At 45.9% G+C, this 144,179-nt stretch overlaps 1 protein-coding gene across 2 annotated transcripts; it reads right to left on the bottom strand.

Annotated features, from left to right (window-relative positions):
• Positions 1 to 31,953: 31,953 nt before the first annotated feature.
• Positions 31,954 to 69,359, bottom strand: AZIN1 (antizyme inhibitor 1). 2 transcript variants are annotated; one of them, XM_044293218.1, is made up of 12 exons: positions 69,085 to 69,359; positions 57,940 to 58,076; positions 54,412 to 54,607; positions 47,582 to 47,755; positions 45,650 to 45,822; positions 38,354 to 38,488; positions 36,115 to 36,196; positions 35,484 to 35,558; positions 35,228 to 35,390; positions 34,628 to 34,740; positions 34,332 to 34,546; positions 31,954 to 32,525 (listed from the first exon to the last, which is right to left on the bottom strand). In XM_044293218.1, the coding sequence occupies exons 3-12, from the start codon at positions 54,511 to 54,513 to the stop codon at positions 32,456 to 32,458; spliced, it is 1,302 nt and encodes a 433-aa protein (XP_044149153.1). In that variant the 5' UTR covers positions 54,514 to 54,607; positions 57,940 to 58,076; positions 69,085 to 69,359; the 3' UTR covers positions 31,954 to 32,455. The 2 variants fall into 2 exon arrangements, with proteins under 2 accessions (XP_044149153.1, XP_044149154.1); XM_044293219.1 differs by lacking the exon at positions 69,085 to 69,359 and adding an exon at positions 62,442 to 62,533.
• Positions 69,360 to 144,179: the final 74,820 nt, after the last annotated feature.

Genomic DNA, 144,179 nt, shown 5'->3' with positions numbered 1-144,179 from the left:
AAACGTCTACGCCAGCTACAGGCTGGCGCAGACTTCCGCTACAACTTCTGTCACATTCTGGCAAAAGTTATAGTAAATGTGGTGGGCGGTGTAAAGCCCCAACCCCCTTTTCTTACCACTTTGAAAACGTGGCGAGAAACCTAAAAAGTTTAAAACTATGGCGCACACACGGAGTGTGTCATAATGTGCAACTTTATTAGCTTAATAAATGTCCCTCAGTCCGGCTCAGACTGGCCCACAGGGGAATCCCCCGGTGGGCCCCTGAGAAAGGTGGGCCCTCAGTCCACCAGCACAGCATCTCAAATAACCTACATCCATATAAAAAGCTGGGTAGACTATCCAGTTTATTATTAGAGACGAATTGGAAGGTTAAGATGGCCTCTAGGAATCGTGGGAGGCCAGCCAGTATCCTTTCTTCCCTGGGACACACTTTTTGAAGTTGTTTCAGAGACCCCCATAATCAATCATCTTGTAGCTCCTTGCTGCGGTCTGCCTTCATCTAAGCAGGTAATATTTGCATGTCACTGTACAGTGGGCCCCCAGAATGAATTTTACTGGTGGGCCCTAGGCATCCCAGTCCGACACTGCCCTCAGTGTATACACAGCTGACAGCAGTTAATAAGTAGTACCTGTCAGTAGCGGTGCAGCCTGATCTTTGCTGCATTCTGTAACAATATTGACTTCTGCCATTTACTTTTTACATTTCAAATTTACACGGTTCAATTTGCAGCATAAGTCATTCATTCTCAACATTCACGGTATGTTCATATTGGTTACTGCTATATTTGGGACACTGTCATAGCATAAGTCTCTGCTATAGTACGTACTTACACTACATTGTTCACTATTACAGTCTGTCCATAGCGCTACTCTTCTACTTCTGGCGCTATATTCATAGCACTCTGCAGATCTGTTTACTATATATCTGTAAATTTGTATATATGTAGCACATCTGTATAACTGTTCATAGTACATCTGTGTATTCGCCGTCTGTATAGCTATATAGAACAATTCCTCCGTATATCTGTATACATCAGCACATCTGTATATTTGTCCATAGTACATCTGTATATTTGCTCTCTATATAGCAATATAAACACCTGTATACTTAACTTATTTGTACTTAATCTGTACATAACTATTCCTACTTTCTGCACTATCCTATCTGTACAGACGTGGACAAAATTGTTGGTACCCTTTGGTCAATGAAAGAAAAAGTCACAATGGTCACAGAAATAACTTTAATCTGACAAAAGTAATAATAAATTAAAATTCTATAAATGTTAACCAATGAAAGTCAGACATTGTTTTTCAACCATGCTTCAACAGAATTATGTAAAAAAATAAACTCATGAAACAGGCATGGACAAAAATGATGGTACCCCTAACTTAATATTTTGTTGCGCAACCTTTTGAGGCAATCACTGCAATCAAACGCTTCCTGTAACTGTCAATGAGACATCTGCACCTCTCAGCAGGTATTTTGGCCCACTCCTCATGAGCAAACTGCTCCAGTTGTGTCCGGTTTGAAGGGTGCCTTTTCCAGACTGCATGTTTCAGCTCCTTCCAAAGATGCTCAATAGGATTGAGGTCAGGGCTCATAGAAGGCCACTTTAGAATAGTCCAATTTTTTCCTCTTAGCCATTCTTGGGTGTTTTTAGCGGTGTGTTTTGGGTCATTGTCCTGTTGCAAGACCCATGACCTGCGACTGAGACCAAGCTTTCTGACACTGGCTAGTACATTTCTCTCTAGAATTCCTTGATAGTCTTGAGATTTCATTGTACCCTGCACAGATTCAAGACACCCTGTGCCAGACGCAGCAAAGCAGCCCCAGAACATAACAGAGCCTCCTCCATGTTTCACAGTAGGGACAGTGTTCTTTTCTTGATATGCTTCATTTTTTCGTCTGTGAACATACAGCTGATGTGCCTTGGCAAAAACTTCGATTTTTGTCTCATCTGTCCACAGGACATTCTCCCAGAAGCTTTGTGGCTTGTCAACATGTAGTTTGGCATATTCCAGTCTTGCTTTTTTATGATTCGTTTTCAACAATGGTGTCCTCCTTGGTCGTCTCCCATGTAGTCCACTTTGGCTCAAACAACGACGGATGGTGCGATCTGACACTGATGTTCCTTGAGCATGAAGTTCACCTTGAATCTCTTTAGAAGTCTTTCTAGGCTCTTTTGTTACCATTCGGATTATCCGTCTCTTAGATTTGTCATCAATTTTCCTCCTGCGGCCACGTCCAGGGAGGTTGGCTACAGTCCCATGGATCTTAAACTTATGAATAATATGTGCAACTGTACTCACAGGAACATCTAGTTGCTTGGAGATGGTCTTATAGCCTTTACCTTTAACATGCTTGTCTATAATTTTCTTTCTGATCTCTTGAGACAGCTCTTTCCTTTGCTTCCTCTGGTCCATGTCGAGTGTGGTACACACCATATCACCAAACAACACAGTGATTACCTGGAGCCATATATATAGGCCCAATGGCTGATTACAAGGTTGTAGACACCTGTGATGCTAATTAGTGGACACACCTTGAATTAACATGTCCCTTTGGTCACATTATGTTCTGTGTTTTCTAGGGGTACCATCATTTTTGTCCATGCCTGTTTCATGAGTTTATTTTTTTACATAATTCTGTTGAAGCATGGTTGAAAAACAATGTCTGACTTTCATTGGTTAACATTTATAGAATTTTAATTTATTATTACTTTTGTCAGATTAAAGTTATTTCTGTGACCATTGTGACTTTTTCTTTCATTGACCAAAGGGTACCAACAATTTTGTCCACGTCTGTATATAACGTGTTTTTTATTGCACTTGCTGCTCTTTCCACTTCTGATGAGATGCAAACTGTATTTTGTTACCCTGTACTTTACATGTGTAATGACAATAAAGTTGAATCAAATAAAAATCACAAATTAAAATCAACAATTAATACGATACCAATTATATAGTTTATTTTATGTTTTATTACTTTTTGCACAATAAAAACTGCAAAGAAAGGATCTTTTTGTGCTGCTGTATCCAAAGACCCATAACTTTTTTTTTTTTTTTTTTTTAAAGGGAACCTGTCACCCAAAAATCGCCTATTAAGCTGTTTACAGTACCTTATAGTGCTGTATAGTCGTTTCCTGATGCACTTTTTGTTAGTTTTGCAGCATGTATGCTCAGTCAGAAATCGATGTTATATTCAGCTGCTGCCCCGTGCTTCAAGTCAGGCTTGAAGTCACGGGGGCAGCGGCCTCGGCGTCTTACATGGCCCTCTCCCCGCCCCCTGCCTCTGTGACTGACAGCCGAAATCCGATTCCGGGACCGCGCTCAACGGCCGCATGCGCAGTAAAGGGCGGCAGGAGCGCGGTCCCGGCTGCCGCGCGTACTACGCGCCGTCTTACTTTCGCCGCACTGCGCATGCGCCCGACATCCTGTATCAAACGCGCCCGCGCCCAGATGCCGGGCGCGGGCGCGTTTGATACAGGATGTCGGGCGCATGCGCAGTGCGGCGAAAGTAAGACGGCGCGTAGTACGCGCGGCAGCCGGGACCGCGCTCCTGCCGCCCTTTACTGCGCATGCGGCCGTTGAGCGCGGTCCCGGAATCGGATTTCGGCTGTCAGTCACAGAGGCAGGGGGCGGGGAGAGGGCCATGTAAGACGCCGAGGCCGCTGCCCCCGTGACTTCAAGCCTGACTTGAAGCACGGGGCAGCAGCTGAATATAACATCGATTTCTGACTGAGCATACATGCTGCAAAACTAACAAAAAGTGCATCAGGAAACGACTATACAGCACTATAAGGTACTGTAAACAGCTTAATAGGCGATTTTTGGGTGACAGGTTCCCTTTAACAGAGCTGTGTAAGAACTTAATATTTGCAGGATGGCTTGTAGTTTACATTGGTACAGTTTCTGGGTACTTAAAGGGGTTGTCCCACGAAAAATATTCTACAGCTTTAAAACTGGATCTGAATACTGTTGTAATTGCATGTAATTTAAAATTTTGCATAGCCATTGAGTTATTCAATAAAATGTATCTGTACAGCTCCACCTGCTGTTTTTTTCTCTTTTCTTTGTCCTGCTCACTGAGATGGCGGCACATGCTCGGTTTCATCCTTCAACTGCCTCCTGATCAGTGATAGGGAAAGAATGGACACGCCCCCTGAGAAAGGACACTCCCCTTGAGCTGTCAGCCTGATATAAATCTAGCAGAGCAGTGAATGGGGAGATCTCTGGACCCATGTGAGGTACAGGGCTGGTTCTAGCCTTGATAGAAAGAGGTTGTCGTGTACTATATGATGTCTCATTTTCATTTTTTACATTAGTCATGGGATAATCCCTTTAAGACATTTTCATCGCTTGGATGGGGGATAAAATACCACTAAGAAAAAAACGAATTTCTTCATACGCTGTGTTATCAGCTGCAGTTGTCTGTGAAGGTGGCAACAGTGGTTTCATCTGTTAAAAACTAGTCACAGCATTTTTCCAGTGGTTTTTGCTTGCTCAAAACTGCCCTGTGTGTATATGTGTGTATATATATATATATATATATATATATATTTAAAAAAAAGCCTTGATGACCAGGCCCGTTTTGGCTTTAAAGGGTAATTACTATCTCGCTAATGCTGTCCCTTCATGCACCCAAAGAAGGCAATTGCCGATCACATTGCTTTATCGGAAGTGCCTCCTTCCATAATCGTTGTTAGGGGACTTGATGCGATCTAGCAGCAGTGGCCGCACTTGCGCAGTGGATTTAACTCCTTTCCTTACTTTTGTCTGTGTGGATACACTGCAGAGTGGTGGACAGGAGCTTCCGCGCATATGTGAATATGTACGCTGTAGTGAAATGAGTTACATCCACTGCGCAAGTGCGGCCACTGCTGCTAGCTAGCATGTCCCCCAACAACGATTATAGAAGGAGGCGTATCCGATAAAGCAATGTGATTTCAATAGGACAGCATGTGTAGTAACCCTGGGACTGTTCTATGGAGCTACACACAGCAAGAGCACAGATGCCACTAAGAAAAAAGTATATTAAAAGCATAAGGCTCCATTCACACGTCCGCAACCTGTTTTGCGGATACACAGAGCCACGGATCCGCAAAACACGGAAAGCGGCAATGTGCAATTGCGGACAAGAATAGGACATGTTCTATTTTTTTGCGGAAACGGAAACACTGATGCGGAAGTGCGGATCCGCAAATGTGGATGCGGACAGCACATTCCGGCCCCATTGAAAATGAATGGGTCTGCACCCGTTCCGCAAAATTGCGGAACGGATGCGGATCCATTTTGCGGACGTGTGAATGGAGCCTTAGGAACATGCATGCACAGGTAAGTGGTGTGATGATGACATCATAGGGTTGCTGGCCTTTGCTGTCAGACAGTCCCGCCCACAAAAGTGGCAGGGAGGTGGGAGCTTCAGAACAGGTGAACCAGGGTGCAGGAACAACCCCTTTAATGACTGAGCAATTATTTATTTTACCCTTGCATTCCAAGTGCATAGCTTGGGAGGGTGGCCTGTGATGGTTTAAAAAAAAAAAAACAGGCGCTGTTTTTATTCAACAGGATCCACTAATGGGGTAGTGTAATATGCGTCTTCTAAGCCATCCGGCTCCATCTACACTACTGCCAGGTATGTGATGTATTTGTCAGTTAGGTCTCATATGGTTGTGCAATAGGGAGAGTGGGTACAGGGCCCATTTTCTCATGATTGGGGGGAGAGGGGGGATCCCAGAAATAGTACCCCCAGCAATCTAATAGTTATCCCCTATCCTATAGATAACTTTTAGGTTCTTTTCACACGAGCAAGTCCAGGAGAGCTCCTGTCCTGAACTTCTAGCACGGGGTTGCATAGCATTATATTGATTTATGAGGTCTAGAATGTATTGTATAACACTGACATAATGCGGTCAGTGTTATCCAATGCATTCCAGAACTGTAAGGGTTACGTAACATCATAAATCAATATAATGCTATGCGACCCAGTCAGTGCTGGGAGGTCAGGACAGGAGCTCTTGCATACTCAGGCCGCGAGTCCGGAGTGTGGAACTCGCTCGTGTGAAAGGGGCCTTACCAACCAGAATACCCCTTTAAGCTCTGCTGAGGTATAAGTCTTCTCTCTTTAGGCACTTCTTGAAACTTACAATTAGGGATGAGCGAATCGACTTCTATTAAACTGAAACAGAGTTCGCTAAAAGTTTTTTTACAGTAGAAATTAATTCACGAGACTTCGCAAAGTAATAACTTCGGCTCATAGGAGCCAATACATTCTAATACTGTACAGAGCTCGCTCCGTACAGTATTCTAACGAAGTTTTATACAAATCGACTTCTGATGTTTCATCCAAAGTCGATTCGCTCATTCCTACTTACAATCATTGCTTCTTGCAAATGTGTTATGGTGACATTTTCTTATTCACAGCTGCCTCGCGTTGTGGAGTGTGAATATTCTCCATCTCCGGTTTCCTCCCACACTCCAAAGACATACTGATAGGGACCTTAGATTGTGAGCCCCATTGGGGACAGTTGGATACTAAGGTCTGTAAAGCGCTACAGAATATAGGGGCGCTATATGAGTGCATAAAATAAATAAAAACGAAGCCTTTGAGTTCTGCACAATCTGTACATTTGACAGAACAGATGGACAACAGCGACATCTGCTGGTTAAACAAACATCTGCTGTTGCAGCATATGAGGTTTTGTGTCCAAGTCAGGCTTTCCTAGGATGCTATTTTCTAGATTGTGCAGACTCCCACCTGTATGGCTGCTGAAATCCACCATTCTCCCTTTAATATTGGTTTATAAAAACTTGTTTGTGAACGTGGCTTCTTTGTGGTGGAAAAGGTTTTGCATCTACTCATATGCAATGCAAACTGTGAGACTGGGGCACAACTGCAAAAAAATCCACGAGTGAAAAATTCTGATTTTGGGGAGGAAACGCAGAGAAATCGGAGGAATTTCTGTTTTAAAACTTGCCACACTTGTGTAGGTGGCCTACTGCCTGACATTATAAATGATGGGAACAATAGTAGAATAGTTATTTGCATTATTTCTCTAGTATTAGTCCAGAGCTGCACTCAGTTCTGCTGATTACTACTGGAAACCGTTAACAAGTTTCCTAACAGCTTAGCTCTTTGCCTACATTAGATTACTGCACTGTACATAGAAATCACTGGGCCACATAGCAAGAATCTAAATTGGGCCCCATAACCCCGCCCACTACCCACCCCTGGCCCATCCAATCTCCTGTTTTGGCCCCTCCCCCCCCAATTTGCCAATAAAGAAATGTATACATACGTTCGTATGTGTATGTATTCGTACTGACCCAGAGAATGAAGGGAACAGCTCAGTTTTGCAGCAAAAGGAATGCTGTAGGAACAAAACCCTGTGGTATCTGAATCTATGGGACTCCTGTGGGTATTCCATAAAAAATGTATCTGCAGTCCTATGTAACACTACAAATAACACAGTGATAGTACAGATGAGTACAGATAAGGCTACTTTCACACTTGCGTTCGGGGTTCAGCTTGTGAGTTCCGTTTGAAGGCTCTCACAAGCGGCCCCGAACGGATCCGTACTGCCCCAATGCATTCGGAGTGGATGCGGATCCGCTCAGAATGCCTCAGTCAGGCACCGTTCGGCCTCCGTTCCGCTCAGCAGGCAGACACCTGAACGCTGCTTGCAGCGTTCGGGTGTCCGCCTGGCCGGGCGGAGCCAAACTGATCCGTCCAGACTTACAATGTAAGTCAATGGGGACGGATCCGTTTGACATTGACACAATATGGTGCAATTTCAAACGGATCCGCCCCCCATTGACTTTCAATGTAAAGTCTGGACGGATCCGTCTGACTAACTTTCAGACTTAGATTTTCTTCTGAAATATAATGCAGACGGATCCGTTCTGAACGGATACCATCGTTTGCATTATAGGAGCCGATCCGTCTGTGCAGACACCAGACAGGTAGATTTCACCTGTAGTCCTATGTAACATCACAAATAACACAGTGATGGCTCTCTGATTACCGAAAATGTAGAAGTGTTACCTGCAGTCCTATGTAAAACCACAGATAACACTAGTGTAGATCACGTAGTAGTGTTACCTACATCCTTAGTGTGCCTCCCTGTGTCTCTCCCATGGACTCCATGCTGGCGGTACTGGATGGAGAATATCCTTACTTCTTCTTTCGTCCACTTTTTCTGGACCCATAGATTGTCTACATGGGCAACCCAGCCCCAAGAGGAGGCATCTGAGAATTTTCTGCCCGTGGGGATTCAGATCCCTGCCTTGCAGTAGGTGATTTGACGAGATCCACCATTTTAGGTCCTGGCATGTTGAGGAGGATATCACTATCTTCTTGTCCAATGAACCATAATTTCTGTTCCAGATTGTTAGATTATTGTTTTTGGTAGTACAATTTCTGCGGATTTGAAGGTACTGTCTCTTCGGGATGCCACGTTTTAGACTAAGTGGGTGATGACTTTTCCATCTTAGCAAACTATTAGTTGCAGTTGACTTCCTATAAGTCTTGGTATTAAGGAAACCATCAATCAAGGTGATATGCATATCCAAAAAGGCCAAATTATGATCACTGACCTCAGAGGTGAAGTGCATACCATCTTATTGGTATTAAGTTCTGCCAGAAATTAAGAGAATAGTTTTCTAGAGCCGCTCCACAGTATTAGAGTATTATAGATGTAGCGGCCCCAGAAAACCACTCTCGATGTCCAAACACTAAGTCCGCTATATAAGAAGGGTCTCTGATATTTTAGAAACACTTTTATTTAAAATATATCAGACCTTATCTACAGTGGATGATCCAGCAATCAAGCGCCACAGACAAGGTGAAAAACTTGAACGGAATCACCACCAAAGACGCTTCCTTCTCCAAGACCCACACAGCCACACAATCATCCTGAATACAGCTATCATCATAACCGCGAGTGGCTACAAATGTAGCGTAAAGAATTGCATTTGCTATCTTTCCAATGCGGTTCTTCCTTTGTATATGATTTTCCAGATTACCCATGCAGTCATTCATATGAATTATCATTTTTGTGGAACTTATTTTAGAAAGAAAATTATAAAAGTTACGTTTTAAGCAAACTAATTTTCCAGTGACTAATATTTGATATAAACCTACACATATATGCATCTAACTACACCTGTTCTGTCAGAAAACCTTAAATCGTTAGATTCCTTTCCGTGACTTCTGGGGATGTGCGCCTCCGCGCACGTGCAGTACCACGACACAGTGCCTCCGTGCAAGCGCAGTACCAGGGCATGGTTAAGTTAAAATTACAGTGAGCGTTGACTCGTGGATGCGCGCACGGACACCGCGTGTGCACTCTCAGGGGTAAGGAGATCTGACAGCCTTTTGTCTTGTTAAATCTCCTTACCCTCACACTGCACACATGCGGATTGTAAAATCTCCTTACAGCGCGCTTCAGATTCATTGCTGGCTGGCTTCAATCCACACGTGCGCAGTGTGAGGGTAAGGAGATTTAACAAGACAAAAGACAGATCTCCTTACCCCTGAGAGCGCACGTGCGGTTGGGCGCGTCACGCGTCCATGAGTCAACGCTCACTGTAATTTTACCTTACCCATGCCTTGGTACTGCGCTTGCGCGGAGGCGTAGTGCCGTGGTACTGCACTTGTGGGGAGGCACACACCCCCGGAAGTCACGTGGGGTAAGGAAATCTGACGATTTAAGGTTTTCTGACAAAACACCAGCACAAGATTAAATAGCCGGACTCCCCACAGCCGCAAGTGCACGCTGTTTTGCCTTCAGCAGCCAAAACCATGTGGAATGGAGCACTGTATGACTACACAGGGGACCCATTCCACCTTCAGGCTGAGGGACAGGCAAGCCTGTATACCACCTGGAAGGGATCGGGTACTTTGCAGGGAGGTAAAACAAGTGTCCATCTGATCACCTAGCGAATAAAAAAAATACAGGGCTCTGGTGTCATGTGTAGCCTTATATGTCCTGCTAACTAATCATTTAATTAAGTTTATTACTTTCTAATGTGTCTCTATCCTGATTGTACCTAGGGGACTTAACCCTTTGGTTATGTGCTGCCAAGGACGAGGAGATATATATATATATAGATAGATAGAGAGAGAGTATATACACTGCCTGTCCAAAAAAAAGGTTGCCACCTGGATTTAACTAAGCAAATAGTTATGAGCCTCCTATTGGATAATTACTGCATGGGCGATTATCTTTCAGCTGGCAATAAGTTATTTAACCCCAACTGCTGCAATGAGTTGCTTCTCATTTCTTAAACAACCATGTCGAAAGACACATTTCGTGGTCGTGGAAAAGATGTTAGTCTGTTTGAGAAGGGTCAAATCATTGGCAAGCATCAAGCAGAGAAAACATCTAAGAAGATTGCAGAAACTACTAAAATTGGGTTAAGAACTGTCCAACGCATTATTAAAAACTGGAAGGATAGTGGGGACCCATCGTATTCAAGGAAGAAATGTGACGGGGAAAAAATCCTGAATGATCGTGATTGGCGATCAGTTAAACGTTTGGTGAAATCAAATCGAAGAAAAACAACAGTAGAACTCATGGCTTTGCTTAAGGGTGCATTCACAAGACCGTATTTTTGGCTCCGCATCCATTCCGCAATTCTGCAAAACGGGTGCGGAACTATTCACTTCAATAGGGCTGCAAAAGATGCAGATAGCACACAATGTGCTGTCCGCATCCATAGATCCGTTCCATGGCCCCGCAAAAAAGATAAAGCATGTCCTATCCTTGTCCGCAATCGTGGACAAGAATAGGCATTTCTAACATAGGGCGTGCTACATTCACACGGCCGATATCAGTGTTTTGCTGATCCGCAATTTACGGACCACAAAACACATACGGTCGTGTGAATGTAGCCTAATAGTGAAAGTAAGAGCATTTCCACACGCTTAATGCAAAGGGAACTCAAGGGATTGGGACTAAACAGCTGTGTAGCCGTAAGAAAACCACTAATCAGTGAGGCAAACCAGAAAAAAAGGCTTCAACTTGCTAGGGAGCATAAAGATTGGACTCTGGAGCAATGGAAGAAGGTCATGTGGTCTGATGAGTCCAGATTTACCCTGTCCCAGAGTGATGGGCGCATCAGGGTAAGAAGAGAGGCAGATGAAGTGATGCACCCATCATGCCCAGTGCCTACTGTACAAGCCTGCGGGGGCAGTGCTATGATCTGGGGTTGCTTCAGTTGGTCAGGTCTAGGTTCAGCAACAGTATATGCTCCAAGAATGAGGTCAGCTGACTACCTGAACATACTGAATGACCAGGTTATTCAATCAATGGATTTTTTCTTCACTGATGGCACGGGCATATTCCAAGATGACAATGCCAGGATTCATCGGGCTCAAATTGTGAAAGAGTGGTTCAGGGAGCATGAGAGATAATTTTCACACATGGATTGGCCACCACAGAGTCCAGACTTTAACCCCATTGAGAATCTTTGGGATGTGCTGGAGAAGGTTTTGCGCAGCAGTCAGACTCTACCATCATCAATGCAAGATCTTGGTGAAAAATTTATGCAACACTGGATGGAAATAAATCTTGTGACATTGCAGAAGCTTATCGAAACAATGCCACAGCGAATGCGTCCGTAATCAAAGCTAAAGGCTTTTTTTTTGGTGGCGACTTTTTTTTTGGACAGGCAGTGTATATATACACAAGCATACATAGATATATAGACAAATGCATATATATATACATACACACACACACATACACATACAGATACATATACACACGTGTGTGTATATACATCTCTACACACACATGCATGCACAGATAAATATAGACATATACACACATACATATAGACACATATACACATGCATGTATAGATAAATATGGGCACATGCATACCTAGAGATATATATATATATACACACACACACACAAACACAGATTAGTCACTTATCTCTGCATGAGAGGAGCGGTCAGGAGGCATGGAGGAGGAGGGGGAGCACCGCTGATAGCATACAGAGAGGTTTTTTCTTCCTGACCTCTGCATGCTTCCTTCTGAGCACAGACCGAGCAACATCAATCAACGTCAGCAGGCACGTGTGTAGAGGCGGCTCCTCGTTGGCTCAGCGTGCCTGCTGACGTATAATGCTGCTGCCCTGCGGTCCTCAGCCTGCACTCCCGACAGATGAGGGGGGCCCATATTAACATTAGCCCATATCTATGAATTGATTAAACTGTCTGTGCAGAGTAGGGGGCGGGGCCTTTCATGCGCTCCGGGCCCCCTGTGCCGCAGGCCCCATATTAATGGTCTGCCTATATTGGCGGTATGTCACTGCTGCAGAGTCCCATTTTTAAGTATTACAGTTCCCAAAATGCAGAGCAAGTCATGTTGCACCTGCAAAGAATGCTGAAGCCTGCAGGATTGTGAATGCGGTTCTGGAATATAATGTATCTTATCCAACTCCTGATACATAATGTAGTTACTCTACATAAATTATATATGCAAACTGTAAAATGTTCAAAGATGAACATGTACATTAGGTAATCAATAAAAGTTCACAAGTGGAGAAAACCTTTTGCTGCTGATATTACCACAACTTAAAGATTTTTCTATGGAATCACTGCACATTTCACCTTTGCTATACTGTATATGGTAAAATCCACAGCGAAAATCAGCTTCACTTCCAGAACAGAATAAGCATTGCTGCAGTTTCTGCATGCGAAGGAAGCAGGTTTGTAAAATCTAATCCGCTGTAAAATTCTAAGCAAATCCACCATATGTGAACTCTCCAGTACGGATGAGCGGACCCGTGGATGTTCGGGTTCGGCCAAACTTTGGGTCAAACTCAAATCCCATTGAAGTCAATGGGGACCCGAACTTTGGTACACTAAAATGGCTGTAAAATAGTTATCGTAAGGGCTACAGGGCTGCAAAAGGAAGCAAAATGGGGGCAAGAGCAGGACAATTGCGCTGCAAACAAATGTGGATAGGGAAATGATTCAAAATAACAATTTAAAAAAAAACATTAATCTTGAACTAGGAGGCGGAGGTCAAACTAGAGTAGGGGGTTGGGGAGGCGGTAGACGTGGCAGTGTAGGTGGAAGCGGCGGTGGAGGAGGAGATAGCCAAGACTGACTGTTATGACTGACTGAATAAATATGGGAAGGCCCCAAAACATTGGGAAGTGGAAAAGAGAATGCAAAGAGAAAGTGCGCTGGAGTATAACAATGGCTGGGTGCGGCCGTTATACTTATCTACTCGGCAGAACGGACGGACAAGTCCTGTGGGATCCATGCCTGGTTCGGACAATATACTGGCCACAGGGCAGGGCAGCCCAGCACCTCCAAGGCGTAAAGCGCAAGCTCAGGCCATATGCCTTTGGAGACCCAGAAGTTGAATGAGGCAGTTCCATCAGTCAGTAAGTGTAGGCGTGTCCACACATAATGTTCCACCATGTTGCTGAAATGCTGCTAAGATGTTCCGTATCAGCTGGTGGTGCTGGTTGTTGTGGCATGCTGACAAAGCTTTTTCACATTTTGGCCATGCTAACCGTGCCTTTTGAGGTGCTGGCGGTGCCCCAGATGCAATGGCGACTTCTTCTTTCTCCTCTGCCTTCGCCTTGTGCTTCCAGAGTCCCTGCTGTCATGCCATCAGCAGCACGTCTACCAGCGAGCTCTTGTACTCGCGCATCTTCCGATCACACTCCAGTGACGGAATTAAGGACTGCACGTTGTCCTTGTAGCGAGGATCCAGCAGGGTGGCCACCCAGTAATCTGCACTGGTTAGAATGTGGACAACTTGGCGGTCGTTGTACAGGCACTGCAGCATGTAGTCGCTCATGTGTGCCAGGCTGCCCAGAGGCATCGACAAGCTGTGGGAGGTGTCGTCTGTGTTCTCTGTATCCCCCCCCCAGCCACACTCCAGTTATGCCCATGAGCTGCTTTGGGTGCCACCCTGCTGTGAACACAGTGCCTAATCCTCCAGAACTGTGTCCTGGCTGGACATTTGTGTACCTAGCCTCTGTTGGTGCAGGAACCCACCCTCCGAGCCAATTGTGAATGACTAGCCTGATAACAGTGGAAATGATCCCTCTTCCTCCTGTGCCATATCCTCTTCCATCATCGCCTGAAGCGTTTTCCCATTTCGTCCTCCGGCAGCACAGAATGGGTTAACCTTGTCGTCATCTTTTCCAGGACCGCCCACCTAGAACATATTAATTGACAATTAATCAATCAATTCACTCTCCTATAAGGTCTCCTCCCCCACAGTGCCTCCTTGTGTTTTTTTTTTTGTCCTCATCTGAGGATGAAGCCCACCTATATCGTGCGGCCGTTATACCTTGTTGTGACAAGGTGCAGAGGCCTCAGAATGGGGATAGCCATGTGTGTCCTGGCTCCATGTCTGACCCGCTAAGCGCCCTTTGGAGCGGGGACTGAACTATCAGTAAGAAGCCGCAGTACCTGCTGTGGGAAGCTCCGATGCCGATACTTCCGGTTTGGTGGAACGCATGTGGAACGCAGGCGCAGTGCGTCTGACGTCATCTAAAGCGGCCTCTCCCCCGATCTGGCGCCAAATTTGAATTTAAAAGAGCGGTGTTGCTGAGCTTCGGTGCCTGTTGTGCCTGGCAGCCGAGCTCTAGCGTTTTAAAGGTATAGGCCTGTCCTATTGTCAGGCAAACCTTTTGATAATATGGGAACCTGGGTGTTTTCTGAAATCTGCAGCATATTCTATTTTTTAATGCTCTGTTTCTTCATTCAGATGTCCAGCGCGTCCGGCAGAGGAGAAAAAAGTTCCCGCAAAAGCAGGCACAGGATGTGTCAGTCATGTGAGCAGCCACTCCCAGATGACTTCCCTCAGGATCTCTGCATAAGGTGCCATCGGGATACCCAGGAACCCTCTCCGCCAAGGAAAAAACGGAGGTCTAGCTCTCCCCTCTGCATTTCCTGTCTTCAACCCCTACCGGATAATCACGCCACTAATATATGTGAGCAATGTTCTCACCCTGATGGTTCTTCGGATGACGAGACGAGCAAGATGGTTTCCCTCTTTAAAGCCTTCCTGAAAAAATCCAAGGCAAAGAAGAAGAGTACTAAAAGGAGACCGCGCTCCCCATCCTCGTCTGAGAAATCGTCGCGCTCTGAAGGAGAAGTCTCATCCTTTTCGGATTTTCCCGTTATTGAAGATAATTTTTTATTTGACAAAGCAGATACAAATCAGCTGATTAAAGAGGTCAAGAATATTATGGAAGCCAATAAGGAAAAATGCAGCAAACATAATGAAGAGGATCTTTTTTATTTTCCTAAAAAGAAGGCGTCAGTGTTCCCTGGACACCCAGTCCTGGATGCTGTTATGTCTAAAGAATGGGAGCGTCCGGTAGGAAGAATAAACCTAGGATCCAGGTTCAGAAGTGTATACAAAACAGATCCAGCAGAATCATCCTCCTGGGGAACCCCGGCTAAAGTGGACCCGGCTGTAGCTAGATTAGCAAAAAGATCATTTTTTCCCTCTGATGATTCAGCCCTGTTGAAGGATCCTATGGAGAAAAAGGCCGATGGTCTCCTCAAAAGACAACATACATATCTCGCCTCCCTTAATAAGGCTGCAATGGCGACCGTTCCTGTTGCTCGAGCACTTAGAGTGTGGCTCAGCCATCTGGGCAGGGACATTGAAGATGGAACATCAAGAGAGGAACTCCTCAAGCAATTGCCTACACTCAAATCATCAGCAGAATTTCTCTGTGACTTCCCGGTTGATACGATACGATTGTGTGCCAAGAACATGGCATTGGCCAACTCGATCCGTAGATCTCTCTGGCTGAAGATTTGGTCTGGTGACTCCTCTTCGAAAAACAACCTATGCGCCCTTCCCTTTGAACCTGGGAAGCTGTTTGGATCACAGTTAGATAAACTGCTGGAAGCTAACAAGGAAGATAAAGCTTTGAACTTTCCGCAACCCAGACGCAGGGACAAAACCAGATTTTTTCGCCCCTATAGGGGACAAGATTCAGGAAGATCAAACTTCAGAGGACGTTCTGGACGGGGGAGATCTGATCGAAGAGCCTGGGCCTCCTCGGAGAAGTCTAAGAGGAAGGGAGAGGACAACAGACCCCCAAAATCCGAGTTTTGACGCCAGAAGACAGAGTAGGAGGTCGGTTATCTCTCTTCTACGAAAACTGGTGTCACATCACGTCAGACATCTGGGTCCTAGGGATTATAAGAAGAGGTTATCGACTAGAACTCGATTACTTGCCAAGAAACAGATTTGTACTCAGCAAGGGGGGGAATCCACAAGTCTTCCTACTGCTAAAAGAGTTCCTAGGCAAAGGAGTTCTGGAGGAAGTCCCAAATTCTCAGAAAAATTCGGGAGTATATTCCAGGATCTTCTGTATTCCGAAAAGAGATGGCAAAAGTCGGTTGATTATAGACCTCCGCTACCTGAACCGTTATATGAAAAAGATCCACTTCAAAATGGAGACGATAAGATCCATCACAGCTGTTCTCAGGGGGAAGGTGTTTATGGCGTCGTTAGACCTAAAGGACGCATACCTCCATGTCCCAATAAGTCAAGAGTCGAGAAAATTCTTAAGAGTGGCCATCAGGAGAAATGGGGTGACACTCCACTACCAGTTCAAGGCCCTGCCATTTGGGCTATGTTCAGCCCCAAGAGTCTTTACGAAGATAGCTGTTGTAATTGCAGTAGCACTTCGTCTCCAAGGGATCCAGATCTTCCCCTACCTGGACGACTGGCTAATTGCAGCCGAGTCGGAAGCCCTACTACGTTTCCATTTAAAGAAAACTATAGAACTCCTACAGTCAGTGGGATTCCTAGTGAACTGGGAGAAGTCGGATATCATTCCAGCTACCTCCAAGACCTTCTTGGGCTTCATAATAGATACAAAGGCCATGAAGCTCTATCTCCCCCCTGGGAAGATAAGGACACTGAAGAAAGAAATAAAAATATTGATGTCTCTTCATTTCCCATCGGTCCGCAGAGTGATGAGGACACTCGGACATCTCACATCAGTCTCAGATGCTGTTCCCTGGGCGAATATTCACAGCAGAGATCTGCAACAAGATATGCTACATGCTTGGCGTCGGAACAGGTTCAAATTGGACGCAAGAATGAGGATAAGACCCTCTACTATCCAGAGTCTCAGATGGTGGTTGCGCACGAGTCATCTGACTATGGGAAAAAAAATTCAGTTCCTCACCCCAGTGATTATCACCACGGATGCTTCCGGTCAAGGATGGGGGGCTCACCTCCAGGACAAATGGGTGCAGGGCCTCTGGTCTTCCAAGGAGAAGATGGAGTCCTCAAACTACAAAGAGATGAAAGCAGTCCTGTTAGCCCTCTACCGGTTCAAAACCTATATATCAGGGAAGCCCGTGCTGATTCGGTCGGACAACCTATCGACTGTATTTTATCTAAACAAACAGGGTGGGACAAGAATCTCTCATCTTCTGAAACTATGCAAGGAAATATTCAATTGGGCAGAATTACATCTGCTGGAATTAAAAGCAATGCATATCAGAGCTTGCTACAATACTCGAGCGGACCATCTGAGCAGGAAGACGATCAATCAAGCCGACTGGGAGCTCAACCCAATCATCTTTCACCAGATCATAGCCAGATGGGGGACACCGACCTGGGATCTGATGGCATCAGCAAGAAACAAGAAGCTGGACAGGTTCTGTTCTCTAAACAGTCACGACAACCCCACTGTAGTAGACGCATTTTCTATGAGCTGGAAACATCTGTCGGTCTACATCTTCCCGCCAGTCCCCCTTATCCCGAGAGTCCTGAGGAAAATAGTCGAGGAGAAACCTCAAGCCATAATAATAGCTCCCTTTTGGCCGAGGAGGTCGTGGTTCCCACTCCTATTCCAGCTGTCCAAAGGCAACTTCTGGAAACTTCCCCTACGTCCGGATCTCCTGATTCAGAATGGGCTGCATCACCAAAGTCTGGACCATCTACACCTTACTGCTTGGAGGCTGAAAAAAGTAGATTAGAGGGGAAAGGCCTCTCACAATCAGTTGTTAATACGCTGCTTTCTTCCAGAAAAGATTCTACGAATAGAAAATATGCTAAAATCTGGAGAAGATTTATGTCCTGGATGTCGGAGACTGGCCATGAAAACATTAACGTTTCCTCTATCCTTCAGTTTCTCCAAGATGGATTCCAGAAAGGGCTAAAGCCCAATACCCTAAGATCACATATGACCGCTATTAATTCCATGACTGAGAATAAATACCTCCATCATCCGTTAGTTCTCAGATTTTTTAAGGCGGTCAGAAGACTTAACCCTACGCATAGGAATCCGTTTCCGGTCTGGGATCTTTCCTTGGTTCTGAAAAGACTGACCCTCTCTCCATTCGAACCATTGGAAGAAGCTGACCTCAAGTGGCTCTCTTACAAAGCACTTTTTCTCACAGCCATCACTTCTGCAAAAAGACTGGGGGAACTCCAAGCTTTATCATCCAAGTTTCCATACTTACGTTTCCTTCCAGATGGAATATTGCTTCGCACCATGCCATTCTTCATGCCCAAGGTTCCGTCTTCAGTAAACAAAAATAGAGAAGCGTTTCTTCCAGTATTTTGTCCCGAGCCTCTCAATGAACAACAGAATCTTTGCCATACCTTGGATGTGAAAAGAGCATTAGAAATTTATCTCCAAAGAACAGGAGAATTCAGAGGCAGTGAAAACCTGTTCGTTCTTTTCTCTGGTCCAAGGAAAGGACTCTCACCTTCCAAAGATACCCTTGCGAGATGGATAAAGTCCACTATTCTGGAAGCGTATTGACTTGAGGCCATACCTCCTCCATTTCCTGTCAGAGCTCACTCGACCAGAGCCACAGCCACTTCCTGGGCAGAGATGGCACAAGTTCCGATAGAAGAAATTTGCAATGCGGCATCTTGGTCTTCATCGCTCACCTTCGTGAAACACTACCGTCTGGACATCAACGCTAGAAGCTCAGCCTTTGGCACTGGCGTATTGTCGGCAGCTCTTTCTGAAAATCCCCCCCTTTGAGATCTATAAAAATCCCATTCTGTGCTGCCGGAGGACGAAATGGGAAAGGGAAAATTCTTACCGGGATTTTACTTTCCTTGAGTCCGAAGGCAGCACAAGTATACCCTCCCTAATAAAAAATTTTTTTTTTGTCATCCACTATTTGTCGGAGTCTATTTTTTAAACACAAGGAGGCACTGTGGGGGAGGAGACCTTATAGGAGAGTGAATTGATTGATTGTCAATTAATATGTTCTAGGTGGGCGGTCCTGGAAAAGATGACGACAAGGTTAACCCATTCTGTGCTGCCTTCGGACTCAAGGAAAGTAAAATCCCGGTAAGAATTTTCCCTATTTCAAGGAGACATAGAAGTGGGATAGTAACGCCGAGGATGGCGTCATCGACACTGGCCATGTTGGTGGAGTACTCGAAACAGCGCAACATGGCACACACATCCTGCATGGAGGCCCACTCATTGGTGGTGAAGTGGTGCTGTTCCACAGGGCGACTCACCCATGCGTAGTCACAGAGGCCAACTACCTAAAATATAACTTTTATTCTTAATACTAAAAGATCAAAAAGGTCCCTCTCAGGGGACTACTACAAATACAACACAGACAAACAACCATACAACCATAAGTGGCTGATAAAGAACAGAAGGAGATATTCTGGTACTGACAGCGGGTGCTGGGCAACCATATGGGGTCCCTGGTGTGACCCTAGGGTGTCCCTGGTCTTATTCTCTGCCCAGAGATGCCCCCAGATGGTAGAAGCACTATGTCCCCGTGCCTAAGACTATCTGTCCTTAAAAAAGCCCTTACCACACAGATTGGCCCATATGGATGCCCGGGTCATTCAATGCGTTCATTAAATTCCTGATAGATAATATGCTATTGGTCTCCCTTCTAGTCTCGACGCGTTTCCCCTATTAAACATAGGTTCATCAGGAGACAATGAGGGTAATCGGGTGGCCCACCTACAATGCTTGGTGTCCACACACCAATGGTTTAACACACATAAACCAAAATCAAAAGAGAAAACAATGAAATAATAACTGGAGCTACCCCAAGGTCGCATGTATCTGCCACGGATTTCACAACAATAATGTAATATGACAAATAACAGCCAGTTCAGATAGAAACGATAATTTAGATTAATTCAATACTTATCTTGTGCTGTATGAGTCCAAGGCGGCGACCTGCGGGTTGGGGTGCTCCAGGGGGCACTGAAAATAAGGCTCCAATTTGTGTGCTAGTCCCTAGCCTATTTAAACTTCCAGGTGGGGAAGTTCCTCATAGTGAGTCTCCAATCACAGGAGTGGTAGGGGCATCATGTGGTCCAGTCCCCCCTCCTATTCACAGGTGCCATGTATTGATTTAATATAGATATGCCCAAATATAGATATGCCAAAATATATATATATATAGGTGCACATGGTGGTATTCCATGCTCCCCTCTTTCCTGTTTACACTGTCGCCTAGAAGAATCGCCGCTCCTCTCACCGGTTAAAACAATCCCCTCACTTACAGTTAGTGGAACGCACGCCGGGGCTCCAAGATGGCCGTGCGTTCCCCCGTAACACGGCCAATCCGGGCCTGCGACGTCATCAGGGAGGCGCGGCGACTGGAACGCAGGTTTACCTGCGCTCCAGCGCGGCATCCTGTGGGCGTGGCTATGCGTTCCACAGCCCTGCTGTGTGGTAGCCGGTAAGGAGGAGGAGGAGGCTGGTTGGTTCTGACAGGTCATCAGGGGAGGGGAAACAAGGAGTCTGCTGACTTTTATAAATCCCAGCAAGTCAATGGAGGTGACCCCACGCAAAAATAAATACCATATTCACGTGGGTCACTCCTCCATATACATGTCAGGAAGGGTGAGGTGCAACTGTATATTCTTTTTCCATGGGTTGGTAAAAAAGAGAGGCTAACATGCCTGATCATATGAAAGCGCATACGGACAACCGGTCTTTGGATTATTAATAATAATGTATTAAAGAGGACCTTTCACTACTCTACAAACGAAAAACTAACTATACCTGTGGGCAGAGCGGCGCCCAGGGGTCCCCCTGCACTTACTAGTAAGTCTGGGCGCCGCTCCGTTCGCCCGGTATAGGCTTCGGTGCCTGCGCTCCCTCTGACTGTTTTCTTGTAGGAGGCGTGTCCCTTGCTGCACTGCTGGCCAATCGCAGCGCACAGCTCATAGCCAGGGGGAGGGTCTAATTAATTCCAAGGCGGAAAATTTAATTAGTCGGGAGTCCCCGTTATGGACCTCCCACATGTGATTCGCTATGGGTGTGTCCTTCTTGTTTTTAATGTCGTTCACGTGCTCCAGGATTCGTCTGCGAAATTCCCTGAACGTTTTACCAACGTAGTCCTTGGGGCACCTGCATTGGGCCAGGTACACAATCCCCTTGCTGCGGCAATTGATAAAGTCCCGTATATCGTACCTTCTGCCCGTGAGTGAACAGATGTTCTATTTAGAGGGGTTGATGTTTTTACAGGCTTGACAGGACCCACACCGAAAGGTGCCTATTGGCTTGCGATCGAGCCATGTTCCCCTCGGAACAGGTCCCGAATAGTGGCTGTGAACCAGCCGGTCACGAAGACATCTCCCCCTTCTAAACGATATACTTGGACGAGAGGATAGAATATCTGACACGTCCGGGTCCATAAGGAGGATCGGCCAGTATTTGTTGATAACTTCCCTGACTTCCTTATTTCTTGTGTCAAATGTAGAAATAATTCTAATCGTCTCCTCCTTTTTCTCCCTTGACTCTCTGGGTATCAGTAGAGAACTTCGCTCGCAGACAGATGCATTGTGAAAGGCCTCCCTAAGAACATGCTGCGGATAGCCCCGCTTTGCAAACCTCTTTTGCAATTTTCTTGATTCTTGGTGGAAACCCTCTTGCTCTGAACAATTTCTCCTCATACGTAGATACTGCCCTCGGGGTATGCCCCTCTTCAAGCTGGTTGGGTGGTGGCTATCCCAGTGCAGTAGGCTGTTTGTGGCTGTGGTTTTCCTGAAGGTGGAGGTGACAAGACCGCCTCCGTTTTTTTTGACCCCGACGTCCAAAAACGTTAGCGAGTCAGGATGAAATTCCGAGGTAAAGGAAAGTCCCAGTTCGTTGATATTGAGAGCCTCAACGAACCTGGTAAACTCCTCCGGACTCCCATTCCAGATAATAAAGACATCGTCAATATATCTGGTCCAGAAGACGATCTTGTCACCCCACCAGTTATGAGTATCAGGAAAAACCACTTGGTCCTCCCACCAGCCCAGGAGGAGATTTGCATAAGTCGGAGCACAGGGACTCCCCATAGCGGTCCCCCTGAGCTGGTGGAAGAACTGCCCGTCGAAGAGAAAAAAGTTATGAGTCAGTATAAACTCAAGAAGGGTCACTACAAAAGTGTTGTGTAGTTTATGACACACGGCTCTAGTTTTTAAAAACTCTGATGTTGCCATAAGACCTTTTTTATGGGGGATAGAGCTATAGAGCGCTTCCACATCAATGCTTCCAAGGGAACACGACGGATCGATATTAAGGGCTTCAATTTTGCGTAAAAAGTCCATTGTGTCCCTTGTGTGAGAGGGCAAAGAGGACACAAAGTTCTTAAGTATGCTGTCTATGTAAATACCACTGTTTTGTGTCAATGAGCCCACCCCAGACACAATAGGACGACCTTTTAGAGGAAATATACCCTTGTGGACCTTAGGTAGCCCATAAAACGTGGCTGTCTGGGGTGTGCTGGGTAACAAGAAACGATATTCTGCATCACTGATTACCTTCTTTGATAGTCCACCATTAAGTATAGATGTGAGTTCCCCCAGAAATCTCTCCGTAGGGTCGGAGGGTAGAATCTGATAACAATCTTTGTCATTTAGCAATTGTCTACACATCACTTTGTATTGCAGATGTCCAAGAATTACGAGATTGCCTTCCTTATCTGCAGGTTTAATAACAATTGAGGCATCTCACTCAAGGGTGCGTAGAGCCTCCATTTCCTTCCCGGACAGATTATGGAAGTGAGATTCATTTGGGGACAGTTTATCCAAATCCTCTGTTACCATTTGTAGAAAAATCTCAATATGATCGTAGTTCATAGGGGGTGGCGCCTTTTTACTTTTGGGAAGAAGCTCCGTGAAGGGGCCCTGGCCTGGTGTGCGGGAACTCTCTTCATGCAGATCGCACAAAGTCCTAAAGTCGACGAACTCACTCTCCGGCAAGCCCAGCTGCTCACAGGTATAACGATTATTATTTTTCATGAATTTATGCCATTTTAGCTTTCTGGCAAGCAAGTGGAGGTCTTTGACCCATACAAATGGGTCAAATCTTGTGGTGGGAACAAAAGATTGTCCTCGCCTCAATAGAGCTTCTTCAGCTACACTGAACGTTCAAGGGGATAGGTTAATGATCTGTAGCTGATCACTTTCCCCTACCTCACTCCTGCTTAGGTGCGATCCCGGAGTTGGTAGGGTCCCCCTCTTGCCAAAAAATCCCCCTGGGTTGCAGGCAGGTTGGGTAAGGAGGAAGAGAGGGTAAGGTATATTCGTCCTCGCCCCCCTCCTCTCTGACCACCCCTTTTTGTATTTTTCCCCCGATTACGTTGTGAATCGGAGTCAGAGTATTCTTGTTCAGATGATGAGATATCTGTTTCTGGTGTGGGCTGAAATTTTTCAAATTGATAAGCCCTATTCTCCCTGAATTCTCTCACCCATGCGTACTGCAGCTAAAACGCCACTATTGCCTGCTGCTGCTCGCACAGTCTCTCCAGCATGTGCAAGGTGGAGTTCCACCTTGTGTGTACATCGCATATGAGGCTGTGAGCAGGAAGGCCAAAGTTACGCTGCAGCGCAGACAGGCGAGCAGCTGCAGAGTGAGAACGTCAAAAGCGTGCAGACAGCCTGGACTTTTGCAGCAGCTGACAGTAAATTTTCAGTAACCTCTGCACCACCAAATTCAGCACATGCATCAGGCAAGATATGTGCGTCAAACCGGCTAGGCCCAGAGCCGCTACGAGATTTAATCTGTTATCGCACACCAACAGGCTGGGCTTGAGGCTCAGTGGCACCAACCACTCATCGGTCTGTTGTTCCATGCCAGTTTTTCCCCCCCCAAACAGATGAGTTTCAAAACAGCCTGGCTGTGCTGAAGTTGGTGGTGCAGGTGTTATGCTGACTAGATGAGGCGGCAGTAGAGAAGGAAGCGGAGTAGGATATGCGCCAAACTGCTATCCACCTCATGGCCAGCCGCCACTGCATTTACCCAGTGTGCAGTTAGGGAGATAAAATGTCCCTGCCCGTGCTTACTGGTCCACGTATCGGTGGTTATATTGGCATTGCACAGTGCACACCTGATTTTGTCCGCCACTTGGTTGTGTAGGGCAGAGATGGTTCGCCTGGAAAAGTAGTGGCAGCTGGGAACCACGTACTGTGGAACAGCCACCACCATAAGGTTTTTAAAAGTCTGTCTCCACCCCATGGAATGACAGCGTTTCAAAGGCCAGGAATTTTTAAACCACTCACGTCTTGTGGTCAGAACATTGTCTGAAGAATTGCCACACCAGGGAAGCCCTTGGAGCTGGGTTTGGTGTGCTCAGTCCCTGGGTGCAGTGGGCAGGAGCACTGTCTAGTGGATGGCCACTCTGCTTTTGCATCCTGTTCCCTCTTTTGCTGTGTGACCACCACCACCTCTTCCTCCAAACTGCACACATCACTCGCATAACCTTGATTCCATGTGGTGTCTAGGACCTCATCATCCTCTACTCACTCCTCATCCCTGCCCTCCTTGCCAGTCTGTATACTGCAGAAAGCCACAGCAGTTGGCACCTGTGTTTCATCATTCGAGATGTGCTGTGGTGGTCCTCCCATGTCCACATCCTAAAGCACAAGTGGTTGGGCATCAGTGCATCTTCCACTTCTGGGGCAGGGCTAGTTGGATGTCCCACGGAAACACCACCAGCAGAGTCATCAAAAAGTATAAGAGACTGCTTGCTTGATTTGAAAGGGAGTGAGAAGACAGACAGATCTCCATGGGCTGCAGGTGCCAACGCTGCGCTTTCAGCAAGGGACTGGGTGGGAGACAATGTGAAGGCACTGTCAACCACCCCAATCTACTACCGCCTCTACTTGTTCTGGCCTCACCATTCGTACACCGGTATTCAGGCCTACAAAATAACACTGAAGGTTCAGTCGCCTACGTGCACCTCAGGAAGGAGTTTCATTTGGGAGTGTTGCTGGCACAGAACACAGCCACTCTCTCACTGCAACAGGAGCTCCACCAACACCACATCCCTCTCCTTCTTTGAGGTCACCCACTGAACTAAGACAGATTAACTATATTAATTTCCCTGTCACAGACGCAGTGCAGGTCTACATACAAAAATGGGTATGTCACCCACTGAACAGATTATTATATTTTTGTGTCAGGGGTACAAAGATGGTGCATTGCACCCACAAAAAGAAAAACCCTATAGGTCACCCACAGAATTAACAGCCAAATTATTTATATTCCTGTCAGGGGTGCGCTTTAGGTCACCCACATTATTATTATATTTGTGTCAGGGGTGCACACCTGATGTATTGCACCCACACAAAAAAAAAAAAAAATACATAAATCACTATAGGTCACTCACAAAATAGCCAGATGAGATTCCCAACACTCTCCCTCACTACAGCTGCCTGCTTCCTGTCCATGCACTACTCAGAACTGATGGGCAGTGCTACAGTGATCCAGCTTGTATAGAGACTGGGTCACATAATGCACCAGCCAATCACAGCCATGTCAGTACTAGGCATGGCTGTGATGGCTTCTAAAAGCCCACAGCTTAAAAGCTTATTGATTGGCTGCCCTGCACCCTTTCAACAAGCTTTAAGTGCCTGAACACCGAATCCGAATTTTTGCTGCAAAGTCCGGGTAGCCGAACTCTCAAAGTTCGCTACGGACCCGAACTTTGCTGAACACTACTCACCAGCAAGGCTCTTCAGAAACAAAAATATAATTTAAGGAAAGCCAGAATTATGGACTGCAGGATGTGATAAATTCATATTAGTGCTTTTGGGCTTATTTGATCAGAAGTTGTGATTTTTCACCACTCCAGTTTTGAAAAGTGGATGGTTAGCCTGTCCATCAAGATTTATCAACTACGACTTTTTAAAAAGTTGCAAAACCGGTTTACCTTAGGCCAGAGTCACACCTCTCAGACAGACCATGGCTCCCCCGACCCAAATTGACTGTTTTATGAATACGATTAAGGGTATAATGTACTGTATATCACTGAGGCTAATTTAAATACCCTTAAACGTCACTTAATATTACATTTAAAAAGTATATAAATATTGATAATTGATAAAAAATAATTTGGGGAGACGTTTGACCCAATGGAACTCTGTAGGTGGGAGAAGGCACATGCAAAAAAGGTTACCACATCGCAGTTACTCACAATACTTTTGATGGAATGGCAGTGAGGGTAACAAGTAAACAATGAGGTCACTTCAGGTTCTCCTGGTGAATGGTAGCACTTAGGATGAAAGCTTAGAATATCCGAGATGGTTATCAGTCTGTTATTCCCAGAATACAAATTCTGTGCTCAGCGGAGGGACCGGACAAAATTGATTAATAATAAATTCAAATCTGCAATAGGTGCATTGGGAGGTTATCCCTATCAGCCTACACTCTCCCTACCTGTAAGCGGAGCAGCACTCCCAATAGGGGGCGGCCCCACTCCTCTGTAGCAGTGCCCTGGTATTAGAATCCCTGCATAAAGAAAAAGTAAAGAGGGCCTATAATGAAATGATGTCCATATCGTGCCCCGTCTCCACTTATCTGACTCCCGATGCGTCTCCCCTTTAAAATGGAAAGGTTCATCAGGGGATCTTGTAAGCTGTGCACGTGGGCGCTGGAGGCCAACCCAGTCATAGATTCATGGCTTGTAGCGGCATATGGCTGCCCAAACTGGGGTTTAAATATCCCTCCCTTCTCTCAGAACGGCATCAGTCGATCCACTGCGCATGCATCCACGCCATACTGCCCAGAGCGTGTCAGACACAAAGTCAGTGCGTGTCACGTAGCAGGCGCACCAGGGAGATTTTTTTTTTGCGCAGGCGCGCTGTGAACTGGGTAGTTAGTGATCATATGAATGCACTAGTCTGTAAGGCACATGCATCTGTACTTAAAACTCAATACGCAACAATCAAACCCTGCGCGTGCACAAAACTGAAAAGATTAAGCTAATCTAGGTCCTGCGTAACAAGGTGACATCAGTAATAGTAAAAGACATGATGTGAGTACTGAACATTAGTGCTATCAGAAAGGAACTGACTGCACCATAAGGGCTCATTTAGATGGCCGTATGAATAGGTCCACATCCATTCCGCAATTTTGGTAAACAGGTGTGGATGCATTCAATGTGTGCCCGCATCTGTAATTCTATTCTGTAGCCTCGCAAAAATATAGAGCTTACCCTATTGTCTGCAATCGCAGATGAGAATAGGCATTTTCTATATAGGGCTGGCCCTGTGCGTTCTGCAAAAATGCAGAACGCACACAGCCAGTATATGCATTTTGTGTCTCCACAATTTGCAGACCGCAAACCACTCACGGTCGTCTGAATGCAGCCCAAGTGTGATGCAGTCCCCGCTCCAGAAGATACAGCTGACACATGGGCTGTGTTTCTCAGGCTGACCATGGTTGTGTGAAATAGCCCTTAGACCAATAAGCGGGTCAACATGTCAAGATAGAAGTCTTCACGCTTGCTGCAGGTCCTTTGGTGGGTTTTCTTCAATCAAGACAGGAGCAGAAGGCCTCTATGATCAAGTGAATGAGGAGAGTAAAGTTTTTTTCACCTTAAGCCACCATTTTAGGAAAAATGTATTTGCTACCATAAAACGCAAGGAAATTCAGCTTTGTGGACAATCAAATTTTTCCTTAACCCTTTCAGGACCAAGCCATTTTTTACCTTAAGGACCAGGCTATTTTTTGCAAATCTGACCAGTGTCGGTTTATGTGTGAATAACTTTAAAACACTTACTTATCCAGGCCGTTCGAAATTGTTTTTTCGTCCCATATTGTACTTCATGACACTGGTAAAATGAAGTCCCAAAAATTTTTTTTTGCACAAGAAAATACCAAATTTACCCAAAATTTGGAAAAATTAGCAAATTTCAAAGTTTCAGTTTCTCTACTCCTGTAATACATAGTAATACCCCTAAAAATTGTGATGACTTTACATTCCCCATATGTCTACTTCATGTTTGGATCATTTTGGGAATTACATTTTATTTTTTGGGGACGTTACAAGTAGTGTTGATCACGAATATTCGAATTGCGAATTTTAATCGCGAATATCGGCACTTCGAGAATTCGCGAATATTTCGAATTTCGCAAAATATATTCGTAATTGCGAATATTCGATTTTTGTGAAATACCAGTTCATGCGAATTTTTTTGCGAAAATTTATATGCGAATTTTATGCGAATTTTCGCAATCAAGAAAATAATGCCTGGAGATCATGAATTCGCGAATTCTCGAATATATGGCGAATATTCGCCCAAATATTCGCGAAATATCGCGAATTCGAATATTGCCCCTGCCGCTCATCACTAGTTACAAGGCTTAGAAGTTTAGAAGCATTTTTCGGAAAATTTCTAAAACCCAATTTTTAGGGACCACTACAGCTCTGAAGTCACTTTGTGAGGCTTACATAATTGAAACCACCCAAAAATGACCCCATTCTATAAACTACACCCCTCAAGTTATTCAAAACTGATTTTACAAACTTGGTTAACCCTTTAGGTGTTGCACAACAGTTATTGGCAAATGGTGATGAAATTTGAGAATTTCTTTTTTTTGCCTAATTTTCCATTTTAACCCATTTTTTCCACTAACAAAGCAAGGGTTAACAGTCAAACAAGACTATCTTTATTGCCCTGACTCTGCCGTTTACAGAAACACCCCATATGTGGCCGTAAACTACTGTACGGCCACACAGCGGGGCGTAGAGTGAAAGGTACGCCGCATCGTTTTTGGAGCCAGATTTTGCTGGACAGTTTTTTTGACACCATGTCCCATTTGAAGCCCCCTGATGCACCCCTAGAGTAGAAACTCTATAAAAGTGACCCCATCTAAGAAACTACACCTCTCAAGGTATTCAAAACTGATTTTACAAACTTCGTTAACCCTTTAGGTGTTGCACAAGAGTTATTGGCAAATAGAGATGAAATTTCAGAATTTAAATTTTTGGGCAAATTTTCCATTTTACTTTTTTTTTTTTCCAGTTACAAAGCAAAGTTTAACAGCCAAACAAAACTCATTATTTATGGCCCTGATTCTGTAGTTTACAGAAACACCCCATATGTGGTCGTAAACTGCTGTACAGGCACACGGCAGGGCGCAGAAGGAAAGGGATGCCATATGGTTTTTGGCAGGCAGATTTTGCGAGACAGTTTTTTGGGGCACTATGTCCCATTTGAAGCCCCCCTGATGCACCCCTAGGTTAGAAACTCCAAAAGAGTGACCCCATTTTGGAAACTATGGGATAAGGTGGCAGTTTTGTTGGTACTATTTTAGGGTATATATGATTTTTGGTTGCTCTATATTACACTTTGTGAGGCAAAGTAACAAAAAATAGAAATTCTGAAATTTCATCTCCATTTGCCACTAACTCTTGTGGAACACTTAAAGGGTTAACACAGTTTGTAAAAATCAGTTTTGAATATCTTGAGGGGTGTAGTTTCCAAAATGGGGTCACTTTTTGGAGTTTCTACTCTAGGGGTGCATCAGGGGGCTTCAAATGGGACATGGTGTCAAAAATACCAGTCCAGCAAAAACTGCCTTCCAAAAACCATATGGAATTCCTTTCCTTCTGTGCCCTGCCGTGTGGCCATACAGCAGTTTACGACCACATATGGGGCATTTATATAAACTACAGAATCAGGCCAATAAATATTGAGTTTTATTTGGCTGTTAACCCTTGCTTTGTTACGGGAAAAAATGGAAAATTTCCCAAAAAATAGGTGTTTTGGCACTGTTTTTATTTTTTATTATTTGCAACGTTCATCTGACAGGTACGATTATGTGCTATTGTTATAGAGCAAGTTCCTACGGACGTGGCAATACCTAATATGTCTACCTTTTTTTAATTTATCTAGGTTTTACACAATAAAATCATTTTTGAAACAAAAAAAATCATGTTTTAGTGTCTATAGTCTGAGAGCCATAGTTTTTTCAGTTTTTAGTCGATTGTCTCAGGTTGGGTATCATTTTTGCAGGATGAGATGACGGTTAGATTGGTACTATTTTGGGGTGCATATGACTTTTTGATCGCTTGCCATTACACTTTTTGTGATGTAAGGTAACAAAAAAATTGCTTTTTTGACACCGTTTTTATTTAATTTTTTTTACAGTGTTCACCTGAGGGGTTAGGTCATGTGGTATTTTTATAGAGCAGGTTCTTACGGACGTGGCAATACCTAATATGTCTACCTTTTTTTACTTTATCTAGGTTTTACACAATAATATCATTTTTAAAACAAAAAAAAAAAATCATGTTTTAGTGTCTCCATAGTCTGAGAGCCATAGTTTTTTCAGTTTTTAGGCGATTGTCTCATGTAGGGGCTCATTTTTTGCGGGATGAGGTGACTGTTTGATTGGCACTATTTTGATCACTTTTATTATCTTTTTTGGGAAGTAAGGTGGGCAAAATTTCTATTTCCTCATAGTTTTTATTTTTATGGCGTTCACCGTGCGGGGAAAGTAACATGATTGTTTTATAGATCAGGTCGTTACGGACGCGGCGATACCTAATATGTGTAGCGTTTTTTATTTATTTTATTTTTATTCAGTGATAAATGTTTTTTTTTTATCTTTTACTTTTTTCACTTTTAACATTTTTTTTGACCCAGACCCACTTGGTTCTTGAAGATCCAGTGGGTCTGATGTCTGTATAATACAGTACAGTACAATATACTATACAGTACTGCACTGTATTTTACTTACAGTTTGCCTGAACAGACCTATGCTTTCAGCATAGATCTGTTCAGTACCATGGACAGCAGGATGCCTGAGAAGGCATCCTGTTGCCATGGGAACCTTCCCCGTCTGTCACAACTGCGCAGACGGGGAAGGGTGAGGACGGGGCTGGCGGGGGGCTGTCTGGGGGCTCTCTCCCTCTCCCATCGGGGGCTGCAAAGGCACAGCAGCCCCCCGATCGGAGAGGGAGGGAGCTCCCTCTTACTGTTAACCTTTTCCATACAGCGGTCCGTACGGGTTAAACGGCTGACATCGCATCAACGATGTCAGCCGTTTATACCAGGGTGCCAGCAATGTGCTGGCAACCCTGGTATACCCACTAGAAACCAACGATTATTGAAGGGGAGGCGGGCGGGGGATCGCGATCCCGCCTGCCGCACCGCCCGCAACCCTCCCCCTGCACCACCCGCCCACATACCATTCAGGGGTGCAGGGGAAGGGGGGGTAAAAAAACGTTATTTGGGGAATTTTAAAGTTTCTGAACCCTGCGGTCAGGGACCGCAGGGATCAGAAACTGCATAAAGCGCTAAAAAACCGCAGGTCTGAATTGACCTGCGGTTTGAAGCAATCGCCGATACGGGGGGGGGGGGGGGGGGTCACAGGAGACAGTTTAATGCCATGACGTTTATACTCGTCATGGAGCACTAACTAGCAGTGCTTTATGACGAGTATACACGTCATAGGTCGGGAAGGGGATAACTTCAGATACTTTGATAATTTGCCGCAACTTCTGGCATCTCCAACCTCTTCAAAATGGACTTAAATTCCCCTCGTAATAAACCTTCCCACTGTATTAAATGTATAAACCGAAGCTCACAATCCTGCATAGTGCTGCAGCATCTTCTGGATTATCCAAAAACAAAACTGAATTCTACACAAAAGTTTATTGCGATCATATAACTGTCAGGTTGAAAAAAAAAAAAGGGAAATAAAAATACGATGCAATTTACATTTATTAAACTACTGGTCAAAGCACAAATTTACACATTCTACACACACTAGACATTGTCTATGTCACACTTTTTTTTTCAAAAGACGTGTTTTACCAGAGGAGACAAATTTACAAGACTAACAGGAATCCTTAGTATAAAAACTGTGTACTTATGTAAACTTACAAGGAACCCAAGGACATGGCTTCCATCTCAACTAAGTCATCCATTTTGTTGCATATTTTATTTGAACTGTGCAGGGGATGGAGAAAGCTGGCACATGTACATGAAGACCTAACTAATTCTTGCCCCAGTGTCTCACTTTAATTGGTTTTGCCTGGTCCCATTTTTTGTTACTGAACTTCAAGTTTGGATTTGAGGTTAATTCAGGATGCGGTTTCCTTTTTCCAGTCTGGAATGTTGACCAGGCAAAGCTGAAGACTTGTACCTGTAGATCTCATTTCAGTTATGTTTATTACTAAGCTGCTGCAAAGTGGTCATCGCCGTACTAAAAACAAGGCACACACAGGCTCCTCATCAAGGTCTCCGACGTCATCCCAGCGTCCTGGATTTCATACCTAGGATTAAATGTTAACATCAAAAACCACAACAAATGATATCTGCCGGCACAAGGTAATCCCTGCAAATACTATAAAAGTCGTCCAAGATACGTATTGTACATTGGTTTAATACGTTGCACAAAAAGATTAATGAACCCATAATTTTACTTAAACAGGCGCATACTACAGAAGATTATTCCCTCTATGGGCATTGCTTGTGTGGACAATAAAATGGCTTTATTTTATGGATTCCATGAGTGTGAGGGTTAAGTGTGTTCTCTGCTGGACAATCCGCAAGTCCCTTGACAATAAGCTGATCGATGTGTGCACCTGCTGGGACCAGTAACAATCAGCTGTAATCTGTGGGAGAACCAGGCAGTAAGCATTCCGTTTTCCAAGCTTTATCCTCTTGTTTGATTGAAAACAAGAGGAGAAATGGTAATTCTCTTTAAAGGGAACCTGTCACCAGGATTTGGGGTATAGAGCTGAGGACATGGGTTGCTAGATGGCCTCTAGCACAACCGCAATACCCAGTCCCCATAGCTCTGTGTGCTTTTATTGTGTAAAAAAAAAACTATTTAATACATATGCAAATTAACCTGAGATGAGTCCTGTAGGTGAGATGAGTCAGGGACAGGACTCATCTCAGGTTAATTTGCATATGTATCAAATAGTTTTTTTCCACAATAAAAGCACATAGAGCTATGGGGACTGGGTATTGCGGATGTGCTAGCGGCCATCTAGCAACCCATGTCCTCAGCTCTATACCCAAAATCCCGGTGACAGGTTCCCTTTAAAGAAGTTGTGCCATCTCACTGCAATAAGAGCTATGGAAAAAGCAGAGCTCTGGTGCACTCTTGTCAGGGCTTAGCCCCATCTTGCCTTTTGTACGGCGAGATAAGGCAACCCGTTTAATACTTTCTCTCCTTTTATGATCCATTCTGATTTTGGCTTGAAAAACTGCATAAACCTGATACTGTGGCAGCGCCCAAATGTGGGACACGACAGCCCTCCAGAGACACCATGAGATGAGTATCCTGAACATAGGACAATACGTCAAAACTCTCATAGGGTTAATTAAAAATTGTTTTTTTCTAAATTGGACAACCCCTTTACTACAAACATCCAAGACATGAGAGATTAATTGGAAAGTGTATGTTGGAAGAACACAGGCAACTGTTACAAACTGGACCAATCCTCTACCAGTTGAAGATGGCCACTGTCTATAGATGTAGAATACGCAGATGGCAGGGAAGCAAGGGAAACCTGTGACTTATACAAGTCTGATAGATTATTGGGGAAAATACGTTGTTTAAACAGCCAATAATCTATTTAGTATCAGATCTCTATAACTACAAAGGAAGGTCTGTTCATCTATCCAACCCCCTACAAAGACAGGACTTTGCTACATCGAGAAAATACCTAATTAGGCCATAAATACCATGTGTAAACCTTGTCTAACATTGTATATGTTTAAAGGGTTCTCAGGGCTATTTATAAAAACGGATCTTTCTTCTAAGCTGTGGAAGAAAGACTGTTTAGTACTTACCTGTCCCACTCACCATTGATGCAGCCATCACCGCTCTTCTGCCCAAGGCCAGACTGGATGCTATGCAGCTGAGCAGGACCAGGGCACAATAGTAAATGCAGCTGAACACAAAAGGGCAAACATTCAGTCAGGACTGGGGCAGAAGAGCCTGCAGGCATGGAGTCAATGGTGCGAGGGAGAAGTATTAAACCATCTTTGTTCCACAGCCAAGTTTTTATAGTCTGGAGAACCCCTTTAATGTTAGGACACATTTATTACAAATTCCACACTCTTACCAGTCTCTGAATGACATGAAGTTGTACAGGCACGGCCTTTCAATATCTGAAAATGCAGACTGTTCGTTCATTGTACCAGATCCCATATTTTCAAATACAACCCAGTCTCCCACATTCAGTTCTGGCAGAAGACAGTGGTCCACAATTATGTCAAGTTCGTCATAAGATGGGCCCAACAGGCTGCTGGCAAAAAGTGTCTCTTCTTCATCATATGCCTGAAATAATGTTAAAATGATTTGTAGTTCTAGCATTAAGGATGGACGTTCGGTAAAGGCACTGGGAACATGGCTGCTTACCTTATGTACTCGGGGGGCAGTATCTAAGCTTTCAGACAGTTTACTTGCAAAAGAACCATAAACCCCATCATTCATGAAATAAATAAAAGCTGGTCTGTTACTGGTTTGCTTTCCTAAAATATAAAAGGGGAGATGAGAAAGTCCTTGGAAAAGCATAGGAACAAGTGATGTAATACAGGAGTTAAAAGCACTATCTGGGGGAAAGCAAAAAAAATAAAATTATAAATCTTTAAATCTTGTAAACTTTGCAAAAAAGCTAACAAATTTCACAATGATCTTACCTTCAGAATTCCTCACCACCACCGTCTTCACTGCCCTGTGGCGACCATTATGTTAGTCAGCCATCCAATCACAGGCAGCTGCACCGCTGTAGTATCACTATAGCTAGGGTGGTGAGGATTTCCGAAGTCTACTGTTTTACTGGAACAGGGCAATAGATTTGTCACTGCAGATTTACCAGTCTTTGTTACAAAGCCTGCAGGAGCCCTTATGGTCACCATATGGACACTTTCCACATAACTAAACTAGGATAGAAATTAATAACTTATGAGCTCTAAAAATTAAGGTAGAACAGAGATGCACTATGAACAGTCATATTACCTCCAGGAAGATGCTGATCATGCTCAACGACTTTCTTTGCGATGATGTTCACTGCTAGCGTAAATGCAGATGAAACATAAAAGCTTCCGGGCTCTGCTATGACACCAATTCCAGATCCCTCAGGAAAATATGCATCCAGCAAAGGACAAACAGCATGATAAACCTATGAGAAACTCAGACTTAGCCTTCACCTTCCCGCAGGCACCAAGTGTAGGCCTGGCAAATTTAGATTTTCATTCTCCACTGTAGGACCTACCTCGTCAAACTGAAATGCATTTCCAGAAAACCCTCCACCAATATCCAGTATACTCATCTTGAAACCAAGCTCTTCCTAGAAAAGGGGGAAAAATTAAAAATAGAGAAAAGCTGACTGTTGGGCTTTTTTATTTTTAAAGCTTTTACATCCCCTTTATAACAAAAAAAAAAAAAAAAAAACACACTATGGCACACTCCATATTTGAGACTTCTGATCTCACCACTTTCCGAAAAGGGGCGAGGCTTAATCAGATGGGCATGGCCTCCCTAACCCAAAGGTTTAGTGGATGACAAATTGCATCGGAAATCTAGACCAGCTCATAATGGAGATAGAAGTCAGCTTCTGGTGTACAGACAGCCTGAAGATGCGCCAAACTTATTATGAAGCCTGTGACTCATATTTGGTGGATTTTACGTAGGAAACACCTGTCTTTGTAAGTTAGCCCTGTGTTTGGTTGATTACTGAGGGTGGAATATAAATTAAAGCTAGTTTAAAGGTTATGTATCAGCCACCTAAGGGGACGGGGTGAAATACATGTCTCAGTGATACTCCAGACTTTGGGAAGGTAGTAAAAATGCAAGAATTTACTTGTATTTAAAGAACATCCTTATAACGGAGATATGAAACTTACTGCCATGTCGCACACACAGCGGGCATCAGATAAAGCATGAGTGTATGCCTGTGGATCTCTGGAAGAGCTCGACACATGGAATCTGGCAAGAAAAGATGTGGCGTTTATAAGATGCTATCAAACGCAGCAACTTCTCATTTATAAACTGGAGGAACCCAGGATCATCTTGTACATTGTGGCCCAGAAAAATTAGTGACTAAACCAATATACTCAATAGATGAATCATCTCCTAAAACAGAAGCGATCCTGAGCAATAAGCCGCTGTTCATAGACGTCCATCAGAAAATAGAAGTGTTTACACAAGACTGACTCCTCCATGGCCTTTTTCCAGTTCAAATTATAACAGGATTTTATGTAACAGATATCCTCCATTTTTACATTTAGAATTGATTTACATTAAAATCTGAGGATTTTTCTAATACATTAGCCATCTGCATATCATAGTCTGAGCCAACAATCCCAGTTCAGGGGTTTGTCATTTGAAACATCCAGCAAGCTTTATGATGAGCATTAAGAAGCATCTGACCACTGAACAATGTCTGGTCTAGGAAGTGAAGATGCTTCCAACATTCAGATCTCCAAAGCAAGCTCTAAGCAGGTCCCATCGTGCCGAAATATAAGCGCTGCTCTGAAGTACAACACAGGCTCGGGGCCCTGATCAGAAGCAAGGTAAGCTTCCTAACACATCAGCACCCCGCAATTGCATTGCTCCCTCTGTCACCACTTTACATGCAGCGGGCGCCATTGCGCCCGGCATGTAAAGGGTTAAACAGCCCGGATCGGCACTTCTGCCTATGTGAGAGCCGGGTCCGCGCTCCCCGCTGCACAGGGGAGCCGTGCAGCGCTTAGACTGGGCCGCCATAAAAACGCGGCGGCCCAGCCTAACGCCCCTTAGTGACCGCCGTAAAAAGACGTATGGGTGGTCACTAAGGGGTTAACCTCCTCTTCTGGCATTACTTTTGAAACTATTGGATCTCTGTAGGATATGCAATTACATGATCAGTGAGCATTAAGTATGACTCCACACAATGTGAATTACATGTGGTGTTTCTGCTCAGATTTTTGTGCAGAAAACCACAGCATACTACAGTACCAGCAAAGTGTAGAAGATCTCATGTACACTGGCTTTTTACTAGGTGCAAAAATTGACCTATTGTCCGGATTTGGAAGTCTGCAGCTTGTCAATTGTTGCGTTTCTTGTACGTATTTTTCCCTGTGGGCCCCATTAGGGACAGTTGGATGCTAATGTCTGTAAAGTGCTGATTATAGTAGCGCTATATAAGTGCATAAAATAATAAATCTGGCAGAGGATCACAAAACCGTAGTTGAACGGATTAGTTTTGATTTTGCTTCAAGGATGCATCTGTTCCGTTAGGATCCAGTTGTGTGAAATCAAAACGGAACAAAGCGGGTCACTAAATACATTGAAAGTCAATGGGTGACAGATTCAGTTTTTTAGAATCTTAAGAAAACGGATCCGTCACCATTGACTTACATTGTTTTTAGTGACAGATCCAGTTTGTTCCCTTTCGATGACCGAACACAAAACCGCAGCTTGCAGCAGCTTTGTGTCCAGTCATAAAACGGAATGCCGCTGGAACGCAAGACATCCTGATGCATCCATTCAGAATGCATGAGGACTAAATGGAAACTTTTTTTCTGGTATTGAGATCCTCTACCGGATCTAAATACCGGAAAACAACAAAGCGATTGTGAAACAGGGCCTAAGATCAAAAACTGAGTCGGTAATAATGAGATAACATGTCTACAATCTTACTAGTGAAAAACATTATCCATCTAAGAATACGTTTACACCATTTAGACAGCAGGAGAATCTGTTTCTTCCATCAGAAGAGCCTGTCTGGGGTGGGCACAGGCACTGCAATGACTAGTTTGAAAGTGCAATTCTCATGGTCATTTCCCAAAATACAATCCTAGCTAGCAGCAGAAAATCTGCTCCCCCCCAGGTGAGAAGTCAGTGACAAGTGCACTAGGGACCAATTTGATATGAGTGGCACTGACCATCACTGAAGTCCCATGAACACAAAAGAATTTGAACGATATCTTGTGAATGTGTACGATCACCCGTCCACTATCCCAGGTTCAGGTCACAGGAGTCAGTCACCACTGCAGCCATGTGGACCAAACAGGGATATAAAGCATGCAGCACATAAATGCAACTTGCCATTACAGAGTCCATATATTCAAAATCCAAGTTCTGAGTTGGAAGTGAACTTACTTCACACCAATCACTTGAACACTGTACTCCTTAGCACATTCCAGGAGGTGTCGGCAGTTCTTCAGTGTGCTGCCAAACACCATGCTCATCTCTTCGTCTCCACTGATGCCTTCTGTTGCCACATGAAGCAAGACCCTAAGAGAAGGGGAAGATGATTGGGGCACAGTTGGTTTACATCAGCACATGATGTTTTGAAGTATGTTGAAAAGCGTGCTGCAGCTCGAACGTCATCCTTGGAAGAGTCAAGAACTTAGTGAGAAACATTCCTGTATAGAAAAAAAACTAGCAATTAGGGCCCAAGACTGGGAGCTGCGAGTGGGACACATGGATTTACAGCAGTTCTTAAGCATGGGTTGGTGCTGTAAATAAAATATCAGAAAAGCAGTCCCAATGGGCGTCTCAGGAGACAAGTTTGAAAACAGCATTTCCTCAATACTCAATTACTCAATATGGCCAGGACAGTTCACACATTAGGCATAACTGCAAATTTAATTTAGCCTACTCCATGGCAGCTCACAAAATTCAACCAAAAAGAGAAAGGTAACAGGATTCAGTCTGAATCGGCACCTTATTGCATTTCTATATAGAAACAACCTTACCAGTACACACAGGCATGAGAAATTCTAAGCGGGTCCATCATACTGGAATTTTAAGTTTAAAACTTCAAGGGGCTTTCCAGAGATGTAAAAACTTTTCCAAAGAGTGCAACATAAAATAAAAGATCCATTACACGCCGCTCCCCACCGGTCTTTACCTACTGTGCTGCGGCGATCTCCATTTACCAGCTGCTTCAGCAGTGCATGGCATGAGGAGAGCTACAGCGGGCATGTCACCACAGCACAATAACCAGAGACCAGCGGGGAGCACCAGAGAGACAGTGGATTTTATCAGATCGGTAAGTCAGCAGTTGTACCACACAACTGTACTCAAGTCTGTCACTTACACAACCTTTAGACTAATTTACAAGGTTATGCTGTAGCCCGTCTCCTATACTAAATGCTGCAGTCCAATCTGGATTTTCGTGAGTCAATGTTAGGGTCCATTCACACGTCCGCATCCGTTCCGCAATATTGGGAGGAGAGCACACTATGTCCTCTCTGCATTTCGGTAGCACGGCCCCACAAAAAAAAAAAAATAAAAAAAAAAAAAAATAAAAAAAGAGGATATGTCCTATTCTTGTCCGCAATTGTGGACAATAGGCAGTTCTATGGCGGTGCCGGCCGGGGGTGTTGCGGATCCGAAATACACCACGGACGTGTGCATGGACCCTAAAAATGGTTCTGTTCTGATTAAAAGAAACACATTTTTAAACAACCTTCAGTATAAAACATTTTGCTACTCCCTTCTCCTAAATTTCTGTAGCAGCAAGACACTGATAATTTTTGGGTCGCCAGTCAGCATGCAACTTCAATAGGAGCCTATGGCAAAAAGGAGATTTTTGTATAACTTACCAGTTAAATCTCTTTCTCGCTCTTCCTTGGGGGACACAGACCTTGGGTATAGCTCAGCTCCCTAGGAGGCGTGACACTAAGTAAAACTGTTAAGCCCCTCCTCCATCAGCTATACCCTCAGCCTGGAGATAGAGGCTACCAGTTGCGTGTCCAAGTAGTGAAAGGAAAACAACCAATAACAGGAACAACCAACCAGCAACCCAACGGGCGCCAAACCATAACCCTGTAACCAAACACAGAAGGGTGGGTGCTGTGTCCCCCAAGGAAGAGCGAGAAAGAGATTTAACTGGTAAGTTATACAAAAATCTCCTTTTCTCGCCCATTTTCCTTGGGGGACACAGACCTTGGGACGTTCAAGAGCAGTCCAAGAAGGGAGGGACCACAAACCCAAGGCGGAACACCACCAGAGCATCAGGAAACCGCTGCCTGCAAAACCAGGCGGCCCAAAGCAGCATCCGCTGATGCATGCGTATGCACTCTATAGAACTTTGTGGAAGTGTGCAGAGAGGACCAAGTGGCTGCTTTGCACAACTGTTCAGCCGAGGCCCGATGCCTCTGCGCCCAGGAAGCACCGACTGCTCTGGTGGAATGAGCAGTGATGCCGAAAGGCGGAGCTCTGCCCTTGGCTCGATAAGCCTCAGACACCGCCAGTTTAATGAAACGGGCAATAGCCACCTTGGAGACCGCCAAACCCTTGCGCGAACCCTCCGGAACCAAAAACAGGGAGTCCGTGCGCCGAAAAGATCCGGTGACCTCCAAGTAAATCCTCAACGCCCTGACCACATCCAGACGGTGCAGTTCCCGTTCTCTGGGGTGGGAAGGAGAGGGACAGAGCGACGGAAGGACGATGTCCTCATTGATGTGAAAGGCGGAAACCACCTTTGGCAGGAAGGTCGGGACAGGCCGAAGCACAACCTTATCCTGGTGGAAGACCAGGAAAGGGTCGGAGCAAGAAAGAGCCGCTAACTCCGACACCCGTCGGAGAGACGTGATGGCCACAAGAAAGATGACCTTGCAGGACAGAAGACGAAGGGAGACTTCCCGTAAAGGCTCGAAGGGGGCGGATTGGAGCGCCGAGAGCACCACATTCAGGTCCCAGGAAGGAACTGGAGGGCGGTACGGCGGAACAGAGTGAGCCACCCCTTGTAAGAAGGTCTTAATGGGCCCTAGAGGGGCCAGGGGACGCTGGAGAAGAATAGACAGCGCCGAAATCTGTCCCTTCAGAGAACTGAGGCTCAGTCCCAGGTCCAGACCCGACTGGAGGAAGGACAGGAGTGTGGGAAGGGAGAATCGGAGAGGAGGGATGCTCCGGGACTCACAGAACCCCAGATAGGACCTCCAAACCCGATAGTAGATCCTAGAGGATACAGGCTTACGAGCACGGATCATGGTGCGGATTACGTCCGCGGAGAAACCACGCTGCGAGTGCCTCCCTGATGGTTTATGTATGCCACAGCCGTGGCATTGTCCGATTGGATCCGAACAGGGTGGCCCTTCAGTAGATGGGTCCAGTGTCTGAGGGACAGAAAAATCGCCCTCAGTTCCAGAATATTGATTGGAAGTCTGGACTCCGATAGAGACCAAACGCCCTGGACGGACCGGGGAGGGAAAACCCCCCCCCACTCCCGTAAGCTGGCATCGGTGGTAATCACCAGCCAGTTCAGTGGGAGGAAGGACTTCCCCCTTAGAGGGATATGCAACCACCAGCTGAGGGAAGCCCGAGCCAGGGGAGGCAGAAGAAAGGTCCTGTCCAGACTCCCCGGTGATTTGTCCCAGGCCGACAGAATTGCCCTCTGAAAGGTGCGGGATCGGAATTGTGCGAACGGCACCGCTTCGAAACAGGCAACCATCTTTCCCAACAACCGCATGCTGGATCTGAGGGAAGGGCGGCGATGACGGAGGAGACTGTGAACCGACCCGCGAAGGGCCAGACGCTTGTCCGACGGGAGGCGGACCTCCGCCAACTCTGTATCCAGGAGCATCCCCAGGAAGATCAGCCGTCTGGAGGGGGTAAGGGAAGACTTGGGGTGGTTGATAACCCAACCGAACCGCGTCAGGGTCTCCAGGGTGAGGTCCACACTGCCGGATGCCTGAGAGAAGGAGGGTGCCTTGACCAGGATGTCGTCCAAGTATGGGAGAAGAAAAACACTTCTTGAACGTAGAAGGGCCAAGACAGGGGCCAGGACCTTGGTGAACACCCGAGGAGCCGTCGCCAGACCAAAGGGAAGGGCGACGAATTGGAAGTGATCGTCCCCCACCGCGAAGCGCAGGAAGCGGTGATGACATGGAGCAACCGGAACGTGGAGGTATGCATCCTGAATGTCGATCGAAACCATGAAATCCCCTCTTTCCAGGGAGGCCACTGCGGACCTGAGAGACTCCATCCGGAATCTCTGTAGTCGGAGAAAACGGTTCAGGCGTTTTAGGTCCAAGATCGGTCGCACTGAGCCTTCCTTCTTGGGAACCACAAAGAGGTTCGAGTAGAACCCCCTGAACCTTTCCGTCGGAGGCACGGGGGCGACGACACCCTTGTCCATTAGAGAGCGAATAGCCGCGAAGAAGGCGGCCGCTCGTACGGGATCCCGCGGAGGACGGGATCGGAAGAAACGGTCTGGCGGAATGGACGCAAATTCGATCTTGTATCCGCAAGATACAATCTCGAGCGCCCATGCGTCTGAGATGTGGGCCCGCCATACGTTCCTGAACAGGAGAAGGCGGCCCCCCACCCGGGTGGGTGGGGGCGCACCTTCAGGCAGAGGGCTGCTGGCCTGTGGGAGCCCGTGCAGGCTGGGACTTGCGCCAGGTAGGTTGCGTCCGAAAAAACGGCTTCTTGCGCCTATCTTGGGCTGGGCCAGAGGAAGAAGAACTGGCCGCGGGTCTAGACCCGGTGGTCTTGCGAAAGGACCGAAACCGGGACGAACCAGCGCGACCACGGGGGGCGCCCTTTGGCCTGGACTGGGGGAGGAGAGTACTCTTCCCACCCGTGGCCTCTGATATAAGTTCGTCCAGACGGGTCCCGAACAGGCGGGAACCCGTAAATGGTAGGCCGGCCAAAGAGCGTTTGGAAGCGGCGTCCGCCGCCCAAACCTTCAGCCAGAGTTCCCTCCTGACAGAAACTGCCAGGGCAGAGGAACGGGCAATGAGGGCACCCGCATCAAGGGAGGCCTCACAGACGAATTTTCCGGCCTGAACAATTAGTTGGGCTAAGGAGCGGAGGTCCTGAACAGGGACGTCCGACCCCAACTCCCGTTCCAGTTGCAAACCCCATTCAGAGACCGCTTTACCAACCCAGGCGGAGGCAAAGACCGGTCTAAGGGCCGAACCAGAGGCAGTAAATATGGCCTTGGAGAGGGATTCCGTACGACGGTCCTCAACAGACTGGAGGGAAGATCCGTCCTGTACCGGAATAGTAGTGCTTTTGGACAGGCGAGCCACGGGAGGATCAACCTTAGGCGGGGATGTCCACGTGGTCACAGAATCCGCTGGAAAGGGATAGCAAATGTCCAGCTTTTTGGGTGTAATAAAGCGGACGTTAGGCCGGGTCCAAGCCTTGGATACCACAGAAGAAAAATCAGCGTGTATGGGAAAAACCTTGGAGGCCTGTCTGGGGCGGAGAAAGGACACGCCGGCCTGTTCGGAGCTGGGGGGGTCATCGTGTATCTGAAAGGTATCACGGATGCTAGCGATAAGATGCCCCACCGCGGACGCCAATTTGGACGGAAGCTCTGAGTCCATGTCCACGTCCGAATCCGCCAGTTCTCCCTCAGAAAGCGTATCCCTTTGAGAGGATAGACTCGACTGAGCTCGCACGCATGGCGGAGAGAGCGAAGCATCTGGAGAAGATGTGCGCTCAACCCTTGAACGTTTCTGAGTATGCCGGGCACTGGAAGAATCGCTGGGAGGCAGGGAACCAGTGGGGGCGGCAGAAACGGTAGTCCCAGCGGGTGCGACAGGGATTGTGGCAGCCTGCGGGAGAGGCGGTCTATCCACGAGACGGCCCACTACGTGTGTAAGGCTTTCCACCGCCTGAGACAGAGACCTAGCCCAGTCAGGGGGTTCAGAGGCACCGGGGGGCGCAGCGGGAAGCGGGCCCTGCATCGGGGCCTGACATGCAAGGCAATGCGGCTCAGATTGTCCACGCGGAAAAAGTTCCTTACAGGCGGTACAGGCATGGTACCAGGGTTTGGGGGCACCCGTGGGATCTGACATGCTGAAAGGTGGTTGTACTCTAATACAGAGACCACAAAGGGTTATAGCAGCTATGACCAGGAGGGTTAGGAGAGGGTTAACTGTCCTACCAGTGCCTCAGAAGAACGTCAGGAGTAGAGATGGAGCAGATCAGCAGCAGCAGAGAGCAGCAACAGCAGTGAGCCAGCAGATAGCGCCCACAGAAGCCGAGCGATGTACACAGGAGTTTAGAGTCCCCCACCGTGTCTCAGCTTCCTGTCAGGAGTGAGGAAGCGCGGGAAATCTCAGCAGAATCGCGGGGAAAACAAGCTCCGCCCCCTCCAGCGCTTGCTCCGCCCCCAAAAGGACGCGCGCGTAAGCCACGCCCCCTGCTGCCGAAAATGCTCTCAGGGCTAAGAAGCCAGATGCCAGAAAATAAGGGCCCGCAGGCCCCTGGAGTGCGGCGATTTGCCCAGGTGGGTGACCCTCTGCCACCAAGTCCCCTGTTTCGCCGAGAAACAAGCTCCGCCGCGATCTGCCCATGTCGGGCATAAGCCCCGCCCCCCGATCGGAACGGAGCGGGCGGCGGCGGGAAGGGAGAGAGGGAGAGAGAATGCCGGGCTGAAGAAAGCAGCGTGGGGGGGAACGGCGTGGAGGAAGGCGGCCCCCCTGCTGAGGATAACCTGAGGGGAGCTGGGGAGGGTCTGCTTGAGCGCTCAGAATAAGCGACCACGGGTGCCCCCCTTACCCAGAGGGGTAGGTGCTGCAAATAGGGACGGGGTATGGGCTGGAATAGCCATCTCACCGAACGACGTCTTCACCCTCAGTTCCTTCCAGCAGGGTCGCCCCTTCAGCCACTGGCACCGCAGTGGCAGGAAGCTGGTAGAGGGGCTTGGCGTGCGGGCGACCCCCTAGCTGGCGGGATGTAGGGGAGCCATTGCTGCCCAGATCCTCCTATTGCTTCTGTGGGGGAGGCAGCAGTGCAGATAAATTGGCACTGGCGCAGCTCAACCCCGGGAGAGCAGAGAGGTCCATGCGTCTCTGGTATCCCTAGGAAAAAGTAAAATAACAAAATTAGAAAAATGAAATATCAAGGAGAAAACAGCCCTGCAGTAGCAGGGAGTGTCTTGCCTCCTTGGACACTAAGCTAAAACTGGTAGCCTCTATCTCCAGGCTGAGGGTATAGCTGATGGAGGAGGGGCTTAACAGTTTTACTTAGTGTCACGCCTCCTAGGGAGCTGAGCTATACCCAAGGTCTGTGTCCCCCAAGGAAAATGGGCGAGAAAATGATGCTCTCCCGGCTCCCCCCCATACGCACATTCAGTTGAGCTTGTATGTGTTTTAAGTGGGAAAAGAGTCCCTGCCAGACACACCCAATACATCTCAGGGGAAGTCAGGAGCCCCAGATACACACACTGTTGAAATCAGGTCCACTGCTAAACGTTTTGAGTCAATGCTGCTAATATTGCTTGCCAAGCACTGATCTGACAGCTGATCCCCCAAGGTATAATTGGATATATGCTGCAGCTCAATGGACTGGAAATTCGGTGTATATAAACCTGCAGAAAGCACTGACTCCTGTTATACCAGATTGTATGTGCCATGAGCTGCCAATTTAGGAAACTATAAATCCACTGTTCTGTAACGTGTGAGGCACCGGTGCCATTTGAACACTCACCTGGCATTAGGATGGTTGCGTGCTATTTTCTTCAATTCTGCTTCATTCTCACAAGTCAAAATGTTTATTCCAAGCTTGGCTGCATGTTTGATCTGAGCAATCTGTTTGCATGGACTGGTATATATAACGTTTTCCATAGAGATGCCCAAGTCATAGACCATTGTCATTTCATGCTGCAAGGCGATATTAGAATTTAAGAATCACACACATTCAGTACTTCACTTGGTGATCGGCAATGTAAAACATACTGTAGCATCTTTTTATTTATCAGCTGAAAACTGACTACAGGCTCTTGTTACCCCATCTACATAATGGTGTCAAGCTGTGATTTAATGCATGTCCTGAGAGGGGATTTCCAGGATCCACTTCTATTTTAAATCTCTAGTATGACCCGTGAAGGGAAGGATATTTACCTCCTTCCCCTTGGTTCTGGCTCCTTGGGTCCATTGCTGCCTTCACTACACTTTGGTCCCCACATGTAAACGTCTGAAACAGACAGCATTACTCCGGTGAAGCTTCAGAAAGCAGCATGTCACTGGCACCATGTGAACCTTGGGTGACACTTCACTACTGGCGGCTGGGTGACACTTCACTACTGGCGGCTGGTCGCTGCCGGCAGCCGCGCACGTGACTCCGTGCAGAGATCAAAGCTCAGTAAAGGGACCAAGCAGTGGGGAGAAAGCGTTCTTCTCTTCACAGGTCAGAGAGAAAATTTAACATGCAAAGGAATTCTGGAGAACACAAAGCTGATCCAATGAGTGTTGCTTTTTTTTTACAAGTCTGACATGTTTAGAAATAGGTTTGTGCGACTCTTCCCATGTCTAGGATGAGCTGTGGTACCACTTAGTAACCCTTTTCAGCCCTGTCCATAACAAACATCTATTGCCTGCACTAGAGAACGCATCGATCAAATCACTTAGCTGTTCATAGACATCAAGTACTCAATGTGTTAAAGCTGAGCAGTCCTGCATTCTCACAACTAAGTGTATTCGTGTCCGCAAATTGCGGATCCGTGAAACACAGTTAACGGCCATGTGCGTTCTGCATTTGGCCAGCCCTATGATGAAAATGCCTACCACGGACAAGAACAGGACATGCTCTCTTTTTGCGGGGCCAGGGAATTGAAGTACAAACGCAGACAGCACGCTGTCCACATCTTTTGCGGCACCCATTTGGATGCAGACCCAGAAATATGGTAGCGTGAATGGACCTTAAAGTGTGACTAAACTTTAAAATAAAAAACACACAACTTTTGATATGTCATAGCGTCAGGTTTTAATTGTTGTATCTGAATGTGGAGATCCTACAGACTGCTAGAACGAGGAGACTGCTCCAGGAGACGGGCTCAAAGACTTTCTGCTGAGCCCATTGCCAGCAGCGAGGAGAGAAAGCATGTTATGTGAGCAATTTTCTCCTAGTGATTGGTGGGGGCCTCGGCATTATTTAGACCCCCACCATTCAAAACCAACGTTGCTATGACATATCACAATATTTTTTTAATAAGGGTTCAGTGACCCTTTTAAAACCCCAATACAGATATGCTGGATTTTACATTTATTGACTATGTAGTCAAAGTTAAAGGCTGTCTGGGCATTTTCTATTGACAACCTATCCAACACCCGGCACCACCAACGATCAGCTGCTTGAGGAGACTGTGCGTGCAGTGTGTACGTGCCGTCTCCCTTCCTGTCCGCTGCTGCTTTGCCACAGACATACAGCAGCGAACAGGAAGAGAGAATGGAGACGGCAAGTGCACGGTGCGTCTCCTCAAACAGCTGATCAGCGGGAGTGTCAGGTCCAGGCCGACGTGAGAGTGATGACTGATCCTGAGGATAGGTCATCAATAGAAAAAGCCTGGATAAACCCTTTTACCAAAAGAACATGCTAAACAAGCCTTGTCCTAACAAATTGAGAAGTTAAGGAATTACTCACTTTATTGGCACATATAAATCCAATCCCAAGGGCTGATAATATCTCCAGAACAGCTGGGGAGGAGTTACACTTAACGGTGTATAATGGCTTAATGCGCCCCATGGTATTTTGCCATTCAATGTGCTTCTTGACAATCTTCCCAAGGTCAGCAACAAAAAATGCATTTTTTCCTGTCTGTTATGGAAAAAAAATACAATTAACTTTTATTCTGTACTAAAAAAAGGCAGCTACTCTATAATATGGAAAGTGTTTCCCTAAATAAATCTAAACCGAAAATAGTCAGGGCCTCCGTTTTTTCCTTCACAATTAAAAGGACACAAATCGGCAAGGTATTAAAAGGGTTCTCCGGGAAACAAAGAAAAAAAACGGAAAATATTTAAGCATTTTAATATGAATTTCCAAATGCATTTAATAATTTCTAACAGTTCATCTTGTCTAGGGGCAATCAGAGAAATGGTCACCGATTCCTTCACATGGAATCCGTCCTAATAACCGCAGAACTGCCTAGGTTAGAATGCAGAGCAGAAGCTGTATGGAAACTCCGCTCTCTGCTTTATCAGGCCTGTAAAACACCATCATCTACAGATCAGAACTGTCATCTATGCCAGCCTCAGGGCTCGCCCCTCAGCCCTCCGTACTCACTGGAATGAAGGACCAGACACACACTGCTGTGGGGAAGATGTGTTATTAGCAAACATTTTCTGGTTCTTCATTCCAGTGAGTAATGAGCTGTGACACTGGCACAGATGATAGGTCTGATCTGTAGATGATAATGTTTTACAGGGCTGACAAAGCAGAGAACAGCACTTCCATTCAGCTCCTGCTCTGCATTCTGACTCAGGAAGTTCTGCTGTCATTAGGACGGATTCCATGGGACGGAATCTGACTGTGGCCATTTACATTTTTCTGCTGCTCACCCCCTAGACAAAATGAGCCTTTACAAGTTATTATATTTATTCATAATAACGAGATTTTTGTGAACTCACCTGTAAAATCTCTCTCGCGTAGTTCATTGGGGGACACAGACCGTGGGTATAGCTGCTTGCTGCCACTAGGAGGCGACACTAGGCTAAGAAGTGATAACTCCTCCCCCGCAGGCTATACCCCCTCCAGCCTGGAGAGAGCATATCAGTTTGTGCCCAAGCAATAGGAGTAGGAGAAAAAAAATCAATAAGGAAAATACAGTACACAACCCACAACTGACAAACATCAGTCGGAATGCACCAGAACTGAGGACCATACTGGCCCACCAACCGCCAATATGTGCGGCAAACAGAACACTGGGTGGGAGCTGTGTCCCCCAATGAACTACGCGAGAAAGATTTTACAGGTGAGTTCACAAAAATCTCGTTTTCTCGCTAGTATCATTGGGGGACACAGACCGTGGGACGTCCTAAAGCAGTCCACGGGGAGGGAAAACAAATCACACGCCCCTGGAGAAAAAACGCCCTCGAGGATGCGGCATCCGCTGCCGCCTGCAAGATCTTGCTGCCTGGAGCAGCAACAGATGATGGCTAGAAAAGACCCCCGAAAAACTCGGTGAACTTGCCGGAAGACCAAGACGCTGCCCTCTAGAAGCGATGTCTGGAGTAGATGAACCCGAGAAATGACGACCGCTGGACGGCCAGGCCATCACTCCGCTAGGAAGCAACCGACAGGCAGACATCCCAGGAAAAAAAGCATCCCGTTGGAAGACGCCAGCTATGACAAGGACCTCCAAGAAAATCAGGCAGAAAACCCATACAGCGGAACGCGCCAGATATGGACCAGCAAATCTCTGAGGCCAAAATAGATGGCTGATGGAGAGCCCGCCCTTAAAATACGAGGGAGAAAGAAGAGAAAAACCATGTCCGAGAAGACCCGAAAAGCGGTGACCTTCCGCCAGAAAGAAAATTCTGGCGGAGCACTGCCTGATGCAAATGACAAAGGACAAATGGACGTACAAAAAGAAGAAGAAGTCCCAGAGGGGGGGCTTGTTTGTTCCTGAAACGCCACCAGCGATCTACCGATCGTCGGGGCGAAGCCGGTTGTAGACCACAACTGTGGGAGCGGAACCAAAATCCAGGTTCGCAGGATCCTCCTCTGGTTAAAAGAAACCGGTAATGGAAAAAAAAACCATAATTGACATATAGTGACTTCCGGGCAGAGACCAAGATAAGAGAATACTCTCCGTGGAAAAAAATAGATCCCGGATTCCATAGCTATACAACCCATTGCCACCGGTCGAGGAGACCGAAGGGAAAAGGTGGTCAGCAGTCCAGCTAGCGGAAGGACAGGAAAGAAAAATAGGGGTGTTCCGTTCAAGGAACTAAATCCCTACCAGTGGTGACAAGGTGTGACAGTCACCCGCTCAGCCTGGCTTGGGGGGACCGTAGTCCACCACCGGAAGGAGCAGTGAAAGGAATGACCACCATCGCTTGATGTGACACAGAAGTAACCATAACTGAAGGAAGGAATCACTGTAGTGGTAGACGAGTGCCACAGGGACTAAGTAAACATATCTGACGGACAGTATCACCGTAGTGGTAGACGAGTGCCACAGGGACTAAGCTACCCAGTCGAGCGCGCCCAAGTAAGGTGCTGATAGCTATGGCACTGACGCCAATGCAAAACCCGAGTTGACGACACAAGAACAATAGTCGTCAGAGCAACGGACAGTTAACAGTAATGAAGACCATTGAGAGGTCAGGGCAAAGCCCATTGCCATCAGGGACTGGCACTGTACAGATCTCTTGGTAATGAAATACACCCTTGAGGAGGAGCCCATACAAAGGAAGCTGCCAGAGTAACGCAAAGGCCACACTCCAGCTGAGGAGGATGCCACACCGTACAGGATACCAATCCCAGAGTCGGAAGAAAACGCCGTCTGACGAAGGAACTGTGCAATAGGAATGTTCAGTAGGAACCCTAGCATGTAGTGGAGATGCAAATACCCTTTGTACAGTAATAGCTACCGCCTGCTCCTCCCAGCGTAAAACTGAGGGAGAGGCCTAAGGACACCCAGAAGTAGCATGGAACCAAGCTAACTCAGTCAACCAGAGCCATTCTGAGGCATTCCATCTAAAAAGGGGGCAAAACCAGAGCAACCGCCGAAGCAGTGTCAGGGTAGAACCCCTATCTGAGGGGTCTGACCCACTGCCATGAGTTCGATCTCCGGCCCTTGCTGAGAACTACCCTTGCTTTTTGTCAGAAATGGGATCTGAACCCACGCCTCCATTTGGAGACCCGAACACCCATACACGGAAGAGATTAACTCTTGAGTCTGGCACATTAGACCACTCGGCCATCCTGACTTAGAGAACACGCTGTAGTAGTCAATGCAGAATGCCAGCAAAACACCCTCACCTAATGAGGAAGAGTGGTGGCCCAGAATACAGAGTCAGTGCAACCTTGGGTTCGCTGGGTCGTAATACCAACATTTGTATAATGGCGTGCACCCACACGCTGTAGAGGACCAAGTTCTGACCGACCTGAACGGTGGAGGCCCATAGGGATGGGAATCTAGGGCACCGGAAGAGCTGCTGAGCGACTCCCTTAAGAGAACAAGGAACGACCTATCTGCGCCAACCACCAGTACCAGAAGAGACGGGAGGATACAGTATGGGAGCAGTCCCAGTATCCATATACCTCTAGATGAAGAGTACCAGGCACCAATGGCAACGACTGTTGCCGCGGCCCACCCGTGAAGGAAGCCCCGGCATCTAGTGCGGAGGCTTAGTTGAATTAAAGCATGTATAGATGCTCAGTGATTTCCCGTTAGATGTAGAAGGGGGTAATGCCACGACTGTTGAATAGTATTCAGTGGTAGCGCAACCCTCCGTCAAGGAAGGAAGGTAGGGAGATAAACAGAACCGCATCCAACGGTAGTGTAATAACCCCCTCCTGGAGGGGGTAACGCGTACTGTAAGCACTACCCTCAATGGAAGTGCAAACACTCCACCTATAAAGGGGAGAAAAATATATAGGGAGTACTGAATCCTGAGGTTAGCGCCAGTACCTAACCTATGGCAGGGGGTAATGCACCCAGTAGGAATTGACCCCTATGGCAGAGAATTACACCCCTATCGAAGAGGATAATGCATACGAATAGTCCCGTTCCCGGTGGGTAGAGAATTCCTCCACCTAAGCAAGGTGGTAATACTTACAGCAAACATTGCCACCCGCGATAAAGCCATAACGCCTCCTATAAGAGAGGCTAATGCATAACGCCAGTACTGTACCCAGTGGAACAGCAATCCGTCAACAACCGAAAGGGGAGACGCAAATGGCTGGCCCTGACCAGTGCAAGTGCCGTCAGTCCACCTGTGGAAGGAGGGAATACAAAGGGTAAGTACTGTATCCAGTAGCAAAGCAAATGCCGCCTAAGGAAGGGGCAATGCAGACAATCAGTACTGCCGGTAGCATGGATGCAGTCTAGAAGGTTCATATCAGAGTCCGCAGAACTGTTCCCTGTTCCCTCAGAACCAACCCCTGTCAGAAGGGAGGGTTCTGAATATCACCCTAATGAGGAAGGATGGAGGTGCGGAGGAGACCGAGGAGGAATGTCCTGCTCGTGCGCAGCTCTACCTCTTAGCATCCAGCCATGGCAGTTGCAGGCTGTGACGGCGGTGATATAACCATCAAAACACCCAGGAGGTGGAATCGGCATCCCTACCTGACCGCTCACAGGATTGTGTGGGCGGTACTCAATCGACCCACAATCCAGGAGGGTGGATTGGGAACTGCCAGAGGTCCTCCATTGGATTGCGCATGTGGATTAACAACCAAATGACCCAAGAGGGTGGATTGGGAATCCAGCAGCTGTGCTCCCCTGGCTTGTGCAGGTGGAGCATTATCAACCAAACGGCCCCGTAGGGCGGATTGGGAATCCTTCAGATGTGCTCCCCCGGATCCGCGCAGGTGGAGAATTATCAACCAACGGCCTCAGCGGGCGGATTGGGAATCCTCAGATGTTCTCCCCTGGATTTGTGCAGGTGGAGCATTAATCAACCAAACGACCCCGTAGGGCAGATTGGGAATCCTTCAGATGCGCTCCCCTGTATTTTTGTAGGTGGAGTATTATCAACCAAACGGCCCCAGCGGGCGGATTGGGAATCCTCCAGATGTGCTCCCCTGTATGTGTGCAGGTGGAGTAATATCAACCAAACAGCCCAGCGGGCGGATTGGGAATCCTGCAGATGTGCTCCCCTGCATTTGTGCAGGTGGAGCATTATCAACCAAACGGCCTCAGCGGGCGGATTGGGAATCCTTCAGATGTGCTCCCCTGTATTTGTGCAGGTGGAGCATTATCAATCAAACGGCCCGTATGGCGGATTGGGAATCCCTCAGATGTGCTCCCCTGGATTTCACCTGTGGTGGCCTATACACCAGACGACCCAGAAGGTGGTCTGGGAAGTCTTCATGTGTGCATTCTCAACTAAACAGCCCCGGAGGGCGGATTGGGAAACTGTGAGCAATCCTGTGCTGTCCAGATAGGACATGGGCCCAGCCCCATACCCCACCACCAGGGTGGACATGCCGGCAGGAAGGGGTTAGGGTTAACTTCCTAATCTAAGGTAATTGGCATGCAGAAAGGGGACACTCAGATAATGCAGTGCCGGCTGCAAACAAACGACTTGCCACAAAGGGTTAACCCAGCTCAGATGACCAGATGCGGAGCTCAGCGGGGCACCTGGGGGAGGAGCGACAGCTAGTCGGGGAGAATCCGCGCCAAAAGGACGAACCCGCCCCCTCCATAACTGGAATGAAAGTTGCGGCCTAGTAGGCCGCAAAAGCCGGGACATAAAGTTCGGCGCACAGCCGACCGGGCGGTACTGCCGGCCGGTTACCACAGCGGGGCCTGAAGAGCAACCGCCGATGTCTGCCCACTGATTTGGAGGGGGAGTGTCCACTCTCGCTGCGGGAACCCATCCCGTGCCGCTAAAACAACTGCACGGGCTGAGTCCCGGTAGGCCCGAAGAGGAGTCGGGGGCTAGATTTTTGGCGCCGGCCAAACGAATAGCCGGCCGGGAGTGGAGTGACCGGAGCGGCGCTCTGCAAGTGCCCTGGCTGAACATCGGCCGCGGGAGCTCACCCCGCAGGCCGTACCTGGACCAGAATCTGAGGAGAACCCAGGCCCCCCGTATGGACAGAAGCCCAAACCTACATTGGGCCTGAGGTAATGTGGGGCCCTCATCATGAATGGCCCACCTGAGGAAAAAAGGTCCTCCATCTTATGATGAGGTGACCGGGGGGGGAAGGGAGAAGGGGGAGGGGAAGGGCCGAGGTACTTACCCAATACGGACTACTCACCCCATCTTCATCCTCTTCTCTTCACCCTTTCTCAGAGTACCAGCAGGGTCACCTCTTCAGCCGCTGGCACACGAAGTGGCAGGAGACTGGAATGGCGGAGGGTCTCGCCGGATTCAGGTGACCCCCTTGGCTGGCGGGAAGCAGGGGAGCTGGGCTGCCCTGGTCCACTTTCGTTTCTTGGGGAGGGCGAGCGGTGAGGGATTCCGACACCGGCCTTGCTCCCGGGGTAGACAGAGTGGCAGGCGACTGTTTCCCCAACCTAAAAGAGGAAAAAGATAAAAAAATAAAAGTAAGCCGCCCTGCAAAAGCAGGGAGGTCTGCCTCCTACGACACTAAGCTAAAAACTGATATGCTCTCTCCAGGCTGGAGGGGGTATAGCCTGCGGGGGAGGAGTTATCACTTCTTAGCCTAGTGTCGCCTCCTAGTGGCAGCAAGCAGCTATACCCACGGTCTGTGTCCCCCAATGATACTAGCGAGAAAATGTTTTTTGTTTCCTGGAGAACCTCTAAGCACAGCTGTCACTGGTTGTATAGACTCACCAGGGTATGCTCATAAATATAGTTATTAATGACATCTGTGGGAGTTGCTGTATCGTCCAGTAGGCCAATAGAGTAATTTGCATCTTCATTAAATCCTTTCATCTCAGCCGTATTCCGCAAATCCGACAATCATAAACCAAGAAACGTGAAATTAGGGGTCCGCAAGTCTTTCTGGGTCCTAAAAATATGCAACAAACTAAAGAAAAATAAAGCACTGATTAGGTGTGTCATGTCTTTAATAGTACATGCATGCATCTTAGCCAAAAAATATAATGCACTAAAACAATGTGAGAAAGCACAGGTTGTCTGATATTTGAGGTGCACATATGGCTTTACTTTAGATCTGTGGTTTGAATCAGGGGTACTTTGCAGAGCCATGGGCTGAAGGAATCCATTACAAGTTAGGATGAGTTCACATCTGCGCTTTTAATTCCGGCAGAGGAACAGAATTCACTGTATCCAGCATATATGCCAAGAAGTGGCTGGATCCCATTACAGTGAAGGGGGATATGGCAGTGAACGGTGGTATCTGGCTGCTGAATTTAAAAGTGCAGATGTGAACCCAGCCTTAGTGGAGTCAGGAGGAATAGCAATTTGTTTGAAACCTGATCCAACATGGATATCAAAGTGAACTCTATGAATGAACGTCATGCTCCGTGGAATCCATCTGTCCCTGTTCTCAACCATTTCAGACTAAGGAGAACATGAGAAACCTGTACTTGTGAAACCTCCAATATGATTTGTGTAGCAGCTCGCTATAAACACCACCCGTCACATCTTCTGCTGTCTGTTTATTCTGGGGCATTCTATAACTCCGCATTGTACCGTTCCTCTGTTAGTACTCCTAGAATTTTATGAACAAGGCATGATGGATACTTGTTCTCATTCTGTTTATGCCAAATTCGGACTCTACCATTTGAATGTCTCAACAGAAATCGAGACTCAGACCAGGCAACATTTTTCCAGTCAACAGTCCAATTTTGGTGAGCTCGTGCAAATTGTAGCCTCTTTTTCCTATTTGTAGTGGAGATGAGTGGTACCCGGTGGGGTCTTCTGCTGTTGTAGCCCACCTTTCTTTCCCATTCTGACATTCAGTTTGGAGTTCAGGAGATTGTCTTGACCAGGACCACAACCCTACATGCATTGAAGCAACTGCCATGTGATTGGTTGACTAGATAATCGCATTAATGAGAAATAGAACAGGTGTAACTAATAATTCTTTAGGTGAGTATGTATTGAATAAGGAGTAAGCTTAGATGTCCCCTGAATGCCTCCAATACACAGTAACTGTGGCCAAACCTGAACAGGAGCAGTCAGTCTAATGTGCAGCGAGCTCCCAACTCTACCCTGACAGGATTGGGTGACATGAATATTTTCGCCCATCCCTTTGTTCTCCTGTGACATTAGCCGCCATCGGGTGCCTGGCAGCGTCCTTCTCCCCTCTCCCATTGAGCACACATTCAGCCGAGCTAAATATGGGGGACAAAGGAAAGACCTCTGTGGCTGGGCAACTGTTTGGCTGACAGCTGTTGAATGCGTATGGCCGTCTCAAAGGGGATTGCTGGTTAAAATGATTTTTAAGCTAGTGCCCGCAGAAGATTCATACTTGCCTTCTCCACACCGCTCCAGTCCTCCACCTGGCTGGCCATATAGTCACGTGCACTGCTAATGCCAATGACTGGCTTGAGTGGTGAAGTGCTGCTTGTGGCCACATCACTGATTAAGCCAGTCAATGGTGGACACAGTGCATGTGACCATGGCCAGCCAGGTGGGGACATGAAGATAGCGGAGGACTGGAGTAACATGGAGAAGGCAAGTATGAATCTTCTGCTGGCACTAGCTTAAAGGGAACCTGTCACCCAAAAATCGCCTATTAAGCTGTTTACAGTACCTTATAGTGCTGTATAGTCGTTTCCTGATGCACTTTTTGTTGCCGGGCGCGGGCGCGTTTGATACAGGATGTCGGGCGCATGCGCAGTGCGGCGAAAGTAAGACGGCGCGTAGTACGCGCGGCAGCCGGGACCGCGCTCCTGCCGCCCTTTACTGCGCATGCGGCCGTTGAGCGCGGTCCCGGAATCGGATTTCGGCTGTCAGTCACAGAGGCAGGGGGCGGGGAGAGGGCCATGTAAGACGCCGAGGCCGCTGCCCCCGTGACTTCAAGCCTGACTTGAAGCACGGGGCAGCAGCTGAATATAACATCGATTTCTGACTGAGCATACATGCTGCAAAACTAACAAAAAGTGCATCAGGAAACGACTATACAGCACTATAAGGTACTGTAAACAGCTTAATAGGCGATTTTTGGGTGACAGGTTCCCTTTAAAAAACTCAATGACCTGAAAATCCCTTTTAGTTCAATTCCTATAATTCACTTTCCTGCCTAGCACAAAAAAAAAAATCACCAAATGTAATGTTTCGTTATGTAGATGTAAAGCCTTGTATTCTGCCTATTGATAGACTGCAGCGTTACAACTAAGGCTACTTTCACACTCAAGTTTGGTGCGGATCCATTATGGATCTGCATAGATTGATCCGTTCAAATACAACCGTCTGCATACGTTTAGAACGGATCAGTTTGTATTATCTATAACAGCAAAGACGGATCAGTCTTGAACACCACTGAAAGTCAATAGGGGACAAATCAGTTTTCTACTGTGCCATATTGTGTCAGTGACAACAGATCCGTCCCCATTGACCCACATTGTGCGCCAGGACGGATCCGTTTGGCTCAGTTTCGTCAAGCAGACAGCAAAAGGATGCAAGCAGCATTTGTGTCCGCCTCCAAAGCGGAACGGAGGCAAACTGATGCATTCTGAGCGGATCCTTTTCCATTCAGAAGGCATTAGGGCAAAACTGAAACTAAAACGCCAGTGTGAAAGTAGCCTAAAATTAAAAGGCTGCTAAAAAGTGTGCCACCAAACCAGTAAGATTTCTACAGACCACCTACACAGTGACATATTTGTTGCACTAATTGCTAGCTTTGGGGACAGCTACACAAAGCAAGAACTTTTACTAGATGCTATCATACAAAAACCAGCAAGTCTGCACGTCGCCCCAACACAATAGTCAATAGGCACACCCAGTGCGTTCTATTTAAAACATGCCACAACTTTCCTTATTCCCAATGGCACTGGAGAGCGCGCCGGACACATCAGAAAGTACGACCGGCATGTCGTTAACAATCACTGTCTGTATTGTGACTAGTCTAACAATGGCTGTGAGGACATACACCATATAGGCTCAAACGGGAAAATAACCCACTGAATATAAATAGCAGCAGACCTAACGAGGGGACTATTTTTAGAGAGAATGTAAATCTATGTGGGATTTAACAGGCATTCCCTTAAACAATGCTTGGATGAAGTGCGGTCTGGATCTTACAGGAATGTGCCAGAAGCTGCTCAGACTATACTCATTTAATTGAAATCATTTCCCAAATCCAGTCTCAGACAACTAAAATATAATTATAATGGGAAGTATTTTTTTCTGAGATACAGCTCAATTTAGCAGATGCAGAGGGTCACCTACATGGACAAGTTAGGAGATGGAACCTCCTATCATCAGCTAGGCTGCCAAGGCGGCTCCGCGTTGAAGTCAAACTGCTCTCTATAGAGCGCTTTTCCTAGTCCCACTGGATAGTTGTATGCCTTGAATGAAAATCCGCCCTGAAAAAACAAAACAAAAAACAGTTATAAGGACAATATAAAACACATGAATATCAGTCAGCAGATAAAAGTGCATATATAGTCATAACGAGCCTCTACCATAACATATCATGGATAACTTTGCAAGTCATCTCCAAAAACGGAAGGTCCCTCTGTCCAGGTTATCTGAAATATATCCTGGGAACAAGGAGGAAACCATGGGCAGTAGTGATGTACCATACTACAGTCTCGTTTACTACCAATATCTAGCTATGAGGTAGAGAGGTAAGGCCTGTTTTACACTGGCATTAATGGTTTCAGCTGGGGATCTGTAGGTACCGTGTGCAGCCAAAAGTCCATCCGGCCCCATTCACTATAACAGGGATCGGCAGAGATCTGGCTGCAGCACAGCAAATACGCCAAGGGGTGGTCGGGCAAAAACTACGCAGCCACAAGGAGACCTTATACTGTACGGGGGCAGCCACAAGGAGACCTTATACTGTACAGGGGCAGCCACAAGGGGACCTTATACTGTACAGGGGCAGCCACAAAAACATGTTCTACTGTGTGGGGCAGCAGCCAGGCAGCCACAACTTGGAGACAGTCATACTGTAGTGTTGGGGCACTGTCCGCCGGGCAGAAGCCACAAGGAGACAATACATTAGGCCTCTTTCACACAGGCGAGTTTTCCACGCAGGTAAAATGCGTGAGGTGAACCATTTCAATGGGGATGTGCAGAAGTGTGAAAATCACCGCTCATCTCAGCATGCTCTATATTGTGTGTTCACGCAACGCAGGCCCCATAGAAGTGAATAGGGCTGCGTGAAGATTGCAAGCAAGTGCGGATGCGGTGTAGTTTTCACGCATGGTAACTAGGCGACTATCAGGATGGGGACCCGATCTTTATCATTTTCCCTTATAACATGGTTAATAAGGGAAAATAGTAGCATTCTTAATATAGAATGCTTAGTAAAAGTGATGGAGGGGTTAAAAAAATATTAAACTCACCTCATCCTCTTATTCAAGCAGCCCGACTTCTTTTCTTTCTTCTTCTTTGAGGACCTGAGAGGAAAAGACCTTTGGTGATGTCACTGCGTTCAGCACATGGTCCATCACCAAAGGTCCTTTCCTCCCAGGTCCTCAAAGAAGAAGAAAGAAAAGAAGTCGGGCTGCGTGAATAAGAGGATGAGGAGTTTAATTTATTTTTTTATCCCCTCCATCCCTAATTTACTAAGCATTCTGTATTGGGGAGCTATTTTCCCCTATAACCATGTTATAAGGGAAAATAAAATCTAAACACAGATCCCAAACTTCCGTGAAGAAGTCCGGGTACCAAACATGCAGATTGTTCTCACGCGCGTGCAAAACGCATTAAAACACTTTGCACTCGCGTGGAAAAATCGTGCATTTTCCCGCGACGCACCTGCATCTTGCCCAGCCCTCACACGCGACACGTGTGAAAGAGGCCTTACACAGTATGGAGGCAGCAGCCACAACAAGAGACATTACAGTGGGGGCAGCAGCCACAAGGTGCTGCCACCCACCCATGTCTTATGGCCACCTGTGTGACCTGCCTGCCACCACACAGCAATTCCTTCTTGTTGGTCATGTCATGGAGGAGGGAGGGACTCGATGGCTTATTCCCTGTCTGCGGCTGCTATTTCAATGTGCGGTGCGTGCAGCTAGTTGCAGACAGGAAGGAAAGAGTAGGCCAGAGTTGGACAGGGCTGCAGAAGACATAGTTGGGGGTCATCCGATAGACATTACACCTTTAATCGGGGCCGGGCCCGTCCGACAGATGTAATATATAGGGTCTCTCCGCAGGCGAGAGGAAACAGATATCGCCATATCACTTTCTTAATACCACAGTATACCGCCCAACCCTAGGACAATCATTGTATGTTGAAACCATTCTAAGTTGTCATCTAAGATGAGAGAAAATTAAGATTTAAGAAAAATAAGCAGATAACTAAGACAGATAAGACAAGTCCTTACATATAATGGCTCATGCACACAAACGTATTTTCTTTTCGGTTCCGTCCCTTTTTTTCAGACCGTATACGGAAACCATTCACTTCAATGGGTCCGCAAAAACAACAGAAGGTACTCTGTGAAATCCATTTCCGTTCCGCAGAAAAGTAGTGCATGTTCTATTGTCCGCAAATCACAGTCCGAGGCCCCATTTAAGTCAACGGGTCTGCAAAAAATAGGGAACGCACACAGAACACATCCGTATTTTGCGGATCCATACTGTACAACAAATGCTATGCCCAGCCCATATTGCTCAGGTGATAAATAAGATACTGTTTCCAAACTGCAAAAAAGGGATCACATTCTGAAGCCACACAGATATGTTTTGTGGAAAAACGGAACGGAAGAGGACTTAATCAGAGAAAAAACACCTCAGATAAGGAACAGATCCCTAACAGTCAGGAATAGCTGATAACTAGCAACTTGGGGTACCTTCACACTAGCGTTTTTCTTTTCCGGCATGGAGTTCCTTCCTAGGGGCTCTATACCGGAAAAGAACTGATCAGTTTATCCCCATGCATTCTGAATGGAGAACAATCCGTTCAGGATGCATCAGGCTGTCTTCAGTTCAGTCTTTTTGACTTCAGGATAATGAGATAATACCACAGCATGCAGCGGTTTTATCTCCGTCCAAAATTCCGGAACACTTGCCGAAATGCAAGATCCGGCATTTTTTCCTATTGAAATGCATAATGCTGGATCCACCCCTGAGTGTTCCGGTAAAACAGATATTGCAATGCGGTTTGCGCACGCTCAGACTGAAAAAATGTGAATATAAATGCTGAATCAGTTTTTTTGGATGACACCGGAGAATCAGGATCCTTATCTGTCTGACAAATGCCATCAGTTTGCGTCCAGATTGCTGGATCCGGCAGGCAGTTCCATCAATAGAACTGCCTGCCGGAATCCTCTGCCGCAAGTGTGAAAGTACCATAATACCGCTATTTTACCAAAGAAGTGACCTTGATTGGTTGGATCTGAGGCATTGCATGTTGAGTCTAGTTTCAACTTACGATGGGTCAGAAAAGATCATTGTATGTCAAAAAATATGTTATCCCAAAGCCATTGTGTCTTGAGGGATCCCTGTATAGGAACAATGTTGATTTCTGTAACAGGCTTCACTTCACTATCATTGTAACTTGGTACATGCTGGACATCATCAGCTCAACAAATCAGATTCTTAAAGGGGATGCCGCAAGATTAATATGTTAAAGGGAACCTGTCAACGGGATTTTGGGTATAGAGCTGAGGACATGGGTTGCTAGATGGCCGCTAGCACATCCACAATATCCAGTCCCCATAGCTCTGTGTGCTTTTATTGTGTAAAGAATACTATTTGATACATATGCAAATTAACCTGAGATGAGTCCTGTCCCTGGCTCATCTCACGTACAGGACTCCTCTCAGGTTAATTTGCATATGTATCAAATAGTATTCTTTACACAATAAAAGCACACAGAGCTATGGGGACTGGGTATTGCAGATGTGCTAGCGGCCATCTATCAACCCATGTCCTTAGCTCTATACACAAAATCTCGGTGACAGGTTCCCTTTAAATAGAACCATATAATGTACTTCATACAACACTGCCTCCTCTCCTGGTAGTGTCATTTACAGACCGCTCATTGTCAGGGGTTACGACCACAACTGCAATCCAGCAGCGGTGGCCACATCTAGTTGGTTATAAAGCGCCGGCCCGTAGGGTGGCAGAGATCGCGGTAGCAAGCGTACATAGCTGCCCGTGCGCAGCAGCTCAGTACCGTCCTGGCCACCTCATACAGTGAGCTGCTGAAGAAAATATTACCAGGAATATTGCCAAGTGACATGGGCTACAGGACCAGCACTTGACCAGTCCATCGCCAATAAGAGGTCACACATTATACAGTCCTAAAGGGGACCAAAGGACGCCTCCAATTATAAACCGCACCCAGCACCATTTGTTTGCAGACTGCAAAAACGAACAAACTCGAAATGTGCCAAAGCCTAGCGCCTGGCCGAAAATCCCAGAACACTAATGGTTAATAGAGGAAGACAAAAATTGACTTCTGAGCAGACAGAGCATAAAGCGGTTAGCGGCAAGAAGCAGGTTATAAGCTGCTATAGTGGCAACGCCATTCATTCAAACTATTCAATAGAGCTTATTGCTAAGTAAACTGCCTTAAAAGTGGAGTAACCCATTGACAGACGAGCGCTAGAAAGCAGCGGAGACAGGAGGGCGCTCTGTGCGCATTTACTACAATCACATCAAGCAGCAAAGCCGAGCAGATAATGTCACACAAATCAGCAGCAGTTACACGTAATGAGGAGGATCAAAACCCCAAACACCACAAAGAACGCCGCCACCACAGGAGTTACCTCAGACATTTACAAGGCACATCTGCTCCCATTGCTGGATGGAAGGAGACACATGGGTGTAAGGCATGTGCTCTCCTGGCCCGTCCGACGCAGAGTGAAACTACACAACGGCCGGTTTACATTGTTAATTTAATGACAGGAAAAAGAAAACTAGATTGGGCTGGTCCAGGCCGGAAAGAAATCCCTCACCCCACCCTGCATTCCCTCTATTTGCACTGTTGCCACCAACACTGGCGGCATGCACGCCGACCCAAAAAGACAGAAGAATAGAGGATCTGACAGGGAACGCCGGCGCCAAAGCAGGGCATGACTTTGGGTGATTGTTCTAGCATCTCTGCTAATGATAACCCTCGTTTCACCAAAAAGGCATGTGCACAAGACTAGGGTGTATACGAGGTCTTAACCACTTCCTCGCTCTCAGCCACATTAACACTAGCTTATAGATGTAAGCTGTACTCATCCTCTAAACGTGGCCACTTCTTACTACTACATGGAACAAAAAGTAGTCCCCATTCACACGACTGCCAGTTTTGCTTGTTTCCCCTTCCGCAGGTCTCACTCTATGTTACAAATGCCTATTTGTGTCCTCAAACCAGACAATAGGACACGATTATTATATTTTTTTCACGGAGACTCTGATATAACCTTTTGCAGCCCCACTGAAATGAATGGATCCGCATCCTATCCAATGTGGGTCGGTTGTGGGAATGGGGACCAAATTAGCCATTTGCCAAAATGCTGGGACTTTCACCTACTGTAAGAACAAGTGCCCAATGCAGAGATGTGTCCGGTGGTGGGGATTAGCTCCAATAGCCAGAACAAGGAGCTGCTGCAAACTGGTCCCAGCTCCTCCATTACATGATCCCCTATACACAGGCACATGAACCATCATGAAGCGTGATGAGGTGGATAACCACGTGACTGGTAAGCTGTAAGGAGCACCACAGCCTCCTCAATCAGCTGATCTGCAGGGGTGCCAGGAGTCGGACCCCCACCAATCTGATACTGATGGTACCTTTGTACTTAGTCTCGTACTGCCAGGCACAATTCTACAACTTTTGGCTTCACCAGCTCTGGACAGACTTGCTCCTATAAGAGAGGACGGGTCATTCTTCCACATGAGATTATGGTGCCTGGAGCGAGGTGGATACTCTATAGAGCAGAAGATCGCCAACCTTCAGCACTCCAGCAGCTCTGAAACTACAGCTCTCAGAATCCACCTCTCACTTCTATGGGAGTTACAAGAACAGACAAGTGTCCATGCTGGGAGCTGTAGTTTCACAGCAGCTGGAGTGACGAAGGCTGCTGATCCTGCTAGACACCACCGTGCTCCGGGGACGACACCACCGGCAGGAAATGCTTCTCTTCACATGTCTGTTCTAGTAAATCCTTGATTTGTGGTACTCCTGTTATTCCACCCAATTATGTATGAATAAGGATTCAACTGAGTCTCACCATTCCCCATGTCAAATGGGTGTTTTCCTACACACATACAATTAAGGGGTCATGCACAAGGCCGTATCAATTTTTTGCAGACCGCAAGTTGCAGACCCACAAAACAGACACTGGCTGAATGGAACATCCTCCTCCATGATAGAAATGTATATTCTTGTCCACAATTAAAGGCAAGAATAGGACACTTTCCACTTTTTTGCAGGGCCGTGGAATGGCACTACCGATGAGGAACAGACGCGGAAAGAAAAATACAGTCATGTAAACGGGCCATTATGGTGTAGACACAGATAGCTGTCAGTCACTGATTAGCCCTCCTCCTGTACCAATAGCTCTTCACAGGAAGTGGAAAAAAAAAAAGCTAAGAAATGTATAAAACAGGTTTTACTGAATCCTCTCCCTCAAAAGTTACATCAATCTGCTCAGCTCCTCCTGCTCTATAACATGGCGTTCAGATTGCACTGCATTTTGTGGTGACAGGTCTTTTGAGAAAAGGGTGGTTCAGAATTTCTACACTAAGGGGAATAAACTTATTTACTAAGACTAGACAGGAGAGCAGACAGCGGTACATTTACACCGCCAGATAATCACTAACAAACGCTCCTTAGCGATTATCTTTACGCTTCTTGGCCCTTTAGCAGAGCTAGCTCTACAGGACACTGCCTTGTGTATCCGGGATTGTACTGATGAGACCGCCTGTAATGTAGCAAGTCAGTCAATATATGGATTTCCAATTCTAATTTCAGCCCTGCTCCTGAATAAAAGGACGATTCAGTACATATAATCTCCTTAGCCTCTTCAAAGCTGATCACAAACACGTTGTAGTGATATGTTGTAAACCAATTGACTTCCTGTCTAGACAACGCAAGTAGGCCAAAAAACCACAGCACTAATTAGGACAGTGCTCCATGGAAAGCCTAATATAAGTCTTCAAAAGGGGTTTCCAGCATTTTAATTGATGAGCTATCCTCAGGATTGTAGGACACCCGGGCCCCCCGCCCCTCAGCTGTTTATGTAAAGGCAGTGGTGCTCCTGCTCACAGCGCCGGACAAATCGCGCTCAGCCTCATTCACCAACTAAACAAAAACCTGCAGCAGCATTTAATCGGCAGCCTGTAAAATTACCATAGACTGCAATGGTGAGGCAGCATGAGTAGTTGTCACAGGCAATCATACCAGTGTGTGAGGAGGTTGGAGCTGCGCTGTAAAGCTTGTATTACACTGGAAGATCAGGCAGACGATTGTCGGGAGGGAAGCGATCCTTTCCTGGCAATCGCCCGCTGGACAGCAGAGGAGATCATGCTGCTATTACATGCAGTGAAATCCTCCACAGTATGGCAAGGTGCGATCGCCGTGCCATGCACCATACTGAATCACTGCCTGCCGGCAACAGATCCTGATTACACAGCACCGTCTGCTGCCAGCAAACAAGGAGTTTTAAAGGAAACCTGTCACCAGGATTTTGCACATAGAGCTGGGGACATGGGCTCCTAGATGGCCACTAGCACATCTGCAATACCCAGGTCCCATAGCTCTCTGCGCTTTTATTGTGTTAAAACAAAGTTTTGATTGATATGCAAATGACCTGATATGAGTCCTGTAGCCGGAGATTAGTCAAGCGGAAAGGAGCCCAGCACCGCCCCGCGTCCTCCGAATCTCCTCCTTGCTGGCTGACGTCACAGAGCTGGAGCGCCGAAATCTCGCGATGCGCGAGCTAGCGCATGCGTAGTTCGTTCCCTGTGCTGATGCCAGTACAGGGAATGAACATGATGCCGACACTGCGCATGCGCTAGCTCGCGCATCGCGAGATTTCGGTGCATCAGCTCTGTGACGTCAGCCAGCAAGGAGGAGATTCGGAGGACGCGGGGCGGTGCTGGGCTCCTTTCCGCTTGACTAATCTCCAGATGCAGGACTCATATCAGGTCATTTGCATATCAAAACTGTTTTTTAACACAATAAAAGCGCAGAGAGCTATGGGACCTGGGTACTGCAGATGTGCTAGCGGCCATCTAGCAGCCCATGTCCCCAGCTCTATGCGCAAAATCCTGGTGACAGGTTTCCTTTAAACCTGTTGAAAACCACATTTGCTTGTTGATAGGGCAATCGGCGGCAGTATTACACTGCCAGATCACCACTAATAAGCTTAGAGGACCTGTCACCGCTCCTGACTTTTCTGTTTTAATAGCTGCTTGCATTCCCCATGTAATAACAATTCTGGAGCATCTAGTCTTATGTCTGTATGTTGTGCTGTTCCTTTATCATTTCTACTAGAAGTTATGAATGAATTGCTAGCAGTCTGCAGTAAGGGAGGAGTGTACCTGCACAGTCTCACTATATCATGTCCGTGCACAGGTACACCCCCCTAACTGGTTAGCTCCCCTCTTTACATTTACTGAAAACTACTAGCAATTCATAACTTCTAGGAGGAATAAAAAAGGAATGGCACAACACAGCCATAAGAATAGATGCCCTAGAATTGTTATTACATGGAGAATGCAAGCAGCTATTAACAGACATAACAGGAGTGGGCAGAGGTCCTCTTTAAGGGTAGGCCTACAGCAGTTTCCCACTGGTTCTGGGAGGAGGAGGAGAGGCAGTTTCTTTGCTGGGGCCGCAGCCAGGGAGAAGATGAGGTGATCCTGGTGATAACAGCTCCTCCCTGGCAGTGAGGAGGCCCCTAACAAATTGTAAAATGTCACAGCCAGGGTGTAAACAACGCCCACCGGTGACGTCGCCTCCTCCCTGTACCAGTATGTGGCTCTATACCACATCATCCGCAGGCAAATACTGGTCCACGGCTCTGTTGGGAACACCTACCTACGAGGGGTAAAAGTTTGTTTTGTTTTTATAAAAAAAAAATAAGAAAAAATTTAACTCGCTCAATTTTCCAAACCTACATATAAAACTTAAAGGGAACCTGTCACTGGGATTTTGGGTATAGAGCTGAGGACATGGGTTGCTAGATGGCCGCTAGCACATCCGCAATACCCAGTCCCCATAGCTCTGTGTGCTTTTATTGTGTAAAAAACCCTGATTTGATACATAAGCAAATTAACCTGAGATGAGTCCTGCACGTGAGATGAGTCAGGGACAGGACTCATCTCAGGGTAATTTGCATATGTATCAAATCGTTTTTTTACACAATAAAAGCACACAGAGCTATGGAGACTGGGTATTGCGGATGTGCTAGCGGCCATCTATCAGCCCATGTCCTCAGCGCTATACACAAACTCCCGGTGACAGGTTCTCTTTAACAAGGCTATGTCCACGTGTCTAGTTTTTTTTGCTGCGGCTCAGCGCAGGTCAATGTCCACTCAGTTCCCGCCTGCAGCGTGCAGAGATTTGTACAGCTCTCATCCACTTTGCTGGTCCTGTACAAGGTTGCGAATTTCTCACGAAAAACCATGACGGCAAATCCGCAGCTAATCACATGTGGACATGGTCTAAAAAGAAAATTGGCATCGCTGTGTCTGAAAACATCACAATATAAAAATCTTCCGGCATCAGACTTGGCCAATTGTGCCACCAAAAATTGAATAAAAAGTAATCAAAAACTCCAATGTCACCCAAAACGATACCAATAAAAACTACAGCTCGCCCCACAAAAACAAGCCTGCACACCTCTGTAGATGGACGGAAAAAAAAAAGCCATGCACAGAAAAAAACTTTCCAAGAGCCTGTTCACACAATGTTTATTGGCGATTTATTTTACTTGTTTTCTGCACCAAAAATTCATGTCCCTGGGAGACGAAGCTTGCTTTTCCACAAAAAAAAATACAGCGGCAGCACGCTCCATCGTGGAGCACAATCCGCGCCGATTCTCCTATTTAAATTAAGGGAAACTGAAAAAAAAAAAAACACCAAAACTTCACAGAAAATCAGCGTGGATCAGTTGTGTGAACACCTCCTAAGGTGTTTTTTTTTGTAATTCTTTTCGTTTTTCCAATTCGGAAATGGCAATAACAAATCCGTTGTCTAGTAATAGCAAAGTAACATTCCAGTACAGATTTATGTAAATCGTAATATGACATCAGATGCACGTTTCAAAATTAGAGAATAAATAGGTCATGTACAAGTTGAGGATAAACGCGCACTCCCAAGGGTTTTTAACGGTTTTAGGCGGTGAACCAAATACCATAACCCCACTGATCGTAAAAACAAAACCCATAACACGATGTCCGACCGCCGAAGCACCCCCCCCCCCCGATTACAAGAAAGGGGGAGGGGCTACGCTCTTGTCTGCCCGCCTCTCCATTCACTTCCTGAGGAGCGCTGCCCACATCCATCCCATCAGAGCAAATGAAGCCACGTTCAGACATCCTCGCTAACACTCGATTCGTAGAGACACGCCGCTGACTGGGTCCAACGCTTACCGCTAGTGTTGACTGCCGCAGCCGAACCAGTTTCTTAAACAGTCCCCCCGTGCGCCGGGCCCCTCACAGGTAATATACTAACCCCCTACCTGGACACAGATGAATATCCGGTGTAGGGAGGGAGCAGCCAATGACAGACTGGGACGAGGTTCCCTAAAGGCGCAGCACACCCGATTTTCCATACCGCCAATTACCATCTTCCAATCAGATGTGAGATTAGAGGCGGAAATACCGTAGTGGGCGATGCCGCCTCAGAGAGAAGTATACCGCCCCGGTGTCTCCTCACACCAATGTCAGTGCCAGAAATGATAGCTGGAGGTACATGGTAAAGCAAATGCACACTGTCATGCTTACCTCACAGTAATGCTAAGGTACATGCCTGCCTACATATAGACATAGTGACACAGGGCGAGCAGTCACCCGTCACAAGAGCCCAGGCAGTCATTATTTCATGCCCAACACCTCTCAGCCGCCAGAAACTGGTGGAAATGACAGACGTCAAACAGAAGAACTTTGAAATTCCCGCCCAAACGCAAGCCCCGCCCAGTCAAGGCCATGACAGTACACACGTGACCACTCCTCTCCAGGCCGCCCTCATGCGCGCGCACACACACACACTGGCAGATCCGGGTTACGCGCAGCGCCCTCTCACACACAGCGCCGTACCCGGGGTGGTAAAACCAGAGCACCCGCTAGAGGGCGCCACTACAATGATCCATTCAAAATACATAGAGGGGAATGGGGTTACTGGCCGCGAAGAAAAACCTAGGCCCCGGGTAAACATCACGACACGGCGCGATCCCCGCTGCATGTACTTACGTGAGTTAACGGCCCAAAGGATTTGGGGAATCGTCTTCTCTTTTTTGGCGGAATTTTTAAAGAGTGGTGTGGAAACACAAGGTAGAAATCCAACTGGCGATTTTTGCCATAAGCCCGAATGGAGGCACGGGCGAGAACCAGACCAGCGTCGCTGTTTAATCCGTCACAGAGCAGAAATGGAGCAAGAAGCCTGAGGAGGGTCTCGTACGAGCGCTATGCCTGCGTGTAAATGGAGGAGAAGTCAGACAGGATTAAGCCAGCCAGGGCCGGCTCCGAACGAGCTCCTTATATAGAATTCGAACGGGGAGGCGGGGTCAGCAGGTGACGTTCCACGTTTGCGGGCGGGGTGGGCTGCTCTGATTGGCTGTATCTCTGGAGTGACGTTGCCTGCTGGAAGCCGCCTATCGCCATTTTTGGAACTGGCAATGGAAAGGGCAGTGCTGACTGCTCTGTGGAGGGTGAGGACGGTGAACAGATGGAAAGTGTGAGAGGAGCACATGTATTACAGCAGGTTTACCAGTGAAAATAATAGGGTTCAGCAGGGGTGGGGGTACTAACAAAAATAAAAGTATATACATTACATAAAGGGGTTGTTATATGATTAAAGTACGCTAAGTAGGGTCCAAACTCATTGACGCCAGCCCCCATGCGAGCAAGGGGCCCTAAATTCCCAGTTTCACCCGGACTAGGACGTACATGCTCTGGAGACATAAGAACCCTTAGGGCTCATGCACACGACCGCGCTTGTTGCCGCCCGTGTTCGTTCCGCAATGAACGGAGCAGGTCGCCCATAATAAAAATGCCTATTCTTGTCCGCAAAATGGACAAGAATTGGACATGCTCTTTTTTTTTTTGCGGCCCCAAGGAACGAATCACCGGATACGGGCAGCACACAGAGTGCTGTCCTCATCTTTTGTGGCCCCGTTGAAGTGAAAGGGTCCGCACCCGACCCGCATAGAATGTGGCTCGGAGTCGGAAACCCAACAACGATCGTGTGCATGAACACTAAAACATTCAGCAAATTCACCAAAAACGAACCCTCAACCCTGGCGGCCTGATTTACCAGTACAACCACATGGCGGTCCAGTGTGTGATCCGGCAGTAACCAGGGCCGGACGGGCATTTTTTTTTAGGAGAAATGTAATATTTTATTCTATCAATTTATTTAAAGGGGCACCCTATGGTACTGGCCAAGTCCAGTCCTCCGGTGGGGGGCGGTTCACCATATGTTGAGAGGGAGAATCGGAAAGCGTCCATATCAAGGAGATCAATGGCTGGACCATTTTGTGTCCCCCCCTATTTCCTCTTTGATTGTAAGCTCTTTTGAGCAGGGCTGTAGATTTTATTTTACACGAGCCGATGATCGGGCATGAATGTTCATTTGCCCGATCATTGCCCTGTGTAAACGTGGCTCAGATCACCCGACAAACAAGTGCAGCGAGGAAGGTAGGAGTGGTGGTTGTGGCCCTAGGGCCATGCAGTGACTGGAGGACACACCCTTTTTTTTCGCTCAGGGCACTCTCTGGTATTGGCTCTCCTCCCTGGTGGTAGTTGGGGGTACCCCTGATGGTGAGCAGTTGGCAGGGTACAAGGCAGGAGGGAAGATGCAGTGGCAAATGGATGGTGAAGTCAATAACCCGGTCCGTTGGTTGTAATGAATAAGCTCCTTCTTTACTGAAACAATGATGGGAGTAGTAGTACAAAGAGCAGCAGAAGGCAGAGTTTTAAAGTATATCACAGCGTAGTTTTTCTCTGACTAGTTTTGTACAAGCAGCGTCAATGATGGAGGTAGTAGTGCTGACCTGACTCTCTCGAAGACACTTTGCAGTCTCTCCAATGACCACAGGCGTGCAATTATTAACTCCTTCTGCAGTTCCCGGGCTGAGGGGTGCAGACTTTAGACACCGATGGCCAGTCCGTCTTAAAGTGTGGTAGGTGCAATACTGCCGTTATCTTGCATGACTTCAATGTCTCTGGACCTTCTAGGAAGTATGGTCTCTTTCCTTCAGGGGTCCTTTGGGAGTAGAGCTGCTTCTTTGGCAGCTGTAGTCTCAGAGTCAGAAGTTCTCTGGACTTGGACCTGGTCTGCAGGAACTCTCTCATACACCTCCTTTCTGTAGCTCTGCTCAGACTAGACAAGGGGCGGGCTAAGTCCATCACCCTGATAACCTAAACAGTCTGCCAATGTTAACTGTCTGTTGCCCACGCATTACTATTGGGTTTACACAGTACGTGGAAGTGGGTAAGTGGTTCACCAATAAATCACAACATTTAACTTGGCAACAATAAATTAACTCCTTTGGCAATAATTAACCCTTTGCAGTAGTTCCCTGGGGTACTGCACAAGCAAACGCTCGTTCCTCAACTTCTTGTACTTGCTATGAAAAGTCATCAGTTGTTCACAGAACATTGACCTGAATGAACGGGGATCTAGTGCCAACGATAATGAAAGTCTATGTGCCTGAACCATTGCATTAAACGGGCGGTTCGCGTTCAGGGGTCTTTCGGTCCGGTCTGATGATGTGGGGGGTCAGGCTGACTAATGATCATTCAGGCATTGCTTCATGGAAATGGAGCTAACAAGCACCAATCGGTTTGCTATATCGTCAGTCTGGGCTTGTTTTCGGCAAAATAAAATCTGCTCGTGTTAAAGGACCCTTAGGCCTCTTTCACACGGGCGTGACGGAGATTTGCAAATTCAGTCAGTTTTGTCTGCGATTGCGTTCAGTTTTTATCGTGCGAGTGCAATGCGTTTTGATGCGTTTTTCACGCGCGTGATAAAAAACTGAAGGTTTACAAACAAAATCTCTTAGCAACCATCAGTGAAAAACGCATCGCACCCGCACTTGCTTCCGGATACAATGCGGTTTTCACTGAAGACCCATTCACATCTATGGGGCCAGGGCTAAGTGAAAAACATAGACTATAGAACATGCTGCGTTTTTCACTCATGTACACTGACCCATTAAAATGGATGGGTCAGGAGTCAGTGCGGGTTCAATGCGTTCACGTCTCGCATTGCACCCACGCAGAAAACTCGCTCGTGTAAAAGGGGCCTTACTCTGCAAAAGGTACACCCGAGTACACAGGCCCAATGGGGTATACTGGCCTCCGTTGTGTGAGTGCTAAGGATACTGGAGGTATACGCTGGGAGCTCCAGTCTATATGCCAAACGTAGGCTCCAAATGTGAAGCGAACCTGCCATAAGCTCTTTTTACCTATTTATTTTTGCTTTTTCAAAACATCATGAATTTGAAGACCTTTTTATAGCATTTTTGGTGGCATTATTCTGCATTGCATTTTTTTCTGAGGCTTTTTAAATCCTATAGAGAATCCAGTAGGAAACAAATGCCAGAAGCATCATATTCAGAAGATCCTACATTTAGAAAAAAAAAAACTCTACTACCCTAAAAACTCAACAAAGAAAAGGCATTGGCCCAGATTTACCAATGTATCTACGCCAAAAATCAGTCTGAAAAGTGGCCCAAATTGGTCTCACGTAAGGGGTTTTACACCCTTTTCCGACATGTTTGGCGGGGGTGGGCTTAGCGGAAAGGGGCTGGAGCCTCATGGGAAAGAGGGCAGGCTTACGATTGCCATTTTGCGCCAAAATTGCACACTATTTTGGCATAAAAATCTGTCTCTTAGTAAGCCAACCAATAGTTGGTATCGAGTCAGAGAAGAGTGTCCATCCCTGCACTAGATGTGTCCTCCAGCCTTGGGCCCCTGTGATTAGTGTTGAGTGAACTTGTGTTTTAAGTTCAGCGTCTAAAGTTCGGATTATCGAAGAATCGCGTTATGGATTCTAAATTCCGTTATGGTCCGTGGTAGCGGAATCCATAACGCGATTCTTCGATAACCCGAACCCGTACTTTAGACGCCGACACTACCTGTGATAAATCTGCTGCAGGTCTATACAGCCGGTCTAAGCTTCCGCCATCTACAGGATTAGTAAATCTGGGCCATTGTGTGGAGCTCATATTGCACTGTAGACTGTTGAAAGAAATGCTAGAAAAGACACTCAAAACTGCAGAGCTTCAACTATTACCCTGGTTTCACACCTAAGCGTTTCTCAAACGCGCGTTTTTATGCGCGTTTTTTGTAATAGTAAACGCGCGTTTGGGTGATTGACAGCAGTGTTGTCCAAAGAGTCTATGGCCCAAACGCGCGTCAAACACCCCCAAAAAAGCTCCTGAACTTGTTTATGCGTCGGGCGTTTTACAGCGCGTTCAAACGCGCTGTAAAACGCTCAAGTGTGAACCAGGGCCATAGGAAAGCATTGGTTTTCACGTGTTGAGCGTTTTACAGCGCGTTTGAACGCGCTGTAAAACGCTCAGGTGTGAACTTAGGGTTAGTGTTTGTAAAACACTAAATGGCTGTTTTGGGGAAAAAATTACACATTTTTAGCAGGTTTTTGAGTGGCATTTTTAAAGGTATTTTTGTTTGGAACGATAAACGCTGCGTTCAGATGTTAATTGTTGTGGAACAGTCAACCATAGAACGCAAAACAAGAACTGAGTTTAGCATTTTCTTCAAGCCACAGCATGGTGGTTTTTTTTAGGCGTCGTCCACTAGACTTCTCTAGAGGAAAATAATACGCTAGAAAAACTATGACTAAAAAACGCAACTCCCCTCAGAAAACACGTGTAAAAAAACTGCTGAATTTCAAGAAGTTTTATACCGGCTAAAAAAACGCAGCAAAAAAATATAAAAATGGAGTGGTAGCAACCAGGCAGAGGTAGCAGTCCCACCCGTGATCTGGTGCCTGAAGGAGCCCAAAGGGCCTTCTGCCCCATTAGGCACCCAGTTACAGAATTTGCTTTTGGGCCCAGCACCCGTACGCTTATGTGTTCAGTCATAATTCATCTTGAGATGATAGTCGTCTATTGTGATATCAGTAGTAAAAAACTCTACTGAGATCAAAGCCACCCCTGTATAGAAGAGACGAATCCCCCACAGGCAGCCATGTAAAAATAGAGAATTTTCTTTCTCTTGGGAAGGAAACAGGTGGTTGGTCTACACCGGCAGCGTGCAGCTGGCTTTCTGAAGGACTCGGAGTAGAAGAAGGCAGCAGGGTTCTGTAATGGCTTACATAACCTGTCACATGTGGACCTTTTAGGAAAGGCTGGAGCTCAAGTCAGCAAGCTGTCGAAGTACAGGTCTTCAGGCGTTCCAGATGACACAGCTCCAATTAACATTTAACCTCAGTAGATAAACTAGTAGGAGAAGCTTGGAAAAGGATCTGCGTCATCAAATACAATTGTCCTTCTGCTCCTTGTAAGTCTTGTGATATATTACCCTGGTCGAAAGTACAGAAAAAGGAGTCACAGGATCTGCACATTACTGCTTGATGCACGCATGGATATGGAGGAAAATGACCCATAGAGCTCACCTAGTGTCTTCTTGTAGACAATCATACATGTGCAATGTGCAGATTAGATGTCTGTTCTTCACGAGGAACTTTTTTAAAGGGGTTTTCTGGCCTCGGAGCAGCCAACCCCTGGGGTCCTATCCTGTCCCTATAAAAAAAAACACGCTCAATCCATCGTGTAGTGGCCGTGTCGGGGTACTGCAGCTCAGCTCCCATTCAGCCGTCCCCTCTGCACTATTGTGTCCATGGTCCACGTGGCTGCTGTAAAGTATATTTCTAAATGCTGTAGGGCTGAAACGATTACTCGATTTAATCGAGTAATTCGACACAAAATAATCCTCGATGCCAATTTTTTGCATCGAGGATTCGTTTGTGTCATGTGACCATGGAGCGGGAGTGAAGCGCTTGCTATTACTCACCGCTCCGTGGTCACCCGCCGGCCCGCAATGCGATGTACGGCGGAGGAGGCGGGGCGCGAGTGGCGGTACAGATCAGAACTGCTGGCTGCTGGTTATCGGCAGAAGGCTGGTAAGTGGCTGCATGTGTGGAGGGGCACTGTGTAATTAGTGCTCGCCATGTGTGTCCCAGCACGGAGAACCCCTATGATAACACGTTTACCACCCGGTGGTGGGGCATGGACTTCTAGTTAGAGCTGTGTCACCTGTGCCGGAATGGCCAGAGGATGATAGAGGTAGTAGTGCTCACTGGCCTTATTTAGAGGGGCTGATGATTGGCAGCATAGGGTGTTAGAGCACCCCCTGTCGTTAGTGGCTGGTTCAGGGTGGTTTGGGTTTTGTTTCCTTTTAGTCTCTGATGTGGGTATATCCCTTCACCATGACATCACTGTGCACACTATCCCTGCACTGTGACATCACTGTGCGCACTATCCCTGCACTGTGACATCACTGTGCGCACTATCCCTGCACTGTGACATCACTGTGCGCACTATCCCTGCACTGTGACATCACTGTGCGCACTATCCCTGCACTGTGACATCACTATCCCTGCACTGTGACCTCACCGAGCACACTATCCCTGCACTGTGACCTCACCGAGCACACTATCCCTGCACTGTGACCTCACCGAGCACACTATCCCTGCACTGTGACCTCACCGAGCACACTATCCCTGCACTGTGACATCACCGAGCACACTATACCTGCACTGTGACATCACTGTGCGCACTATCCCTGCACTGTGACATCACCGAGCACACTATCCCTGCACTGTGACATCACCGAGCACACTATCCCTGCATTGTGACATCACCGAACACACTATCCCTGCACTGTGACATCACCGAACACACTATCCCTGCACTGTGACATCAATGTGTGCACTATCCCTGCTGAGCTGATGGCACAAGGGGAGAGAGCTGATGGCACTGGGGGAGAACGAAGGGCGTTGGGGACTGATGGCAGGGGGTCTGGTGAGTTTTTATAAAGGAAAACAGTCTATTAATTCATTTTTTCTTATTAGAATACTCGATTAATCGTAAAAAATAATCAATAGAATACTCGATTTGTAAAATAATCGTTTACTGCAGCCCTAAAATGCTGTCAACAGTAGCTCAGGCAAGATGGCTGCATAATCATGTTCAGAAAACAGAATAAAAAAAGTGTGCAATCAAAAAAAAATAAAAAAAAAAATATATATATATATATATATATATATATACACCATATATTAATTAGTGATACAAATAGGGTTGGTCCAGCTTTGGAACTGACAATCCCTGGAGTCCTAACCTGTGCCCCGAGCATTAAAAAAAAAATCAACTCCGCCACTGCTCTGTTCCTGGTCACTTCCAGTCTCTGCAAGACCAGAAAGCGTCTCGGTCCTGTGACCACTGCAGCCAATCACAGGACCGAGACGCTTTCTGGTCTTGCAGAGACCAGAAGTGGCCAGAAACAGAGCAGGGGGGGGGGGGGGGGGTTGAATTTTTTTAATGTTTGGGGCACAGCTGGACCAACCCTTTAATAACGATTTTTATGGGAGTCACACGTTCTGCTCGGCCACTTAATCCTGGGTTGGGTCAGATCATTTGGTGATTAGAGTGAAGCACATAAATGTCACATTCCTGAGGAAAAACCTAATACTAAAATATGTGATAAGATGTTCACAGATCTCAATATATGTTCCAATGTAATGTTTTTTGCAGTAAAAAAATCCCCGTGAAATTTGTCTCTGATCCGCACCAAAATCTGTCTAATTTTCCTGCAGACTTGCTGCACCTTGTGGATTGCTAAAATCCGCACTGAAGGTCAATTTCTGCTGCTGATTTTTTTCGACAGCGTGTGGATTGGAGTTTTTGTAAAATCTGCTAGTGTAAATGCTGTCATTCTGCCCCGTGGGAACACACCTTTACGCCCTCAGCTTCAGCACCGTCAAACCTGAATGAGTGACGTCATACAGACTAGCTGACACAATGGCAGCTCAGACAGACTGGTTTGTCAAGTTACAATGTGCGGTCAGACAGGTAGAGGAGTCACAGCAACAGGACATGTTGGTGTATCTGCTAGTATTAAAGGGATATTACTAAAAGTCTTTGTTACCCATAGCAACCAATCGCAGCGCAGCTTACTGTATAGTGCTCTTAAAGGGGTTATCCGACACTAACAAATGCTCCATCATATGCCGGGCCCCTCACACTGATTCTACTTACCTGACTTCCCGCTTCCTGCGCCACTCCTGGTCCCCGCACGTGGATGAAAAGATCTGGTGTTGGGGGGGGGAGCAGCCAATAGCAAACGGACACGAGCCTCCCTAGCATTGCTGGTGACACTAGGGAGGCTCGTCTCCGTCACCGCCTACCATTGGCTGCCTTCCCCCGACACCAGATCTTTTCATCCGCGCACGGGGAGAAGCAGCAGCGGCAGTGCGGGGAGCAGTGCAGAAAGCGAGGTAAGTAGCATCAGTGTGAGGGGCCCGGCATATGGGGTATCATTTGTTAGGGTCGGATAAACCCTTTAATGAAAGTTGTGCTGTGATTGGTTGATATGGACAACAAAACCAGTTTTCATTCTAGACAGTTTTTGCAAAACTCCATTATCTTTAAATCCTTCACAATAGACTTTAATATAGCATCTGGCTGTAGCATTTCTGCCCCCCAAAAAATAGAAGCACACAGAGTCCAGCCTTAAAGGGAGACACATAAATTATTGTCTACCAACTCATATAGACTGAATCCCCTGCATAGATATACATGATAAATCATGCTGGCTGCATATAATAAAACAGTATGCTGTAAGCTCCCCCTAGTGGTGTCTGCAGGAAGTCAGAATTTTGTAATTTAACTTAGTCTACACAGAAACTCTGACCCTGTAAACATTTTGGGAAAGAATCAGCAAAAAATTCTGGACCTAACAACATGGTGCCACCTCCAACTCAAAAATATTTATCTTGCCCACTCTTTCCTAAATGTCACAGACTTTGGTTTGCGCTGTGACACTGTTGCCACACTTGCGGTTGCTTGCGGCAACGTGTTGCTGTGTGAGCATGCAGTGGCAGTGTCTCGGCCTTCTGGGTGATTGCCGTGACATGGTTGCCACGCATGCTGTTGCTGGTGGTAATGTGTGGTTTCGTATGCTTGTGTGTGCACTTCCCCTTTAAGTGGCTCCCTTCCTCTGTCTGGTACTGTAAGGGTTAACTCCCTGACTGGGTGTGGTCACTTGGCTTTTATCTTCTGTGGTTTCCTGGCTGGAGTCAGTTGTACTTCAGCTGTCATTGGTGCTGGAGCTCTGCTCCAGTTCAGGGTGTTCCATCTGTCCAGTGAGGGCCACCCTTGTGGTCATAGATGTTGTCTCCTTCCCTTCCTATGTTTTGGTTTGCGTGGGTTATGTTCAGGGTGTTGTATGTCTTATGTTGTGTTTCATGGCTAGTGATGTTTGGTGTCCAGCATGTTTGCTAGACATTCCCCTGTCTCACGTTTATTGCCGCTATGGGTGACCTGGGTTCCTGTGTGGTTTGTGCTGTGTCCTTTAATGTTGGTGTGGAAAGCAGCACTTCTGCACGGGTTCCAGTCAGTGTGTCTGTGACAGGTAAGTGTGTTATGGGTTTCGCTTACCTGCCATCTCCATATTCTGTATGTGTTCCCCTCTCCTTGCAGCCTGGCCTCAGATAGAGACTCCTGTTCCTCCATGGTTGGGATGAACATGTCGTCTCTTCCCGGCTCCTTGGTGAGGGATTACCAGGGCGACTTAGGGTCTCTAGGAATCCAGAGTATGAGTCGTCCTACCATCAGGGTCCGCTCATACGGTGAGGAGTCAGGGAGAGGATTAGGGGCGCTATAGGAGGTGATCTGCTCCCTTATTTCTCCTTATGGCCAGGCTGATGCCCTTTTTACCCTTCGACACCGCACGGTGGGGGGTTTCCCCCCCCCACTCCCCACAGTGACACTAAAACATTAGTGCATACACTAGTCATCTCCCACCCAGGCTACTCCAACATCCCTTTTTGCTGATGCCCACACTCTCGCGCCCCTCAAATCCATCCACAGCTCTGATGTCACACCTGTGACAGGTGTTAGAAGGTCTGAAAGACGGGCTGCACATGAGTGGTCTGACAGCCTCTTTTGGTTTCACTTTGTCTGTGTGTTGCTGGTATGTCCACACCTCCTGTTCAGGTGTGGATCATGTGATCTTTACCTTCCCCTATTTAGTCTGTCTTCACCCATCACTTCTTGCTCTGGATAGCTTCATTTGGTTTTGGAAGAGCTGGAGTGTGGTTCTTGTTGAAGTCCTGTTCATCCATCATCTTCAGAAGTTAAGTGTTCCGTTTGTTGTGTTTTGTTGTCCCCCCCCCCCCCCCGGTTGTTTACTAGCCCTCAGAGAGACGCTGGTTCCTTCACCAGGGAAGGAACGTGTTGTTTCTGCCTTATTACCTTTAGGCCATCCGAGGGTCACCAGGGTTTTCTAGGTTCCTGTGTATGGGCATCTCTACCATCGAGAGGTGTCCATACGGATAGGAGTTAGGGCCAGGAGCAGGGTTTTATAGGTGGTGACCCTTTTCCTTCCCTAGCGGTGAGGCCTAGTGTCTTTCCCATTTCTTATTATTGTCTTTTGGTGTTCTCCCATACTATATCCGTGACATCTTATGCTTGGTTATTGGGGTTCTCTGAGACTAGAAACTCAATTTTGTAAGGCCATTAGGCCTGGACATGTAATCTCCTCCCTACCCGATTAAGAGCAGGGGGAGAATTTCAGGAGAAGCACTCTCCCTTCACCTCCATCGTCATGGCTTGTGCTAGTTTGCAAGAGGGGTAAGAAACTGAAAAGAGGACAACATTACTGCTAGTGGGGGCATAGTTAGGGGGACAGTGTTACTGCCAGTGGGGGGGTGGGATGGTTAGGGGACAATGTAACTACCAGTGGGGGGTGGGATGGTTAGGGGACAATGTAACTACCATTGAGGGAGGATTACTTAGGGGCAGGGACGTCACTAGGTCAAAACATTCAGAGCCCAAGGTTTGGATGTTTTGTCCAGGGCCCGAACATTGTGACCTCAGACTAGCTACATCTCAGTTTATGGCATTACCATAACTCCTAGCCAGCATGCTTGCTGTCTCGGTGTTATGTTTGACACTGATCTTTCCTTCTGTGAGGAATATGGATTAATATTTACTGTCAGCCATGTCCTCACACCCCCATCTGCTGACAGATAGCGGAGGTAGTGAACTCCACAGGAGGGCCCTGGTTCAAAGCCCCAGCCCTGATTGTAATTTGATGCACCTCTTGGCATGTTCAGTGTACATGCAAAATAAGTTTCCACCCTCCCCAGCCCTCTTAGTGTCAGTTGGCAAGGAAGAAAGCCCCCAGGGGGTCCAGGCTTCAAGGAGAAGGTCACACCTCAGTCCACCAGTTTGGAGCCAACTGAATCCTGCAGGAAAACCCTCAGCATGGGGTATCCGCCCTTGCCCAGGATCAGTGAGACCTCCCAGACATGTTGGCACCTACCTTTCATAGGGAATTATGAATCGCCTGGCCATCGCAGGCGCAAACCGGATACATATTTGTGTCCCGGTGGCCACGAGGTACGTTCCCATGGTCTTTGTTTACGGGGACGAGGTCAGGGTAGGGGGATATCCATATCTCCCCATAGAAACCACATAACGGTACCATGTTTGGGCTCTACTTGTAGCCGGAACCCAGGCAGGTCCATTGGTCCCAGAACCATCTCCCTGTGACCCTCTGCTCTGGAGCTATGAACCCTAAAGGGTTTTGTGGGTCATTTGCTGCCAGCCCAGAAGAAGGGGAGTGAACCCCTCCCTGAGGCCGTAAGGGGAGGGGCTGGCTACAGGTTAAAAGTCTGGTGCCAGCAAGTAGGCGCGTCTTTCTCTGAAGAGGGGTCACATCCTACAAATGTGTTTAGAGGGACCCAGGAACTACCGTAGCTGAGATCACGGCGCTTCATGTGGACTCCAGCAAAGAACATCTCAAAGGAGCTTTCATCTTACCCGGTAACTGACTTTTACACTGCTTAACCCTGTTGTAACCATATAACCTGTATCTGTAACCTCAGACCACTGTATATATTGTCTGTGTATATTGTGTTAAATCTAGTGTGCCCATACGGCGATTAAATCTATAATTTAATCTTGTGCTGTCTTGTATCTCGATCACGAATCCCCACGTCCGTGTTTTGGCCTAGTTATAAGCTACCGTGGGTTGGTTTCTGACCCTATATAATCCCGTTGGCGGACCGGGCTTATATCAAACGAGAACTGGTGGCAGATACCCGGGCTGAGGAGGCACTGTTTCACTGCGGCAGTGAAAAGGCTCTCTCAGCTTGTTGACTCTCTGTGCCCGTGTGGACAGGAGGTGTGTTTGTAAACTATACCAACCTGACCTTACGTGCTCCACTGGAGGGAGTAACTTCATGTTTTTGGTAAACCCGTGATCATATCAGGTCTCGTGAGCTCGACGTGGTTGACGTCAAGCGGGCACGAGGTGTGGTATTCATCACACCTTCACCCCCTATATTCAACCACTCGCCCCGCCTATGCCACCTGCACCTCAAAAACATCTCTAGAATCTGACCCTTTCGTAATGTGGAAACAACAAAAACTCTCATTGTTGACCTAATCCATTCTTGTCTCAATTACTGCAAAGGCTGTATTACACCAGCTGATTGTCGGCACATTATTGCTGACAAGGAACGCTCTTTAGCAATGATCTGCCTGTGTAATAAATACTACTGCCGATTCCATTACCCGATGAACGTTCATTAGGCAATAGCAGTCTTTGAGCAAGTTTAAAAATCATCAAGTGCCAACAGCAGATCATGCTGTCTAATCACGATCTGCTGCTGGCAAAAAACGATTCACTATGGGGCGAGCAATCACTGCTCCCTATACTGTGGAGGAGATCACTGCATGTAATAGCAACAGTCTCCTTCACTGACAAGCAGGAGATTGTCAGGAAGGACACACTTTCTTCCTGACAGTTATCTGCTACATCGGTAGGTGTAATCCAGCTCTTACTCATTATAAATTGGCCTCCTCCTCACCAGACTTTCCCCTCTCTAATCCATCCTGAACGCAGCAGCCAGGCTCATATATCTGTCTAACCGCTACTCTGATGCCTGTCATAATAGAGGCAAATGGCAGCAACAGGCAAAGAACTGTGGGTATCAGCAGCAAAGAACTGTGGGTATCAGCAGGGTAGGGTGTTTGTGTAGGTTCGGGAAAGGAAGATGCTGGAAAAGTGAGGAGCCAAAGATGTCTCTGTTGCAAACTCTGTATGAAGTCGTGGCTGGAAGAAGTCACCATAGTGGTCTGGGCCAGATAGAAAAGGCAGGAAAAGTGAACCAGAAATATAAGTCACTGGTTATAACTGGGCTGTAATCACTTATGTATGTGTCAAGGTCCCTCAGGTGACTGATGTCAGGAAATCAAGGAGATTGGCTGAGCGTGGAGAAATCTAACGGCCTCCTTGATTTCTCTTGATTTAGTGTTGATAGGGTTAATTACTACTTCCCTTTCCTCAGCTGTTGCTCAGTGGTCATCACTTCTACCCTTTATAGTCTGACCCCACCCTTCTGACTATGTGGTAGATAGCTTCATTTGGATTTGGCTGAGCTAGTGTGAGTTTGTCTCTGGTGCTCCTGCTCGTCCGTCTCTACAGAAGTTAAGTGTAGCATTTGTTTGTGTTTGTTATATTCCCTGTTGTTTGTATCTGGGCCTGAGACAGAGACTTCAATTTATCCATCTGAGGAGGAATGAGTTGTCTCTGGTCCTAACCTTTTCCAGGGCCTAATAGGGATATTAATTCCTAGGTATCCTGCATATGAATATTCCTACCTTCAAGGTCTATTTATATTGATAGATAGTTAGGGCCCGGATTAGGATTGTCTAGGAGGTGACCTGTTTCTTCCCTAGTTTTCAGGCTCAGTTACTGTTCCCCTTCCCTCCTGTGTTCAGTGTGGAGTCCCCCCCCCCCCCACTGATCGTGGCATTATCTACCGCCATATAACCCGCCATTTCGTTAAGGTCAGTGCAGCTATGGATCCTATGTCTGTACTGGTTGAACAGCTGCAAGGACTGTCTTTGGAGGTAGCTGACCTCCGCGTGACAGTCTTACGGATTCAGAGACCACAGGCGGCTGGTTCTGATGGTGGGTACCAGGCCTGCCCTGAACCTAAGGTTGCCCTCCCAGACAGATTTTCTGGGGGTAGTGACAATTTCGATTCAGTTCAGGGAATCGTGTAAGTTGTACTTTAACCACTTCAGCCCCGCTAGGTGAAACCCCCTTCATGACCAGAGCACTTTTTACACTTCGGCACTACACTACTTTCACCGTTTATCGCTCGGTCATGCAACTTACCATACAAATGAATTTTACCTCCTTTTCTTCTCACTAATAGAGCTTTCATTTGGTGGTATTTCATTGCTGCTGGCATTTTTACTTTTTTTTGTTATTAATCAAAATGTAACGATTTTTTTGCAAAAAAATGACATTTTTCACTTTCAGCTGTAAAATTTTACAAAAAAAACGACATCCATATATAAATTTTTCGCCAAATTTATTGTTCTACATGTCTTTGATAAAAAAAAAATGTTTGGGCAAAAAAAAATGGTTTGGGTAAAAGTTATAGCATTTACAAACTATGGTACAAAAATGTGAATTTCCGCTTTTTGAAGCAGCTCTGACTTTCTGAGCACCTGTCATGATTCCTGAGGTTCTACAATGCCCAAACAGTAGAAAACCCCCACAAATGACCCCATTTCGGAAAGTAGACACCCTAAGGTATTCGCTGATGGGCATAGTGAGTTCATAGAACTTTTTATTTTTTGTCACAAGTTAGCGGAAAATGATGATGATTTTTTTTTTTTTTTTTTTTCTTACAAAGTCTCATATTCCACTAACTTGTGACAAAAAATAAAAAATTCTAGGAACTCACCATGCCCCTCACAGAATACCTTGGGGTGTCTTCTTTCCAAAATGGGGTCACTTGTGGGGTAGTTATACTGCCCTGGCAATTTAGGGGCCCAAATGTGTGAGAAGAACTTTGCAATCAAAATGTGTAACAAAATGACCGGTGAAATCCAAAAGGTGCACTTTGGAATATGTGCCCCTTTGCCCACCTTGGCAGCAAAAAAGTGTGACACATCTGGTATCGCCGTACTCAGGAGAAGTTGGGGAATGTGTTTTGGGGTGTCATTTTACATATACCCATGCTGGGTGAGAAAAATATCTTGGTCAAATGCCAACTTTGTATAAAAAAATGGGAAAAGTTGTCTTTTGCCAAGATATTTCTCTCATCCAGCATGGGTATATGTAAAATGACACCCCAAAACACATTCCCCAACTTCTCCTGAGTACGGCGATACCAGATGTGTCACACTTTTTTGCTGCCAAGGTGGGCAAAGGGGCACATATTCCAAAGTGCACCTTTCAGATTTTGCAGGCCATTTTTTACACATTTTGATTGCAAGGTACTTCTCACACATTTGGGCCCCTAAATTGCCAGGGCAGTATAACTACGCCACAAGTGACCCCATTTTGGAAAGAAGACACCCCAAGGTATTCCGTGAGGGGCACTGCGAGTTCCTAGAATTTTTTTATTTTTTGTCACAAGTTAGCGGAAAATGTTTTTTTTTTTTTTCTTTCTCTTTTTTCCTTACAAAGTCTCATATTCCACTAACTTGCGATAAAAAATTCTAGGAACTCGCCATGCCCCTCACGGAATACCTTGGGGTGTCTTCTTTCCAAAATGGGGTCACTTGTGGCGTAGTTATACTGCCCTGGCAATTTAGGGGCCCATATGTGTGAGAAGTACTTTGCAATCAAAATCTGTAAAAAATGACCAGTGAAATCCGAAAGGTGCACTTTGGAATATGTGCCCCTTTGCCCACCTTGGCATCAAAAAAGTGTCACACATCTGGTATCGCCGTACTCAGGAGAAGTTGGGGAATGTGTTTTGGGGTGTCATTTTACATATACCCATGCTGGGTGAGAGAAATATCTTGGCAAAAGACAACTTTTCCCATTTTTTTATACAAAGTTGGCATTTGACCAAGATATTTTTCTCACCCAGCATGGGTATATGTAAAATGACACCCCGAAACACATTCCCCAACTTCTCCTGAGTACGGCGATACCAGATGTGTGACACTTTTTTGCAGCCTAGATGCGCAAAGGGGCCCAAATTCCTTTTAGGAGGGCATTTTTAGACATTTGGATCCCAGACTTCTTCTCATGCTTTAGGGCCCCTAAAAAGCCAGGGCAGTATAAATACCCCACATGTGACCCCACTTTGGAAAGAAGACACCCCAAGGTATCCAATGAGGGGCCTGGCAAGTTCATAGAATTTTTTTTTTTTTTGCATAAGTTTGCGGAAATTGATTTATTTATTTATTTTTTTTCTCACAAAGTCTCACTTTCCGCTAACTTAGGACAAAAATTTAAATCTTTCATGGACTCAATATGCCCCTCAGCAAATACCTTGGGGTGTCTTCTTTCCAAAATGGGGTCAGTTGTGGGGTGTTTGTACTGCCCTGGCATTTGAGGGTCTCCGCAATCATTACATGTATGGCCAGCATTAGGAGTTTCTGCTATTCTCCTTATATTGAGCATACAGGTAATGAGATTTTTTTTTCCGTTCAACCTCTGGGCTGAAAGAAAAAAATGAACGGCACAGATTTCTTCATTCGCATCGATCAATGTGGATTAAAAAATCTCTGCCAAAAAAAAAAAAAAAATGGGGGGGAAAGGCGTCTGCCAGGACATAGGAGCTCCGCCCAACATCCATACCCACTTAGCTCGTATGCCCTGGCAAACCAGATTTCTCCATTCACATCAATCGATGTGGATGAATAAATCATTGCCGGGATTTTTTATATTTTTTTATATATATATACAAAGTGTTTGCCAAAGCATAGGAACGCCGCCTCCTCCTCAGCTCGTATGCCTCGGCAAACGTATCTGTCACTGCAGAGGAGAAAATCCCGTCTTGCAGCGCCGCATACACCGACTTGCGTGTAATCTGACAGCAGCGCAATGCTTCTGTCAGAATGCACATCGGTGCTGCAGCTAGTCAATCGGTTGGTCCACCTGGAAGGTAAAAAAAGAAAAAAAGAAAAAACCAGGCCACAACGCAATAATTTTATTAACTTTGCAACAGAACATATAAACTTTAACTTTTTTAACTGAACATTAACGTGTTTGCTTACTGGTGTGTTTTTTTTTTTTTTGTTTTTTTACCTTTTATAGAACAAACCTCTCCTTCCCCATGGGTCAATGTGCAAAGCGCAAATCGCCCAAAGATGTGGCGAAGTGCGTTATGCACTTTGTCCCATGTGAAAGGAGACGTTTGCAGCAGCAGTGAGTGAATGGGCCCTAATAGCCCTGTGTGCCTGTCCTGGTGAGATGATCCCTATGCAAATAGTGTACCACTGAGTGGTACTTCCGGAAACACTCTCCAAAGCATAGGACAGAAATAGCGGGTGTCACGCCTTATTCCACTCCTGCTACAGACACGACATCTTTTTCGGGGTGACTGTTGGGTTGAGGTACCAGGAACGACATTGGGGAAATGTCGCTCGTGTAGACGGCTAACTACACTGGTGGATGGGGCCACGGAACCTCCTGGATACAGGAGGTTCTCGATGATCTCTTCCTGAAATTTGAGGAAGGATCCAGTTCTCCCAGCCTTACTGTAGAGAACAAAACTATTGTACAGAGCCAATTGAATTAAATATACAGACACCTTCTTATACCAGCGTCTGGTGCGTCGGGAAACTAAATACGGAGACAACATCTGGTCATTGAAGTCGACCCCTCCCATGTGGAGGTTATAGTCGTGGACTGAGAGGGGCTTTTCAATGACACGGGTTGCTCGCTCAATTTGTATTGTCGTGTCTGCGTGAATGGAGGAGAGCATGTAAACGTCACGCTTGTCTCTCCATTTCACCGCGAGCAGTTCTTCGTTACACAGTGCGGCCCTCTGCCCCCTTGCAAGACGGGTGGTAACGAGCCGTTGGGGGAAGCCCGTGCGACTAGTTCGTGCGGTACCACAGGCGCCAATCCGTTCTAGAAACAAATGCCTAAAGAGGGCCACACTTGTGTAAAAATTGTCCACATAAAGATGGTACCCCTTGCCGAATAAGGGTGACACCAAGTCCCAAACTGTCTTCCCACTGCTCCCCAGGTAGTCAGGGCAACCGACCGGCTCCAGGGTCTGATCTTTTCCCTCATAGACCCGAAATTTGTGGGTATAGCCTGTGGCCCTTTCACAGAGCTTATACAATTTGACCCCATACCGGGCGCGCTTGCTTGGGATGTATTGTTTGAAGCCAAGGCGCCCGGTAAAATGTATCAGGGACTCGTCTATGCAGATGTTTTGCTCTGGGGTATAAATATCTGCAAATTTCTGGTTGAAATGGTCTATGAGGGGCCGAATTTTGTGGAGCCGGTCAAAAGCAGGGTGGCCCCTGGGAGGGGAGGCGGTGTTGTCACTAAAGTGCAGGAACCGCAGGATGGCCTCAAAACGTGCCCTGGACATGGCAGCAGAGAACATGGGCATGTGATGAATCGGGTTCGTGGACCAATATGACCGCAATTCATGCTTTTTTGTCAGGCCCAGGTTGAGGAGGAGGCCCAGAAAAGTTTTAAGTTCGGAAACTTGGACTGGTTTCCACCGGAAAGGCTGGGCATAAAAGCTTCCCGGGTTAGCGGTGATAAATTGTGTGGCATACCTGTTTGTTTCGGCCACAACTATGTCTAAAAGCTCCGCAGTCAAGAACAGCTCAAAAAATCCCAGGGCCGAACCGATCTGAGCCGTCTCAACCCAAACTCCAGACTGGGCAGTGAAAGGGAAAACTACAGGTGCGGCTGAAGTTGGGGACTGCCAATCAGGGTTTGCCAGCACCTCTGGGATTCTAGGGGCTCTACGGGCACGTCTTTGCGGTGGCTGCGACGGGGTCACTACTGCACGTGCCACCGTACCAGCTTCAACTGCCCTTCTGGTGCTCGCTACTTCACCAGGTTGTACGGCAGTGCTGGTACTAGGTCCAGGGAGGGCTGGGCTGCTGGTGTATGCCTCACCACGTAATCCGACAGCACCAGCCCCACTCTGCTGCTCTTGAAGCGGATCCTGCGCAACCTGCGGTCTAGTGACACGGGGCCGGGTACGCCTGGTGGTATCAGGGACCTCAGCCTCCTCGTCCGAACTTTGGGTCAGAGAGCCACTGCTTTCTACAGGTTCGTATTCTGACCCGCTGGATTCATCAGATGAGGGTTCCCACTCCTCATCCGACTTGGTCAGAAGCCTATAGGCCTCTTCAGAAGAATACCCCCTGTTAGACATGTGGGCAACTAAATTTAGGGGTATTCCCTGAGACTACCCAAGAAAAAAAAAAGCAAGCCTATCTTACAAAGGGGAGCCTAGCGAAGTACCGGAGGCCGCTGCGGTTGATAAAAAATATCAAAACTGATTTTTTTATCGCCGCAGTGCGTGTAAAGTGAATGTGCAGTGATCAAAAAAAAATTTTTTTTTTGTCACTGCGGTGGGGCGGGTGTGGGCGAACGCACGTGTGGGCGACCAATCAGGCCTGATCGGGCAAACACTGCGTTTTGGGTGGAGGGTGAACTAAAGTGACACTAGTACTATTATAGATCTGACCGTGATCAGTTTTGATCACTTCCAGATACTATAAAAGTACAAATGCTGATTAGCGATACGCTAATCAGCGAATAACGGACTGCGGTGCGGTGGGCTGGGCGCTAACTGATCGCTAACTACCTAACCAAGGGACCTAAACTATACCTAAAACCTAACGGTCAATAACAGTGAAAAAAAAAGTGACAGTTTGCACTGATCACTTTTTTCTTTTCACTTGTGATTGACAAAGGGGTGATCAAAGGGGTGATCAAAGGGTTAATTGGGGTTCAGGGGGGTGATCAGGGGCTATAGTGTAGTGTTTGGTGTACTCACTGTGAAGCCTGCTCCTCTGCTGGATCCAACCGACGAAAAGAACCAGCAGAGGAGCAGGCAGCCATATATCAGATCATATTTACAAATATGATCTGCTATCTGGCACTTTGATTGGATTTTTAAAAAATCAGCAACCTGCCAGCCATGATCATTGGCTGGCAGGTTGCTGACGAAATACTTCTCGATGAAATGCCGGCGCGAACTGCGCGGGCGCATACTCGCGTCTCGCGAGATGACGCGTATATGCGTGACTGTGCGCAGCGCTGCCACCTCTGGACCGCACATCTGCGTTAGGTGGTCCGGAGGTGGTTAAGCTGCGTCCATACTCTTCTGGGGATGAGTGTCAACGTCTGGGTATGATTATTTCTTTACTTAAGGATGATGCACATTCTTGGGCTTTTTCTCTGCCGACCGGATCACCGTCCCTCCAGGCGGTAGATAAATGTTTTAGAGCCTTGAGTCTTTTTTATGATGACCTGGATCAGATCTCTCAGGCTGAGACCAAGTTGTGTGCTTTATGGCAGGGAGAACGCTCCGCAGAAATCTATTTCTCAGAATTTAGGAGATGGGCTACGGATGCGGAGTGGAATGATCCTGCTCTCTGTAGCTAGTTCTGTCAGGGTCTATCTGAAAGGCTACAGGACGTTGGCCTTTCATGACAAACCTAAGTCATTGGAAGCAGCTATGTCCCTTGCTGTACGTCTAGATAGACGCCTGAGGGGGAGATCTTAAGTGTCCTCACTCTCAGGATGTACTGTCAAATAAGGCGGCGGCTTCCTTTGACACTTATGGTAAAGAGACACCTGTCTTACGCCTTGTGAGGCGCCTATGCAGTTGGGGACATTTCGTGAATATTTGTCCGTACATTCAGCGTCAAGCTTTAAACAAAACAAAAAAAAAATATCCCCCAAATTATTATTGGTGGTGTGGGTGGGAAGCAAGCAAACTTACTTTTGTCATTTACTGGTAGTACCCGATTACTCCTGTCTGACGAGGTGGTGCTAGAGTCCAGAACTATGGAAATCAAGGTATTTATCAACAGTGGGGCTGGGGTTAACCTGATTAATGGACAGTTTGTTCGTATTCATGGGTTGACTACTAGTGCACTAGAGAAAAGCATTTCTGTCTTTGCAATTTATTCTGCACCTCTTACCCAAAAATGCCTGTCGCAGGTGGTAAATCACATCCATTTAAGAGTGGGCGATTTCCATCAGGAATCTGTCTCATGTTATGTGTAGGAGGGTCTGCCAGCTCTGATGGTTTTGGGCTTACCTTGGTTAAGAAACATAACCCTAACATCGATTGGCAAGCGAGACAGATTCTGGATTGGAGTGATTTTTGCATGGACAACTGTCTTAATGCATCTTTCTCTGTGGTCAGCACTAAAACTGTACCCTCATTCATTCCTAATTTTCTGATGTGTTTTTTGAGAGTGGTAACCAGGAGTTACCCCCGCACTGGGAGTATAATTGTCCCATCAATCTTATTCCTGGAGCTAAACTGCCCAAATCTCGGTTGTATGATCTTTCGGGGCCCGAAAGAAAGGCTATACGAGAGTATATCACTGAGAGATTGCCGAAGGGTCATATCAGACTATCCAAATCCCCAGCGGCTGCTAGGTTGTTCTTTGTAAAAAAAGAAACTGGACTTTCGTGAGGTCAACCGTATTTCCGTCCGTGATCCTTACCCCCTTCCTTTGATTCTGGATTTGTTTAGTCAGATTGTCAGTGCCAAGGTGTTCTCTAAATTGGATCTGAGGGGGGCATATAATCTGTTAAGGATCAAGGAGGGGGATGAGTGGAAGACCGCATTTAATACCCCTGATGGTCATTTTGAAAACCTGGTCATGCCCTTTGGGTTAAACAATGCTCCAGCGGTTTTTAAACACTTTAGGCTTTATGCACATGACCATATGTGTTTTGCGGTCTGCAAATGCGGATCCCTCAAAAAAAAAAAGGATGACGTTCATATGGCATCTGTTTTTTTTTTTTTGCAGATCCGTTATTTTTGCGGATCCATTGTAATAATGCCTATTCTTGTCCACAAACTAGAAAAAAAATAGGACATGCACTATTTTTTTTTGCGGGGCTACGGAACGGACATACTGATGCGGACAGCACATGAATGGGCCCGCATCCTATCGGCAACAAAAACGGAACGGACAAGGAAACAAAATACGGTCGTGTGCATGAGCCCTTATCAATGACATCTTTCATCATCTGGTGGGGAGATTTGTTGTTGTATATCTGGATGATATACTAATTTATTCTCCAGACATGGAGACTCATAAGGATCATGTGAGACAGGTGTTTTACAGGTCCTAAGAGAAAATACATTTTATGCGAAGATGGAAAAATGTGTTTTTGCTGTTCAGGTAGTGCAATTCCTGGGTTACCTGCTCTCACACTCAGGTTTTCGTATGGATCCTGAGAAAGTCCGTGGGTCGACACAAAAATCTGAAAGCGCTTAAGCGGTTTTTGGTATTCACCAACTACTACCGTAAATTCATCTTGAACTATTAAACTGTGGTTAAACCTTTAACAGACATGACTAGGAAGGGGGTCGATTTCTCTGTTTGGTCTGAGGCGGCATTGCAAGTCTTTTCTGCTGTGAAGGAATGTTTTGATTCTGCCCCTATTCTGGTGCAACCGGACGTGTCTCAGCCATTCATTGTAGTGGTTGACGCATCCGAGGTAGGGGTGGGAGCAGTTTTGTCTCAAGGTCCTTCACCCAGTAAATGGCGCCCATTTGCTTTTTTCTCAAAAAAAACTCTCGACTGCTGAAAGAAATTCTGATGTGGGTAATAGGGAATTGCTGGCCATTAACCACCTCCGGACCGCCTAACGCGCCGATGCGTCCGGAAGGTGGTTGCTTTTCTCCTCCTGGACGCATATACGCGTCATCTCGCGAGACGCGAGATTTCCTGTGAACGCGCGCACACAGGCGCGCGCGCTCACAGGAACGGAAGGTAAGCGAGTGGATCTCCAGCATGCCAGCGGCGATCGTTCGCTGGCAGGCTGGAGATCCGAATTTTTTAACCCCTAACAGGTATATTAGACGCTGTTTTCATAACAGCGTCTAATATACCTCCTACCTGGTCCTCTGGTGGTCCCTTTTGTTAGGATCGACCACCAGAGGACTCAGGTAGGTCAGTACAGTCCCACCAAACACTACACTACACTACACCCCCCCCCCCCCCCGTCACTTATTAACCCCTTATAAACCCCTGATCACCCATGATCACCCCATATAAACTCCCTGATCACCGCCCTGTCATTGATCACCCCCCTGTCATTGATCACCCCCCTGTCAGGCTCCGTTCAGACGTCCGTATGATTTTTACGGATCCACGGATACATGGATCGGATCCGCAAAACGCATACGGACGTCTAAATGGAGCCTTACAGGGGGGTGATCAATGACAGGCGGGTGATCACCCATATACACTCCCTGATCACCCCCTGTCATTGATCACCCCCCTGTCATTGATCACCCCCCTGTAAGGCTCCATTCAGACGTCCGCATGATTTTTACGGATCCATGGATACATGGATCGGATCCGCAAAAACACATGCGGACGTCTGAATGGAGCCTTACAGGGGGGTGATCACCCATATACACTCCCTGATCACCCCCCTGTCATTGATCACCCCCCTGTAAGGCTCCATTCAGACGTCCGCATGTTTTTTGTGGATCCGATCCATGTATCCATGGATCCCTAAAAAATCATGCGGATGTCTGAATGGAGCCTTACAGGGGGGGTGATCAGTGACAGGGGGGTGATCACCCCCTGTCATTGATAACCCCCCTGTAAGGCTCCATTCAGACGTCCGCATGTTTTTTGTGGATCCGATCCATGTATCCATGGATCCGTAAAAAATCATGCGGATGTCTGAATGGAGCCTTACAGGGGGTGTGATCAGTGACAGGGGGGTGATCACCCTGATCACCCCCTGTCATTGATAACCCCCCTGTAAGGCTCCATTCAGACGTCCGCATGTTTTTTGTGGATCCGATCCATGTATCCATGGATCCGTAAAAAATCATGCGGATGTCTGAATGGAGCCTTACAGGGGGGGTGATCAGTGACAGGGGGGTGATCACCCTGATCACCCCCTGTCATTGATAACCCCCCTGTAAGGCTCCATTCAGACGTCCGCATGTGTTTTGCGGATCTGATCCATGGATCCGTAAAAATTATACGGACGTCTGAATGGAGCCTTACCAGGGGGGTGATCAATGACAGGGGGGTGATCCGGGAGTCTATATGGGTGATCACCCCCCTGTCATTGATCACCCCCCCTGTCATTGATCACCCCCCCTGTCATTGATCACACCCCCCCTGTAAGGCTAAATTCAGACATTTTTTTTGGCACAAGTTAGCGGAAATTTTTTTTTTGTTTTTTCTTACTAAGTCTCATATTCCACTAACTTGTGTCAAAAAATAAAATCTCCCATGGACGCACCATACCCCTCACGGAATCCAAATGCGTAAACATTTTTAGACATTTATATTCCAGACTTCTTCTCACGCTTTAGGGCCCCTAAAAAGCCAGGGCAGTATAAATACCCCACATGTGACCCCATTTCGGAAAGAAGACACCCCAAGGTATTTGCTGAGGGGCATATTGAGTCCATGAAAGATTGAAATTTTTGTCCTAAGTTAGCGGAAAGTGAGACTTTGTGAGAAAAAAACAAAAAAAATCAATTTCCGCTAACTTATGCAAAAAATAAAAAATTTCTAGGAACTCGCCAGGCCCCTCATTGAATACCTTGGGGTGTCTTCTTTCCAAAGTGGGGTCACATGTGGGGTATTTATACTGCCCTGGCTTTTTAGGGGCCCGAAAGTGTGAGAAGAAGTCTGGGATCCAAATGTCTAAAAATGCCCTCCTAAAAGGAATTTGGGCCCCTTTGCGCATCTAGGCTGCAAAAAAGTGTGACACATCTGGTATCGCCGTACTCAGGAGAAGTTGGGGAATGTGTTTTGGGGTGTCATTTTACATATACCCATGCTGGGTGAGAGAAATATCTTGGTCAAATGCCAACTTTGTATAAAAAAATAGGAAAAGTTGTCTTTTGCCAAGATATTTCTCTCACCCAGCATGGGTATATGTAAAATGACATCCCAAAACACATTCCCCAACTTCTCCTGAGTACGGCGATACCACATGTGTGACACTTTTTTGCAGCCAAGGTGGGCAAAGGGGCACACATTCCAAAGTGCACCTTTCGGATTTCACAGGCCATTTTTTACAGATTTTGATTGCAAGGTACTTCTTACACATTTGGGCCCCTAAATTGCCAGGGCAGTATAACTACGCCACAAGTGACCCCATTTTGGAAAGAAGACACCCCAAGGTATTCCGTGAGGGGCATGGCGAGTTCCTAGAATTTTTTATTTTTTGTCACAAGTTAGCGGAAAATGATGATTTTTCTTTTTTTTTCTTTTTTCCTTACAAAGTCTCATATTCCACTAACTTGCGACAAAAAAAATAATAATTCTAGGAACTCGCCATGCCCCTCACAGAATACCTTGGGGTGTCTTCTTTCCAAAATGGGGTCACTTGTGGCGTAGTTATACTGCCCTGGCAATTTAGGGGCCCAAATGTGTGAGAAGAACTTTGCAATCAAAATGTGTAAAAAATGACCGGTGAAATCCGAAAGGTGCACTTTGGAATATGTGCCCCTTTGCCCACCTTGGCAGCAAAAAAGTGTGACACATCTGGTATCGCCGTACTCAGGAGAAGTTGGGGAATGTGTTTTGGGGTGTCATTTTACATATACCCATGCTGGGTGAGAGAAATATCTTGGTCAAATGCCAACTTTGTATAAAAAAATGGGAAAAGTTGTCTTTTGCCAAGATATTTCTCTCACCCAGCATGGGTATATGTAAAATGACACCCCAAAACACATTCCCCAACTTCTCCTGAGTACGGCGATACCAGATGTGTGACACTTTTTTGCTGCCAAGGTGGGCAAAGGGGCACATATTCCAAAGTGCACCTTTCAGATTTTGCAGGCCATTTTACACAGATTTTGATTGCAAAGTTCTTCTCACACAATTATGCCCCTAAATTGCCAGGGCAGTATAACTACGCCACAAGTGACCCCATTTTGGAAAGAAGACACCCCAAGGTATTCCGTGAGGGGCATGGCGAGTTCCTAGAATTTTTTATTTTTTGTCGCAAGTTAGTGGAATATGAGACTTTGTAAGGAAAAAAGAGAAAAAAAAATAAATCATCATTTTCCGCTAACTTGTGACAAAAAATAAAAAATTCTAGGAACTCGCCATGCCCCTCACGGAATACCTTGGGGTGTCTTCTTTCCAAAATGGGGTCACTTGTGGCGTAGTTATACTGCCCTGGCAATTTAGGGGCCCAAATGTGTGAGAAGTACCTTGCAATCAAAATGTGTAAAAAATGGCCTGCAAAATCTGAAAGGTGCACTTTGGAATATGTGCCCCTTTGCCCACCTTGGCAGCAAAAAAGTGTGACACATCTGGTATCGCCGTACTCAGGAGAAGTTGGGGAATGTGTTTTGGGGTGTCATTTTACATATACCCATGCTGGATGAGAGAAATATCTTGGCAAAAGACAACTTTTCCCATTTTTTTTATACAAAGTTGGCATTTGACCAAGATATTTTTCTCACCCAGCATGGGTATATGTAAAATGACACCCCAAAACACATTCCCCAACTTCTCCTGAGTACGGCGATACCAGATGTGTCACACTTTTTTGCTGCCAAGGTGGGCAAAGGGGCACATATTCCAAAGTGCACCTTTTGGATTTCACCGGTCATTTTTTACACATTTTGATTGCAAAGTTCTTCTCACACATTTGGGCCCCTAAATTGCCAGGGCAGTATAACTACGCCACAAGTGACCCCATTTTGGAAAGAAGACACCCCAAGGTATTCCGTGAGGGGCATGGCGAGTTCCTAGAATTTTTTATTTTTTGTCGCAAGTTAGTGGAATATGAGACTTTGTAAGAAAAATAAAAAAAATAAAAATCATCATCATTTTCCGCTAACTTGTGACAAAAAATAAAAAGTTCTATGAACTCACTATGCCCATCAGCGAATACCTTAGGGTGTCTACTTTCCGAAATGGGGTCATTTGTGGGGGTTTTCTACTGTCTGGGCATTGTAGAACCTCAGGAATCATGACAGGTGCTCAGAAAGTCAGAGCTGTTTCAAAAAGCGGAAATTCACATTTTTGTACCATAGTTTGTAAATGCTATAACTTTTACCCAAACCATTTTTTTTTTGCCCAAACATTTTTTTTTTATCAAAGACATGTAGAACAATAAATTTGGCGAAAAATTTATATATGGATGTCGTTTTTTTTGCAAAATTTTACAGCTGAAAGTGAAAAATGTCATTTTTTTTTGCAAAAAAATCGTTACATTTTGATTAATAACAAAAAAAGTAAAAATGTCAGCAGCAATAAAATACCACCAAATGAAAGCTCCATTAGTGAGAAGAAAAGGAGGTAAAATTCATTTGGGTGGTAAGTTGCATGACCGAGCGATAAACGGTGAAAGGAGTGTAGTGCAGAAGTGTAAAAAGTGCTCTGGTCATGAAGGGGGTTTCACCTAGCGGGGCTGAAGTGGTTAAAGGGGTTGTCCAGGATTGGTGACATTTGTTTAATAGCACCAAAGTCACCTTAAGTGTATATATATATCTGAGTGTTACCTTTATTTTTCTATTGTGATCCCCCGTTTCATCAAATCTAAATTGCGAGCCGGAAGTGAGGATTTTCTAAATGTGAGTGACATACCGGGCTCCTTTGTTGAAAGTGAAGCCTCTTCTCCGCTTCAGAAGAAGCCCGGTGACGTCACAGGCACACAAGGGCGTTCTGCAGCGCTAGGCAACGCCCCTCGGGGCCGGTGACATCACCCGGCATTCAGGAGCGCTATCCTCTGAAGAAGGAGGCAGAGAACTATGCTATTTAACATAGTCCACACCTCCTATCTACATTACATATGAGTGGCAGGAGGCAGAATAGCAATGAGGGGGAGGGATACACGGAGGAGTGGAGATTGCTGTGACATATAGCCTAGCAGCGGCAATGGGACCCACAAGGCACTGCTGCCGGAAATCACATAACCCAGTTTCAGAAATGTAAACATTCCGTGGGGGACCGTAGCATTACTGGAGAAGTACTGAAAATATTGAAAACCAACAGGGGGACATTGAAACTGCTAGACAAGGTGATATTGCATGTTTAAAAAACTGTTTTATACCGGACAACCACTTTAAGTTGGCTTTTGAAGAATGGCGCCATTGGTTGGAAGGAGCAATTCATCCTATTACAGTAATTACTGATCACAAAAATCTGGCTTACCTTGAGTCGGCTAAATGACTGAATCCAAGGCAGGCCAGATGGCCGCTGTTTTTCACCAGATTTAACTTTGTCACCTACCGCCCTGGGTTTAAGAACGTCAAGGCGGATGCTTTGTCGTGCATCTTTCTGGGGGGGGGGGGGGGATTCTAAAGATCCTAGTCCTATTTTGTCTGAAGGGGTAGTCATATCTGATCTTGAGGCTAAGGTGTTGGAGGCCCAAGAGGATGCACCGGACTCTTGTCCTCCAGGGAAATTTTGTGTTCTTTCAGACTTACATCATAAGGTATTTGAGGAACATCACTGTACTGTCTTGGCTGGACACCCTGGGAGTAGATCCACTGTCGATCTCATCTCGTGCAGATTTTGGTGGCCGGGGCTGCGTAAGTGTGTTGAGGACTATGTGTCAGCCTGTAGTACCTGTGCTCGTGCTAAGGTGACACATACTCGGCCTTCTGGATATCTTCTTCCGTTACCCATCCCGTCCAGACCATGGACTTTATCACGGATTTGCCAGCTCTACCTAATGCCAAGACTCTTGCACAGGTGTTTGTTGATAACATTGTGAAACTACATGGCATTCCCTCTGATGTGGTGTTTGATTGGGGGCCTCAGTTTGTTTCCAGATTCTGGAAAGCGTTCTGTACTTGACTGGGGGTACAATTGTCCTTTTCTTCGGCTTTTCATCCTCAGTCGAACGGACAGACAGAGCTCACCAATCAGAATTTGGAGACTTACTTGAGATGTTTTGTTTCGGAGAACCACAAGGAGTGGTCTTCATTCTTGTCGTTAGCTGAGTTTTCCATTAATAACCGTAGACAGGAGTCGCTGTTTTCGGGGCATATGGATTCCATCCGCAGTTTGGCACATTTTCTGGTTCTCAAACTTCTGGTATTCCTGAGGAGGAACGATTTTCCTCTTCTCTGTCTTTGATTTGGCGGAAAATTCTAAATAACCCGAAACAGATGGCCAACAGGTATAAGCGTGTGGCTGACAGGAGAGGTATGAGTGGTCCGGACCTAACAGTGGGTGATTCTGTGTGGCTGTTCACAAGAAACATTAAGCTTAAGGTACCTTCTTGGAAGTTGGGCCAAGATTTATTGGTCCATATTAGATCACTGCCATTTTTAACCCTGTAGCCTTCCGTCTTGATCTTAATTAGGCTTTGAAAATTCATAACGTATTTCATAAGTCGTTGTTGAAGAAAAGTGTCGAACCTGATTAGCCGTCCTCTTTGCCTCCCGCTCCTGTCATGGTGGACGGTAATTTCAAATCAGCAGGATTGTGGACTCCAGAGTTCTCCGTAGATCCCTCCAGTTTCTCGTCCACTGGAAGGGTTACGGACCAGAGGAGAGGATGTGGGTTCCAGCTGCTGATGTTAATGCGAATCGTCTGGTGAAGGCCTTTCACAGAGCCCATCCTGATAAGGTCGGGCCTGGGTGCCCAGAGGTCACCCGTAGAAGGGGGGGTACTGTCACTGTTCCTCAGGTGACTGATGTCAGGAAATGAAGGCGATTGGCTGAGCGTGGAGGAATCCTCCTTGATTTCTCTTGATTCAGTGTTGATAGGGTTAATGACAACTTCCCTTTTCTCAACTAATGCTCAGTCTTCATCACTTCTACCCTTTATAGTCTGACAATAATTGAATGGGGCTAGTGGTTGACCAAGCCTCACTGATATTTCAAGGTTCAATATGCGTAAAGGCCCGGCACAGGAAGGCGTGGGGAAATATCCTTATTAAAATATAACTTTTATAGAGTATACATTAAAATACACCAAGGGATGCATCAACATGACATACAAACATAAAGGGGGTCCAATAAGGTACCCCACCGCTGGTAGAGAGAAGGTAAATAAATGGACCTGCTACGCCTGTGAGGACGCAAGCAGTCTTACCCGACCAACCAGGTGGCTAGGATCAGTTTGGCTCTGTTTGTTGCCTGGACCGGACGGTATTTCGTATTCGCAGATTGTCAGGAGGAGTCGTGTTCTTGTACCCTGTCTCACCCTTACATACGGGGGAAGGGGACTGCTCCCATACTGCCTATCTACACAGAGTTCGCCCTAATCAGGACGCCCCGTCTGGATACCTGTCCCTAGTTATGGACCTGATCACTAGCACTATTAAAATGCAATTTCTTCAGACCTCCCGACGTGGCACGTTTCTGTCGTGTCGACTCCTCAGGGGAAGTTGGTACACAGAAAAAAACAGCATATACCATATGCGACCACAGGTGACAAAAAAGAGACCATGTGGTCAAATCAATGAAAAAAGTGGGGGTGAGGAAGGCTCTATTAAATACAATAGGATAAGAGCCAATATATTGACACCCCTGGTGTTGGAGTGCCAAACTGCAGGGAAATAGATATTCCTCTGCTCGTTGGTGTGTGGGATACGGTGGTCCTCACTAAAGGTGATGTCCCTCTAACTTCGGGGGTTCCTCTACATCTACCAGCCACATAGATACATACCTCCATGAGGTTTAAATAGAGCCCATCCGCGCCTCTTTTGGTCGGACCGCCCTGCGATTGTCATAGCCGGCATCTGACGTCCTGTGCGAGGAGGTTGACTGTTTAAGGGGAACCTGGATGTTTTACATGGGTCCATCCTGACATTCCACTAAATAAAGCACCCATAATCCAGCCTTTCGTTAAGGCCGCGGGGTGCCGAGGTTTTTAGACAAAAGATCCAGCGCGATTCGTGCTGAAGGAGGAGCTTGTCCCAGTCACCCCCTCTGGGGGGAGATTTCACCAGGTCGATGCCCATAAATCTCAGAGGCAGTGCCATTATAGGTGGTATGTACATGTTTGGATAGTGGGGTGTCCCGTTTATGAGAAATATCCCCCAGGTGTTCCCCTATCCTCCTCCTGAATTCTCGTATCGTCTTCCCTATATACTCCATCCCACATTCGCACTGAATACGGTATATAATCCCTCTGGACTTACAGTTGATGAAATGTGGGATGGAGTATTGTTTCCCTGTCACATGACTTACAAAAGTTTTTGTAGTCTGTATAGATCTGCATGCTACACAGTTACCACATCTGTGGCTGCCCACAACTTTGGACCGCAACCAAGTGGAGTTTGTCGCGCAAATTGGGTCCCCTTCTATAGGTGATTGGTGTATTTTAATGTATACTCTATAAAAGTTATATTTTAATAAGGATATTTCCCCACGCCTTTATAGTCTGACCCCACCCTTCTGACTACGCGGTAGATAGCTTTATTTGGGTTTGTCTGAGCTGCTGTGAGTTTGTCTCTGGTGTTCCTGCTCGTCCGTCTCTACAGACGTTAAGTGTTGCGTTTGTGTTTGTTATATTCCTTGTTTGTATCTGGGCCTGAGACAGAGACTTCCATTCATCCATCTGGGGGGGAATGGGTTGTCTCTGGTCCTAACCTTTTCCAGGGCTTAATAGAGATATTAAAGAGTTTCTGTGACCTGAAAATGGGTATTAAGCTGGCTGACATTAGCGATGTGCTAATGTCAGCTGAACATAACTATATTACTGCCATCTCACTGCCAGCAGAAAAACAAACTTTTATAATATGCTAATCAGCCTCTAGGAGCAGGGGGGGGGGGGGGGGTGTGTTGTACCTGCTCCTAGAGGCTCCGCTTGCCCACCTCTTTTAACGCCCTGCTCTCCTCCCGCTGACCGTGTCTGCAATGTAAATCTTGTGCCGTTCAGATTTACACAACCAGAGTACCGCCAGGCCCACTCTTGTAACAGATGTGTTTTTGACCACATAGGCAAACTGGCCATATAGCTTACAGGCATATTTCCCAGCGTGCCAAAACCCAGAGTACCGCCAGGCGGTTATGGGAGGTATTTTGTTCTGCACTATGGCCCTCTGTCATTTTGGACCCACCTACAACATGGGGCCACTTTTAGGTTTTTTCACGGCCACTTTAAGTTCCCAGTCCGCCCCCGCCCCCATCCCCATGCTGACCTACCCTAGATACACCTATGTTTTAAAGAAGCCTTAAGGTGACTGTCTATTCACCCTGTGGTGTACGCCTATGGTTTAAGAAATATCCGTGAAAGAAAGGGCTAACCTTGTAAGATATGACGATGGTAAGTCTTGAAAATGGGAGGTGTGGGAGCTTTTATACTTTCTGCCACAATCTTCTTACCAAGGACTTACCAGTGGTAGGACATCCCAAGGGGAAAAATAATTGCTAAGCATTGCTCCCTTTATGTACTGCAGAGGAACATACTGACGGAGTGTCAGCAATAGATATTTGAGTGTTGAAAAGTCAGTCTAGAAAGATCTAGAAACTCTGCTGGTGTATAAGGCCATTACTGGTTAGTCATTCTAGGCTTTCATAGCAACAGATGTCCGGCATCAACTCAGATATCACCTTCTCATATTACCGAGTTATGTCCTCGGGGAGTAACTTTTGTTTTGTGGTTTAAAGAGGAATCTATAGCTATCACCTTAACATCCCTTACCAACCACCCGGAGCAGATCGTGTTACCCGCATATGCTATTGAATTCCCAGAAGCAAATGTTGAGCAGAACGTGGTTTTGACCACATAGGCTGTAAACCCATGGTTAAGATGTTGAAAAATTGTACAGTACAATGTACAACCTAATGTCAGTAAAAAAAAAGAAGAAAAATCTGATTGGGTCCAGGAAGCTTAGACATGGGGTTGTTGCAGGACACTTTCACTCAAGCTCCTTGATAGGTCAGCAATATCTGATTTGTAGGAGTCCGAATCCCAGCACCTCCAGCAATCTGCTGTTTGTATATGGATTAGGGTCCATTCACACGTCCGCAAATGGGTCCGCATCCGTTCCGCAATATCGGGAACGGGTGCGGACCCATTCATTCTCAATGGGGCAGGAATGGATGCGGAGAGCACACTATGTGCTCTCCGCATTTCGGGAGTGTGGCCCTGAACTTCCGGGCTGCAGCTCTGCAAAAAAATAGAACATGTCCTATTCTTGTCCGCAATTGCGGACAAGAATCAGCAGTTTTATGGGGGGTTCCGGCCGGCTGTATTGCGGATACACAATACACTACAGACGTGTGAATGGACCCTTAAAAGTACTTTTTCTCCAGAATGAAGCAATGGATCAGTAAGTGAAATGTTTTGTTACATTCAGCTTATCTAACCCTACAAGACATTCTGCCTGGCAGACTCCCTTTAGGCTCCATTCACACATCTGCAACGTGTTTTGCGAATCCACGTAGTTGCGGACAATGGCAATGTTGTGAAAGTGGCAATGTGCCTTCCGCATCGCACATTGCCGGTACTAAAGGAATAGGCCTGTTCTTGTCCGCAATTGCGGACAAGAATAGGACATGTTCTATTTTTTTCGGGAACGGAATTGCGTGTCTGGGCAGCACACCGTGATGTTTCTTTCTTGAGGGTGGCGGTTGGCATCTGACTCAGATTGAATTCCGACCCAGTCAATTGAGTGGGTAAATTCACTTGGTCAGTTTTCTACATGGTCTAGCGGCCAAAAAGTCTACTACCGCATGTCCTATATTTGTTAATTTTAACAGTAAATGAATGGGTCCGTGGGCAAAACAGACCACGCATGGCATCAATTTGTGTGCAGTCTGTTTTAAAACGTGGACAAGTTTTCTGTCGGCCATCCAAAAATTGCTTGAAGATGGTCATACAGCTTAGATAGAGGGTGGCCATACATTCGACATCTGTTTCTCCCGAACCCCCACCCCCCATAGATAGGCGTGAATTCTTAATGGGGAGAAGGGAGTAAGCGCCTTATCTTCCATGTTGAAATCCGACATGCCTGACCCTTCTCCCCCCCCCCCCCCCCCCCCCATGCCATTAGGGTAGTCAGGGTACCCCTGTACACATTCAGTGGTTGGTAGTTCCCACCGAAATGTGCAGATTTGGCCGACATCATCTACGTGTATGGCCACCTTCAAATATAGAGGGCTGCAGAGCTGAACGCGTTCTTTCTCCAATCGTTAGCTTTTCATAGATTACACCTACAGTCTCACCGATCCTTCACAGTGAACGGACAATTGCCTCGTTGTAGTTAGAATTGCAAGTTGTCAGTAGTGATTAAATATTTTGTGGGCTAATATCCATTTCACTGGCACATTGCCCTGAGATATGTAACCAAACAGTATTTGCTTTCAGATTGGAAGTTGAATTATGAAGCATTAAAGCTAATCTAATAATGGAACAGTTGAAGAACTCTGACAACAGGGTTTGCTTTGTTCATATGATTAAATCTTTATTCAAGTTAGAGGAGCCGAGCCAAAGGCTAAAGGCAGGCTATGGGTAGAATTATCTTCGGATGGCATTCCCTACTGTGATCCTATTCTTCGGCAGGCATAGCCTTCATTCCAGCATTCCCGGTGCCATGATTACAGATCACCTATCAGAGGTAAGTTGCCAGGTATGTCACAATAGTAGTGTAATCTCCACTCGAAGAACTTGGCATCCTGGCAAGATGCAGAGATTGCAATGAGAGCATAACAAAGAAGCTAAGCATTTCATTAGAACCCGCTAGATGACTAGGATTTTCTAGGAAAATAACTTCTAGGACATTTCATCTCAGGATCCCTTTGTATGAATGAAATCAACATTACTTGAAAGAACGGGACAAGGTTTGCTTTTAGGGAGTACATTGTAGAAATAGGGCTCTTTTCACATCTGCCTCGGTGGCTCTTCACAAACTCCATCATATTTGCCAGGAAAAAAACAAACGCTATTTTTTCAGGTAATATGACGGACACCATGTCGGAACCTAACCAACTCTATTGTAAGTCCATGGATACCGTTGTGATGGAGTTGTCACAGCTTGAATTTCTGCTGCTATGACAGTGCAGTATAAAAAGACTGTTACGCACCCGTCCAGAGGACAGCACTGCTACTCCTATGCATCGGGTTGCTGTGGCAGTGACATCATCCCGCCAGGTTATTAAAAAACAGCTTAGGCAATGGGGTGAGGCCTGACTGTTCTAGAAGTTTGGTGCCCCTGTTGGCCTGCTCTACACTTCTTCTGTTTCCAACTCAGTGACAGTTTCAGCTATTCTTCACCACCAACTCTGCAACATCTTCAGCACTACTCTACCACCAACTCTGCAACATCTTCAGCTCTGCTCTACCACCAACTCTGCAACATCTTCAGCTCTACTCTACCACCAACTCCGCAACATCTTCAGCTCTGCTCACACCACTGACTAAGGAAACATCTTCAGTGCTGCTATACCACCATCTCCACAACATCTTCAGCGGTATCCACTAATTAGGGTCAATTCACACACAAATTGCGGATCTACAAAACACAGACACCAGCCATGTGCGTTCTGCATTTTGTGGACCGCACATGGCCGGTGCTTTAAATAGAAATGCATTTTCTTGTCCGTGTCTGCGGACAAGAATAGGACATGTTCTATTTTTTTGCAGAAAGGAAGTGCGGATGCGGAAAGGAAGTGTGGATGCATCTTTTGCGACCCCCATTAAAAATGTTGCGGAATAGATCCGGACCCATTTTGCGGACGTGTGAATGGACCCTTAAAGGGACACTGACAGGCAAATTCAGCATATTGTGTTATATATCTGACATTACAGGTCTTATACAGTCTATTAAAAGCATGTAAGTGTCCCCCCTGTCCACCTTCTAAATACCGAAATATAAAGTTTTATAACTTGCCTGTCTCCTCACCAATCTGCCCAAGGGGCGGCGTTTCATCTGAAAATGCGCCCAGCCAGCTGCTCCCAACTGCCGTTCTGTAGCCCCGCCCAGCTCATCGATATTCACTTCACTGGGCATCAGCCAATCAGAAGGCGGCGCAATAACGTTATCACGCCACCTGAGCCGTACAGTGCGGGACACAGGCCGGAAGAGGCCTGCATCGCATCGCTGCCAGCCGGGTAGAGGTAAGTATAAGTGTTTATTTTTTTAAATGGTACTACTACTACTGGCACATGATTGAGGGGCATCTATGGGGGCACCTGTTACTGGCACGTGATTGGGAGGTATCTATTGGGGCACTTCTTACTGGCAAATGATTGGGGGGGATCTATAGGGGCACTTGTTACTGGCACATGATTGGGGGGCATCTATGGGGACACTTGTTACTGGCACATGATTGGGGGCATCTGTGGGGGAACTTGTTATTGGCACATGATTGGGGGCATCTATGGGGGCACGTGTTACTGGCACATGATTGGGGGCATCTATGGGAGTACTTGTAACTGGCACATGATTGGGGGCATCTATGGGGTACTTGTTACTGGCACATGATTAGTGGGCATCTATAGGGGTACTTCTTACTGGCACATGATTGGTGGGCATATATTGGGGTACTTGTTACTGGCACATTATTGGTGGCATCTATGGGGGCACTTGTGACTGTCACATTATTGGTGGGCACTGTGGGGGCATCTATGGGAGCACTTCTTATTCGCACGGCACATTTTTGGTGGCATCTATGGGGGCACTTCTGACTGGCACATGATTGGGCATCTATGGGGGCACTTGTTACTGGCACATTATTGGGGGGCATCTATGGGGGCACATCTTACTGGCATATTATTGGGGGGCATTTATGGGGGCACTTATTGGCACATTATTGGTGGCACTTTTTACTAGCACATTATTAGGTGGCACTATGAGGCATCTATTCGTACTGGCACATTTTTTGGGGCACTATGGGGGCATCTACTGAGGCCACAAAGAAGGGGTATTTTATATGGGGGAAGGGGGGAGAGGAACACTGGGGGCTTCTACTGAGGCCACAAAGGGGTATTTTATATGGGGAGCTCTGTATAGGGGTATTTTATACTTGGGCACATTATGGTGGGTACTATGGGGAAGGGCAGAGAGGAGTACTATGGTCTCATCTATGGGCGGCACTAAGAAGGGGTATTTTAGACTTGCAAATTATGGGGGACACTGAGGGCATTTACTGGGGGCACTATATGGGGGTATTTTATACTGGCACATTATGGGGCACTATGGAGACATTAGTTCAACTGGGGGCATTAAAAGGGGGGTATTTTTTGTACTGGCACATTATAAGGAGAATTATTACTACTGGTGGGCATTCTGATAGGCTTCATTACTACTGGGGTCTATGGGGAACATGATTACTAGTATGGGCACTATGGGAGCATTATTATGTCTGGGGCACAGTGGGGACATGTTGGGGGCACTGTAGGAGCACTATTACTGTGGGGGCACCTTGGCACAGTATTAGCTTACCACAATTATTTTTGGGGGACGTTATGTTTACACTATTAGTGTCAGGGGCACTATTTGCTGGGCGCAGTTATTTTTGTACACTTGAATAAAGGAAAAAGAGGAAACACAGTCGGCACTACTCTGCAGTATAGTGTGAGTTATCTCTCAGCGTCTATGCAAAAACTCGAGTGGTGCTCTGCCTGAGTGAATAGCTGAATGTCATCAACAGTAGAAGAAAAAGGAAAAACAAGGCGGCACGCACCGAATCTTCATAACATCGTAGTTTTATTCGGTCTAAAACATAGCGGGTGCGGGTCACATAGCAGAAAGAAAGGCAACAGCCGTTTCACGCTCCAACAGCGCTTTGTCGAGCTCTGGCTACTGGCACATGATAGGGGGGCCTATGGCTACTGGCACATGATAGGGGGGGCTCTGGCTACTGGCACATGATATGGGGGGACTCTGGCTACTGGCACATGATATGGGGGGGCTCTGGCTACTGGCACATGGTATGGGGGGGCTCTGGCTACTGGCACATGGTATGGGGGGGCTCTGGCTACTGGCACATGGTATGGGGGGGCTCTGGCTACTGGCACATGGTATGGGGGGGCTCTGGCTACTGGCACATGGTATGGGGGGGCTCTGGCTACTGGCACATGGTATGGGGGGGCTCTGGCTACTGGCACATGGTATGGGGGGGCTCTGGCTACTGGCACATGGTATGGGGGGGGCTCTGGCTACTGGCACATGGTATGGGGGGGGCTCTGGCTACTGGCACATGGTATGGGGGGGGGCTCTGGCTACTGGCACATGGTATGGGGGGGGGCTCTGGCTACTGGCACATGATGGGGGGCTCTGGCTACTGGCATATGATATGGGGGGCTCTTGTTACTGGCACAAGATGGTGGGGGGGCTCTTATTACTGGCACATGATTGGGGGCATCTATGGGGGCACGTGTTACTGGCACATGATTGGTGGGCACTATAGGGGCATCTACTGAGCCACAAAGAAGGGGTATTTTATATGGGGGTTATGTACAGTAGCATTTTATACTGTGACATTATGGTGGGTACTATGAGGAAGGGGGAGAGGAGTTCTATGGGGTCATCTACGGGGGCACTAAGAAGGGGTATTTTATACTTGCAAATTATGGGGGACACTGAGGGCATCTACTGAGGCACTATATATGGGGCATTTTATACTGGTACATTATGGGGCACTGGGAGGGAGGGGGGAGAGGAGCACTATGGGGGAATTTACTGGGGGCACTATATAAGGGTATTTTATACTGGCACATTATAGGGGCACTATTTGAAACATTAGCTCAACTAGGGGCATTACAAGGGGGTATTTTTTGCACTGTCACATTATAAGGAGAATTATTTCTACTGGGGGGGGGGAGCATTATGGTGGGCTTTATTACTCCCCCATGGTATGACCCCCTAGTAGCAGCACCAGCCTCTCCCTGCTCTGCTATCCCTGTGCCCCTTCTCCAAATCCTTATTATGAAATCTTTCTCATTAGGATAAAACACATCAGCTCCGCCGAGCCCCCCAGCCAAAGTGTTGAAGTGGTGTCCGAGATCCCCAAGGGCCAAGCCAAGTAACTAAGTTTTCATGTGAAATATGTTTGTTATACACATATAGCCTACACTGTGCCACACAATATACAGTTTCTTCTGTATGAATGTCCCTAAATTAAATCTCGGGACGTTAAAGTCAGCAAGTGTCGGGGGGGCCCTTATTGTTTTTCGCCCAGGGCCCCATTTCACCTAGAACTGGCACTGCCAATGGACCAAGTACTGTAAAGAATTCCGAACCCTCCTGACATCAGTAATCTTAGAGATGACAAATTCGTCTTGGCCCTCTACCTCCACAGTAGAATGAGGTCCTTGTGAAGGAACCACTGGCAAAATTTATCTCTTTAGCAGCAATTTGTGAAATACATTGTGGATGCGAAGGGAGTCAGGTAATTTCAATCTAAAAGACACAGGATTAATAATGTCAATCTCGTAGGGTCCAACAAAACGTGGTGAAAACTTTCTGGAAACCCCTTTTAAAGAAAGATTCTTGGTGGACAGCCACACCTTGTCACCGACTTCAAAATTAACCCCCTTGGAGCGTCTCTTATCAGCTTGCTCCCTCAGAAACTCCTGGGCCTTTTCCAGGTTTGTTTTAACTTGGGCCCAGACTGTGCACAGTTCTGAAGTAAAACTATCTGCCTCCAGGTTGAGTGAGGACACTGAAGGACTCGAACTAAAACGAAGATGGAAGCCCAGGTTAAAGAAAAATGGAGACACCCCCGTGGATGAGTTCACCTGATTGTTGATGGCGAACTCCACCAGCGGAAGGTATCTCACCCACTGATGATGATTGTTGGACACATAACATCTCAGAAACTGTTCAACCGCCTGATTCAACTGTTCCGTCTGCCCATTGGTCTCAGGATGGAAGGCTGACGAAAAAGACAATGAAATTTCGCACCTTTGACAGAAGGCTTTCCAAAACTTAGAGACGAACTGAACACCCCTGTCAGAGACAATATTTTCAGGAACTCCATGCAAGCGTACAATGTGGTCAATAAACAAAGATGCTAGAGTCTAGGCATTAGGGAGCTTAATCAGAGGGACGAAGTGCACCATTTTACTAAATCGGTTGACCACTACCCAAACCATTGACTTTCCCTCGGAGGTTGGCAAGTCAGTAATAAAATCCATAGAAATATGTGACCATGGCCTGCACGGAATGGGTAGAGGTCGTTATTCACCAGCAGGACGAGTTCTCAGAGTTTTAGATCTGGCACATACCTAGCAAGCAGACACATAAGAACGGACATCTTTAGATAATGTGGGCCACCAGAAAGACCTAGACATGAGTTCCTTTGTGGCATCGATACCAGGATGGCCACATAAAACAGAATCATGGCACTCACCTAAAAGCCGGATACGGAAGTGCCCAGGAACAAATAACTTATCTGAGGGTGTCCGTTCAGGGGCAAGATATTGTGCTGAAGCGATTTCAGAAGAGAGGTCCGCAGATACTGATGCCAAAATGATGTGAGTCGGCAGGATGGGTTCAGGAGGCTGAAAAGCACAAAAGCTTCGGGACAAGGCGTCCGCTTTGATATTCTTACTTCCTGGCCTGAAAGCAATAGAGAAGTTAAAACGTGTGAAAAACAGGGCCCATCTGACTTGCCTAGGATTAAGGCGTTTAGCAGCTTCAAGGAACACTAAATTCTTATAGTCCATAAGAACCATGACACAGTGTTTGGCTCCTTCTAAAAAATGTCTCCACTCCTCAAACGCCCATTTGATGGCCAGTAGTTTGCAGTTCCCGATGTCATAATTCCTCTCCGTGGGAGATAATTTACGTGAAAAGAATGTGCAGGGTCTTAAATTAGTGAGGTTGGGAGATCCCTGAGAAAGAATAGCCCCCGCCCCATCCTCAGATGTGTCAACCTCTACTACTAAGGGGTCCTCTGGATCCAGCTGAATGAAGACTAGGGTGTTATGACAACACATCTTAAGAGTCTCAAAAGCCTTGAGAGCCTTAGGAGGCCAGTTGACAAGATCCGCCCCCTTCTTGGTTAGGTCGGGTAAAGGTTTGGCAATTACAGAATTTTTTTTAAATAAACTTATGATAGAAAATCCTAAAAAACGTAATGCTTTTAGGGAGGATGGTCTCGCCTTGAATTGTCTGAACCTTCTTAGAATCCATCTTAAATTAGTGTGGAGTAAGGATATACCCTAGATACAAAATCTCCTGTACTCCAAACACGCATTTCTCTAATTTGACCGACAATTGATTTTCCCGAGGGTTCCGAGCACCAGTCTGAGATGAGAGACATAGGAATCCCAATCAGAAGAGAAAATCAGAATATCTTCCAGATATATACGATCATAAATCTGCTGATAAACTCCCTGAAGATGTCGTTCATAAAATTCTGAAAAACTGCCAGGGCATTGCTGAGTCCAAATGGCATGACTAAATACTCAAAGTGCCCCTCTGGAGTGTTGAAGGCATTTTTCTACTCATCTCCTTCTTTAATACGTATCAGGTTATTTGCCCCTCTCAAATCAAGTTTGGAAAACCAGGATGCTCCCAGAACCCGATTGAACAAGTCAGGAATCAACGGGATAGAATATTGATTCCTAATTTCTGTAGTCGATACAGGGTCTGAGACCATCGTCCTTCTTTTTAACAAAAAAGATCCCTGGAGGTGGAGAGTCGAATGTCCCTTTTTAAGGCTCTCCCTAATATACTCCTTCATAGTGCTGCGCTCTGGACCAGATAGGTTGTAAATACGTCCCTTGGGAAATCTAGACCCTGCCACTAAATCTATAGCACAGTCATAGGATCTATGGGGAGGAAGAATCTCAAACTTTGAGGTGGAAAAAACATCTTGAAACTCTTCAATATACAGAGGGACTGACATGGAATTGGAGGAAACCCCTGCCTGGACAAAGGTCAAACAGGAATTACAATTGGGACCCCATTTTTCTAACTTACCCATGGTCCAGTTAATGACCGGGTTGTGTAGCTGAAGCCAAGGCATCCCTAAGACCACTTCTACGGGCAGATTATCGAGAATAAAAAACAAACACTTCTCTGTGTGACACACCCCTACCGACAAGGTTATTTCAGGAGTACAAAGCTTGACAGTTCCTCCCAGCAGTGGAGTGAGCGACAATATAGATAGGAGTGGACAGATTCAACACGGGTATTTCCACCTGTAGTGCAAACTTAAGATCCATAAAACTAAAGGCAGAATGCTCTACCTGACCCCTTGAGGGTCCCAAAGGCCACAGAAATGGGTAGCAACAACTTCTTTCTTACCACCTCCAGAAATACCTTGTCTTTAGATCCCTCAAACTTGGACGATCTTCCGGAAGGAGGAATCTTGGGACATTGACGAACCTAATGTTCGGAGTCGCCACAGTAGAAACAGGTGCGCCGTCGGTGACGTTGCCCTCTTCGGGTCATACTGAGCTGCATAGGTTCATCCATATGTGCCTCCAACTTGAGTCCCACAGGAGCGGATTTAGGTTTGGAAATACCCTGTGGAGAAAACAGATGTTCCCACTGTCTCTCCTTGACACGTCTGTCCAATCTAGTGGCCAAAGTCATGGTCTCCTCTAAGGTCTCAGGACAGGGGTAGCATACCAGCATATCCTTAAGATTCTCAGCCAGGCCTGACCTGAACTGGCTCTTGAGCGCCGGTTCATTCCAGCCTGAGGGTAAGCACCATTTACGGAACTGGGTGCAGTAGTCCTCAACTGGCCGATCACCCTGACTGAGGGCGACTCGGCTACAGACGCTCTGTCGGGTTCATCATACAGAACCCCCAGTGCCTGAAAAAAATGCGTCAACGGATCTAAGGCAAGGAGAGTCATGAGGCAAGGAGAATGCCCACTCCTGAGGGTCACCCTGGAGGAGAGAGATAATTATTCCAACGAATGAGGCCGCAAGCGAAAATATAGCTTACAACTTTCCTTGAAAGCCAAGAAGCACCTGTGGTGTCCATAGCCATTAAGGATGAACATTCCTAAAGCAGAAGCTAACACTTGTTTGATGGAGGGGGGAAATATAATGTCCGTGACTGGGATTACTTATAGTCGCTCAATCTCATTTTTGTATATGATCCTTATAAATAGCTGATGAATCAAGAGCTGACTACATGGAAAGTTACACTGCAGCATGGAATATTTTCGGAGAATTATAACAGTTATGACAGGTTACGGAGTCTGGCTTGAATGTATTTGTATATTATTCGGGGGGGGGGGGGGGGGAGTTATTGGCGTAGCGGTGCAGTGTATATTTCCTTGTCTTACAATAAGACATGATAATTGCCGGCAGAGGTATAATTACCTTGTGTTTAGTGTCTTCATTTTACATTACTTGGAAGTGTTTATCCTTTCTTACATCAGCACATGTGAAACACATGACAAGGAGTGTGCACGGTGGAATGTCATCCTCACAAGGTGGTGTTTTTCCGCTCATTCCTTTCTTTATATATATAATGAATGACCTGCTAATTATAGGACACAATCAGTTCAGTATACGCTATATTAGTCTTGGGTATGTGCATATTATTTCATAGTATTTAACATGTAGACAGCGTACATGATGATAGTAAACTCACACAGTCTTGATGTTTAGCACACCGACACATGGTATTCATGTCAGCCAATCAGTTGTGGTCCCAACATTCAGAGCCTGAATTTTCTGGGATTCTCTCTGAAACGTGGTACAGTCCCTGCAAAAATTGGGAATGTTGGCCCCTAGGAACATATGATTATGTTCATTTACTGGTCTTCAAACTTGTGTACCCATATTTGACCTGGTGAAGATAGTTGATGAGCCCTGGCCTATGAGTGCCTTCTCTTTACAGCGCTGCCAAATAGGACATCAGTATACAGAAATTGGACCTTACATATAAAAACTTTCTAAATAAACCGCCCATGTCTTCTATAGCAACCAATTAGAGCTGCTGGGCTGTAAATAAAAACGAGGTCAAATGTGTATGGGGAACATCAGGGTATCCGCTCTTATGGGGGTTATTACGACTCATTACATCCATTATACGTAGGGTTGCCAAGGTGTCTCCTCCTCAACAATGATAATGTGTCCAGCCAAACCAAGGCTATTGTAAATACTAGCTATGGGCCAAATCACCTTACATCCTGCAGTTATGTGTATGACCAGCTGTAGGTTTGGAAAATTTCTGAAGAGACTGGTCTTCTGTAGGGTACCCACTTCATCCTCAGCATGTCCCAGTCCCCACAGCTATACCAATAACTTATTGCACACAGTAGGATATTTGCCGCCATTTATCTCTGCAGATGATTGAAAAACTGAAAAGCATTTTTTTTAGCATGTTGGATAAATGTTATGACATTTGCCATGGTATACAGTATTTAGGCCTCATGCAGGTAGGACCTCCTATAGTGAAGATTATGACAACTTGTTATGTCCATGGGACAAGAGGAGTGGTGCCTTAAAGGGCTTCTGTCACTCCACTAAACTCATAAAAAACATGTATGGTATTTTTCACTAATACCAGAATCAACACTGCACAGACTCTGAAAAATGACCTTCTCTACAGAAACGAGTCTAGAGAAAAAAAATTAGCTTTACAATTCTGAGTATGTAGGTCATGGTGGTCAATATCATGTCTTAAAGGGCTTCTGTCACTCCACTAAACTCATTATTTTTTTTTGTCTCCTTAAAATCCTTATGCTGCGATTTCTTGGTTCAGTAGTTATATAAAAAAACTGACTTTTATAATATGCAAATTACCTCTCTAGCAGCAGGTAGGGCGGCTACCTGCTGCTAGCAGCCGCATCCTCCATTCATAATGACGCCCCCTCCTCATGTTGATTGACAGGGCCAGCGGATGCGCTCGTCCTCTGACTGGCCCTGTCTGCGCTTTAAATCTCGCGCCGGTCTTCAGTTGGCGCAGGCGCACTCAGTGGAGGACGCTCGCTCGGCCGCTCCATCCTCAGTGCGCCTGCGCCGTGTGTACATGTGAAGTCATCGGCGCAGGCGCACTGAGGATGGAGCGGCCGAGCGAGCGTCCTCCATGGAGTGCGCCTGCGCCAACTGAAGACCGGCGCGAGATTTAAAGCGCAGACAGGGCCAATCAGAGGACGAGCGCGTCCGCTGGCCCTGTCAATCAACATGAGGAGGGGGCGTCATTATGAATGGAGGATGCGGCTGCTAGCAGCAAGTAGCCGCCCTACCTGCTGCTAGAGAGGTAATTTGCATATTATAAAAGTCAGTTTTTTCTATATAACTACTGAACCAAATGGAGTAATAGCCCTATATATTGAGAAATCGCAGCATAAGGATTTTAAGGAGACAAAAAAAAATTATATGAGTTTAGTGGAGTAACAGAAGCCCTTTAAGGCATGATATTGACCACCATGACCTACATACTCAGAATTGTAAAGCTAATTTTTTTTTCTCTAGACTCGTTTCTGTAGAGAAGGTCATTTTTCAGAGTCTGTGCAGTGTTGATTCTGGTATTAGTGAAAAATACCATACATGTTTTTTAGTACAAGTTTCCTTTTTTTCTCAGCATGATCCATGATCCTTCATGTCCACACTCCAGTATGACAAGCCCAATTCTTTATGGCTGTCATGATACAGAGCAGGAGGAACTGAGCAGATAGTTCTGTAGCTGTCAGTCCCTCATTAGGACTGCTTACTAGACTCCTAAGCATAGAAAGAGCAGAGGGTCGATCAATAAATTACTTCACTGAATCCTTTCCTACAAAACTAAATATCAATCTGCTCAGCTCCTCCTGCTCTATAACATACTGCTTGCAGAACAGACTGCACTTTCAATGTGATAGGTTTCCGTTAAAGGGGTTTTCCAGGACTGTCAAACCCACCCGTAGAAGAATATTTGCAATTTAGTTACCATACTGAAGTTGTGTGGATTGGGAATCCGATCACAAGACGATCCTCTTCTGATCGTCTTGCTTTTGCTGATATTCTTTGCCAGGGCTATGGACAGGATGTCACTTCTGTTGTGGATTGCGCCAGAACCATTTCTTTCCTTGGCGCATGGGCAAACTCTTGAACCCACCTCATCTGCGCATGTGCCAAGGAGAGGGGCAGAAGAGGAGCACCATGTGAATAGGTTCCTGTGGATCGGCCGCTTGGGAATCTGATCACAAGACCATCCTCTTCTGAAAGTCTTGCTTCTGCTGATGTCAGGTTCTTTACCAGGACTATGGACATGATGTCACTTCCATTGTAGATTGCACCAGAACCTTTCCTTTCCCTGGCGCATGCGCAAACCCCTGAACCCACCTCATCTACGCATGTGACAAGTAGAGGGACAGAAGAGGAGCACCATGTAACTAGGTTCCCTAACAGCCAACCCACCCAACTTTGGGACAGTAAGTATCTTACAAAAAAAAATTCTAGTCATGTGTCATTAAGGTTGGTGTGGAAAACCCCTTTAATATGAGTCATCTCATCAGTTCATATAACAAAATGTAAAGGAATACTTATTCTCTTTCAAAACCGGTTTATGTTGCTTGGATACCAGCAAATAAATGATAAAACAGCTATTATAGGATTAGTTTCAATGGTTTTTCTGATATGACAATCAAGCAAGTAATATAATATTTGGTTCTCATAGCTGGGACATCCATTATGTTTGAGATAAAGACCGAGGAGTCCCATTCCCTGTTTTGGAGAAGTGGACAAGTGGCCGTGCATACACTATTACTCTGCACCGATATTATACTATTAAACCAAATCTTGTTGTTTGAAGTCCACAAGAACATGGGACTATTTGGGATGTATATTCAAACAAGACTTTACACATGACAGAACTTTTGGCCCTACGTAACAAGACTAGCCGCAGGGGTTGGTGACCTGTGTGGTTGCACGGGACACATCATCATTAGTGAAGGGAGCACCACTCTCCCTGATGACATTGGTGCCTGTAGCTTGCACCCTCAATGCAACCCGTGGCTCGTAAACCTAAGGAAAGGCAGCTGGACAGGATGTGGCAATATATACAGTTACATGACATAAAGTATATACATGTAGAAAACGGACGGAGCGGCTGCCTGGCATGGTCTGAGAGAGATATCTTGACTAGCCAGAGAAGTGAGGGTTGTCTAAAAGGAGGGGGTTGCTGAAGGGGGGCCCCATTCCAAAATATTCTTTGGGGCCCAGTCAGTTCTAGTTACGCCACTGAAACCCAGGCAAAACATGCAAACTCCATAGCCATAAATGGATTGCGCCATGACTGCAAATTATCCCCTATCTACAGGATAGGAGATAACTAACTGATTGGTGGCATCCGACTGCTAATCCCAAGAACATGAGGCAGGTCGATCAGGTGCACTGTTGCTCCATAGAGAATGATTGGAGTGGCAGGGTACCTGCCGTTCTATCAAGATGCGGACATGGGGCTGCAGTTCTCAGCATTGGTGGGGGTTCTAGCCGTCAGACCCCCACTGATTATTTAGTTATCCCCTATCCTGTGAATAGGCAATAACTTTTAATCATGGCACAATACCTTTAAAGGGGTTTTCCAGGATTACCATGTTTTTTTTTTTAACAGATATGCTCATGTACACATTTTTGCAATTTGGAACAATTTTTTTACCATGTAAATCAATCCCCCTGATTTGTAGGGAGGCTGATCACCGTTGCGGCCTGCTATTGGCTGCACCCCCCTTCCCTTGCCCGCGCGACGGCCATACAGGGATCCAGAGGGACGCGGGTGTCGGGGAGCAAGTTATTATGCTCTAGAGCAGTGTTTCCCAACCAGGCATGCTGTCCAGGCATGCTGGGAGTTGTAGTTTTGCAACAGCTGGAGGCACACTGGTTGGGAAACACTGCTCTAGAGGAGGGGCCCAGGCATTCTGGGAGTCATTATAGGGATTGGATGACCCCTTTAATTGCTTAAAGAGCATCTGTCATCAGAATCAACCCTATTAAATCAGGCGTATGGCCTAATAGGGTTGATCCTGCATATTAAAATAATATCTGTCTTGTGAAAATCGGTGAGACACTTTCTGGAACAGTGTCTGTGCATTACAATGGATGGTTACTCAGAGGGAGAAGAACCCTCGGTCACATAATTATGGCTTTCAGAGAAGCAACTACTCATTTCTAGGCAGTTTTTTTTTTCTTTTATTGGCAAATGTTTTGCAGACAATAGTGGCATTTGTATGCGGTGTTCTGAGCAAAACTTGATGATAGAAGTCTCTGTTACACTGGCCAGTTTAGATTTGTCTAGTTTCCCCATGGCACAGATTCTAGGATCTTCCTGATTCACATCCAACATCCACAATCATGTTAGTTTTTAGGCCTTTACAGAGTATGTACAATTTTGCTTCATTTTGTTATAGCTCGATTGCTTCTAAATAAAAAAAGGCTGCTTTCACATCTGTGTTTTCCTTTCTGGTTTTGAGATCCAACAGAGGATCTGAAAACCGGAGGAAAACGCTTCTGTTTTGTCCCCATTCATTGTCAATGGGGACAAAACTGAACAAACCAGAATGGAGTGCACCAGAATGTATTCCGTTCTGGTTTGGTGCGTACCCATGCCAGAAACAAAACCGCTGCAAGTAGCGTTTTTGTGCACAGCATGGGAAACTGAACTAGCCGGATCCAGCACCAAACACCATGTAAGTCAATGGTGATGGATAAAAAAAATTCGGACAATTGTTTTAGTGCCGGATCCGGTATGTTTATTTTTTATATAATACAACCGGATCTGTTCTGAACGGATGCAGCAGCTTGTATTATTCAAATGGGTGCGTTTTGTTGTGGTTTTGAGATCCCATGCCGGATCTCAAAAGCGGACAGAAAAACTGCATATGTGAAAGTAGCCTTAAAGGGGTTCTGATCAGAACTTTGATCAGAAAACCCCACGCCTACTTCCTAGACACTTTTCATGGTAGGTTGAGATTTTAAAAAAGGATATTTTTGCAACAATGCATTAGCTTGGTTTTCTCCCTAACATTACAACTGAAACCAAGTTATTTTAATTTTATTATAGCAACAAGTTGAATCAATAATTTATGATAGAAGTCTCCATGGTAACAGACTACAAACAATCTCTGTGTGTGGTCTGATCCTTCAGTCATGCGTTACTGTACAGACAGTAGAAGACAGGACAGATGGGAAAGAGTAACATACAACTACAGGATCATACAGCACACACACAATGGCTGTAGTCTGTAACTATGGAAATGCATTGGTCTGCATAAGACATGCGTACTCAAACGATAGTTCATTTCTAATCAATACTGTTCAAAGATTTGCTTGAAGGGGTTCTGCAGTTCTTTTAAACTGATGATCTATCCTCTGGATAGATCATCAGCATCTGATCGGCGGGGGTCTAACACCTGGGACCTCTGCTAATCAGCTGTTTGAGAAGGGCCTGAGGGAAACAGAGAAGATAGTTATAGACTACAGCCATTGTGTGTGTGCTGTACGATCCTGTAGTTGTATGTTACTCTTTCCCATCTGTCCTGTCTTCTATTGTCTGTACAGTAACACATGACTGCAGGATCAGACCACACACAGAGATTGTTTGTAGTCTGTTACCACGGAGACTTCTATCATAAATTATTGATTTAACTTGTTGCTATAATAAAATAAAAATTACTTGGTTTCAGTTGTAATGTTATGGAGGAAACCAAGCTAATGCATTGTTGCAAAAATATCCTTTTCACATCTCAACCTACCATGAAAAAAGTGTCTAGGAAGTAGGCGTGGGGTTTTCTGACCAAAGTTAGGCCTCATGCAAACGACCATATGTATTTTGCGGTCTGCCAAAAAAGGATGTGTGCATTCCGTATTTTGCGGAGGGGAACAGCTGGCCCCTAATAGAACAGTCCTATCCTTGTCCGTAATGCTGGCAATAATAGGACATGTTCTATTTATTTGCGGAATGGAAATACGGACATACGGAAACGGAATGCACACAGAATGAACAGACACGGAATGAAAATACGTTCGTGTGCATGAGGCCTTAGATAGGGGACACGCTATGTCAGCAGTGTCAAGGTGCCAAGTCTAATTACATATTCACCCAGAGGGACATGGAATCCCTAGTTCCACCTGAGCGACCAGTTTTGATCCAGTTGCAGTAACCTGTGGAGACTTGCTTCAAACCATGCAAAATCTAGCGCAACGACCCCTGTCCTCTCTGTACATCTTGTCTAGCCCTGCGTTCTCACAGCAGCACCAAGTCTCAGTGACTCTGCGCTTGCGCAGTGAATAAGATGCTGCTTCTGGAGCTTAGGAAGCAGCAGAAGATCTATAGTCTGCTAAGTAACTGGGCACCTGCAGTGAAACTGATTGTCACTGCTTTCTGAGCTCATCAGATGCACTGCATAGGCACAGAGTCACTGAGCCTTGTCGCTGCTGCAAGAACACACAGACGGGATGTCTAGCACCATCAACTAAAGGAGAGGGGCAGTACAGAGAGCAAAGGGGGCGTTGCGTTAGCAGTTCTCCTTGCACTACAGCCAGCCCCCTGGTGCTCCAACTAGGTTATATATATATATATATATATATATATATATATATATATATATATATATACAGTACAGACCAAAAGTTTGGACACACCTTCTCATTCAAAGAGTTTTCTTTATTTTCATGACTATGAAAATTGTAGATTCACACTGAAGGCATCAAAACTATGAATTAACACATGTGGAATTATATACATAACAAAAAAGTGTGAAACAACTGAAAATATGTCATATTCTAGGTTCTTCAAAGTAGCCACCTTTTGCTTTGATTACTGCTTTGCACACTCTTGGCATTTTCTTGATGAGCTTCAAGAGGTAGTCACCTGAAATGGTCTTCCAACAGTCTTGAAGGAGTTCCCAGAGATGCTTAGCACTTGTTGGCCCTTTTTCCTTCACTCTGCGGTCCAGCTCACCCCAAACCATCTCGATTGGGTTCAGGTCCGGTGACTGTTGAGGCCAGGTCATCTGGTGCAGCACCCCATCACTCTCCTTTATGGTAAAATAGCCCTTACACAGCCTGGAGGTATGTTTGGGGTCATTGTCCTGTTGAAAAATAAATGATGGTCCAACTAAACGCAAACCGGATGGAATAGCATGCCGCTGCAAGATGCTGTGGTGGCCATGCTGGTTCAGTATGCCTTCAATTTTGAATAAATCCCCAACAGTGTCACCAGCAAAGCACCCCAACACCATCATACCTCCTCCTCCATGCTTCACGGTGGGAACCAGGCATGTAGAGTCCATCCGTTCACCTTTTCTGCGTCGCACAAAGACACAGTGGTTGGAACCAAAGATCTCAAATTTGGATTCATCAGACCAAAGCACAGATTTCCACTGGTCTAATGTCCATTCCTTGTGTTCTTTAGCCCAAACAAGTCTCTTCTGCTTGTAGCCTGTCCTGAGCAGTGGTTTCCTAGCAGATATTCTACCATGAAGGCCTGATTCACACAGTCTCCTCTTAACAGTTGTTCTAGAGATGTGTCTGCTGCTAGAAATCTGTGTGGCATTGACCTGGTTTCTAATCTGAGCTGCTGTTAACCTGCGATTTCTGAGGCTGGTGAATCGGATGAACTTATCCTCCGCAGCAGAGGTGACTCTTGGTCTTCCTTTCCTGGGGCGGTCCGCATGTGAGCCAGTTTCTTTGTAGCGTTTGATGGTTTTTGTGACTGCACTTGGGGACACTTTCAAAGTTTTCCCAATTTTTCGGACTGACTGACCTTCATTTCTTAAAGTAATGATGGCCACTCGTTTTTTCTTTACTTAGCTGCTTTTTTCTTGCCATAATACAAATTCTAACAGTCTATTCAGTTGTGTATCCAGCTGACTTTTCCACAATGCAACTGATGGTCCCGACCCCATTTATAAGGCAAGAAATCCCACTTATTAAACCTGACAGGGCACACCTGTGAAGTGAAAACCATTTCAGGTGACTACCTCATGAAGCTCATCAAGAGAATGCCAAGAGTGTGCAAAGCAGTAATCAAAGCAAAAGGTGGCTACTTTGAAGAACCTAGAATATGACATATTTGCAGTTGCTTCACACTTTTTTGTTATGTATATAATTCCACATGTGTTAATTCATAGTTTTGATGCCTTCAGTGTGAATCTACAATTTTCATAGTCATGAAAATAAAGAAAACTCTTTGAATGAGAAGGTGTGTCGAAACGTTTGGTCTGTACTATACACAAATACACCATTTATAGAAAAGAAAGATATTGTTCTACTCAGCATGATCAACCCTACTAGACAATATGCCTAGTTTAATAGTGTTGATGATGTGGACAGAGGTAAAAATAATATACCTAGAGGTGTCAATAGCATTAAAATTATTTAACATTTACAATGAACAGATGAATGAATTACATGATTTAGACAGTAAAAATACCTCACAATTCTTTGACCTCACAAACCATTGTATACCCTGCATTCTTCTCATGGTTCAGATTGTGAAGATGTCAAGCATTCTACTTGTTATAGTGTTCTACGCTGCACAGACTACAGTAAGAACTTTCTCAGCTAGGTGAAATGAGTGTTTTGGGTGTGGAAACAGGGAAATTCCATAATTACCAGTTGTCAGACTATATATTTACTACTGGATGTACAATTTTCTCATGCATTCCCCCCCCCCCCCCCCCGCAAATACAGATACAAAACATAATCAGTATATAATACAAAATATAACCAGTTTAACCAGTATAATCAGTATTTAATACAAAACTAAAAAAATATTTATAATCCAATGTGATCAATTGCTTTCAGAAGTCATCTAATAGTAGTAAATAGTAGTAGTAATAGTAAATAGAGTACACTTGTGTGTAATTTATTTTCAGTATAACTACAGCCGTTCTGTGAATGCCTCAGAGGTTTATTAGAGAACATTAGTGATAAAACAGCATCATAAAAACCAGAGAACACACAAAACAGGTCAGGAATAAAGTTGTGGAGAACTGTAAAGCAGGGTTAGGGTACTTTCACACTAGCATTTTGGCTCTCAGTTTCTGAGATCCGTCATGGGCTCTTAAAAGAGATCAAAAAAGGATCAGTTTTGTCCTAATGCATTCTGAATGGAAAAGGATTTGCTCAGAATGCATCAGTTTGCCTCCGTTAAGTCACCATTCCGCTCTGGAGCCGGACACCAAAACACTGCCTGCAGCGTATTTCTGTCCGCGATTTGGTGCGGAGCAAGACTGATCTGTCCTGGCACACAATGTAAGTCAATAGGGACAGATCCATTTCCGGGTCTGTCACCCATTGACGTTCAGTGGTGTTGATGACGGATCCGTCATGGCTATAGAAGACATAATACAACCGGATCCATTCATGACGGATGCATGCGGTTGTATTATTGTAACGGAAGTGTTTTTGCAGATCCATGATGGATCAGCAATAAACGCTAAAGTGAAAATAGCCTTAGTTCTAAAAAAATATCCCAAGCTCTGAAAATCTCATGGAGCACTCTTCAATCCATCATCTGAAAATGGAAGGAGTATGGCACAACTGCAAACCTACCAAGACTTGGCCATCCACCTAAACTGGCAGCCCAAGCAAGGAGAACACTAATTAGAAAAGCAGCCAAGAAGCCCAATGTTTTTCTGGAGAAGCTGGATAGATCCACAGCTCAGGTGGGAGAATCTGTCCGCAGGACAACTATTAGTTGTGTACTCCACAAATCTGGCTTTTATGAAAGAATGGCATAAAGTAAGCCATTTTTTAAAAGCAAGCCATGGTAGAGGCTGTAAAAGACTTGAGACTGGATAGGAGGTTCACTTTCCAGCAGGACAACGACCTTAAACATACAGCCAGAGCTACAATGGAATGCTTTAGATCAAAGCATATTCATGTGTTAGATTGGCCCAGTCAAAGTCCAGACCTAAATCTTATTGAGAATCTAGCAAAACTTGAAAATTGCAGTTCATAGACGCTCTCCATCCAATGTGACTGAGCTTGAGCTATTTCACAAAGAAGAATGGGCACCAATTTCAGCCTCTTGATGCAAAGTTGGTATATACATACCCGAAAAAAAACTTGCAGCTGTGATTGCAGTGAAAGGTGGTCCTACAAAGTATTGACCCAGGGGGACTGAATACAAATGCACGCCACACTTTCAAGATTTTTATTTATTAAAAATGTTTAACACCATGTATCATTTTCTTTTTCATTTACACATACTTGCTACTTTGGGTTGGTCTATCACATATAATCCCAATAAAATACATTTAAGTTTGTGGGTGTAACGTGAAAAGATATGGAAAAGTTTAAGAAGTGTGAATACTTTTTCAAGGCACTGTATATAGGGGGCCTCAATGCACTGAATACAAAGTACACATCTAAGACAGAAGACAGTACATATTCGAGGCACACCTCATATAATGCTACAAAAATATATGATAATAATCTTTTATTAGGCAGACAATGCAGACTTTGCAGCACCATTGACAATCATTAGATCCAATGTCATGCGGCTTGGGGGCACATCACTGCCGAAACCAGTTGATGACTGCTGTAGTACACATGACCATGGATAGAATTTCAGGGAACTAGAAGCATCAGGGAACAGAGTGGAGGTGAATAGGTGAGTGGCCATAAGTAAAATTGGTTTGGGTGTCAGACAACCTCTTTAAAGTTTGTGGTCAGAAATGTTTTATAACGTTATAACATTTAACTACATTTGCTGGAGTTTCATGCCTCTGACATTTATCCTGAGCGGTAAGAACAATTTGTATTGCTCCCTGAACTTACAGCTGTGCATACTATAGCTATATGAATTTAGGAACACTGGTAGATAAGAGGAAGTGTCCAGCAATTGGCTGCTATAGTGTGTAACGGTCACGTCCACACACACACACACACACACACACAGGGGGAAGGATAGTCACCACTGCGCTCCACCCTCACCCCTGGCCCTGCCTACTTGCCTCACGAGTCCTGATGACGGGACAACTGGACGACAGTCCCTTACTTAGGATATGTGCAGGGAAGACAGACAAGACAAAATACGGAACGTGAACGGAGCGGGTCAGAACCAAGAGAGCAACGCAGTACAAAGGGTTAAGCAAAGAATGGTCAGGAGAAGCCGGGGTCAAATACCAGGAGAGTAGAGAAGTACCAGAGGAGTCCGCAAAGAGTAGTCAGGTGGGAGCCGAGGTCACAATACCAGGAGGGATGCACAGTACAGGAGGAGCAGGCAAAGGATCGTCAGGGAACAGGATCAGGTGAGTATTCAGTAGTCCAACAAATAGCCAGGAACCTAGAATTAACAGGCAACCTGTGGCCAGCAGGCTGCCTGTATTAATAGTGGGGTCTGAGGGCCATGTGACGTGGCCAGTGTCACATGACCGACAGACAGACAAGTCGAGCACCGAGTAATCAGCTCGGTGCTCAAGGCAGACCTAGGAGCAGGGAGCCTCCCAGCTTGCAAAGCCGCCCTTTGAACGAGGCCAAACACAGATCCTCGCTCCCAAAGCTAAGCAGCAGGTCTGCGGCTGATGGGAGACCGAGTGCGCCTTTGGCGCCCCGTGACAGTACCCCCCCCCCTTTTACGAGGGGCCACCGGACCCAAAACTTCAGGCGATGGCCTTTCAGGGTGTTCTAAATGAAATTTTCTAACAAGTCTAGGAGCATGGACCTCCCTGGCGGTTACCCAAGATCTCTCTTCGGGTCCATACCCCTTCCAGTGAATCAGGTACTGTAAGGAATTACACACTCTCCTGACATCCACTATCTTAGACACCACATACTCGACAGCATCACTAACCAGAACCGGCGGAGGCGAGGCTTTCAACGGTACAACAGGTTCAAAATACTTTTTAAGTAGAGATTTATGAAATACATTATAAATGTGGAACGACTCGGGCAGCTCCAACTTAAACGATACCGGATTAATCACCTCCGTTATCTTATACAGTATAATAAAACAAGGAGCACATTTTCTAGAAGCTACCTTGAGAGATAGATTCTTGGAGAACAACCATACTTTATCCCCAACCTGAAAGTTCACCCCCCTTGAACGTCTCCTATCGGCCTTTAGTTTTTGAGAACTTTGAGCCTTTTCTAGGTTCGATTGAACCCGGGCCCAAACTGTGCACAGTTCGGAGGAGAGTTTATCCGCTTCAGGGTTAGAGGTGGAGATGGACGACCCAGATTGAAAACGGGGATGAAAACCATGGTTACAAAAGAAAGGAGAGACCCCAGCAGAAGAATTGACACGGTTATTCAAAGCAAATTCAGCCAACAGGAGGAATTTGACCCATACTTGCTGGTCATCAGCAACATACAACCTCAAGAATGGTTCCACAGACTGATTAAGGCATTTAGTCTGCCCATTACTCTCAGGATGTTAGGCGGAAAACAATGAAATTTTACATCTTTGACAGAAGGCCCTCCAGAATTTGGACACAAACTGCACACCCCTGTCAGAAACAATATTTTCTGGGATGCCATGTAAACGAACAATCTCTCTCACAAAAATAGACGCCAAGGTTTTTGCATTCGGAAGTTTAGACAGGGGAATGAAATGAACCATCTTGCTAAACCTATCGACCACTACCCAAACCACAGTCTTACCCTCCGCCAGCGGTAGGTCAGTTATAAAGTCCATCCAGATATGGGACCAGGGTCTACTGGGAATGGGTAGGGGTCGTAGGTTACCAGCAGGGCGAGTCCTTGATGTCTTAGACCTGGCACAAACCTCACAGGCTGACACGTAGGACTTTTCTTGTGAAAGGACTGCTCCTGCGCCGTCCTCGGACGCATTCACCTCCACAATAAAGGGTCTCTCCTGATCAGGCTGGATCAGAATGGGAGCGTTACTAAATGCCTTTTTTAATGTTTCAAATGAAGAAATGGCCTTGGTAGACCAATTCTTCAAATCCGCCCCTTTCTTAGTAAGGTCGGTCAATGGTTTAGCAATTACAGAAAAATTCATGAAAATTTACGATAGTAATTAGCGAAACCCAAAAACCGTTATAAGGCCTTTAACCACCTCAGCCCCCCTAGCTTAAACACCCTTAATGACCAGACCACTTTTTACAATTCTGCACTACACTACTTTCACTGTTTATTGCTCGGTCATGCAACTTACCACCCAAATGAATTTTACCTCCTTTTCTTCTCACTAATAGAGCTTTCATTTGGTGGTATTTCATTGCTGCTGACATTTTTACTTTTTTTTGTTATTAATCAAAAATGAAATTTTTGCAAGAAAATGACATTTTTCACTTTCAGTTGTAATTTTTTTTTAACAAAACAACATCTATATATACATTTTTCTCTAAATTTATTGTTCTACATGTTTTTGATTAAAAAAAAGTTTGGGTAAAAAAAAAATGGTTTGGGTAAAAGTTATAGCGTTTACAAACTATGGTACAAAAATGTGAATTTCCGCTTTTTGAAGCAGCTCTGACTTTCTGAGCACCTGTCGGTTTTCTGAGGTTCTACAATGCTCAGACAGTAGAAAACCCCCACAAATGACCCCATTTCAGAAAGTAGACACCCTAAGTATTCGCTGATGGGCATAGTGAGTTCATAGAACTTTTTATTTTTTGTCACAAGTGAGCGGAAAATAATGCATTTTTTTCTCCTTACAAAGTCTCATATTCCACTAACTTGTGACAAAAAATAAAAACTTCCATGAACTCACTATGCCCATCATGAAATACCTTGGGGTGTCTTCTTTCCAAAATGGGGTCACTTGTGGGGTAGTTATACTGCCCTGGCATTTTAGGGTCCCAAATGCGTGCAAAGTAGTTTGAAATCAAAATCTGTAAGAAATGGCCTGTGAAATCCGAAAGGTGCTCTTTGGAATGTGGGCCCCTTTGCCCACCTAGGCTGCTAAAAAGTGTCACACATGTGGTATCGCCGTACTCAGGAGAAGTTGGGGAATGTGTTTTGGGGTGTCATTTTACATATACCCATGCTGGGTGAGATAAATATCTTGGTCAAATGCCAACTTTGTATAAAAAAATGGGAAAAGTTGTCTTTTGCCGAGATACTTATCTCACCCAGCATGGGTATATGTAAAATGACACCCCAAAACACTTTCCCCAACTTCTCCTGAGTACGGCGATACCACATGTGTGACACTTTTTTGCAGCCTAGGTGGGCAAAGGGGCCCACATTCCAAAGAGCACCTTTCGGATTTCACAGGCCATTTTTTACAGATTTTGATTTAAAACTACTTCGCACGCATTTGGGACCCTAAAATGCCAGGGCAGTATAACTACCCCACAAGTGACCCCATTTTGGAAAGAAGACACCCCAAGGTATTTCGTGATGGGCATAGTGAGTTAATGGAAGTTTTTATTTTTTGTCACAAGTTAGTGGAATATGAGACTTTGTAAGAAAAAAAACATCATCATTTTCCGCTAACTTGTGACAAAAAATAAAAAATTCTAGGAACTCGCCATGCCCCTCACGGAATACCTTGGGGTGTCTTCTTTCCAAAATTGGGTCATTTGTGGGGTAGTTATACTGCCCTGGCATTTTAGGGGCCCTAATGCGTGAGAAGTAGTTTGAAATCAAAATCTGTAAAAAATGCCCTGTGAAATCCGAAAGGTGCTCTTTGGAATGTGGGCCCATTTGCCCACCTAGGCTGCAAAAAAGTGTCACACATCTGGTATCCCCGTACTCAGGAGAAGTAGGGCAATGTGTTTTGTGGTGTCTTTTTACATATACCCATGCTGGGTGAGAGAAATATCTCAGCAAAAGACAACTTTTCAAATTTTTTTATATAAAGTTGGCATTTGACCAAGATATTTATCTCACCCAGCATGGGTATATGTAAAATGACACCCCAAAACACATTGCCCAACTTCTCCTGAGTATGGCGATACCACATGTGTGACACTTTATTGCAGCCTAGATGCGCAAAGGGGCCCAAATTCCTTTTAGGAGGGCATTTTTAGACATTTGGATCCCAGACTTCTTCTCACGCTTTAGGGCCCCTAAAATGCCAGGGCAGTATAAATACCCCACATGTGACCCCATTTTGGAAAGAAGACACCCCAAGGTATTTAATGAGGGGCATGACGAGTTCATAGAAGATTTTTTTTTTTTGGCACAAGTTAGCGGAAATTGTTTTTTTTTTTTGCTTTTTCTCACAAAGTCTCCCTTTCCGCTAACTTGGGACAAAAAGTTCAATCTTTCATGGACTCAATATGCCCCTCAGCGAATACCTTGGGGTGTCTTCTTTCCAAAATGGGGTCACATGTGTGCTATTTATACTGCCCTGGCATTTTAGGGGCCCTAAAGCGTGAGAAGAAGTCTGGAATATAAATGTCTAAAAAAATTTACACATTTGGATTCCGTGAGGGGTATGGTGAGTTCATGTGAGATTTTATTTTTTGACAAAATATAGTGGAATATGAGACTTTGTAAGAAAAAACAAAACAAAACAAAAAACTATTTCCGCTAACTTGTGCCAAAAAAAAATCTAAATGGAGCCTTACAGGGGGGTGATCAATGACAGGGGGGTGATCAATGGCAGGGTTGTGATCACCCCATATAGACTCCCTGATCACCCCCCTGTAAGGCTCCATTCAGACGTCCGTATGTGTTTTGCAGATCCACAAAACACATACGGACGTCTGAATGGAGCCTTACAGGGGGGTGACCAATGACAGGGGGGTGATCAGGGAGTGTATATGGGGTGATCACCCCCTGTCATTGATCACCCCTCTCTAAGGCTCCATTTAGACGTCCGTATGTGTTTTGCGGATCCGATCCATAGATCCGCGGATCCGTAACACACATACGGACGTCTGAATGGAGCCTTACAGGGGGGTAATCAATGACAGGGGGGTGATCAGAGAGTCTATATGGGGTGATCACCCCCCTGTCATTGATCACCCCCCTGTAAGGCTCCATTCAGACGTCCGTATGTGTTTTGCGGATCCGATCCATGCATCCATGCATCCATGGATCCGTAAAACACATATGGACGTCTGAATAGAGCCTTATAGGGGGGTGATCAATTAAAGGGGGTGATCAATGACAACTCGCTTACCTTCCGATCCTGTGAACGCGCGTTCCTGTGTGCGCGCGTTCACAGGAAGTCTCGCGTCTCGCGAGATGATGCGCGGATGCGTGACTGTGCCTGGGACAGCCGCTTCCGGACCGCGATCCTGCGTTAGCCGGTCTGGAGGCGGTTAAAGATGAAGGCCTTACCTATTCCTTCATTGCCAAAACCTTACCAGGATCCATCTTAAAGGCGTGAGGAGTCAGAACATGCCCTAGAAACAGTATCTCCTGTACACCAAAGACACATTTCTCTTGCTTAGCTGATAGCTGGTTCTCCCTCAACACCTCTAATACTTGTTTGACATGAGACACATGAGATTCGAAATCAGGAGAGAATATCAAAATGTTGTCAAGATAGATAATTATAAATTTACCTAAGAACTCCCTAAGAATATCGTTCATTAAGTTTTGGAACACAGCTGGGGCATTGCGGAGTCCAAAAAGCATCACCTGATATTCAAAGTGTCCTTTCGGAGTATTGAACGCTGTCTTCCATTAGTCTCCCTCCTTGATTTGGATTAGATTGTATGCCCCTTTCATGTCAATCTTGGAAAACCAGGTTGCCCCCAGAACCTGGTTAAATAAATCCGGAATCAATGGGAGAGAGTATCTATTTTGGACAGTGATTTTATTTAATCTCCAGTAATCAATACAAGGCCTAAGACCACCATCCTTCTTCTTAACAAAGAAAAACCCTGCTCCCATAGGAGAGACTGAAGGTCTAATATGCCCTTTAGCAAGGCTCTCCTTAATATAATCTTCCATAGCCTTGCGTTCGGGCTTAGAAAGATTATAAATTCACCCTTTAGGAAATTTGGCACCCTCTATTAGCTCTATGGCGCAATCATAAGGTCTATGGGGGGTAGAACCTCTGGAGTAGGGGATGAGAATACATCAGAATATTCCTTAATAACTGAGGGTAATGTATTAGACCTTACTAAAACCCCAGCCTGGACCATGGACAAGCATGAGTCACACTTAGGACCCCATTTTACCAACTCTCCTTTGGACCAATCTATTGTGGGGTTATGTAAACGGAACCAAGGCAACCCTAGTACCACCTAAACCGGAAGGTTCTCCTGGACTAAAAGAGGACATCTCTCAAAGTGGCACACACCCACGGTTAAAGAAATTTAAGAGGTACATGACCTCACAGTACCACCAATCAGGGGAGTAGCATCAATAGCCATGACATGGATAGGTGTAGGTAAAGCAAACATTGGAATACCCAATTTACTAGCATATTCAAAGTCAATAAAGCTGGCCGCTGATTTGGAATCAATAAAAGCCTTACCTGGCCACTTATTAACCCCCAGAGAAATTGTTATGGGTACCAAAAGCTTACATTTAGAAAAATCAGGGTGTACCTGGTCTTTAGGTTGTCTTGCCTTAGGAGACTTGTCAGAGAGGACCCTCTTAGGACACTTGTTGATCCAATGGCCAGGATCTCCACAGTAGAAGCACTATCCGCGTCTGCGACGAAGATTACCCCGGGTCATACCAACCTGCATGGGTTCCTCGGTGGAGACCTCAGTGTTGTCCCTGAAAAAGGCCTCTGGCTGGACCACCATCTGAGAACAGAACTGTCGTTCTTGTCGTCTCTCTCTAAGTCGTCGGTCAAGTCGGACAACTAGGGTCATCATCTCCACTAAGGTCTCTGGAATTTGATAACTGACTAATAGATCAGACAGACCAGACCTAAACTGACTCTTCAGGGCTGGTTCATTCCATCCTGAGGGGACACACCACTGTCTGAATTGGGTGCAATACTCCTCCGCAGGGATATGGCCCTCAACCAGTGCTCTAAGAGCCGTCTCGGCTACCAGTGCCCTTTCTGGTTCGTCATAGAGCGTACCCAGGGCTTGAAAAAAAACCTCCACAGAAGTTAGACAACTGGCCCCAGGAGGTAACGAGAATGCCCAGTCCTGGGGATCACCCTGTAGTAGAGAAATGATAATACCCATGCGTTGGCTCTCGGGACCAGAGGACACGGGGCGCAAACGGAAGTAGAGTTTGCAACTCTCCTTAAAGGAGAGAAACCTCTTTCGGTCTCCAGAAAAGGGTTCTGGGAGCTTGATCTGGGGCTCAAAATGTGGACTGGAGGGCTGAGGAGTGGAAGAACCTTGCCCTAATTTAAAAGAACTGAGTTTCTCTCCTAACTCCTGCACCATCTGTGTCAGGTTAGAGACATGGTCAGTCAGGGTCACAAGAGGATTCATGATACAGTGGTTATTGGGCCTGTTAATCTGTAACGTTCACGTCCACACACACAGAGGGGGAAGGATAGTGACCACTGCGCTCTACCCTCACCCCTGGCCCTGCCTACTTGCCTCACGAGTCCTGATGACAGGGGACAATTGGACGACAGTCCCTTACTTAGGGTATGTGCAGGGAAGACAGACAAGACAAAATACGGAACGTGAACGGACCGGGTCAGAACCAAGAGAGCTATGCAGTACGAAGGGTTAAGCAAAGAATGGTCAGGAGAAGCCGGGGTCAAATAACAGGAGAGTAGAGAAGTACCAGAGGAGTCCGCAAAGATTAGTCAGGTGGGAGCCGAGGTCACAATACCAGGAGGGATGCACAGTACAGGAGGAACAGTATCAGGTGAGTATTCAGTAGTCCAACAAATAGCCAGGAACCTAGAATTAACAGGCAACCTGTGGCCAGCAGGCTGCCTGTATTTATTGTGGGGTCTGAGGGTCATGTGACGTGGCCAGCGTCACATGAGCGACAGACAGACAAGTCGAGCACCGAGTGAACAGCTCGGCGCTCAAGGCAGACTTAGGAGCAGGGAGCCTACCAGCTAGCAAAGCCGCCCTGGGAATGAGGCCAAACACAGATCCTCGCTTCCGAAGCTAAGCAGCAGGTCTGCGGCTGATGGGAGACCAAGTGCGCCTTTGGCTCCCCGTGACATATAGGCTGGGTGTTGCAGACAGTGCACTTACTGTATACGGCAGGTCTACTACTGTATACTCCTGGTGCACTATGTTTGGCTTGTCTCTGGATTAACCCCCTTGTCTACTGATTTGTCTTTCACTAACTTTCCTGGCTTAGACTCTGACTTGTAATTCCCTCCTGCTACTCCTTGACATCTGATAGGTCTGCTGTGAGCTTGAAGAAAAGTAGTTGAGCGGCACTCCTTTAGATAGTTGGCGGTGCTCAGTGGTAAAGGTGCATATACTTTATATAAAAAAAACACGGCACTCTATAGCTGCTTTTAAGTCGCTTGTTTTATTTCTTTATATATCTTTTTTCATTTTTATATCCATCCAAAAAATAAGCCACTGGCCAACGTTTCGGTCTAGTCTTAGACCTTGTTCACGGCCTAATATGTAGACAAGTAAATGTTTTAAATTAATATATAAATATATATAACAATAGAAAATGGTTCTTAGTTAAATCACATAATATAGTTGACAAAGTATTGATAATAACGTCATTATTGGGAAGAAAATCTCTATCAGGTGAGCTTGTTGCACCTGTTTTCCTCCAGCTTACTCCGCAGATGTAACCAGGGTCCCTGGCATCCAAATCCAACCATCTTCTTGGTGCGATATGGTGAACACCTAGGGGCAGCATTACTAACCGTAGTGATGAAAGAAGAGCAGATCTGACATTGCCTGTACTGACTGGATAGTTTCAGGGTGCTCAGGTTCACTCCCCTTTGAAAAACAAGTGGCAGTGAGAGCAGTGAAAGGCTACAAGCTGAGCCACCAGACTGGGTTAGTCTGGCTGATTTCACACTGAACAGGACTGAGTAGCCTGCAATGTAGCCAGCCTCAGAATATATGCAGCCTGCAGAAGACAGAATGGAGCATCATTTCTAATAAACTCAAAATGATTTGTAGCCAAATATACTAAATGGGAACCTGTCATTAACTTTATGTTGCCCATACTAACGGCAGAGTAAAGTAGACAGGTGAGTTAATTTCAGCGGTCTTTCATTAAAAAGTTAAAAGTAAGCAGTTGCCAAGAACCAACCAAAATCATTGCAGACTGGGCCTGGAAAAGAGTCACGGCCAACTGAGAAGAGTCCTGGTTATTCATGACTTCCTGCTCTCCTGCCCACCTGCTGATGGCTGACAGTCTTCTACCTAGTTTTCTCCCTTTCTCTCTAGGAGAGAACTGATGATCATCAGAAGATGGGCGGGGAGAGCAGGAGATTATAATAACCAGGACTCTTCTCAGGTAGATTTGACTCTTTTAAAGGCCTGGGCTGCAATGATTATGATGCTGGTTCTCGGCAACCACTGACTTTTAGTTCAAGAGTGACACACCGCTGAAATCAGCATTTCTGTCACTGTTTTATGCTGCCCTCAGTGAGGTCAATATAATAAAATAATAGCAAAGACAGGTGCACTCTGCGGTCTTACTAAACCCTCAAACGGATTTTAAAATTGAGAGATTAGCCAACATGTCCTACGGTGTAGACCATGTCTGAGCCAGAGCACCGTGCCAAGGTTTCTCAAGTAGCCCGGGACCTAACATTCTCCTACCTGGGCCGTGTGGGCAATACCAGGAGCCAGTGGGCAAATTACAGGAGCATTAGGCCGACTCACAAACAACTCACCAGTTACCTCCAGCATGTAACCATGCTTGCAATGGGAGGAGGGAGGAGTCTGCGAGTCCCACTCAAGACTGGCTGATAAGGCCCAGGCCTCATAGGTGCACCTGAATGTAGCCTGTAGATGGAAAGCAGGCACATTTAAATTGGAGTTTATACACCTCCAAGCATCTCTATAAATACAAACTGAAAAGAATGGCGCGGTATTAAACAAGTGGGAAGTGCTCAAACCCACATGCAGTTGTGCATATATATATACAGGGGAGTAAATCCTGCACTTGTGGCCCGTTGCTAATGACGATCCCCAGCAAAAATGCATACAGTGGAGGATGCCCGCAGCGAACCACAAGTACCACAATAGACATCCTACACAAGATAGCAATTATGTGGATGCGATAATCAATATAACTATATAACAAAATAATAGCAAAGACAGGTGCACTCTGCGGTCTTACTAAACCCTCAAACTGATTTTAAAATTGAGAGATGTAGGACATGTCTGAGCCCGAGCACCACGCCATAGTTTCTATTGTGGTACTTGTGGTTCGCTGCGGGCATCCTCCACTGTATGCATTTTTGCTGGGGATCGTCATTAGCAACGGGCCACAAGTGCAGGATTTGCTCCCCTGTATATATATATATATATGCACAACTGCATGTGGGTTTGAGCACTTCCCGCTTGTTTAATGCTTGGAGATGTATAAACTCCAATTTAAATGAGCCTGCTTTCCATCTACAGGCTACATTCAGGTGCACCTGTGAGGCCTGGGCCTTATCAGCCAGTCTTGAGTTGGACTCTCAGACTCCTCCCTCCTCCCATTGCTAGCATGGTTACATGCTGGAGGTAACTGGTGAGTTGTTTGTGAGTCGGCCTCATGCTCCTGTAATTTGCCCACTGGCTCCTGGTATTGCCCAAATGGCCTAGGTAGGTGAGTGTTAGGTCCCGAGCTACTTGAGAAACCTTGGCGCGGTGCTCGGGCTCAGACATGGTCTACACCGTAGGACATGTTGGCTAATCTCTCAATTTTAAAATCAGTTTGAGGGTTGAGTAAGACCCCAGAGTGCACCTGTCTTTGCTATTATTTTGTTATATTGATTATCACATCCACATAATTGCTATCTTGTGTAGGATGTCTATTGTGGTACTTGTGGTTCGTGTGGGCATACTCCTCTGTATGCATTTTTGCTGGGGATCGTCATTAACAGCGGGCCACAAGTGCAGGATTTGCTCCCCTATATACAGTACAGACCAAAAGTTTGGACACACCTTCTCATTCAAAGAGTTTTCTTTATTTTCATGATTATTAAAATTGTAGATTCACACTGAAGGCATCAAAACTATGAATGTGGATGTGGAATTATATACATAAAAAAAAAAGTGTGAAACAACTGAGAGTAGGCTCTTCAAAGTTAGCCACCTTTTGCTTTGATTACTGATTTGCACACTCTTGGCATTCTCTTGATGAGCTTCAAGAGGTAGTCACCTGAAATGGTCTTCCAACAGTCTTGAAGGAGTTCCCAGAGATGCTTAGCACTTGTTGGCCCTTTTGCCTTCACTCTGCAGTCCAGCTCACCCCAAACCATCTTGATTGGGTTCAGGTCCGGTGACTGTGGAGGCCAGGTCATCTGGTGCAGCACCCCATCACTCTCTTTCATGGTCAAATAGCCCTTACACAGACTGGAGGTGTGTTTGGGGTCATTGTCCTGTTGAAAAATAAATGATGGTCCAACTAAACGCAAACCGGATGGAATAGCATGCCGCTGCAAGATGCTGTGGTAGCCATGCTGGTTCAGTATACCTTCAATTTTTAATAAATCCCCAACAGTGTCACCAGCAAAGCACCCCCACACCATCACACCTCCTCCTCCATGCTTCACGGTGGGAACCAGGCATGTAGAGTCCGTCCGTTCACCTATTCTGCGTCGCACAAAGACACGGTGGTTGGAACCAAAGATCTCAAATTTGGACTCATCAGACCAAAGCACAGATTTCCACTGGTCTAATGTCCATTTCTTGTGTTCTTTATCCAAAACAAGTCTCTTTTGCTTGTTGCCTATCCTTAGCAGTGGTTTCCTAGCAGATATTCTACCATGAAGGCCTGATTCACACAGTCTCCTCTTAACAGTTGTTCTAGAGATGTGTCTGCTGCTAGAACTCTGTGTGGCATTGACCTGGTCTCTAATCTGAGCTGCTGTTAACCTGCGATTTCTGAGGCTGGTGACTTGGATGAACTTATCCTCCGCAGCAGAGGTGACTCTGGGTCTTCCTTTCCTGGGGCGGTCCGCATGTGAGCCAGTTTCTATGTAGCTTGTTGATGGTTTTTGTGACTGCACTTGAGGACACTTTCAAAGTTTTCCCAATTTTTCGGACTGACTGACCTTCATTTCTTAAAGTAATGATGGCCACTCATTTTTCTTTACTTTCTGCTGCTTTCTTCTTGCCATAATACAAATTCTAACAGTCTATTCAGTAGGACTATCAGCTGTGTATCCACCTGATTTCTCCACAACGCAACTGATGGTCCCAACCCCATTTAAAAGGCAAGAAATCCCACTTATTAAACCTGACAGGGCACACCTGTTAAGTGAAAACCATTTCAGGTGACTACCTCTTGAAGCTCTTTAAGAGAATGCCAAGAGTGTGCAAAGCAGTAATCAAAGCAAAAGGTGTCTACTTTGAAGAACCTAGAATATGACATATTTTCAGTTGTTTCACACTTTTTTGTTATGTATATAATTCCACATGTGTTAATTCATAGTTTTGATGCCTTCAGTGTGAATCTACAATTTTCATAGTCATGAAAATAAAGAAAACTCTTTAAATGAGAAGGTGTGTCCAAACTTTTGGTCTGTACTGTATATGCACGACTGCATGTGGGTTTGAGCACTTCCTGCCTGTTTAATACCACGCCATTCTTTTCAGTTTGTATACCTCAGTGAGGTCAGCATAAAGTTGATGACAGGTTCCCTTTAAAGAGCCTCTGTCAGCATAATCAACCCCATCAAACCAGGCATATTGCCTGGTAAGATGCATAATGCTGAGTAAAATGATACAGATTACGGGCTGTGGGGATTCGCTCTGGTAGTCAGGGTGAGCAGACGCAGAACAGACACACCAAAAACAGTTCTTGCTTAAACTGCAGTGTTTTATTCACACTTGAAGGTTTAACAGCTCGGCAAACAACTTCACCTTAGTTGAAAGTCCTGGTGTTCATTCACACCATGCTGCAGGTCCTGCATAAAGAGTCCCAGTACAAACAGTTCCACACGAAAGTCCAGGATTTAGTCAACCTGTCTTCCCAAAACAGGTCGCAAGCATTCATCCAGGCACAGAGAGACAAATCTCCCACTCTAGCTGCCTTTAATGAGAGTTGGGCGCCCGCAAAGCCCACACCGGCAAGTGAAATCCGGCCCGGTGCTTGACCTCACCTTGCTGCAATCAGTCTTTTCAGCATATGCTGGGAGGAAAATACCTCCGATCAACCAACAGACCTTTCACTGTGTCACAGGGCTCATACACACAAATGTATTTTCTTTCCGCGTCCGTTCAGTTTTTTTGCGGACCATATGTGAAACCATTCATTTCAATGGGTCCGCAAAAAACGGAAGTTACTTCGTGTGCATTCCGTTTCCATATGTCCATATTTCCGTTCCACAAAAAAATAGAACATGTCCTATTATTGTCCGCATTACGGACAAGGATTGTGCTGTTCTATTAGGGGCCGGCTGTCCGTTTCGCAAAATACGGAGTGCACATCATCTGTATTTTTTGCAGTGCAGATCCGTTTTTTTGAAGACCGCAAAAAACATACGATCGTGTGCATGAGCCCTAACCTTTATATTTATATAAGTTACCTAGTTGGAGCACAAGGTGGCTGGCCATAACACTAGGAGCCCATGGTCACTGAGCCTTGTCACTGCTGCGAGAACACAGGGCTAGATGGGATGTCTAGCCCCGTCACTCAAAGGAGAGAGCACAGGGAGCATTGTGCTAATGGTGCTCCTAGCTCTTTGGCCAGCCCATTAATGCTCCAACTTGGTAATTTACACCAATATATATATATATATACTTATATATTGGCCATTATTAAAGCTTTATGGAAAAGAAAGATATTGTTTCACTCGGCGTGATCAACTCTAACAGCCTGGTTTAACAGGTTTGATGATGCTGAAGGAGGCTCTTTAAAGGGAACCTGTCACCTCCCAAATGCATGTAAACCCGCCAGCAGTACCTCAGAGTAGCCCGCAGTGTGATACTATTCATATTTTTCATCCTGCAGTCCGATGCTGATGGTGGGCTTACATGGATTTGGGAGGTGACAGGTTCCCTTTAATTTCTGTATAAAAAAAATATACCTAGAGGTGTCGATAGCATTTCAATTATGTAACATTCACAATGAACAGATGAATGAATTACATAAGGCTACTTTCACACTTGCGGCAGTGTGATCCGGCGGGCAGTTCCGTCGTACGCAACGAGTTACAAATACAAAAAAATAGTCAAATAATTTATTTTAACTTTTCACTGGTCACTGCTGATAAACCATAAGCCACATATTCTATTAAACCCTTAGAGGAGAAATCCTGTATGAAGATGTAATATATTGTGAATGCTCCTGATTATAGGAGAAAATCCATACAGTCCTTGTTGGATGTAGTTTTCGTGATCTACATTTCTGCACAGAGTACCCACCTTTGCAGGAGTTGGAGCTCTGGAGATCTGATACATAATCAAGTAAAAATTAAATTTGTATGCATTAACCTTATATTAACCTCATATCTGCATGCCTTAGGCTGGGGACTACATGTCAGGTGAAAGCAAGTCGCAGAAAAGTTGCAGGCAGGTCGCAGGTTGCATGCAACGTACATCAAAGGGGTATTCCCATCATAGACAATGGGGGCATATCGCTAGCATATGCCCCCATTGCCTGATAGGTGCAGGTCCCACCGCTGGGACCCGCACCTGTATCGAGAATGGAGCGGGGAGTGCTGTGGCTGGAGGACCCCAGATTTCCCGGGGTCCGTCCACCACCAAGCGCTAATCCCCACCTCTCATAGAAGTGAATGAGAGTGTACCGCGCATGCTCGGCCCATGCTTCGATATATTTCTATGAGGCCGATTTTCACTTTCGGGGCTCCATTCTCGATATAGGTGCGGGTGGAACCTATCAGACAATGGGGGCATATCCTAGCGATATGCCCCCATTGTCTGAGATGGGAAAACCCCTTTAAAGTCAGTGGAATAAAAGTTGCGTGCAACTTGCGATCTGTGACACAAAATCCACCATTAGCAACATTGTCGCTGTGGAGCCCCAACAGAAAAGTGCTGTAGGACATGTGACCTGTTATACAAAATCCATCAGGTCTGAATTTTTGTGACTGTTGCGTTGCAGCATATTGTGTGTTGCATTGCAACACTATTGACAATCATTAGGTGCAATGTTGCATGACATTTATGTTGCGTGACACCTGTATAGCCCCAGCCTTCGGGCTAATTGCCTTTCTCAAGACCAACCTCGTTGTCCGCAGTAGAAACCATTTTTTTGCTGCATTTTTTCAATTGGAATGTGTCGTGCTTTAGATTTATTGAATCTGCCTATTCACAGGCTCACCCTTTCCGTGCAGAGTCCTGTCCCCGCTACTTCTGGCTCATGGTCATGTGCAGCGCCACAGTCATTCACTGACCTCAGGGCTGACCTGTCCCCAAGAGACACAACTGCTGAGCCTCTGTGGTCACGAACCGCATGGGGACATATCACTGCTGAGGCCAGAGAATGACTGCAACGGTGCACATGACCATGGATGGAATGGCAGGAGACTGGACGCAACGGGGATGGGATCCCTGGTGCTGGAACACAGCCCCAGTGAATAGTGGCCATAACTAAAACTGGTTTGAGGGTCAGACAACCCCTATAAAGGTTGTGGTCAGAAAACATTAATCACATTGTAACATTCACTTGTACAGGATGGAGTTTGATGCCTCTGACGTTTATCCTGAGTGGTGGCGACAATTTATACTGCTCCCTGTAGCTTGTGGCTTGCTGTGTATACTTTATATGTATTTAGGAACACTGTTAGGTACGAGGGAGTGCCCAGCACTCGGCCGCTATAGGCTGGGTGTTGCAGACAGTGCACTCACTGTATACGGCAGGTTTCTGTGCAGACAGCTGGAGCCCAGGCCATGATAGAGAGATTCTTCACATTACACTGTAATTAAAACTGCAGGAAGCTTCTCATTTTAGCAGGGTCACCTTTAATATTTTTACATAAGCCGCTTATGCCTCATTAAGACTGCCCAATTGTAGGGCAGATTATTTGGAACGAAAATTGCTACGAACAATCGTTCATGATAGTCTGCCCGTCTAACGGTGTCGCAGATCACCCAATAAATGAGCAAAACTCTTGTTCATCGGGTGAAATAATTGTTAGTGCGGACACCTCAGCTAAGCTACTTTCACTCTAGCGTTTTAGTTTTCCGGTATTGAAATCTGTCATAGGGGCTCAATACCGGGTGTAAGGGATCGTCTATTTTCAGGGGGTCACACTCACAGATATCTTCGCAGACACAATTATAATGTCTAAACTTTTGCTTTATTTTAGACACTTTAGCAAAGCACAGGTTAAGAAGTCGCAGCTTCAACTTATCACGTGTGACACACAAAATAACAAACCCTTGCCCGGCTAGGCTCTAACTAAACACAAGTGTATCCCTGACTCACCTAGAGAGCCCTGTTCACACATGGAATACAAATGCGGCTTTCCTCATCCATTCAGTCCAGCAACCTCCAGGCTGTGACACTTCAATACCTTTTGGGGGATTGTGGCCCAGTAGTCCTCCCGACTCTGGCCTCGTGATCCTTTTTTCACAGGCGTCACCGCGTCCCCCAAAGTTCAGGCTATCGCCTAGCCTCGTGGCCCCTCAGCCCACCCAGGTGGCGGTATCCACGTGGTTCATCAGGGGGATAAACTTGTAGCACGCAGACAATGAGCCAATACTGCCAGTTGCTAAACCAGATGGTCTAATGATAAATACACAAAAAATGTGGGCACCTAGGTAAAAAGACTGCCTGGCACCCATTGAATGGTATCAAGTAACAGTGAGTTATGGTTTACAACCATGTTTTTTTTTCTCCATCATAGATGTGATCTTTAATTTGCAGATTAAGTTTCGTCATATTGTCCTTGCTGATCTCTGATTAACTGTGCGTACACTATATGATTATACACTGAGGTGTAGGCACCGGATATTTGTTGTTGATGTATTGTGTACACAAGTGTATTATTTTCTATTTTGGGGCTTTGTGTATCTTTTTTTAAATGTATCTAGTAAAGGTTAAATTTTAGGGGTTAATTTTTTCAGTGATATGGTTCTGCCCATGATATGCCATCATGGCTGAGCAGCCTGACAGGAAGACTCACCAATATGTAGTATATGCAAGTTCCAGTGTGTTTTATAGTGAGGCCTCACCCCTCACTCCCCTAGGAAGCTCTGAAAGTAGTGGTAACCAGTCCTGCTCATACTCTAAGACAGGTTACTGGCAGCCAGTTTAAATAATTAACCAGATAACCTCTTTAAGTCTTATCTGCTGTGTCTGTCATCTGCCCTTTTACCATATGGTACCTCTTCTACCTGTCCTGACTTCTGTACTGTACTGACTCTGTGCCGCTTGCCCTGACCCTTGGCCTGTTTACTGGATTGAATGAACTCTGCCTGCCCAGACCTCAGCTCATCCACTGACTATGATTCTTACTGTCCCCTCCAAGAGGTAGCCGTCTTGTTGTTCTTCTGCAGTAAAGACTGGATCTCAATTTTTTTATTTTATTTTTACTTCTCTTTATTGAAAAGTACATGTACAGGTACAAATCAGTCAGAAAGAAAAGGGGTAGATACACAATCGAGTTTTACATATTATCAAATATCCCTCATGTAGAATAAATACAAATTTTACTATATAAACTACCCTACCCAACCCTCCGAACTATTTTCCATCTCAGATATGTAAGAGGTATAAACTCGTACACTATATGCCTGGGAAACTTCAAACAAGGGTCTCAAAGAGCTATGAGTCCAGAAACTAAACATCATTAGACCCCTCAGCGGGAGCCAAAGGATGAGAAGCCGCTTACGGCGTCTGACGGGTTTTTCAACCCACCACCGTGAGGCAGCGAGATCCTCTTGTGAAGTTGGTACCAAGAATCCGTAGATTCTAATTTCAAGTACAATTCTGTATGTAAAAATGGAGTTAGATGTATTATTACTTCTTGGTCTAACATTAAAGCTTTCATATAAGGTCTCCCTTTTTTTTTTTTTTTAAACGTTGTAAGTTTTGTTTTACTCTGTTATGCCTCTATGCGTTCAAGAATTAGACAATTTGTAGTTTGTTGTACCACCTCTGTTATCGTTGGGACATCTGGTTGTAGCCAGTGACTCAAAAGACACCTTTTGGAGGCCAACAGTAATACATGGAAAACTGGAGGAATCTTAGGGGATAATACCATCCGCCCAATGTGAAATAGAAGGACCTCTGGATCCATATCGATCCTCAATTTGCATTTGGAGCTTAAAAAGTTTAAAAGATCCCTCCAGAAGGTGTGAACTACAGTACATTCCCATAACCCGTGAGTGACGTCAGTGTCCGACTTTTTGCATTTCGGGCAGTGTGTCAGCTTATCTGCTGAGACCCTGCCTGAGGATTTCGGCAAGTAGAATCCATATATTGCTCTATGTATGATTTTAAAACACGGCTCCCGCCAGATCTTGCTACCCACCACCTTCCATGAGTTGGTCCGGGACATCCAGGTTAGGAAAAAATGTAACCCATGTTTTAAAGAGTCCCCGAATTTAGAGTCTAGTTCCATTAGGGAACCGTATATGGTTGCTAAGTTCTTCCTCGGTTGTTTGGTGAGCAGGAAAGAGTCAAAAGGGTTAGATGTAAATTCTCATGATAACTCACTAACTCTGGGAACCAGGAATGACATCAGTTGTTGATATGCCAGGAAATGAGATGCTGGTATTTGGTATTTCAACCGGAGATCTTGAAAAGTGTAAAATCTACCTTCCTCTCTGTTCCATAGGTCTTCTACATTGTTGATCCCCTAGTCTTCCATTGAATGAATTGGGCATTAATGCACAGGGCTTTAAATTCTGGGTGGTCCCAAAGAGACATGCGTTTGGAGACTAAGAAGGGAAGGCCACTAGATCTCTATTTAAAGGTGAAAGGGTGAACACCAGGGGGTCACTTAGATAAAGTCCTTAGCCCTCAGCCAACTCCATTCAGTGACACAGCAGATCCACGCCTACTGCATTGAAACATGTTCCAGAAATGTTATTTCATCAATTTTTATTTACTTGCCAAAACAAGCATGTCTGAAGAGACGACAGAACCTTTTTAAGCAGGATATATTTTGAAGTTTTTGAAAGTTTGTTTAATGTCAATGGACTTAAAAAAAAAAACTGTCGGAGCACTGTTCCCTGGAATATTATGGAATTAAGTGGCTTCTAAGGTAGCACACTTCATACAGTATACAGAGGTTCCCATTTGTACAACTGTTTCTGTGTTTGTTCCTCTAAAGTAGAAAGAGGAAGTCATGTATCAACGTGGCATTTGTTTGTCCTTATGGTTCATTGCAGCTATTCAAGTAGGCAAATAAACTCATGCGTCACTTGGGACTTCTTGCCTTGAGTCATCTTTCAATTGAGAGGTACAAAGTACAACTTTCACCTTTAGAATACTGGAATATGAACACCCTTGGCGAAGCTGTTTACATAGCCTGTAAGGTGGCACACAGAATCCCTATGGGTCCGTATTACGGAGTCCTGTATGCATGTAGCTCACAGAGGATTTCTAAGATTGGATGTAAACATGGCAAATTTTGAGAATCAAAAGGATTAGGAAACATAAAGGACAGACTGATATGTCTCCGTCCTGCTGGAACCAATTCTGACTTTGGCTAAAAAAAAGACCACCTCAATCTCCATTGAAACCTTCATGTTTGATTTCAGCCTTACCATACTAAAGAAGAAAGCAAGAATCCAAGATTTCTTCTTGTAACTCCCTTTAAGGGGTTATCTGGGAATTATCATTCATGGTCCATCATCAATATCAGATCAGAGGAAGTCCAAGACCCAGGAACCCCAATGATCAGCTATTAGAAGAGGCTGGACACTTCATAGGCACCGTGGCCTCTTCCTGGGCCATGTAACGTCACTGTACATCAGTCACATGGTCTATTTGCAGCTCATCTCCACTCAAGTCAATGGGGCTGAGCTGCAATACCAATCACAGCTGCTATACGATGTACCGAGCTGTGTTTGGTAAGCACCTGGGAGGCCACAGCATTTACCAAAGTTCCGGTGAGCGCCACAGCTTCCCAAAACAGCTGATCGTGGGGGTGCCGGGACACAGACCCTCTCAAATGTGATAATTATTACTTATACTGTGGATAGGTCATAAAAATTATTTCCCGGATAACCCCTTAATAATAAGTCGTTATTGAACAAATTGTTCAGTTCTGTAAATCAAGAAGGTCACGTTCAATCATCAGGACTAACTTCTAAATTCCACTTTGTTATGTGTAAATTTATGTCATATTGAACATAAATGCCATCCTATTGACAGAAAGCACGCACATGTGACTGCTCCTGTAAAGTGAACCTCAAACACTT

Source organism: Bufo gargarizans, chromosome 5, assembly GCF_014858855.1.
Source record: "Bufo gargarizans isolate SCDJY-AF-19 chromosome 5, ASM1485885v1, whole genome shotgun sequence".
In the NCBI taxonomy this organism is placed as follows: Eukaryota; Metazoa; Chordata; class Amphibia; order Anura; family Bufonidae; genus Bufo; species Bufo gargarizans.
This window is presented reverse-complemented; position numbering and strand designations above follow the sequence as displayed.

Bases quoted from the DNA above. Each gene is read 5' to 3' on its own strand.
- AZIN1 (XM_044293218.1), bottom strand. From the start codon at position 54,513: ATGAAAGGATTTAATGAAGATGCAAATTACTCTATTGGCCTACTGGAC. The intron at 35,559-36,114 runs GTAAGTTTCATA...CCCCTTTTCTAG, and splicing joins GCTGTGTGTGCGACATGGCA to GAAGAGCTTGGTTTCAAGAT. The intron at 34,741-35,227 runs GTAATATGACTG...TTTATATTTTAG, and splicing joins TGATCAGCATCTTCCTGGAG to GAAAGCAAACCAGTAACAGA.